A 144,179-nucleotide genomic window follows, 5' to 3' on the forward strand; every position below is an offset into this window, starting at 1 on the left:
CCGACTGACCCAGGGCTAATCCTTAGCATGAGACCTCTCATGTTTTTAGAAGGCGTAATGTTCTGTCAGTCTTTCCCCCACTTAACTGGCAAGAATAAGAAATGGAACAACTGTGCTTTCCACAAATAAAACTTGTGTCAAGGCGACTCCTTACTGACCGTCAACCGATAAAAATTCTCACATGAGCTTACAGTAAACAGCATCAACATTTGTGTTTCTCTTTTGCACTTCCGTTATAAATAGTTTACTTAAATTTGGCTTATTACTTACTATTCACATTTTTGTAATTTTTTTTATTTTCATGCCACTGATCGTATTTTAGCTGTATGGGTGTCATACTGTTGTGACGTTGAGCAGGGGGTTGTAGAAGGCTTTGGCAGTTTCTGGACTCACTCTTGTACCGTGGACAAGCATCTCTTGAACCGTGGTGAAGTCATCCAGCATCATTTTGCGCCCGCTCTTTTTCCTCAGCATCTTGCGCTGGCTCAGTTCCACAATGTTGGGTTCCTTTTTGCCCTCATCTTCCATCTGTTCCTGCAGGCATTCCATGCGGGACTGCTCCATGTATTCCCGGCGGAGTCGCTGGTCCCTCGCCCTCTCCAGGTGCCGCTTCCGATCCTCCTTGCTCCAGTATCTGCCCAGCTTCATCTCACTCATTGCCTCATCGTCCGTTGTCAGCCCGCCCCGCTCCTCCTGGATCTTGTTGGCCCGGTCCTTCAGGATCTTCCCCCTGGTGTTCTTCTTGGTGATATAGCGGGTGCCATCGCTGCGGATCTTCACCTTCCACTCATTGTGGTTGATGATCTTGCTGGGCTGGCTGGGCCCTAAGGAGTTCTCCTCGTTCTGGTTGACCAGATGCAGGTAGCTGCGGTAGTGCTTGGCATGGCTGGGGATAGACATGATGGACTGGCAAGGCTGCAGCTTCTGGCTAGGGCCCAGAGACTCTAGACTCTTCTTGAGCTGACGGTTCTGCTGCTGGAGCTTCCAGTTCTGCCGGATGAGATGGGCCGCAGCCTCTTCTTGCTGCAAGACATACGGGTTGCGTTGCACGCACTGTTGAGCACGAAGGTGGGGATTGGTTGCGGGTCTTCGACGGTAGGGCTTTGGGGGATAGGGAGGAACATTGGCTTCACTGTCTTTCTCTGATGCTGTCTTGACTGGGCTTGATTTCTCTTTGCCTGATCCAGAGGAGCTGGAGCTCTTTGATCTGTCCCTTGAGCCAGATGAGGACTTGCTCCTGCTTGGACTCCCAGGGACAGTTCTAGGTGCTCGGTGCTGTCTTGTTGAGCCTGAAGAACTCGATGTCATGGTTTTGGTGTCTTTTTCACTGGGGCTCATCTGGTGGAGGCCATTGTCTGAGTTCCTTAAGCTATCAAGAACAAGCTCTGTGGGTCTGTGAGTTGGGCTGCCAACCTGGCCATTCTCCACAATCATCTCCAGTTTCCTGGACTCTAGCTCAAATCCTTGATCCTGGGGTTCTTCTGGACTACCCTGAGGCCTCCCGTTGGGTACCAGACTCTTTTGTCCATTCTGCTGGGCCACCCAGACGTTACTCTTGGTGCCATCCCTGTGTTTTGTCGCCTCGTCCTGGTCGCTGGCCCCGGATCGATTTCGGCTGGTGCGGCTGAGCGAGTCCCCACTCAGGCTGGTAGTCTCCATGGAGTCAGACCCCAGCCTCATGACCTTTGACTCCTTCCCCCTCATGCTTTCATCCGTGTCGCTCCTCATGTGCTTGTCGCACTTGCTCTCCAGTGCCGCCTGGAATTTCATACAGTCCTCCAGCGAGATCTCGTGGGCGGGGAAGTCCGCCTCCGTTACTCCATTGGAGATGAAGCTGTCGTTGCTGTATCTCAGATCCCTGCTGCCCAGTCTGGCCTGCTGGGGGACGTACTTCTGGTGCGTGCTGCTACAGTCGTTCTCCTGTCCGGAGCTTTCGTCATTGCGCACGCTCTCGTCCGTAGCTCGGCCAACCCCACTGTCCTTCTCGTGATGAAGGGAGGTCGTCTCTGTGGTGCCTGTTGTGTCTGTCTTGCTATCGTCATCAAGTTGTCTGCTGTCCTGCAGGGACAAAAAATAACAGGCATAGTAAATATTAAATCAGAATCACATAGTCTCAGGATTCCAAACCAAACGATAAAACAATACTAATAGAATAAATTGGTCAGCAGCCCGACTGTCCCTTGTTAAGATTTCATCATGCCACAAAATGCTGACTGCAGTGTTTGAAGAAACAGACAATATCAGTGGCTGTTGATTGTGCAAGCACTTATATCAAGATACATGTACCTTTGAACCTGAATTGTAACAGAAGAGATTTTTATTCCATACTACTAAGTAAAGTAAAGTTATCTGGAGCTAGTGTGGCCTATCAGGCCTGCGTTTATCTCCAGTTTCAGTAGCATGAAGCTACTGAGAATATTTCCATTCCTCCTGGAAGGGATGCTAGTCCATCACAGGTTTCTCCCCAGCTAATGCCAATTACACTCCTGGGTGGAGAGAGGCAAGTGGGGGTGAAATGGCTTGACCAAGGACACAACATGCGACCAGCAGCTGGATTCGAACCCCTGATCCTCTGATCATCGGTCATGAACCCTAACCACTAGGCCAAGCTCCCCAAAAATCCATACTAGGCAGAGACAATATGAATAATGGGAAATCACTTTGATGCAGCAACTCCAGAAAAGCTCCCTCTCGTGAACATGAAAAGTTCTCATTCTTTGAATTTGTTCTCATTATAGTTTGATTAAAGAATAAATTCATTCCAGGTTTGCATGTTCTGGATTTAAAAAGGTCCTTGGGAACTTATGTCAAAGACGCACACATGAAAATTCCAATACAAGACCAAGCAATTACTACTTTGGTGTTTGTTACCAGGTCGTTCACACCTGGCCCCCAATGAACCGGTTCCCATATCCTGAAGTTTGCACAAACTTCCAATGAATCTTTTTTCTTCTCCGCCAACAATGGTCCCCACTCCAATCCCGTGTTGACTCAGGCTCAAAAACATGGCTATCAATTCCCAATTGCTGGCCAAACAGAACGCTTCATGGTTGCCACGCACATTTCTGTCGGTGTTTTCTCTAGTTGGCCGCTGTGTGTTGCGGCACCCTTTGGTGAGGGATCTGGATTGTGTGTGTGTGTGTTTGACGGCGCACGCGGTACAAGTGATCAGTTTGTTTTGCCAGGGAATAGAGACCCAAAGTCTGCCACGCACGTCGAAACACTATATTTGGATTACGGTGACAAATCAATATTTACACCCCCAAAAAGGAACAAATCCCATTATGAAGACATTGGACGGGCTATGAAACCTTTCTCCAATATTACACTCTCAGTGAAAATCTGTCTATGAAATATCAAAGATTTGATTTCTTCATGCAATCAACTTGAATTTAATTTCAATTTTATATCTTACTTTGTGTTGTTTAGAGCAAACTGAAGATTGTATATATATTCATGAAAAGAAAAATCGAAAATAACAATTTTCTTTCCCTTCGTTGAAACATTTTTATGATTTTAAAATTTTCTTTGGAAATTAATTTGGTGTTGGAATGCCACCTTTTGGGGGGAGGGGGGTGGGAGAAGATTTGAATTAGGATGTATACAGCAAACAGCAATGACGCATCTTGTGGAGGTATGCTTTCAGCCCGTTTGATTTATCATCAGGCAAATGTCTACACTACGGGAACCGGCTACTACAGTGGGCACCGGCGGGGGAGAGAGTGAATTAAACGCTCCGAGTAAAATGGCCATCTCTGAAGGATGGGCCAAGTAACAAGCCATGACAGAGAACGGTCTTCATTTCATGGAGCAAGAGGCTTCTTGATTGACCAACCAATTCATCCTAATTGGCTCCAGTATGAAGGGGAAGATGTTGTGGGCAAGGGGGGGGGGGGTACTTGGAAGCGATTCCTGTATAGCTGATTCAGATATATGCAGGTCAACTTGTTCATTTGTTCAACTGCCTGGTAAACATCATCCATTCTTTTTCCAAGTGTAAAAATGCAAACACTGGCCAGGCCCCTGGCCAGGCCAGAAAAGAACAACACTGGAGTGTAAATTAAACAGGCACGCTTAGCGGAAATCCATCCGTCTTCTACTCATTACAAAAGTAACCACAGATGAACGGACGGAGCCGGCGCTCCTCGTCATCAGACCGATGCATTACACGGCTACTTCCGTTCTGACTGATCAGCTGAGGCCACTGTGACTCAGACTGTCTCTGAAGCACTCCAGAACCTGAGGGTTTCTGACCCGATCCCGGTGAGTCCTGAAGATGGGGTGGCTGACCAGTGTTCTATAACCGATCTTGGATCACTATTAACCATCTCTTCTCATCCTCACAACTTTTTATGCAGCCAGCACGCTGGTGAAAGATTAACCCAAAAGCGTTGTTCCCTGAGAGCTAACTTCTAGAGTAAATCTTGGCATGTTGTTTTTTTGTCTTGAGCGCTTCAGATGTTGTTTCAAGCCTGAGGATTTTTCAAGGGCTGATGTACCGACAACATTTTTGTTGGTACATGTAGTTCCCTCAATCCTGTGAGCGGATGAGATCAAAAGACCTAGCCAGAGACCTGGGTATTCATTCCCTCCAACAGCCCATACCTGCAGATGATGTGTTTATGCCTGGTTGTCAAACTTTTCATTTGGCAATTTCTCTCTTGTTTAAGTGTGCACTGTTAGGGTCCTACTAACTGACAACAGGTGCTGCTTAAGATGTTGTTTCTTTTCAAGGAAATTGAAGTCATGCCCTTCTTCTAATTCCAACATAATCAAGTATTGCAGACTTTTACTCTTTTAACCTTTTTAAGCACAGGTTTCCTCAGTCTTAACAACTACTTAAGGCCTGGCAGTGGAGTATCGAGAGGGGCACACCCTTTTTTGTAAGAAACCGAAAGCATCAGTACCTCACAGCTCCAAGTAGTTATACCCTCCCCAGTTTTATATTATTTTTAGGAATGGGGCAACTTTTTCAGGAAATTTACCCGTTTGTCCCCCCCCCCCCCCCTTCCAAAAATCTGGATACTCTACTGCGGCCTAGTTTTCGCTGGTGCAGCCTTCAACTTTCAAAACACAATCCGTTACTATCCAGCTAGCAACAAACTGTTCCCCAATCATTCAAATTCGTCAGTCGCGAAGACAGCTTCACATCACTGAATGAATCTCCCTTCATGTGCTGCATTGACATGGATTTCTTTCTTTTTAATGCCTTCATGTGTCATCGCCTGGACTCAATAGTCTTTACAGGGTCTGATGAGGGCAGTGAGGCGCGTTGCTCCAGAAGTAGGAGATGAGAGAAAGCGATAAAAATGGATGCAGATGTAAATGAAAGTAGGCCTAAATGGGCTATCAAGGTCATGGCAAAAGGGCTGTCAGCTCTGTCAAAGCAATAAGATAGGCCAAGAAAAACAGAAAAGACTGACGTGTTGTACACTTCATTATCTCCTTTTTATTGCCTGCATTTTTGGTGACAAGACGTCTAAAAATGGTAGTTCTGTTTTTGTTCCTGTCAATCATTTCTTGCTGGCTTTTATTTGTACTGCAGTCACAACAACTGCTATTATTTAATCAGTACAGGTCTATGTAGAGAACATGCACATGGAAAATAAACTGCTTGAGTTTGGAAAAAACAAAACAAAAACCAATAAAAATGTTTAAACAAAAGAGAATATAACAAGAAAAACAGGTTATAATTACAATTGGTTTTTGCTGACAGCACGGCTAATAGAATGAACTTTTGAGCAGTATTAGTTCAATTACGTTTTGTGGGATCAATCAGATCCAAGGCATAATGTCACTCTGTCTGGGTTTTAATGGATGATAGTCATCTGTCATTAAGCTGTGCAAATGAAAGGCGGATCAGTAAGATATGGGAATGAGTGACTTAATCCGACAGGGCTACTAATGCGCTGGCGGACAGCCTAACCAGCTCAAAGGCAAACCGGCACTTTTTTTTTATCCCTTCGTTATCTACATACTCTCCGTATCGCCCTACGACATCGGCGCTTCAAACATCGAGATGGGTTTCTCCGTCTTGTACACATGTACGGGTTTCCATGGCGATGGGATGATTATATCAATGAGGAAGCATTAACAGAAAGGAACAGATGGTTCTAATGGGCATTTTAGAGGGAAACAGTCTAAATATAGAGGAAAGAACAATTGGGTGAATACAATTGCCAGCAAATGAGTAAATGAGTCACGGCACTCAGCATCATTATACGACCAGACAACAATATATGGACTGCCACAGTTGATATCCGTTGGTATCAATTACTACATTGGAAAGCAATTTTGCCCGGTACACAGTTGAATCCCACATGGTTGTAATTTTTTCCACATCAATGATTTTTCTGTTTCTTTTTAGTATTGCCATAAATTATGCTAAGGCCAGTACGACGGTACCTGAAGGTGTATTCTGTTATCAATTTTGGATAAAAAATAGTACCCTTTCTGTCGAGTGATTTTGACACGGAGCTGTTGCTCCTTGAGTGTAGCAGGGTGCGAGAAGGTTGCATGAATCAACAATGCAATTTGCGAATAGCGTTTGGAATTTCAGCCAGCATTTTCTAAGGCAATCCGCCTGTTAATTACTCCCCCTGGGTGCAAGAACTTGAGATTATTGCTCGGCCAACTCGATGGCGTAGCGCCGGAGAAGATTTCCCAAATGTCACATCCAAATCTCTACAATTCTCTTTCTTTTTCTCCGTGAAGTTTTTTGGCGGGGTATAATTGGAGTTCTCCGGTTTCAAGCCTCATCTCAGCTGTATTACATCCCAGCTTTTTCCCGTTTTTTTTTCCCTTCCGTTTTTTAACACCCGATGCATTTTTCCCTGAGCGGTATCCACCGCAGAACCTTGTCTATCTGTAGTCCCTAGCTACGAAGATTGTTACCCACCGACACAGGAGCGCAGCAACGCATAGCCTCCTGACGAGCGCAGAGTTAAAAAAAGAAGTAAGAAACCGGAGCCGCATTTATTTAAACCCATCTGTGAGGAAACCTGCTGATTGCCACGACGATATAAAAAAGCCCCGGGCAGGAACGGCGACAAATAAAGCCGCGCACCCTGCTTTCAGTACTTGGTATGATATTCTGAGTTGAACGCAGCAAGAGAAAGAACGAGCCACAAGTAGGGAGGTAGGGAGAAAAAAAACCGATTGTGCCTTACGAAAGGTTGTTATAATTACAAGATTTCCAGTGCAGTTCTCGGTTACTTGTAGACGAGATGCAACCCTAGATTGCATTTTCATTGGGTAATTGGCCGCCTGCAGATTTTCTCTGGATTTTGTTTCCGAGACTGTTCATCCATCACAGGATATGGTTCAATTTTTTTTGGTGATTTTTTTGTCCAGCCAACATTTGGAGATTTCAACTAGATTGAAAACACTTGTGTCTTTTTAAGTATTTATTAATAGAGTTTCAGGTGTGGATAACTTTTCGCTATAAAAAATTTCAGGCCAAATATCTGCAAATTTAAATGGGAATTAGTCATGTATCACTGTGCATGGACACAAATGTGAACAATACATGCTAAAGATAGCAATACAAATCCTTTCAGTGTCATGAAATGACTTAATTAAACCCCTCAATCGGCCCAAAACATCTCCCCAAAACTTGTCTTCACCCTCTATTCCAAAACACCTTCGCAACAAAAAATACATGTCAAAGATGGAATTTGGGTGTTTATACTTACATGCTCTGCGAGTAAGCACGATGTGAACTGCATGGCTTCTTGGTGTGTTTGCTCGAGCATGTCCAGTTGTATGTCCTCCAGTAAGGCATTGTGTTCGTCAAAGAGACATTCATCATACTGTGGGCAGAGATTTGAAAAGAGTGCAGAAATACGTTGAATAACGTTCTGTATCACAGGACAAATTTAAAAATCAAAAATTTGTCGAGAAAACAAAAAACAGAACAAACAAATCCCTGCAAGAGATTTTTAAAATAACATTATGCAAATTCCTATCAGCGCGCATACATTCAGAATGTTTCGTTCTCTCTCCCAAAAGTTTCTTGTCAAATGAATCACCAGTCACACAAAATATATATGAATTCCTGACTCAGAAAAGCCCAGAGACAAATCACCCCCGTCCAATAAATCAAGAATAATTATGATGGAACTGCTGCTGACTCGGACAGATTTTCCTTCACATGAGGGTCTTTAAAGGTACACTCCAGCAAGACTGATCAATTATTACAACAGCTTCAAAATTGGCGTTGCAAGTAAATAGTGCATTTATGCACCAAATAGTCACGTTTCGCCCAAGGTACTTCGAGCCGACACGGAATTTAGTCAGGCAACAGAGGTTTTACGTGTAGTTGCATGTAAACACATGGAAATGGTTGGTCCATGTGTGATCACCACACCCTTTGATAGGCTTTCAGAGCTACTTTAAGACGGGTCCCCCCCCCCCCCCATCCTCAGGTGCAAAAGTTCCCAGGCCAACATGCCCCAGTACTTGTCTAGCACCTGCCTGCACAGCGTGAGTAATCACATGTAGGAGGTGATTGATGTGCCATTTCAGACAGCTAGATGCCCTGATGATTGCAACTGGATTCTAGATGACAGTGAGCAAGAATAATTTCTCTGAAAGGGCTTGGTGGTAGATAGAACTGCAACATGTTCTTTGGGATATATTCAAAAATAAAATGAAAGGAGAGGGATGAGGACACTAGGGCAAAGCAGAGGCATCCAGGTTTGGATCAAGAGACTTTTTTTACCAACAAGAGGATCGAGCATTTCGAAGACATTCGCTATGAGTTTCCTTCTTTATTTTGCAGCCGTAGATCTGCCGGTAGCGCTGCAAAGAGATCCTTAACCCTCCTGCTATTTGAGCATATACCGGCTATACTTGTAACAAAGGCTATAGTAACCAACAGTCAGATCATATCTCATGCAAGCACTGTGTCTAGTCAAACTGGGTCAACAGACAAAGCAGGCAAGTTGTGGTCACAGCTGTTTTATCACTCACCGGAGTCAAAGCATAGCTGTATCAAGTTACTTAAGCAGTCCAAGGCAGTCAATCCTGCTTTATGTAGGCTGGGAATTCTTAACTGTTGAGAACAGTCACTTGTTTGATTCTGACTGCAAGGACAACTTGGCACGGAATGTATGTTTGCATACGTGGGTTAAAATGACATGGTGCAAATTTAATAGGCAAAGCATTCGCACCAAGAAAAAGAGAGCTGTAAGGGTCTTTCACTCTATCCAAACCCGTGTAGAAGCCATATCTTGCCAGTGTGAAAGGGGTTCCTGAAATCTCCATGTTGGACCTGGGTCCAAGTCCAACAGGGAGATTTGGGATAGTGTAAAAAGGCTCTTAAGTGTTTCAGGCTGGTGCTACATGCATTTACTGTTGGCAACTCATCACTCCCATTACTCTTTCGCCCCCAGCCACTAGCTGCTTGGCAAAGGGAGCCGATAATTGTCACACTTTGGCCAAATGACCCAGTGGGGGTCAAATGTCACCAGGTCGGGTCAGAGACCGTACCCAATTTAATGACTAGGGGGGTTTTCAAACTCCGCTTGATGACAGACACTGACTGCAGTTGTTTGGGATTTGATTTTCTCCCGGGTGCAAAAGAAAACCTGCCTGCTTTTAAAACAGGTTTTTACAAACTGGGTTTACAGAAAAAGAAGAATGGAGAAGAAAAATGGAGCAAGACATAGTTACTTTTGACATATTTTGGCAGACAGAAATGATTGGGCAATAATATGAAATAGAGCTAAATTTGTTCTATTCATGGAGTTTCACTGAAGTTTGTTCTTCTCATTTCCATCCCAGACCAGACAAGTTTTGACGTTAACAAATCAGAAAGCAAATGCAAAATCTTTTTCTATCGAGACTACAATCAGTATCCTGTAATTGGATCTTCCATTGAGCATCTGCACGATCCCTCTATGCAGCAGGACTTGTTTGAGGTTAAAGATCACCCTCCATCTTCTTGTAGACGCGACCAGCAAACTGAAGGAGCGAAAACATATCAGTTGCACCGACTTCCGTCAAAAACATCTCCAGCGTACTAAAAATACCAGTGCCGGCTTTTTCACTCCAACAACTCGATCAGATGAGCTATACAAATCCCTTGGCATTAAAAACAGTGACAGGGAATACGCACTTAAAAAAAAAAAAAAAAAAAAGGAAGAAAGAAAGGTGACGTTTTGATTGTCCGACAGCTATCGCACTTTGTGGAACTCAAGATAGCGCGGTATCACAATATCATCTTTTTTCTATGAAAGCAATCTATAACTTGGCACCGGCAGTCCTGGACAGCTCAATAGAACGGCTATTGTGAACGTAATGCGAGAAGATCTGTCGTCCATCTTCAATACTTATAACAGGATGTGTTTATTTTATTTGATTTAAATTTTTTTTTTTAATATTAAAAGGGACGCTTTGAGTGAGCTTGTCATATCAGTTTTCTCGACGGCTACCAGTTTCCAGGGCCGTCAGGAGAGCAAATCTGATTAGCCGATCGTTGACACTGTTTGGCTAGCCAAGTTCAATGACATCTTGTCTACGACTCTCTACGTCTCTCTCCTTCCGTTCTTTCTTTTATCTCAGAAATTGTTTACTCTGACCATAATCACCGCATGTTCAAATTTTATGATTTCCTCCAAACAGACCAAGTAATATCCACTTACATTGCGCAGTGTGCTCCCCCCCAAAATGATTGGATTGTTGACATTAGGAAAGTGTTTCCTGATTGGTGTAAATTAGAATTTATTGGCCGGGATTAATGATCATGTTTTCTCCGGAGAATACACTCAATTTGTGAGCAAGGGGCCAGTGAACCAATAATTCCTCCATCATGCCGTAAAATATCCACGCTGACAACGTGGTAGTCAGCTAGGGCTATGCATTACAAGTACTTACGGGTGTTTACATAGTAAAACATGCACACTTTTGTTTACCTGATCTGAAATGAAAGGAAATCATTTGTAAACAAGAAAATCTGACAAGTGAATTTGAAAGAAGGGGCTTTAGAAGATTAAAGCAAGCTTGCCATTTGGATTGGGAAAGCCAAGGAAGGGAAATGACAGAGTGAAAGTAATAAAACATTTATGACAGGAAGTACTCATACATGTACCTTTGTTGCGACTGGGTTACAGAAGGTTTAAGGTGGATTCAAAGTGGGTACAAGATAGTTTCCAATAAGCTTACAGGTGGGATACAACTGGGTGACAGTAGGTTCAAGGTGGGTTCAAATTGGGTACAAGATAGATGCCAATAAGCTCTTCAAGTGGAATATGGCTAGGCTAAAAGCAGGCTAGGACTGAACTGACGGGCAGTAGAGGCGAGGTAAACACACAACAGGGATAGAACAAAAAGTCGTGTATTCAGACTATCTCGTTGTTAAGTAATAAACTTTTTTTGAAAGCTGTCATTAAGATTCACCAAACAAAAACGAAGACACTGAACACACAATCATCACTGGCCAAAAAAAATCACCATCGTGACTCTGTAACTAACTTTTCAGCATCATGCTACAACTTTTTTTTTATATCTTAGCTCCTCTCCATGAAACACAAGACAGAATCCCTCACCGCATCCGATGGATAAAAGATGCGGTGGTTTAGTCAGGATTGAGCCGCGCAGTGAGTCATCGTATTATGTGACTCAAGGACTCCAGGTTTCAGAACATTATTAGCAATTTGAAGTTTCCGGTTCCGCAGACGAGCTGATGATGGCCTCATCGTGCAATTTCTATCCAATTAATTAAGCCAGCGGCTGGGCTCCAATGAGAGGCAGGTTCCCTATATCAGTGCCCTATATTTTCCACACAGGTGAAGTACTGATGAGGGACGAAAACATTAAGCACACTTTTTAGCTGAAACCTCCTCTGGATCAAACTAATGTGTTGGTGTATTTTGCTTTTTCACAGCAGGTGGTTTTTCAAAGTACTGTGTGTTTTTTGGGTGTTTTTTTTTAGAACAACTCATCCATGTTGCCAACATCCATACTTGTGCCCTTTATACTTTTCCTAAAATGATTTGAATTATGAGTGTATCTCAATGAGCAAAGAACACAAAATATCAGCAACTTCATTTTCAATGCTAATAAATCCCATCAATTTTGTGTGCCTTCATGGCCTTGTACTTTATTTTTTTTCCCCCGATTTCTGCTGATTCAACATACACAGTAGATAAATCTCCCTTTTACCACATTATGATCTTCAATGGATGAAGCTTTCAGATACATTCGCATCTCAAACACGAGGCAACAACTGCAGAAGCAGACAGCAGGAAGGATATTATAAAATGCCTCGACTGTCCAGAACATTTAACCAAAAAAAAAAAAGGAAGAAAAAAAGAAAGAGATAGAGGTATTCCTGAGCGGCCTCGGAAACCATCCACGTAGAAACTGATGTGCATCCTTGATCAAAGCTTTGCACAGGAGATGTCGGCTTAGCTCAGAAAATAAACCGATATCTGACATCATATCATAATTTAGATGCCGATGCCTGTGTGGCGCTGCATGCGTATGGCCGCAGGGATTCGGTAAGCTTAGGTCAACGGCGGCATGTGCCGCACATCAAACGGATCCCTAATGAAGATTTATCAAAGGGAAGGAGAGAAATTATTGGCGAGACACAGGCAAGGCAAAAAAAAAAATTCTCCTGAAACGGTGGATTAATGTAACAAATACTGCATGGGAATGCCGACTATGGGAGAGATAAAAAAAAGAGGCTTTTTGCACCGCACAACAAATCAGATATTTCCCCTGTGTAGTTTTTCAGATGATTTTGTCGGCAGAAGGGAAAGAGCTCTTTTTAATTAAGTTTAACTTGTCCGTGCTTGTCCAAGTGCCGACTATGAAGGGAAAAAAACAACAATAATACAGAGCCGACCTGAGATAGTGCTGTGTTGTGAGATTGAGAGCCACAGAAATTGAATTGCTTTTTGCCCTTATTTTACAATTCACTGTTCACCATCACACTCAGAACACAGTTACGTCTAGAGGCAAATCACAACAACATGAAAATAAAAAAAACAGGACAGAAAATGTCTTGATAACTGTCTCTTGCATTTCCCGTACGCACACCCGGTTCATTCATTTTACCTCTTAAGGTTTTTATTTTTTTATTTTTAAAAAGGCGCACATCAAATGCATGAAAAGAACGGCTTTCCAGATGATTACATCTCAGCCCGCTGGAGTATAGTCGGCAACATCCGGGGAAGATTTGTTTAAGCTCCAAGACGGGAGAAGAACGCGCGCTCGGGCAAGGCCAACTTTTTTTTCTTTGATGCAAACAACTTGGGATGGCGCTAATGGAGTGGCAAGGGAGCACTGCGGTGAGAGAGCAAGAGAGAGCGAGGCATAGCCCGGCAACTAGTTGACAGCGCTAAATGCCGTCCTTCCCTCGCCATCTTTTACACTTGCCTGATCTTCAACAGAAATCAGAGGAGACTTGAGTGAGCAGTTACTTACGATGCTGCTTTCAGATATTAAATGCAAGTTTCCTTATCTCGACTACATCATTTCATGAAAATATGAAAAAAAAATGTATACATTAATAATATCTGGAGGAAGGTTGCAGATAGTCCAATATGTATTGAACTACATGTACTAAGCAGAAAAATGGGAAAATATCAAAATCAGCATGAATTTATGATGGTTGTTTCTTCCCCCACCAAATAATTAACGAAAGCCAGAACCTGATTTTTTTCTTTAAAATCCACATAAGCTTTAACATTAGCTCCAACATGAGTTTAGTTTATATGGATTTTTTTTTCCGAGTTTAAAGGCAGTAATGGTACAGAATATGTTGTGAGATATTTCTACCCCTGACATACTGGGTGGACATTTTGAACACAAACAAGCAGTTTCATAGTGATAAATAAGTTTTCAAAAGGTCTACGGACAGAGTTTAATACCTATTGATGCCAGAAGCCCAAATTTATATGATTGTGTACATTTTGAGTAGAAACAGCTAGAATGTTCACACTACAAGTGTTTCAATATGACACTTGAATGGTACATGTACATGTACACTGGAAACTGAGTTCACCAAAGTACACCAAAGTAAAATCTCCTTAATTTCTGCCCCCCCCCCCCCCCCCTCCAAAAAATCCTACCAATGCTCATCAATATTCATTTGCTTCAAAGTCCTGGTTAGTCATTAATGACAAAAATATGTTGTTTGAAGACCAGCCTCTGCTCGATCACCATTTAAAGAAAAACCAACAATTTTGATTCCGTGCGAAGTGAGACACTCACTGGAACACAGACATATGAACATTTAACATATTTATCATACAATGTTTTTAAACTATTGAACTCAGCCATTCCAATCTCCGGCCTGCGCTTGGCAATTGCCAGACCAATGGGTCAACCGCAAGAATGCGACTGGGCAGTAAATCTCTCATTGGAATATCCATCTGAAAAAAAAATCCTAACTGGCAAAATTTCACCTCTCAGTTTAACATCCAAGGAATGAGCGTTTCTGTTATACATCTATTAATTTATCCCCAGCGTATTCAAATCCTGTACAACCTGAGACCACATGTCCCTAGACACCAGTATTCTCAGGCTTATATCCTACTCCCAATGCGGGTCTCATCTCCACAATCTTCAAGGCTCGAGTGCAACATCTTCTTCTGTTTAGCCTTGCAACATCTCAGAACTGATGACTATCTTAAGACCGGAATGGAAGTACAAACTCTGACAAGACGAAAACCGTAGGGGGGAAAAACCTGAAGCCGCCCAGTTATCCTATCAGCATTTGCTTGAGTGAATCCAATCACCAATTCAAAAAGCATCTCTTTGGAGAACAAAACAAAGTGCATGTGTTGTCGCGGGGAACATTTCTGAATTAAAGATGAAAGCCATCCCCTGGGGAACATGTAAGAACAAAGGCTTCATTTCAAGTGAAGCAAAAGACAACAAACCCTTACAATCAACCACAGTCAATGATCAAAATAAAAAATCAAATGCCCATCACCGGAGCATTTTCCGGACGTCACAATCACCAAGTCTCAGTGTACCGGGTATGACCTTTTCTTATTTATAGCTTCTTTTTTTTCTCTCCTTTAACCAACAGTCCTCCGACGATTCCTTGCTGCTCACTAGTCGAAGCAAGCTTCATTGAACTCAACCCTTTGATGTCGCCGACAAAAGCATTCCGCGGAAGAGCGATTGATTGCCGACCAAACGAGGCACTTGCTTCGTCGGGGATGCGTTCCGACCGTGCAAAAGGAAATCATCTCTGAATCTCATCCCCCGAATAAAAAAAAAAAACCCAGACCATGTATCAAAGTATCATCTATCGATCACTTACCCCGCTTTCCATGCATTGCTCTTGAGCTTTGTATCCTCCACATGGCATGTATCTTTCTTTTTTTCCTTTTTTATTAATGAAAAGCAACGGGTTGCTTTTACTTCGAGCTGAATCTAGCTCTCAATATTGAACACAAGGAGGGGCATGCCCGCTGAAGGCATACTCCGTATAATAAAGCCACGGCCCCAGATTGCAATCTCTTGAATTTCGGACTTGTTTGCAGTGAGCTGTGAAAGCGTTGACCGCTTTTTAATACTTGGTCTTCTCTGATTCCAACTGGCTTGAGTGATGACGCATATGCATATTTCAAAGTTTCTCCGGCTCACTATGCTGACATGAAAACGCCAACTTTGAGTAGACACAAGTTTGCATACTTATTGCTTTATTTCACTTATTCAAACACGCACAATTTGATCCACCATAGGTTTACTTGGAAAAAAAAAAAAAAATGTCTTAGTTTCTTTTGTTTTCTTTTTTTTTCCCAATTTTTTTTAACCGTAACTGCCTTAATCCTACACAATACTCCAATTGGCCTCATGGAAGAATAGCATATAGCCTCAATCCTGCAAATTCCTTCATTATTTCTTGAATATGGCCCGTGGAGGGGTGACCACTGACTCAGCCTGCCTGAATCCTGCAAAATCCTGCAGCAGTGACTGTCAATATGTTGAGGCTTGGCCAGTGACATCCTGGAGCAGTAAGGAGGATTTCAAGCATATTCCAGGCCTACATTTATGCATGGCTCAGCAAAAACAACACAAGGTCCGGCCCAAGACCTTGACAAAATGCATCCTACGAAATCAGTAACACACTTTTGCCATGTAACCTCAATCCTCCAAATTCCTTCACTTTGGCAAAGAGGATTTTGAAAGTTTCAGGGCGTTTAGGGTTAAAGGTGCTCACAAGGTACACAAGCAATATAGAATTAAGACAAGCACACAAAATCACAGGTGCCAACTGTGTGCATTACGTAATGTACCCATGTCATTGGACAAACCTAGGACCAATTTCATGGCTGTGCTAAGCAGCTATTTGGGCAAAGTGAGCATCTGTGTAAAAATACACGGGGATCGTAAACTGTGAGCAATATCATGATGGAAATGTTCCTACATATGTGATATAACAAAAGAAAAACCCATGCGTGTATGACCTTAAGTACATCGACACAGTGAAAAAAGTGCTTAACCCTAACTCCCTTAGACCTTTTTCATAGGATGCAACCTCAATCCTGCAAAATCCTCCAACTGCCACCATGTAAAAATTGCATGCAGCCTCAATCCTCCAAAATCATCTGTTAGTTCTTGAAATGTGGTCCTTGGAGGGGTGACCACTGCCTCAATCCTGCAAAATCCTCCAGCAATCACTGTCAATATGTTGAGGCAGAGCCAGTGACATCTTTAAGCAGTGCGGAAGATTTCAAGTATAATTTGGCCTAATTTTATGCATGGCTGAGCATAAACAACACAAGGTCCGGCCTAAGACCTTGACACAGAGCATTCTCCAAAACCAGCACATATTTGCCATATAGCCTCAATCCTGCCAAATCCTCCATTTTGCAAAGAGGATTTTGAAGGATTTGGGATGGTTAGGGTTAAGGTAAGTACCATTCTCTGCTTCAGTCAGCAAAACTCTTCTGCTTAGCAGAAGCAGGAATTTTGCCACAGGATCCTGAGGTATCTTACCTGTAGTTGGGATCTGCACACTAGTAATGAGGTAGTATCTGACTGCTGGGTAAACAGCGACAGGGCGTGGTCATTGCTGTGGACATCTTCACCGTTTATCTGTGCCGGGAAAAAGATCAGATCAAAGCAATGTAGAAAGAAGGGTTTCACAATGACAGATATCTTTACATAGTGCTGTTGGTTTATGGGGAATAAAGCCGCCTTTCCACAACTGCGTGTTTCGTCCGATTTTTGTCTGCTTCATGGTTTGGACTATAGTTTACTTGTGAGCCTAAATATGCAACGGATACAAACTGTACCAAAAACGTGCAAGTGGAAAGGCAGCTTAACTTCAACACTTACAATAAAGAAGAGTATGTACATGTATTACTGTATAAAAACTGTAGATTGTCACCTTAAGTCCTACCTACCTACATTGTACATGTACATGTATGATAGCCAGTGAATCCTACATCCATACATATAAAGGTGTCCTTGTTATGGCTTTGTTAGGACCTAAAAACGTTGAGGAGACAGTTGAAGTCGCAACAACTCAGTCTAAATTTTCCACTGAACGATGGGAAACCTTCCCCGTAACTCAGTTCCTGCCAGGGCAAAAATCTGTACAACTGTGCAGAAACCCACAGCATCTTCACGCGGGAGGAATAATTAGCAGTGGCTAAATGCAGGCAAGGAGCTGATGTTCGTATTCTTGAGGGTGACTGATCCAGAAATCAGACTTTATTCCTGGTCATGCTTCAAGCACTTAATCTTTATGACAAATGACTCCGGGAAAAGGAAACGGTGAGTTGGCCCAACGACGAGCAACTTTTGACAGAACTTTTTTTCTGACGAGTTTCTGAACCAACCGAATAATATTATAACACGGCACGATTCTTTACTCTCCCGAGCTTCCTGATGAGACCAGACTAACATCCTAGGAAGGATTGATTAATGAGACCAAGACACAATAGGCTCCTGGACTTTGATAAAGTGCACCAGACAAAAAGTATTCTTGAGAAACACAAAACCCTCCAAAGTCCCGAGATGAAACGGTATTAATCTCCGATGCTGGGGTCTCATCGCAAATGAACCTTAGTGTTCGTGTCTGGAGTGTCCTAATGTAGGTCTCAAGTACAATAAATGCTCCCCATATTGCATTTATCTCGGGGATCGGTTGGTGTTTTTTTGTGTTGTTTTTTTTTCTGCGGATGTTTGTCCAAGGAGAAAAAAAGGCGCGCTGAACTTTGGAATGTCTCCACTTCTTAGTCTTTGCCACTAATTTGTGGACTTAGGGAATTATTCCGTCATTGATTCGGCCAACAATCCATTAAAGCGAGGAAATTACTTGAGTCAGTATTTACTCAAGAGTCATCCATTTAAAGATGTTTGATTGCGAAGACTGTAATGGAGCTTGCGTCGGGGGAAGCGGACTTATTACTTAGCGACATGTGATCATGTTTGTCCCCAATTAATGCCGGGGATTTGTTAGAGCAGCATGCTTTTGACGGCACGATTTCCAAAGCTTTATACGTACATTTTGTTGTACATTCGCGGCGGTAATTCTCGACACAAATCAAATTATTGACATCGTTGCTAACAAAGAGGAGGTTGATGAGCAAATATGGTTAGCAGAATCAGAGACCAATACTAGGAAAACATCTGTCAACATGATGACCATACTGTAGTTTGTCCAAGACTAGATTCGGATATGCCCCTAATGCAGTGGTCCCTGACAAGCGTGGTAAAGCCGCCATGGCAGTAGAGGTCAACAAAGTGAATCAAATCCAATCTTAGGAACTTTGGCAGTGCTAGCCAGGAAATTCTTAGCATACTTAACGCACAGCCTGCATAAGGTATGCTCGGAGAATGATCAAGCCCATAGAATCACCCAGCAACCATAAATAGAAAACAATACTGAGGTGGTCCATGTTCTAACTACATGTAGAATTATGTCTGTGGACAAACACATGGCTGTTTTGGCATGTTGTTATCGTATTTTTATGTCATGTTATAGACTAATAGCACATAAATGTGCAGTAGAAAGTTGCAGACCGATCAAGGCCAAAAGTTCCACGGATTTAGGCCTTTCAAAAGTGCACGTTTAATGTGACGTCACATTAAAGGTGGTGATGTCATCATGACATCACTTCAATTTTCATCTATAACACATCCCAGTCTAGGTACATTTGTACATACCAACTTTCAACCCAATCGGACCTGTAGTTCTGTGTATATATATAGATATATTATAGGCCTTCATAATATGCACTTTTAATATGACATCATATATCATGTGATGACGTCATCATGACATCATTTCAATTTTCAACTTTAACACATCCTGATGAAGGTACATACATGTACCAACTTTCAACCGAATGGGACATGTAGTTTATATGACGTCATAATGTTATGTGATGTCATTATCATGACGTCACGTCAATTTTCACCCATAACACATCCAGGTCTAGGTACATGTACATACCAAGTTTCAACCCAATCAGACCTGTAGTTCTGTGGATATACGCCTTCAAAATATGCACATTTGATATGACGCCATATGTTATGTGATGACGTCGTCATGACGCCACCTCAATTTTCATCTGTAACACATCCCGGTCTAGGTACAAATGTACATACCAACTTTCAATCCAATCAGGCTAGGCCATTATCCACATCCAGGCCCATAGCCGGTTTTAAACATATTTTCCAAGCACATATTCATGGCTTCTTACTGTGGCTGCTGTAATAATCGGTATATTGTACATACCTGAAGTATTTGATCCCCTTCTCTAATTCTTCCATCTTCGCCTGCTATGCTGTTAGGGTCAACCTGCAGTCAACATTAGGGGGAGAAAAAAAGGACCATTTGTCAATCAGCAAAACTACAAGAGAAAACAAACCGATTGAAGGCTTACGCACAGCAAACAACCACTGAGGTACATGAAGTAAACCGGTGGTGAAAGCAGTATACTGCTGCCGCGAGTGTGGCTGTGAATATAATGGAGTCCCCTAACGAGGTGCACTTCGTCTCCCCCGACTTTCCTCATGCAATGTTGCCAAACCTCCTTGTTGATTAACTTTAAATTCATTTTAGTTAAATACTGGTTCTTTAACCATAACTGTTTAACCTTTGTGAACCATTTAAGTGTCATATGAAATTTAGTCTGAAATTAAAAAACGGTGGCGTCCAGAATTTGGACGCAAAGTTGGCAGAGTGTTCTCTAACATGGCGCACTTAACGAATCTCGGAAAATCCCATGTTAACATTTAAACATTTTTTTAAAGTTGACAAATTCTGTTAAACCGTTATTATCTCCACTTACAAACCTAACTAGAAGTTTGTCAGAAAATCAGTTTCTTATTTATGGGCGCATTTTAAAAAGATTCAATGTGCACTTCAAAATACAAGCGGAAAATCATGCCAAAATAAATTTCTGTCAACTTTGTAACGGGTAGGTAAACTCAAGATTTATGAACGGGAATGTTTAGATGAAATTTCATTTACTGTGAAATTTGAGATAAAACTTTCGCTCTAGGAAGGCACTAGAGGCAAAAAATCAAAGTGTGCCACGTAAGGGGCCGCACCACATTAGGGGCATCAACATTACAACACACATTCCTGTGTGCGGGTAGTCCAGAGATGCATGTGGGCAAAATTCCAACCATGGAACCTCAGCGCAAATGCCTACAACTACATTTACAATTAAACGTCGGCAAATTTTCTGTGGTTATTTACATACAAATATGCCAGCAGAAATGATTAAGTGTTATTAATGGCTTCACTGTCAAGAAGTTATTCATAAGATGGAATTTTTATTCATAAGATGGAAAACTTAATTGCTGTACCCGCTGCTGCATGTACATCAGATTCAGACCAGCCAACCGATCCCGCAAGCTCGGTGGTCGAGTGGTAAGACGTCTACACTAGAAAGCTGGAGGTCGTAGGTATTTTTCAGTATACAGTGTTTACACATCGGTGAAGGGCAAAACCTAATATTGATGATCATGAAGTTGTTAAACAAAGAAAGATTTTGGAATTTTACTCTTCCTGTTTAAATCGGACACTGATGATATCAGAGGCTTTAGATTTTGCTGTGATCCCTGACAGGCATTGAAAGAAGACAAATGTTTTCCCGATGACATTTTGGCAGGAAATTTAGGGACCATGGATCAACTCAGAGCTCACCGTGCACAGAAAAGTGCAAACAAACTTCCTGTTTTTGTTTTCCTGTCCCGTCTTTTTGAGTTGTTGTTAAGAATGATAAAGCAGGAGAAAGGCAGGCTCTCAAGAAACAAGAGGCAGGGAGCTCAGGGGGGGGGGGGGAAATGGCACGAGGTGAGCCCTGTAGAAATCCCACGTAGACTTCACATTAATCACACTGATTAAGGCAATCATTAACAACATGCAGTCTAAAGCCGAAGTCTGTAAATCTATGTGGTCACAGGCTGACATACAGTAAAGTTCAATGAATTCATGTTTGTCAGGAACTTCGCACGAGAAATGTCAACGGAGGACATTTGTTTCCATTACCAGATGCGCAACTTGGCAGTTGCGAAAAAAAGAAGAAGAAATGCCAAGCTGCATCCAACTTTCTTATTTTGTTTCTCCAATTTTAAAGGTAATGTACATGTACAACAAGTCAAAAAACGTTGAAATCAGGTGAAATTGCCTTCTGTATGGCAATACCTCTCAGCACCATGCACTATCTGTAGTACAAACTAGATTTAAAAGATTTTTTTATATCATCCCGCCATAAAAAAACTTCTGCTTCATAATCTGATAGGTTACATTTTTTCCCATAAAAACATGCACAGTTTTATGGTTTTATCTTTATGAAAATGAACACATACAAAACAGCAACACTGAGGTTGCTCTAATCGTGCTCTTCAACATATTCCATCTTCTTTTTCTCCAAACAAATTGATCAATTTGTATGTTTTATTTTGGGGGGGGGGGGCGGATGGTTTCAACCATCTGAAAATATAATTTTATTGTGGGTTTATTTTTGTACCGTGACACAAACATTACGGGTCGCATATAATTCAAACTTTGTAAAGTTATTATTCCATAACAATCATGGGCAGATTGTTTTGTTTCATGTTTTCATTCAAAAGTGATTAATTTTTTTGTGCAAAGAAAGAGCGATTTAAACAACAAAATAGATTTTGCAGGATGAAACTCGAAAAATAGCACGGGGGAGCAAATTGAACGCATCATTTTCACTGTATCCATCAGATGTTTTCTTCCTTCAAAATTACCTGCAGAAGACAACCACCACTTCAAATTTCCCTATGGTGCTACACTCCATTAGCACCTGTCAGTATAGAAGCACTGCATAAACCATCCGGGACCGACTTGCCCCTCCTTCCTTAAGAATATCCAGCATTGGCAAATTGAAATTCTGGATGATTTATGGCGTCCAGGACTGTTACACGGATCATTAACTGTTGGCTGTCACCGTTGCAGTGAGGTGTCAATGTGTTGCTGCCAGACTACACTGTCTGTCCTCAAGATCCTGTGTTGATCCTGTTTAACCCAGTCAAAACCCTTGTGTAAAGGGATCCTAGGATGAGACATGCAACTATTTTCGGTGCAAAAACATTCCTTGGGTATTTCAGACCTGTTGTTTATTTTTGTATCAACTATCTTCAGGTTTTGTTTTAGAGACTGGTGCATGTGTATGAGTGTTCTTATTGATGTGCATGTGACATAAGCACCGTTGATATCAGAATTGTCAATAATCAAGACATCAGAAATCCAATATCGAGAATATTTGATATGGCCTATCGATTATCCCATGTAAAAGTTAAAGACCATAAAGATGACTCTTTAATAACAAAAAAATTAAAAAAATCTTGGCACAATTTTCCATGGCTTTCTCTGGAGCATATTGCTCACATTTTGTAAAACAAATCTCAGCACTGAGAGTTTGTCCAGTTGTACATTGGGGGAAACAGCGAATTTCAGCGAGCGCAGAGCACAAAGCGACGCCGTTTGGCATTTTGTAATGTATTTATTTTGAGTCACGAGCACAAGTTGCTGCATTCTATTTCAATATACGGCAAACGATAAACACAAAGTAAAAGCACAAACGGGAGATTTATTTTGACGACAATCTGATGCATTTTTGATATTTTTGATAAATTCAATATGACTCCTTAATATCAAAAATGTCTATATTTCGATATGATTAAAAAAATTGCTATCCGCGATATCGATATCAAAATAATATTAAATAATGGAGTAGTATCCATAATATCAACTGTGCTGAATCTGATGACGCTGAAACAAAATCCTATCTAACTGCAATTGCTGCTCATTTTACTTAACTATTCATCTCAAAGAAATACCAATAATTTTTTTTTATTGCACTTCAGGTCAAAAATAAAGAAACACAAATAAAGTAGTACACATAATGGTAAAGAACCAAGTGCATCAATTTGATTTAAAAATTATGAGTGAATACTGGTACTGAAGTAGAAATAACTCATTAAGTTGTTAGCATGATTAATTTCCTTTTGATATAATTATAGTCTCGCTATATTATTATTAATTTTTTTATTATCTTCGCGAGCCAAGTTTTCGACACCTCCAAGATTTATTTTGAAGCCGAGGACAAAATTAGACTTGATTTCATAGCAGTGTAAAGAGAAACATGGTCAGCATCTGCCCTTCATCCGTTATTTTAAATAGTTAATTGAAGTCTAGGAGCCAAGCAGGTGTTGCTTAAACTGTGGATAACCTGATGACTTGATCACCTGTAACCACTAGCTAGCAATGTGCATTACCTCATCCTAAACTGCCTCTCTAGCTCTCTCTCTCTGCCCTACAGGTAACTGACGCTGGCTGCGCTAGCCCCGCTGTCGCTACACAGCCCTCGGTCTAATTTGATTCCTTCTCTGTCCCCGGCCAGTAGCCTTCCAGCGTTGTATCAGTCCCTATCCAAAAATTGTAATTGCACTCCCCGTTGTCTGTTGATAAAACAGCCTCGGGATTCACAATTTCATCTTCCTGATATTTTTTCCAAGTCAGCCTACAAAAAAAACTGTTCATTCTCACTTTTTCCCCCTTACTATAAGAGATTGGTTTCGCTGGAAATTTGGTGCGTGTTTTTATTTTTATTTTTTTTCATTTCCTGCGCGTTGGTTACTGCTGACCAACTCCGACCCCAATAGACTGTATACCCTGAATGCGTCGCAAACAGCCCCCCAGGGCTCGGTAGTCAGTCCACTAGAATGAATTTTTCTTGGATCAACTCCCTTCCTCCCAGTCCCAGTCTCTCCCTCATGGATCTGGACCCCTCTCTCTGCGACCGCGGAAGCACACCGATTAAAAACTAATAACATTTGGAGAGATCTGAGCAGGAATTGTGGATAAATTGGAATTGGTCGGTGGAGCTCCCCGCAGGTTTTTTTTTCTTTCTTTCTTTCTTTTTCCCCTCGGGAGGCGTGTGCAACTTGTGCCAACTGGGTAATTTGCAGGATGTTTTGATTTGACCAGTGTTTTTCCTAGCACGCACTTGAGTAACAGATTTACAGCAAATGCCGGAGCACCTTTGAGTTGCATGCGCGACTCAATATTAAAATACTGGGTTTTTTTTAAAGTTATATCAAACAACATACAGATGTGGCAAACAAAGTGCAATATTCTGGGTGATGAAACCCATGTTAATCTTTACAAGCACACAAACAAACAAAAACCTATTATTATTAAAACCAGGGAAAATAAATTAAACGTCACTAAATTAAAGGTGAGTCACAGGTCTTAAATACATAAGACACAGGGGAATTTAAGTCAAACTAACTAATTTTTTCCTCTGACGAAGAACTTCTTAATTTCGCAAAGTTCGCAACGTCAGGCCATATTAAATTTTTAGATTTGTATATTTCAGGTCAATCCAGTCAGAAAACAGTATGCACCAGTCCTATTTATTTTCATAAAACAAATAATAGTTATAAGGTTCCTGACGGGAAATATGGTGCTTGTGTTCTTTGGCAAGACACTTTACTACAATTTACTCTCTCCATCCTGGAGAATACATGTAAATGGTACTTCTGAAGGTAGAGACCAGAATGCACTGATCTCGAGCTGCTGCAAAAAGTAGTCCCATTGCCTGATGAACAGGGGTAATATTTGTGAAACACTTTGAGACCTTCGGTATAAAGTGTTATATACATGTAAGCACCACATTATTAATAGTAGTACTTTCAATAACAACATAGTCAAGCCCAATCTGGTAGACATTTTGAATTCCAATGAAGATCCAAGAGGCATGCCCTTTACCGACAGAAAACACGTTCAAGAGCTCCTGTGTGAGCTTCCAGCTCGTTTTGAATACTTTGCAAGAAACCTTTTCTGCAAAGCCCACACGCAGGATTACAGAAAATTCGGTCGAAAAAGTCACTCCTTAAATCGTCCCCATCAGCCTGCCACCTGACACTTCTTCACAGGTTCTGAAGAAAACATACTCGTCTGAAAATCTGAGGTCTTTTACTCTCTCTCTGTTGTGTGTGCTCTCTCCAGGATGAAAAGGACACGGGCTGCCTGCAGCGTCTCTGGCAGCAACCCGTCTGATTTATCTAATTACGCATTTCGCAACCCAATTTCAAACACTGGTTCTATCCCCTGCGCTCTACGTGCACAGTGCGCCAGCCTTGTTTCATTTCTGTTTCCAGGGCTCCCAAGGCTGTGATTTCATTACGTAGACTTGCCGTTCCTTTTCTCTTCTTTTCTTTTTTTCACCATCTCTGTCTTTGAGGCATGCAAAGCTGACCTCAGTAAAGTAAAAGAAAGAATGTACAAAAAAAAAACCACGATGCATTTCTCCCGGCTTGGAGATTTCTACTTAGATTTCAAGCTCTCGAGAATCCATTTATGATCAGATATTGACTACCAGACCTCCCTGCAATGTGACAGCAGGGAGATGTGCACTTGCGATATGTTGTGGCTAAAAGCTGCCGATGAAAGCATCCTGACGCGGATATGTTGAAGGTAATCTACAACATTTGCAAACATCCAAAACACAAAACTTCCAACTTATTATGAAATACCTTACTGCTAAAGTGAATAATACTCTCAAGCATCCTGTGAAGTCATGGTATCTGGTGTGCTGTAATTTTCGGGAAAAGTGGAAATTTTGTATCAATTTCCAACGATAGTCGGCCGACCATCGTTTGAAAAAAAACCTGACTTGTAATCGGTTACACATCCGTGGATGGGTACAAGCCAGCAAAATTTAGAAGAAAAGTTACATTTCTGTATCAATTCCCAACAATGGTTGGGGGGGGGGGGGAAGAGATACGGCAGCATTTTCTAAAACTTCTGAAATTTGAATGCTTTTCAGCATATAATCAAGCAAAAGTACAACGTGCATAAAAAAATACAGTGGAGGATGCGAAAAGTCCTTTTCCCCCTTAAAGCCCAAGAATCACTGACCATGATCTTGGTTTCACGCTAGTATTGCTCACAGATCCATTCAACTCCCTGTCCACACACACCCCTTGCAGAATACAAGTTCTCAAGAGCATTTCTGCTCTCCCAGTTTTCTACCGACTCTCAAAAGATGTCAAGATTGACAAGAGACAGTTTTGCGCTGAAGTACTCCGGCACGGATTCGAACCCCGACTCACTCCAAACAGACCATGTCGCCACTAGAAACACACCAGTCTGGAGTGCGAACCACTTGAGCCTGGCGCCACGACCGGTGATTGAACCCCTGACAATCAATCACGGGGTTCTGCATGTGTGATCACCCAAGAGTTGAATCAACTCGACCACGTCCAATGTGGCAACCAGGGCCAGTACGGACGTGGAAATGGTAGCATCCCTGCGTCCAAACACCGAGTTACAGATCAGTTCTCTTCCTCGTCATCAGAGAGTAATGCTTCAGAACTCCAAGCCCAAGGCATGCATGTACAGTTGAGCACACAGTGATGCATCACACTACTACTACTACTACCACAAAGTCAATGAATTACAGACTCCAACGAAACTGGCCAATTCCTTTTAACGGCCCGTTCGTCAGCCAAACCATCAATCTTTACTCAGGTGCAAAACTTCAGACCTTTTGTTTTTAACGAAAGCTCGCACGTGTGCAGAGGCTGCATGCAAAAATTGTCTTCATTGAGTGTCAGTTCATTGAACTCACACAGATCAAAACACAGTTTTCAATGCACCTCATAAACATGTGCTTCAATATCTGGAAATGATTCCTGCGAGTATAGTGTAATTCGTTGAATAAAATTACAAGCCATTTTGAGGTGGTGCCACATCCGCGTGCATTTCGCACGCGCTCTTACATCTTGTAAAAACGAGGAGCGCCCATTTTGGTTAGCCTATTGGTCGAAGGAGACCGAAGTGCGTGCATGTTACCTGGGCACGACTCCCACGGGCCCGGTGCCACCTCAGAAAATGGCTGTCGCCGAATCAGTTTATACCAGACTATTTTTTTTCAATGTTGCTCGTAAAAATTCGATTTCTTAAAACTAAAATGATCAATCCCTTCCACCCTGACACTGATTTTTTCCTACAAATCTTTTTAAAGTAAAGAGCTTTGATCTTAGTTAACAGCGCTACATACCGTATCTTCCAAATTTTCAACTATCTGACTTCAGATACAGACTGGACAAGGCCAGCTGCAAAACATCTGTGAGACCCCAGTGACTCTGGATGCCAAAACTATGAAGTCAGGTTCAAAACGCTCAACAGCAGAATGGATTCAACTTGACAACAGAAACTAGACCAAGGATCTCCAATCTGATAATGCCATCTACCACTTCCGAGAGTCCGAGAGTACTTGTGACAGGATTCCATTATCCAGCAGCCCTGGGCACAAGCAAACATGTTTTAGATGAAGTCTTTCTAGCTCCCAAAAGCATTCTCTCCAGCATAAATGAAATTTGCGGAGGACAATGAGACCCTGTAGTTGCTAACATCGGGGTCAGAGGGCACGTACTCCCCTGTGCCCCGTTGTAACTTTCAAATCCTCCCTGATGAGACATTTCCACCATTAATAGCAGCCCCCATGACATCACTGAATGCTCCCCCAGTGAGAGAGAAGTTTATGGGTATGTTCTCACAACATCTCTGTGGTCTGGGTTTCTTAGCCAGTGGGTTTCTTTCCATTTCTGTCTTCAATACTTACTCTATCTCCAGCCAATACATTTTCAAAGTGTTTTCTCTGGTTCTTATACAGTTGCTTATACTTTACATTCTTATTGACCCAATTTTTTAGCATCTGTGTTTCATTGTTAAGCATTTATGCTTATTCACTGATGTATCCATAATACCATGGAGTGCTCAGGCGGTTTTGGGCACAACAGGGAGTAATAGGCAGGGCGGTTTGGGGCAGTACAGTGATTAAGTGGTTAATACATGGACTCCTCACTCTAATAAAAACTACGGAAAGAATATTGCATCCTGATGCCACTTTTTTTATCATTTAGCTTGAACTTCCACTTGCACTTAAAATTTTGCACTGCTTCATCTTAGATTATCTTCCAGAACATGAGACGTCCAATCTGGACATACATGTGCATTTTGTATTTCCTCAAAAACAAGTTTAATTATTCTGGAATTGACGATGGCTTACAGTAAGTATTTAATGTATTCAATGCTGATCTGTTAAGACCCTAGCAAAATGAAGACTTCCATTATGCAAATAATATCAAAACATGTTTTCTGTAGTTCAATTAAAAGCTGCATTAAGGTATCAAAGTAGGCAGAAATTCCCCCTCCCTCTAAAAAAATTTTTTTAACAACCAAAACATCTCCCACACAAAACATAAATTTGCAAATCAACAAGGGCATTTGTTTTCGATGAGAGGGATATTGTTTACGCTTCATCTGCCTTGAAGATGGCTTGATTCAAGACCTCCTGCCATTCCAGAAAAGAAAACCCTGACCGCAACCTCTTTGGTCCCTCAAAATAGCCCAAGATGGACAATACATGCACATCTGATGGCATTGTGATCCACAGAAGGCCAACAGTCTTAATTATAAGCCAAGCAACTAAACCTGGACATTTTTTTACCGAGGCTCCTGCTGGTAAAAAAAATCCATACCTAATCAGTTGTTTTTTTTGCCGGGATGACCGGTTGTCTTCCTTCCAAATTTTGTCTGAATTGACTAGAAAGGTTGCAATTAAAGTTGCATCACATGTGAGACGTTGGTTACTTCAATTTCAGAGAATACGAACAAACACCAGTTGGGTTTTCTTTTCCTTATCCTTTTTTTTTTTCAATTTACAGCAAAGGTGTGAAAAAGATAATGCCTCAACAAGCAGAAAACATAGAAAGTGAATATTAATTTCGCATCCAGGGTAAATTACACCGTCACAAATAAAGAGACCGAGGCTGGAGAAAAGCAATCAAACTTCAAAGTGAGTAGCTTTACAACTACGTGTGTCGAATTCTCAGTTACATGTACACGGGAGGTACTGTATATTTTAAATATCATCATGTACAGTCACACTGTTAAGAGATGGCAAATGTGGCCACACCCAACAAAATGTAATCAGATGTCGTCAGAGTTACATGTACTTTTGAGTAAGTGCTCAACCAGCACAAATGCAAACCAACAAGAACAATCACCATTTTCATCCAGAGAATATCTGAATATATCTAAAGGTATCAAATTTTAATAGTGATATTGAAATGAAGAACAGAATATGCTGTTTCTACTGCATAATGAGATAACTATTACATGTAGGCGTGAAATATCTTTTCAACTCATTTTGTAGGATTAAGACTAGTTGGGCTCTGTCTTATAACTAAAATTTCCCAAAAGTGGAACAGTCAGCAGGCTGTCCCCTTTAAAGTAATCAGTGAGATCATCAGTGGTCAGGATAAAGGGTGGCCGCACTGGCCACAGCAGATAGGCCAGATTGAATTAACTGCAGGTGGCCGGGGTTTGTTGCCCTGGCCCTCCCTATTAAATGAATATCCAGGAAACTATCAAGGTTTGTGGTTGAATTGTGATCTGGAATGAATACTACCGAATGCAAACCTCAATAGCTATTTCAATATTGGAACTAAGAAGAAAAGAGTTTTGATAATACTAATCTTGGTCCCTGATGGTGAGGATGTCCTTTTTCAAGAAATGGGCAAGTCTAAGAATTCTCGCACACTACATGTATATGTCCCATATAACAAAAGTATAACCCTCTAACTTCTAAGATATTTATTAATTTCAGTGTTTTTCATTCTACTGCTGGGCATCTGAAAGGAGAATACCCACACAAATTTTTAGGTTATTAGTCTTTGCTATGATTAGGTAATTACAGAAAATATGGCGCTACGTATGGGACAAAAAGGGGACCTCTTCTTGGACTTTCCCAAATTATCACATTCTACTTTCCCAATTGAGAACAATTACTTAGTCCAACATTAAACATACATGTATCAGGTGCAAGTTACTTTTCTAATGCGTTTAAATTCCCAAGGTAAATAACCCCTCCTCCACATTTCGCATATTTCAGTCAGGGGTAACAAGCTTGCAAGTAAATCCCTTCAACAACTTCACTTGAAAACATCCATTTGGAGACATTCATACCCGAGAAACCTAGAAACGATCATGTTCCCTATAAACCAAAAACAGAAGAAAAAAACACTTCCACTTCCAATGTTCAAATTCGGTGGACGACGTCGCTGGCAATAACGGCCAAAACGTCACTACCTGTGCTAAAGTGCCGGTCCGTAAAACACAGGCAATTTCCCATTTGGAGCGGGGAGTCCAATCTTCGTGTTTCCAATCTATCCATCGACAGTGGGAGGAAAAGTAAAGCTTGGCTTTTTATTAAATGTGGATTACTTTGGTAACTAGATCGCTAGACCCAGTTTTTTACCCCCCCCCCCCCCTTTTCCTATCCAACTCTGAAATTGACGTCGGGCAATCAAGCCAACTAGGAAGGATGATTCAACCCTGGTCTACTGGAATCATGAAACTCTGGCGATCAGAAGACAATGCAGTCAAAATCCCCCTACAGCCAGGTACTGAGCCCTGACAGCTTTCATCTGTAATCAGTAACGGATGAAGAGGGTTACCGATTGGCCTGGATACCGACTAAACTTGCCAGCTCTTCTGGCCAGCTCACGGCACAGGTAGATTTCTGGATGGCTGGATGAAAACAAATCTTCCCTTTAAAAGAAATTACGGGGTATGCGCCGATGGTTTCATCTTTGTGATCTCTTTGTGATGGAGTAGGTCACGCGGGATTCAGAAGCGGTATAGAGAAACCTTCCAATATCTACACTGATGGACTTGTTTTTGACAGAGATCTGTTCCACTGAGATCCCCAAAGATCAAACAAATGTCCTTTACAAGAGCAATACGACAACTAAACTGTATAGATGTATCACATGCTCATGTACATGAACATCGAATACAAATGTACAGTACAATTACATGTACATGTACATCTAATACAAATTTACCTGTGTGTTACTGCATCTCCAACAAATGCCGAAAATCTAATTACGGAAACAGTCACAAGGAATCTTGGGCCTTAACTGCTGGAAGCGAATATTAAGCAGCATTCACATTGTATGAACACAGCTTTATTGGATGTACGTGAATGTAAGTGGAGAACATGATGAAGCCACTCACGTGTTTCCATGGCAACCAGCATTGTGCAAGTAGTCTGCGCACTGCAGGCTGCTGTGTAATATGAGACACAGTAGCAAAACCATGTGATTTAAATACTCAGCATCGCTGCTCCAGTGTTAAGACACAATGTTTAATGGTAGCCCCCACCCCTGCAAAACTGTCAGACTTCACAGTGTGATACAAATTTGAGTGTCAGACTACCACTCCCCCAGGAAAAAGATCAGCAGCTTAAGGCCTTTTCACACTAGAAAAATCTTGAGGTTGATGCAGGGTTGACGTAGGGTTGAAAATATGCCGCGTTTCACACTTGAACGTGTTTAACCCTGCGTCAACCCCGAGATTGATTTCGCCCCGGGATGAACTCAAACCTGCTCCAGACTGGGGTTGAGATTTGCAACCCGGGTTGAAACTGTCACCACTGGTTAAAATAGTAGTAACCGAGCGAAATAAGTGTGAAAACAAGTGTGAAACGATGCCAGGTTGAACGTGGGGTTGAAAAATCAAAAACTCAACCCGGGGCGGCTCTGGGTTAATTTGCCCAGGGTCGAGTTCAACCCGGGTTGAGTGGCTCTAGTGTGAAAAGGCCTTTTACTGAAACAAGTGTCTGTTATTCTGGAACATTTGCTAACATTTTTTAGAGGCATACCATGGATGCAAACTAACACAATTTCAAAAACATGTAAGCACATAATCACTTTGATAACACCCCCCCCCCCCCCAAAAAAAATCCAGTTGCAGAACTGAAATATGAAGTGATTTAAAACTACCTTTGGTTTGGTTTATTTTCATTCCTTTCCTTGTCAAATACATTTTGCGTAGCATCATTTTTTGCAAATTACCCTGAACAAAATTTTACAGAACATTTAAACAGTCAAGAAATCTAGGGCCTGGTGTCATGTTTTCCTTGAAATGTAACTACATGTACCACTTCGGAGATGATAACAAAACAAAAAAAGTGAATGGGAGTTAATCAATTTCTGCGAAAAATTTTGTAGATCTATGGAGATACAGGTTCACAACACATGGATCAATCAGAGAATATCTGTTCTTAAATTGTTCTTTCTCTCAAAACATATCTCCTTTTGTACTATCAGTCAGTACAATGTACATTGTATATGAACACCTCAAGTGCATCTGGAGAAAACGTTGATTCTGGATATAAGAAAAGTGGTCTAAAATCCTACCTCACTAATGAAGATCCCTGTGTCTTCCTCTGTTCCATAACACAGCGTCAGACCGAGTTTGGCACCGCCAGTATCCCTCCTTAGCGTCACATCCTGGGGGGGGGGGACAATCAAACATCAGGAAAATATTTGCAATTTTCATGCTAACTTCAGAATTCTTTTATCCATGTGCAGTTGTGTTTCAGTATATCTTGAATTACTGAAAAGTGTGTTGAAATTCCACTGCAAACTGCTTACTGACTGGATCGACTTGAAACATTATACAAAGTGAAAGATCCTGCCAGAATCGAAACGTCAGGCCCCTAATTTCATCCTAATTTTCATTTCAGCTCACCAAGTGAAACAGGAAAAGTGGATTTTGGAATCCAGTAAATTGAGTTTAAAAAAAGTCTGCATCTCAATATGAAGCTTACATGTTTAAAATGGAAAGAAAAATGCGTTATTCATTCAAATGTGATATCAATGATACGTTGTGAAAACTTATAGATTATTTAAAAAATTGTTAGACAGCAGCATCATTTCTAAATATTGGCCACAACTTGGGCAGTTAGTGCAGCTTGTGTGTTCCCAATGACATGACCTGACCCGACCAGTCATAAAATGTCAGGCATGTGAACATTCATGTTTGACCCATGATCATCCTAATATTGACATTAGGAATACATTTTTCAAACATGAAAAATCCTAGAAAGCCTCAAGTGTTTAGAAAATCTTCACAAACGTGAAAGAAACCAAGACCTTGAATTATGACAAACGAAAAAAGTTAACCCATTCTCTGAAAATAATCCAGCATGGGTTTATATTCTCCAGCCCTATCTATCTATGCACATGTGCTTAGCGAAATCAATAAAATATCTGGTGCTATTCAAGGAGGCTGAGGCAAGAGTCCCGCTAATTGACATTGGTTGGGTCTCTGTTTAATTGACCACTCGCATTCCATTGAACTCCTCCATTGATCGGGCCCATTGTGGCATCCGCCAACGTCCAATAATGGCCAGCCACACAACAGACGCATTAGGAACCACCATTTTTTTCTCTCTCTCTTTCTCTCGGAGCGTGATTTGCTGATGTACATGTACGACCGCGGCTCCGCAAAGACATAACGTCCGCCGATTCCTGCACCGTGTTTGGTTTTCTTAACGGAAGATTCCTTTCTTGTCTTCCATTATTGCATTAAGGCACGCATTCAGTCGGAGTTCTAATGCAATTTCGTCGCCGTCTCCATTCTTCTGCGATGTGTACTTTGGGTAGTTGCCGTGGCGATTCCCACCGCAACGACATTCTCAAAAGCAACTACACGCTTGATTTTTTTGGTAGAAAGACTCTCTTTTGTGATTTTTTTTTTAACTGCAGTGCTGGCCAAATTAACATCCCAACAAACAAGAAGAAAAGAAAATTTCCTTCAATTGATGAAATCTGGCAAGACAAGATTCAAGAATCCTCAGACTTCTCCATCTGACAGCAACTAACGCTGGCAGGTCCCAAACCAAAGAATTTACGACTTCAGCCCCCCTGAGTGATCTCTCATCCAGCAAACCAAAAAGAGAATCCACAGGGACAGGCCATAAACCAGGCATCGCCATTTTAACAAATTACCTGTGATATTTCTGCTTTTAAGAAGTCAGGTCTCAGCAGTATCACATTGCCTGTTAGAGAAGGACCACCAATCCAAAAGGCCAATTTAGCTCAATTTTCTAGCAGACAGCTCTAGCAACTTTCCCTAGTGAAGTATCCCCATCTTTCTTTCATAATTTGCTGCTATCTCTGTTTTCTAAGGGGGGGAGGTTGTTTTCCGGAGCAATAATCAGGCATGCAACTGGGAATTTAGGAGAGAAAAAACGAGGAAATTCCAAAGCATGCACACAAGATTTTGTACAGTATTTTTCAATTTGTAATGGTACTCATGAGAAGTGAAAAACGAGGAAATCAGCGGATCCGGGGAAAAGTTGCATGCCTGAGTAATGAATCAAATTGCAATACTTTCAATTTATTTTTTAAGGGACATGTCATATTAAATCATCTACAATGCTGCTGTAAACAACTTCTCATCCAAACAAGAGCAAGATTGGCTGGGAAATTGAGGTGACGGGAAAGCTAATAAGAAAGAAACAAGATTCACCAGTAAATGGGAAAAAATGAAGTCTTTTCAACACGAGAGTGCGTGCGTGTAACTCGATAAAGACAAGGACTGAGGCAACTTGCCAGAATATTGTTCGTTTTTGCATCTAACAATTACAATGTCTTGAAATTATGAAAATGACATTTCCCATTAGAGTTGGGGTCGTTGCGTTGTTTTAATAGTCATCAATTGTGCATTAAATCCAGGCTGAAGTATGTAGAATTAGAAACAATTTGGGTACGGGAGGCATATGGAGCTCCAGAAAAATATATAGATATCCCTCAAATGACGTAACTACCAACATATTGTCACATGTGTCGGCATTTTGGGAGTCATGTTGGGTTTTCATGACGCGCATCGGCTGTGACGAGCATCGGCTATTGCAAAGAAATTGAGAGCAACACCCGCGCGTGTTTAGAGCTTTTTGTACTCTGCACGCACATGTACCTGATGGCATTGAATACGCAGTTTGCAATTTTCTTTTGAAGATGGCTGTCTAGGAGTCTATATCACCATTTTGCATTTATTTTGTTTGAGGGGGACACACTATTTGCAATGTGCATCTCATACAAAATGTTGACGTATGCAGCTTGGGCAAAAGTTGCATATTATATCACAATTTAACATTTGTTTGTTATTGAAACATTATCTTCAACGTGCATCTCGTATCAAAATGTTGAGATGTCGATATGTGGGTCTGGCGAAATCACCACACAAAAAATGATGATGCAATCAGCAAAAATTTTTCCGAGCAGCATTCGATTCCATAGGCGCATCGTCTGTAATTTCCCTAATGCTGGAGATGTATCCACGCTAATTTCAGAAATGCAAGATGCAAAACCTGCGCCCTCCTAACCTCGTATTCCAGTTCATATGCTTTGTCCATCCCGTCCTCGTCTATGATGGGAATGTCCACATTGTCCATGGCATCCAAGTCATTCATCAGGTCGTCATCGATGACAGTCATCTGCTCCTGGGGTGAAATCTCACACAGCCTGCAGGAAGAGAACGGGGGGAGCAGGGAAAAGAATGCGATCAGTACCTGAAAAAAGCAGGCGGAAAGCTGCAAAACCCATTTAGCTAATACACATTGCCCAACTGATGGGATTCTTATGCCAAAAGCTAGTTCACTGCATTTTCATCTTCCTTCTGACTTCCTCTTAACAGAAACAGGCATTGGAATGTGTCAATCAGTCACTGGAGGAAAGAAATAAAATGCCTCATTTCTCACCGTGAGACAGTGGAGACAGTTGCTTTGAGCTGCCCACTCTGATGCTGTGAGAAGTTTAGAGCCAGCAATAAAATGTTAATGACGAAACAGAATGCATCTTCTTTTTTTAAACTGAAACTTGGCACAATGACCTAATAACCTCTTCAAAGGTCCCAAATCCTCTCATTAACAAAAGGGCACAGTTCAACCTTACATTTATACATTTATGTTTAACAGGCCCGATGTACTCTTTGACATCATTCTGTGCATTTGTAAGCACAGAAAGTTTGTGCTATTAAAAAGCAAAAAATCTTTTATTACTGTTTGAACATATGGTAGCACAGCAACATTCTTCGCAACCTGTAAAAAAACCCTTTCAGTGACCACAGAATTTTCTAGTACTAAGCCAGTTCGGCGTTTCAACTGCGCATGGCGCACAATGATATGGGTCACTCGGCATAATTTGCCTGCCATTTTTAAAATATTTTGGTCCGACTTTCCTTGGAATCGTGCGACAACTCTAAAAACTCAGTCAAGAGTAGAATAGCAATTCTTTTACTTCAAACACACATCTGTGAGTGTCTTGTATCAACCTTGATAAGTTGTGCAATGACAGGCTCCATAACAATCACAAATTGCTGGTTAAATAGGTCATTTTCAGTTGCTATGCCACAACTTACGCCACCTAAAATGATTGTGTAAGTTATGCCATAATTTGTTGTGCAAGTCGTGGACTTACACACTATGAAACTTTCGTGAAATTGTCATTTCATAAAAAGGTTGCGCAGCATGAAATGTTGCGCAAGTTTTTGCTATTTAAATCAAATATCTTCTTTGCTCTGTGAAATTTCTGTGCCAAGCAGTTCCATGAAATTCTCTGCAAGATCTTACCCGTCCATGACCAGGTCTCCATTCTTGGAGTCCAGCGGGCTGGGGCACCGCTGCAGCACCTTCCACAGCAGATCCTCGCTCTGCAGCTCCGTCTGCGTGCCCACGTTGCACAGCGCCGCGCCTTCCTTGTCGCCCGGTGCTTTGCTGCGCGGTGCCCGGCGCAGGACTTGAACGATGATGGGCTCCGTGGCGTTCTTGAAGGCCTCCACGGCTTCTTCGTGGGTGGCCTTGGAAAGGTCCACGCCGTTTACCTGAAAAGACAGCAGAGAAATTCACAATAGGTCAGCCATATTGTTGACACAATTTTAAAAAGTCTGAAACTTTGAAAGTTGCTGACAGAGTAATTAACCTGCTTGATACGGTTCAAGTCTAAAACATGCATGTCTTTCTGTGGACTTTATTTGTTTGTTTAACAAGACAAATGAACCAATAAGTGTCTTAGAAAATACAGGTATGCAGCACTGCTCTTCATCTCGAAAAATGAATGTTACTGATGCTGGATGGTCCTGGAACTGCAGGCAAGGTGCAGGGTAATTGCAGCTTTCTCTCCATCAGAACCAACTTCAGACAACCCAAAGCAGCCGTCAATTTATCAATTTTTTATTTTAATTCTGTTCACAACTGAGACCTCATGTGCACACAGAGCGCACATTTTATCCCCATAAATCAGAAAATTTAAAGGGGAAATATAAAAACACCACAAATAAACAAAATAAGTAAAACAAATTCTACTTCGCACTTAAAACGGCACATCACTAGGGTCCTCTGATCACATTTCAACCATCGCAAAATATTCAGCCGAATATGCAAATTTCAAAATAATGGAGGCATCTTCACTTCCAAGGCTGTCAGCGGCAATTTCCATCAAATTTCCTTTTCTACTCCAGCAGTTGAACTACCAATAAACCCAAAAGGCCACGGACTCCTACGCCAGCACAAACACGCATTTTCACATCCTGGCAACAGGCCGAGAGTCCCCAGTTGAAAGCTGATTTTTAACAGGCAATTTTTCCCACTCCCTAAAACTCCTGGCAACCGGGAGGACTCTCAGCACTGACAGAGTCCTGAGGTATGTGTTAATGGGGGCAAGTGGAAGGTCATAGGAAACAAGTGCAGACACTTGTGGAGACAAACCAACTGTCATCGCCATTTGTATACAATTTCTTTTTCAGAGTGATGAATGGCACGTAAAGGCTTAGGTGAGACTTCTAATAGAGGGCTATGGGAATACATCAAATATTTGAATATTCGATCAGCAATCAAATTATCCGAATGGCATTTTTTTTCGATTCAAATATTCAAAAAATTTGGGCTGTTTTAAGGATATTTGTATGAAAAACGTCCACAGTTTTATTTTGATGGTTTAAGTTACATGGTTTTATTGTATGTCAAATGCCACACTTTTTTTAAAACTTGAAAGTCATTTTCGTGCGTGATTTGCGAGTTTCCTCGAGGAATATTACCTCATTTTTTTGGTTTAGAACTCTGTCAAATATCAGCCACTCTGCTACCTGTTCTTCACAATATTTTGATACGCTCTTTAGACAAGCTCAGGCACATGCAGATCCCGATAAGCAGCCAGTTTGGGATGGCGCATGTTTTAATAACTTGACCGGTGCATTTTGAAATTGAATATTTGAATATACAATTAAGTCCAAGTTGGTATAATGGAATACCGAATGATCAAACAAATTTCCAGCCCCACACTGGATGCCATCTTGTTCCATGTACTCGCTGGTAAACGTACATGAAGATACAAACAATGACTAGTCTGTGTGAAACTAGTGTCCTTCATATGCTTTTCGTTAAACACCCCCCTCTATGTTTATGCATGGAGTCCATTGGCAGAGAAATGAAAAAATGCTTGAAGAGCTCATTTTCACAGTATATACTCCTCTGACTATGCACTTCCTAAATATTTCTTTTTATTCCTAAGGAGACTGACAGCCATATAAGTTTACAAGATATTAATTTCCACCTTGGTCCACATTAACAACGAGGTTATTAGACATGACGTGGAAAACACATCCATGTGTGGCTAGGTATCGGTTGATTTTATGGCGCCGCTCTAATTCAGTTAACATATCAAAATATTTGAGTGAAATTTCTTCCACTTTAATTGTGGCGAGAACAGTAAAGGATAATTTTAAAAAGTCCAGTCCGACTCTACCTTGATTTAAGATCAATTAAGAGTGTGTAACGTCCATGAAACTGACTTTGAGATTGCTGTTTTGGGGTAAAAATAAATCCTTATTTCACTGACCCACTTGGATCTGAAGTTCAACCTTGCCCAGGAGTGATGCAGCAAAAGACAATTGTATCTCCCCTTTCCAATTGAATAAGCAATTTCAAACAATGTCCTGCAACAGCATGTTAAGCGGGCGTCTGGCAACAACTATTCACACATTGAAACAGTTTTTTTGAGAAAGCGTGATTTTGTCTCACTCCTCAGGGCTTGGCCATTTTTCCTCCCTCGAGGGTCATATAAATATCATCACGAGCAATTTGGGTCAGTGGACGTATTAAGCTTCCTTTGGTGTACTGTGTGCGGGAACACACACACCTTGCCTTGGCTTTAAGCTGGCCGGCACCTCAATGTCCCAACGTCATTCCCAGAGAATGGAAATATTGTTGGTGGGGATAAGCAGGGGATTTTTCGGCGGGGGCCTTTATACTGGGATTTGCGTCGTCAAAAGCTCCTTGGAGCTATTTGTCTACAATGGATCAACCTTCAAAGGCGGCCAAATCTCTCCCTCTCTCTCCGAAATTTCTGCCCGTGTGTTTGATCAGACACTGTGCGCCTGGGGAATATTTGATGGGTGATAAAAATTAATAGCTGGTGGAGTTTTGCAGGTTGCAACAGTTGTGAATTAAAATGCATCCAATGTATAAGAATTTCTTGTAAAAAAAAATGCCACAAGTTCAACTTCAAGGGAAAGAATCATATTTAGGATAAAGCCAAACGTTTCAGATGGAATGAATTTGACCGGCGATAAATATTAATAGCTGTGGAAATCTGCAGGTTGCAACACTTGTGTATGAATGCATCCTGACCAATGTATATAAATATCCTCCCAAAACTGCCACAAATCAAAATGAAATGAATATTCTTTACGGACAAAAAAAAAATAATAAAATGGAGAAGGAATGAAATTTGATGGTCGGCAAAAATTAAAAGCTGTAGAAATTCACAGGTTGGAAAAGTTGCGGGTAATGCATACCGACCAATTACTAATTAGGTACATGGAAATCATCCAAAATTGCCACAAAGAGAAACAAATCATTTTACGGATATGTAACAAACATTTTGAAAAGAAAAAATAAATGTTCCTTTTCACTTCAGCACTGTAAATTTATAATTTAGATACAAAATAGATTCTGATTTTGGGATGTCCTTTTCAAAATTTATGTTTTCATTCATACACCAAAGCAAGAGTTCCAGCATTATTAAAACAGCAACAGCAAAAACAGCAGTAGTATCATCATTTTCAGCATAAGCAGCCAGCATCCCCAAACACGTTTGACCAAGTTGTAACTCAATGCATACCCTCTCTGACCTCAACTCTTAAAAGGCACCACTTGACTCTCTTATGAATAAAAACCTCACACCGTCTCTGATAAATAATCTTTTTTTTTTTTTAATTTCATTGAACCCTTATTTTTACTTCTTCTTTTGTATTTCTGCGGCTCCAACACAGAGTGCACTGGTCGGGAAGTTATTACCATTTCATACAGGAAAATCTGGCTATTGATTGACTGCCCTGGGGGTTGTAATATGAACCGAGAGAAAAAAAAGATGCCTGCTCCATTCAGTGAGTTAGGTTTCTACACAGTACACGTGCATCTCCACATATACTGGTACATGTAGATGTACTGTCTCTAGCTTAGTGCGTACATGTAGTGTGTTGATGCGATTTTCTCTCAACATAAGAAAAATAAACGCAAGGACAGTAATTTTTCAATATAAGGTACATGTAAGGAATAACTGTGCCAGATACATGTACTACATCTGTATCTCTTTTTAAAATTAATTGAAACCTTATTTTACTATTTCTTTTTTTTATGGTTATTTTTATATTTCAATTATGTTGAACGGTTGACAGTTAAGAGGATTTTGACAAAAAGCAGCTCTTTTCCTTTGATAATGAGAGTTACACATGGTCAAGTAATTCACAAGATGGAATTTGCGTCGGGCCGACGGTCGGGGTGATGTAAACTCAATATTGGGTTTGTAAAACCCAATAGGCCTACTGAATGCTCAATAAGTTAAATGATTGAAATCCAGGCCAAAGGTGATGTTTCTTACTGAGCATGCAGCGGACTTTGATGGCTGCGATGATCGACAAGATACTCTCCACGGCACACCTTTAATAAAGCAGGCGGCCTACTGACTGATTGCATTCTGCAATCTAAACGAACTGTTTTGATTGTTTTGGGCCATCTGTGGCAACGCATATCAATTGCCCATTCCTCGCAATTTCGCCGAGCAAATATAATAAGCATTACTGAGATGTGCGCTTCTGCCCTCCCCCCCCCCCCCCCCTCCCCAACCCCTCGTCTTGAAGATGAGGAAGCGAAGCAGCCAGCGTACATCACGATTGGCAAATTAACAGTGTAATCGTTCGGGCTACAATTTACGACACGCACGCCGTTTCGAGCCAGCGCCAGCCTGGCATCTATGACCATCAATAGTTCTTTTACAAGCGATGATGCATCAACAGCATACAAGAATGGATGGTGTCGGTCCGGTGTAATAATAACGATAATATACCACGGGCCCTGATGCATGTGATGAGAAGCAAACCATCCGGTCTGCCCTTCAGTAGTCCGAGATGGCGCTGTGTTTACTGCCGGCAAAGAGAGACAGACGCTCCTCGATTGGTTGTCAAAGCGTGGACTGGACATATACGAGTGCATCTATTGACTGGGCGATATTGTCAAATATGGCCTGATTACTAGGGCCACTCTACCAGCCATCAACCTGTCTTTGACAGTAACACATCACTTGACAGAAGGCATGGCAGATACTCAACTCCATCCAACCAGAAAGTCAGTGGCAAAGGTTTGGGTTTTAGGTGGGAATTACGCCCAAAACCCCCAAAAAATTCACCTTGTGCTTCAGTCTCATAAAAACCACAGCCAAAATCTTCTACATTCGGTGCAAAGTTGTCCTTTTAGTCAAAATCAATCAAATGACTGTTTTCATCAGTTAAGAGCTCCCAGCCTACATGAAACAGGATTGACTGGCTGCGACTGTTCATGTAACTTGATACAGCTATGCTGTGCTTGTAGGTGATTGATAAGCCAGCTGTGCATACCACTTGCCTGTTTTTGTCTGTTGACTGAATTTGAGTAAAGTCATAGTGCTTGCTGGAAATATGATCTGACTGTTGGTGACTAGCCTGTGTCAAAGGCATGGCAGGGGAAGAGGATTGATTTTTGGACTGTCTGTGACTGTTCAGATAGCAGGACGGTTAAGTACTGTATATAAGCAAATGAGGTACATGTATACAGTACGTGTATACAATAATTTCACTACAGCAATTAAAAATGGTTAACCCTTCCCTGTACTGCCCCAAAATGCCCTGTCTGTTACTCCTCATACCGCCCCAAACTGGCCAACACTCTATGGTTTGATGAATTTAAGTACATGTAAGTACATTTTATACTACAATGTAAAATACACATGTTAATGGATTTATAATGCTTGCAAAGATCAAGGGCAACAATTTCATGGCACATCAGACATGTATACACAGTGTTTGTCTTTGCGATGTTGAACAAACCCCTACAAATTTTGCCATGGATTTATGACTAACGATTTATGATCTCCAATTTTCCATGAACAAATAAATAGATGTTTGTGTAGTAATGATGAATTTTCTCTCATTTTAAGAGAAAACATGTTCATGTATACATACGTGTTAGTCAAAAGTTAGAAATCATGACTCACAATTCTAGTTGATTATTGTACAAAAAGTAAACGTCATGTTATATCTACTTTGTCTTTTTAAATTTCACATAAATCTGAGCACGCCGAGTGTATACATCCGCGTGACATCGTGTGAGATCATGTCTTCATTGCAATCCATCCAATTTCACAAAGTTTTCCCGCAGGGCAAAAGACTAATTAATTTTTGGGCCATTTATAAACTGGGTAATTCATTGTCAATACAGCTCAATACATCTGTCTGGGTAGTGAATGCAGACGCTTCAATCATGCATATCCGTCATCAACAGACGGTTGTTTTGGTTAATTCTATTAAAATTGAAAAAAAAATTGCAGTCAGGTCACATGCAGCTATTAAAGCGAGTAACGGATCGATTTAAAAGGTAAATACACTTTGTATGGAAGAGAGCAAGTACATGTATATGTAATTTGCACAGTAAAGTAAACATCTGTTCTGTAGTTGTTGGGACCACAAACCTATTAATGAGCAATACCTTATTGTGAAGACCAAAGATGCTGTGGAGACAGTAAAAGTTCCAAATTGGTCCTAATAATTCCTTAACAATAAAGAACTACCCCACAATGCAGCCACTGCTAATGCAAACTGTATGTCTCAATTTAGTATCCCTCCTACTAATAGAACAGTCAGTCAAAAATTCCATCCACTTCCCCTGCCATGCCTTTTACAAAGGCTAGTCACCAACAGCCAGATCATATTTTAAGCAAGCACTCCGACTAGTCAAATTCAGTCAACAGACAAAAGCAGGCAACTGGTAGTCACAGCTGGCTTATCAATCACCTGCAGTCAAAGCATAGCTATGTCAAGTTACATAAACAGTCACAGCCAGTCAATCATGCTTTATGTAGGCTGGAAGCTCTTAACTGTGGGAAAACAGTCACTGAAAGGACAACTTGGCACAGAATGTACGTTTCCACAGAAGGATAAAACATTCCGATTTTAAGCCGAAATGCCGAATGTTCCCCCATAAGTCTTCTAAATCTGTAACCATGTGTATTCTTACTAAATCTGTAACCATGTGTATTCTTACTCAACGTACTAGTGACAAAAGGCAACAGTTTGAATAAGTGTCCATAAACCTGTCACATAAAAACCTGATTGTAAAGTGGCTGGCAATTTTCCAGTCAATGCCAATTGTTCAGAGACCATTTGAAATGTGTGGTTAGACGCAGAAAAGTACAACTGAATACGAAACTCAACCTCAAATTACCTGGCCCATTAACACATTCCAGAAATTTATGATATAATTCCGTCACCTTTATTCCCCACAGTTCAACCATTTTTGCGGCCCCAGGCCATCTCAAATTGTTCCTGACATCTTCAATACACTGGCATTTTTTCAAGTATGATTCACACAGGCTCCAAGTTGTGTACCTTACGAAAAAAAACCTTCTCTTTTGTTCAAAGCATTTCGGCCGCCCGACAAAGGACTCCCGAAAAGTAACGTTAAACAACAACAGCGGCCCTTTGTGCCTTTTTTTGTTGTCGGTTGGTCCTGAACAAACTCTCCTGAAAAAGCCATCCGACAAAAAGCAAAGAAAACACATGTTGATTTTCTTGCAGTGCGGCAGCGTTTTTTCCAGAAGCGCCTCTTTGATCTCTCCCCGCTCCATCTTTGTCACAAGGTAAAATCAACGTCAACAAGGGCTTTTCTTCTCTTGGTGCTTGGTCTGCTGGAAATCCAAACACTCCTTACATTGACCTTGCGCTAGCGCTAAAAGGTGTCAGTCTGTTTGACATAGTAATCCACCGGAACATGTGGTCAGAGAATGGGTTATGGAACCACAACAAGAACTCCGGTACATAGGGGGCAGAACATAATGTACATTAAAGAAAAGCGTGTGGTTTCTGTCAATCTTGGATGGGGTTTTGTAGTGATTAAGACATGAGGAATGAAACCTTGTATATACAAAGTTTTGCTAACTTTGAAGATGTTTTCTTTTAAAGGCAAAGGATATTTTTTTTATAAATTGGAAAACTGATCAGCAAAAAAATTAACTTTACTGCTGTGCAACTTGTGAGTGTGTTTTTCATTTAAATTCACATGCTACAAATGTAACTTTTTCTAACTTTGAAAACTTTTTTTTTAATGAAAGGATGTTTTGCATAAAGGGCAAGAAATTATTAACCCCAAAAAACTTCACCTTAGGAGGACTTGTGGCTGTGATATTCATTTGAATTCACATGCTAAAGCCATTCAAGCATTTCGCGGAACCCTTTGGGTCTCATTAAGCCCTTCAATGAAGAGTTATTATTTACATCGTCATGTACAGGTTGTTCTCTATTAAGAAATTGTGGGCAACTGGACTTGTGTCAAATGGGTTGGACAATCCTTGTGATTTTCACTTCATTCACATGTGCGACATTCCCTAGGTACGGCTGTCCGGACAATAAACCAATCCTGATTGATACTCCCGGTAGGCAATCTCAGTCCATGTTCAAATTATTTGACTACATGCATGGCTTACAAATACACATTAGCCTATGAAAGTGGAAGAAGCCACTTCCTAAAAGACGTGTGTTATTTCCAGTCCTAGCCAAGCAATTTAGACGAGGCAACTGTCTTGTTGGACATCAATAAAGTCAGGCATGCAACTGGGAATTTTGAGGGAAAAAACAAGGAAACGCCAAACTACACAGGACTTTGTACAGTGTTTTTCAATTTGTAATGGCATTCATGAGAAGGAAAATAAACGAGGAAATCAGTGGATCCGAGGAAAATTGTATGCCTGTGAAGTACAGAAGTAGAACTGTCTTATGACCTAGTTCCCAGATGTGAATTGTGAGAGAGTCGTTTCATCTCTGTTCAAGCGAACCAGTGTAACTGCTCTGGACACTTGTTACTTCAAAACAGATAGTTAGAAGGCATAAAATGAAACAAAGAAGGGGCTGGAGGGGGGCATGGGTTGAGATCTCATGACTCAAGCAGGCACTGAGGCATGAATGACTCATGGACAAATGGCAACCTGGGCTAAGTACCTCTAGATTGATGATAGCCAAGATGATAATGAAACAGATGCTAATAGTGCTAATGAAAAGCCACTATATATATATCCATATCAATGACCAATACTCCGTGCTAAAAGTACAACCCCCATCATCATTCTTGTTCAACAATATAACCATTAGCCCAAATTAAATGATGCTGGCAGATTGTGTGGCTTTTGTTACTAACTGATGGTGTGTGACTCTGGCCGGGCGCAACAGATGACCAGGATAAGTTAGTCATCAGTCCTATTTCCAGAAAAACAAAAGGCCCTACAGGCAAACGACTAGGATCATATAGCAAGGCATATACCCGGGAGACTGCTCAGTGATAATGATGAATAACAGCATTTTATACTGGCGCTGATGCAATTCACTTTGGTTGAACCCTTTTTCATTGTGTATACTTTATTATTAGGTGTCCATCAATATCTGTTGATAATTCTCAGATTGTTGGGGGGTCCTTTAGGGAAGGGGGGGGTTATGAATCACCAAAATGGCTCCCTTCCATGCCACTGATGGATACACAGGCTCGCCTCCTGAAGGTTATTGAAATATCAATTTTCAAAATTTCAAACTATTGATGAAGAGACTTTGAAAACCCTGACCACACTGGAACTGCAACACAGAAAGTGAGAGAGCTACATCATTGTAATGACAGAAATTCAGAATAGCTGGCGAAAAAAAACCCCTCCAAGTTCAACTCCAAAGACTGGCAAGCAGGTACAAGGCCAGAACATCACGTCACACTGAGAGCCCACTGATGGCCCCTGACAACTTGATCCACCCCAATAAACCCCTCAAGCTCCCTGTGCCTAATGTGTTAATCACAGCGGTCTTTTTTATCAGACCCTGGCCAGACTCAATCTATCATCATCATCACCCTGGTGCGTCCTTTGTCAAAGCCATTCTGGCAACCTCCACATCACTTCCTCCCCCAGACTATCACCTTGGATGGACCTCATGCAGGGAGGCACAATGCGGCTATCACAGGTCGGGCAACCCTGATGATCCACAGATCCTTTTACTTAATCAATTTGGAGGAAGCCTTTTTAACGAATTCCATGAACTCTTATCGAAAGGTCAAGTAAACTCTCTGAGCACTGTCGTTTTTTTGAGAGCAATAAGAACTACCTGGCATTGTTTTATGGCCATTTTGTATATCACCACCAATTATACAACCTCCTGTCTGACATGTTATCACCCTTTTCCTAAAACTTAGATCAGGATTCTGAAAGTGCCTATAAAAATGAGCTGCCCAATCATTGGTGTATTATGGATAGAACAGAATTAGTTCAGATTTGGTGTGTGGGTAATGTACACTTATAGTTTTTTGTAAGGTATGAAAGGTAAAAGCAATCCCCATCCAGTCAAACTCCAACACCAGGGTTTGTTGGAATCTGTTGGAGTCACTGGTAAACTGATTATGCTTTACATGGGTACTACCATAATCAGAGTCCAAAAATTGGTGTGTTGAGTTAACCATTATGGTGTTGGAATTGGCAGGAGTGAGGAAGGTTCCTAGTAAATCACTCTAGCCTGTCTATATACAGTAGGGGGTTAAAGTTACACTTTTTTTTATTATTATTATTAATAATTTCTGGTTATGAAACCAAGGATTCCTCAAAACTGCCCTAGGCACTGTAGCTCGCAAGCCTGAAGAAACCGGTGGAGAGAAGACAATGAGAAGAAATAACAGTTTTAAAGGTAGGAGGAAAATCATGCAGGCAGGGACTGAAAACCCAAGTCACAGCGGTGGAAGGCAAGGAAAATACCGCTACGCCAACCTGACTCCCCATGCTAACCAACTACATACATGTACGTAGCAACATGTATACCTCAAATATTGACGAACTGTTCAAATCAAGTTGAAAGAAATAAAAGCATGCAATAACATCCACTCAATGTTCCAATCCTTTTTAACAGTCCTAACAGTTATCCTAGAAACCATATCGGTAATTTGGAGAGCCAGTATCACATTAATTAACAATCCATGTCAGTAAACAGGTCTGGCGAGAAGCGATATTGTTAGGATTAACAGCCCTGTTTGTCCAGGTAACACCACTAATTAATATTCGTGTGGTATTGTTTGTGTGAGGTAAATGCGTACCACCCCCGGTAATAATTTGAATTGACTTAACACTCGTTGCATGTAATATCTCATAGGATGTGAATATCGGATCTGTTTGTCCTCCTTTGGTGTCTTAAAAGCTGTTTTAATTAAATATAAAACAAGTGGGTGTACGTGCCCGTGTGTACCACTCTGGCAAAACTGTAATGGCAATGGCTGAATATTGACAACGTTGCTGACAGATCAAGAACACTTTTACTTGAAAGAGGAGTAAAATGCACGGGCGTCGATGTCAAGATCCGAATCAAATCTCATGTGTTGAAGGTGAAATTTCTCACAGATTTATTAAAGAAACAGAAATCAAAATCTGTGCGGGCTTTCTATGCTTGCAGAGATTTGACGGCCGAACAGCTTACGGAACATCCAATATGTATGAGACCTTACACACCGCTTAAGTCCTCACGGTGACAGAGACTGCGCCGTAAAGTGTTGGGTTGCACTTAGCAGGTCAGCCCGCACGCTCAAAATTACAAATTTCACCTGATTCTGCAAACGGATTTTTGGGGGAGAGAAAAAAAGAAGAAAAAAAAAGAGGAGGAGTGAGTATTAGCGAGTCAGACAGGCTGGCGCCAAGACAGGAAGACAGGTGAATACATGCATGTCTCTGCAAACCGCAGCTCTACTTGCGGGGAGAGTTGGCGCGAGGTGCCGATCCTAATGGGCAGCTGTGTTGTGGTCATTTGAATGGCTTTTAGTCTCGGCTCCAACGGCTTGTGTTTCAGTGGGTCAATGAGGGCTCTTAACGTATTATTATATAGTTCTTTGTTCTTCTTCTTCTTGTGGAAACGGAGTCGTTTCCTCGGAGAGGGGATGGGCTCTCCCACGTTATCTGTAGACTGAAATGTGCTTAATGTATTTGGACTGGTTGGGTTCGGGGCTGAAATGCGTGGCTTGTGTTTGGTCAGCCTGAAGAAATAACTCCACGTGCTCTTTGAAGTCTGGTAGTCCTGTCAACAGCCCGTTCCACATATTCACTTTTCAATTCGAACAGTATCTCGGCAGTAAACTCCAATTTCATCTCACCTGGTGAAAATCATAATACCTGGGCTATTTCATAATTCACTTCTTCCTTCTTTTTTTTTTGGTACCGTGATCTTTTTGATACGTCGCAATCAAAAACTTGAGATCGGAGTGGCTCGAAGATCCATTTCTGAAGCTGGATCTGTGGTAAGGTTGCATCGTGACGACAGAAGCACGACCGCACCATTTACTGAGGTAATCATTATTGACTTAGCAGAGGACCCCACTGCCCCAGTTCTTTTCATTCTGTCTTCTTTTCTCTTTCTTCTTCTTTTCTTTCGACTGAGCGTGATCACCACTCCACTGAGTGACATGCTCAGAGTAATTTCTGTCCAGATGCATCTTCAGCGGTGAGTGGGGGGAGAATTCTTCTTGATTGTGATTAAGCACGCCGGGGCCGAGGCGCGGTCGGATGCGGCAGTTCGGTTCCCCGGCAGAGAGGGAATGCACCAGGGAGGGTTCGTTCTTCAAGAGTCGAGGGTGCAATTATTGAAATCAAAAGCCGCTGATCGGGGTCAGATGTGGATAATCTAGGGCACTGGTATCAGAGGACATCGAGATACTGTTTGAACAATGTACACGTGCTCTACCAGAACAACCTGCAAATTATGACATGGGTGAGATTGAGGGGGGAGGGAATGAAAAAATCCACAAAATAATCTGCAAAGAGTTTGACAGGCGCTGAGGGCCACAGAGTAACGTACATTGTAGGGTCTATTGTACATATATGTTTGAATTGACTGAAGGATACCCTACCTTTGCTTTTGTTCTTTATACACTTTCATAGGTAAAACATCTTACTGTAAAACCTCAGGAATCTAGATTTCAAACAGGATTTTTGAAATATCCTGATAATCTGTCACGGGGCACTTGCGTTGTACAATAGCCTGCACAATGCTTTCACCATTATAGGGGGCCTCATGCATGGTGATTGTGCGCTCAGAATGGTGTATGACTATACTGTGCTGTACATTTATTGTATGTGAGATGCTAAGTAAGTTTTATGAAACTGGTATTAGGTTTACTGTTAAAGGATGACACAGGCTGGAGAAAGACATTTTCTGGCAACCCTAATATTTGACGGTGAGTACACATGTATGTGTAATACCACCACTTTGTTTCCCCACGGTCAGGCAGTTTATGCCTGACGTACAATGAAGGGATGGACGAAATGAAGAAAGTTCTAGCCAGGATGATGACGGACGACTGCTGGGACATGGAGGAACAGATGTCTTCAGCAGCAAGAAGTTCAACTCACACAGAGTTACGGAATAGATGGGGCTAGCTCCATGGTTTCCCCTTGCTTTGTTGAAATTATGAGTCAGCCAATAGCCATCAATAAATTAAAGAGTCAGGAAGCCTGCCAACTTCCCATCTTCTCAATATAGCATTTAACAGCCTCCAGCCAGCCCTAAATCACCATTCAAATGTCCTTTATAAATCAGGGTATCACATCATTAAAGTACTTTCTCCAATTTCCTGGCCATTTGAAGTATGGGGCCGTGGACACGTCTTGTCCATCCGGGCAACAGGTGGTTTTGTCCAATAAAAAAGGACACCCATGGAAATGGGGAGAAAAAAAGGTTTGATGTCTAGTATGAATGTTGTAGAACACATATTGAGAGCCACTACCAATTTCTTGTACACATGCTTTTGCATGTCCAACTTTTCCTGGACACACACTTGCCAAATTAATCCTTTCACCCCAGGGGTAAATTAATACATTAAGGCACCTTCACATTAGGCCCAAGCACCCTGATATCACTTTAGCAAGTCAATCCAAAATATCCATGGCCATTTTATGGCTCCAATGAAAAAAAAATTACTTAGAAATGTTTGTTTGGCAAAATGTGTATTTTTATCTAGTTTCCGGTGTGCCAAGATATAATTCATCTTTCTTCTTCATTGAATCTAACGCTGCTACAACTGTCACAAACAACTCTGTGACAAATGAAAGTACTTCAGCCTGAACCAAGTTTTATGGCAACAAAGTATCAAAACAATCAGCAAAAGTACAGCTGATCCTCCATTGGAACTCATGCATGGCGTGTTGTTACAGAGAGTACTATAATTAACACAGAAGCCCTGAAAGTGCAACTTGTGGCAGCTTTTGAGTCTGAACATGAATGGGGGGAACCGGCTCTTTTGTGCACCCACTGAAAGCGTCAATAGCGCGGCGCTGGTTTTACAAGCCAAGTTGATATTCTTAATAACCTCGGGCAAGGCCACAACTGGAAAATAGGGATCAAAATAACAGATTCCGTGACAATATTTGGCGTGGGTTTTGATCAGAACCTACGGCAGGGAATGGTAAAAGTGTTACATCCAATGTCAGACTTTCCGCCTCAACTACGCAATCCGATACTTTTCATGTAAACAGTAAAATTAAAAATCTACTTTCACCATTCCTGTAATTTTTTTCTTCTATTTTTTTTCCTCTTTTCTTTTTTTCCCTAGCCAGTTTGGCTATCTGACCCAATACCAGTTTCTCTGGAGGCTTGCTCTCAATCAGTCCAGACACTGATACAGGTTTTTTTTCCCCCATAACAATCAGGGGCCAAACTGATGAAAAGGACAGTAATGACTGGCGACAGGCTAAGTGAAAAAGCCAAAAAGAAATATTTTCCCACCGGGCATGGGTTCCACGCATGACGCCTAGGGGCAGAGGGGGAAGGGAGGGGGGTCTTTGCTCTTGTATCTCCGAGGCTCAGACCAGAGGAGGGCGAAGGATGGAAATGGACTTGGGATACGCTGACCTGTCAGCTTCAAAGGGGATAAGTGTTGACATTTTTTTTTAGATGTTGAGCTGGTACTGAATTGGGCATCATATCAAGGTAAAAATGGATAGCCAGGGCTTGAAAATTAATACTAATTTTATTCACCCTCTAGGCGTGGATACCGAAGAAGTGGTATGGCTCTTTTTTTCTTTTTTTTTTAGACTCACGACTGTACTTCAATGCAATGTACATGGTCGTACAGAACAGAGGACATACTGCATCTTATTTTATAATGATTCTTCTGAGATGTTGTTTTATGAAGAGAGTTATCAATAATTAGCATTCAAATCATATTTTGACAATTTGGAAGCAAAGTAATTATAATACGCACAGTTTTAACATGGTTAAAATCCAACACATCAATGCTTGAGTTCTCAATTTTTAACCTTTTAATAGTTCCCCCCCCCAAGTGGTCTGCCCTTTGGTCAAGAATAAATCTTAGTGTATATTCATCCAAAAAATAGGCATTCACCAATGTGATGCTTGTAATATGAATAAAACCATTGTAATGATGTACGAACAATTCATTTGTTATACAGTGATCAACTGTAGCACGTACCTCCTCGCAACATCTTCAGTACCACAACTCCTTACTTTACAGATTAATTAATTAACAGGTGATGCAGTCACAGAGCTTCAAGACGCTCATGGTGCATGACAAGTATTAAACAACACCTGAATTAATCCCCGTCGTCTAATTGGTGGGTTGTTGATCACGTGTCATTGAATTGTATGTCCCAATGCACGGCACGGCCGCACAACAAAAACAGAAGTTCCATTCCACGGTATATGAAACTTCCATTGCACGGTCACACTATCGGTGGCCCTGACCAATCAGACAACGAGGATTTACTCTGGCGTTGTTTAAAACAAATAATGAATGTTTCACATTTGTGCAATGGGAAGAATAATTTCACTCGGTGACATTGAGAGTTCCATTTCGCTCGGCTTCACCTTGTGGAAAGTTTCATTCCAATCATTCTGTCACGTCATGAAATTATTCTTACCATTACACTCATGAACATTCATTATTTGTATACTACCAACGACAAAATTAAACACAATACTTGAAGCGAAAAAAAAAAAAAAAAAGATTAAAAAGGAACAGATGTCCTCCGATTGAGAAAACTGCAAAATACCAACAACATAACAAGCCTTCCAAAGTTATAGACCAACCCACCAGTTATTTGTTCAATTCATTGAGAGCCCAGTAGGTCACCAAATTAAACCAGCAGGCTGTTCCATCACCATATGGGCTCGACCAAATCTATCAAATCTACGGCCCCAGCTTCCATCCCCTTGGCCCTCATAATGAAATCTTCATTGATGTCCAAACACAAAAAAACACCTGATTGCAACAGTTACAATTTTCGTACAATTTGCACAGCCCCTGTGGTGTTCCGGGATTGAGAAATGTTTCAGCTTTGCAATAAAGGCAGTCTTTTTTGTGTGTTACCCCTGACGGCTAGGTATAAGGGGAACGTTGTTACTACCTATCCCTCAAATTTTATAAGCACCTTGGAATTTCAATGGGCCACCTTGGGGCAGTTTAACAGGTTGCCTTGAGAAGCAACAGGGGTGCTTGTACTTCCCTGCACTCTTGCCAAAAGGATCCAAGCCCTGCACCACCAACCACAGAAAATGTGTCCATTCCGCAAAGGATTCCAGGACTGTTCCCACTTTTTTTCAAAGTGTCCACAAAATGAATTTTCCTCAGGAACACATTTGGTGCAACTTTGTACTCCTCCTAAATGTATGAAAACTATTTTGACATCCCTTTTTGGTTAATTTTATTCAAAAGTGCACTTCTTTAAAGATTTCACACTGTCCATGCTTTTCCAGACAACTGAGGGCACTGTCGCTGTGATGTCATTTCAGGAAGACACTGTTCAGTTGATGGGTTTTTTGTTCAAATGTGAACCCAAAAATCTGCCCATTGAAAACATTTGTGAGAAAAGTTTGCTCATTGGCTTACTGCCATGTACTGACACAACAACCAATCACCAAAGAAAAGAACATTTACAACAGCAACATATTCAAATTTCTGGTGACTTTTTGTGCTGAAATTGCTGTAACATAGAGGCTTCTGCCTGAAATGCCATCACACTTTTCCTCATGAATATGGAAATTCACAATAGCATAAAAACCAAAAAGGCACCAAAATACCCTTAAAAATGGCAAAACGAAAATTGAAAATAAGGTTCTATGGTACACAAAGGGGCATTTTCAAGGACGGCATTACAAAAAATTACATTGCATGGGCCCTTTAAGTAGTCCCCCGCTCAAACAGGTCAATGTTAAACCATTGCAGACAACATTACAAATGACAAACATTACCCCCCCCCCCCCCCCCCCGGTCAGAGAGTTCAATGTGCTGAAAAGAGTCATTAAATGAGAAGGGTCCACTAATGTTACACGTCAGTGGAATTAATCTAGATGAAACATGGATTTGGACGTGGCACTGATGCAGTCAATGTAGGCACACTTAATATGTACTTAAGTTCCCCCGGTTGGCGGGTTAACATTTTCCACAAACATTTGCAAATTACAAGGGCCGATTTCAAGAGTCAAGCTTCATGTACACAAATGCAGATTCATGTCAAAGCTAGTCGATCACTGACTCTTTGAGTGCTAACTATTTTTTTTAATACTTATTTCCATATCGTGGGGGAAGATGATGAAATTAAAAGTAGGATTGATGTCATTCTAAAAAGCCTGGTAGACACCCTCAAAAATGAGAACTGTTTTCACCTACAAATACATATTTCTTGTCCACAACTAAATTGCAACTCACCCCTGCTCAGCCATTCCATACATTAACTTTCATCTTTTATTCAACATAATAGTCTTTTATTCCCCTTATACAACCGGTCCGTAACAAGCGAGGCCGCTATCAACAACATGAATCAAATCCAGTCTTCGCAATATTGGCAGCGCTACCCAGGAGCTTCTGAGCACTCCTCAGGCATGCTGAATTCAAGCTGATGCAGGTGACGTGCGTGAGTTACATGTACACATATTGTATGCTCGGAAATCCCGGGTAGCGCCGCCAATATTGCCAAGACTGGTTTTGATGCATCTTCCACGGCAGTGGAAACTTCACAGCATTGGTCACTCCTGCAAAATAGTCAAATAGACTACATTCGACACTGAACATCAGCGTGCAATATATCAGTAAACCTGAGATGAAAAACACACCATTTATGGGACAAGACGGGAATGTTTTGTTAGCTCTTAAAGCAACTTTGAAATCTATGGACAGCTCCTTTTCTGAAATATGCTGCATAAGCTGATGTAAGATTATTTCAACATGTATGCCCCTAACCTTGTAATCCGATTGGACATTGCATGTTTTCCGTCGCCTCAACTGTCTCTTGATACACTTCACATCAAAGCGGACAGGCGCTAATGTGATATGGACAGACTAATATTAAATCTAAGTCGGCCTTGAATAAGAACATATGCACGGCTTGATGAAATGTCAAATATTGCAAATGTTAGATCAATGTATTATCATTGAACACTGTGCAGTTTATTGAGTTTCCTCCTGTTTCCTATTTGCTTCAACACGCAACCAAAATCTCACTTAATCTAATTTGGCAACTTCTTGCCTCCTCTCCCCCCCCCCCCCCCCCCAAAGAAAAGCTCAATATCTTGCTCTCCCTGCATTTCAAGGCTGCAAGGTGGTTTTACCATAGAGCAAGGTTTTACAATTCATGCAGTTGTCAAAGTTGACTCCTGATAGATACAAGTTCCACTTTTCCTGATGGTGTTTCTTGGCCTATCACCCTATTGTCAATAAACTGGTGAAACGGTCAAGGAGAAAGTTAAGCCCTACACCACTCCCTTATTAAGCCAAATTTAGAGTGTGAAACTCATTGAATCGAAAAGATTTGAGTTTTCTTGGAGTTTCGGCTAAAGAGATTCCTTTTTTAAGTATTTCTAAATTTCGAGTGACTTTCACTCCATTTTCATCAATCCCTATTTTCACTCTCTAATCTTTCACTCTTCTTAGAGAATACTACTCAGGACAGTTGCTAAGATGGGAAGCAATTTCCCCCTCGGTAAAAACCACAAGCACAAAATTATATGTACTGGTGTTTTCTTGTGGCGTCCCCTGTAACCCCCCCCCCCCCAAAAAAAAATCCAAATGCCAGAGCTGGCAATGAGGCTTGTAGTTGTACGACTAAACTTGCCAAATATGTAAGTTGTGAATAACTCTCGATATTGAAACTGACAGGGGTGACTGAACAATGAATTGTTTTTCATTCCGAGTTGATCCAGTATAGAGCCAACTGTTAATACTGTTGAATTGTTGTGGCTTACACACATTTCTTTTGTTAATTATCCCAATTACAATGCCCTAGCAATATTGGATTGTGTGCTCCACGAATCCATGTTTTGGTCCGCGATTGATTAAGCCCAAGTCAATCACTGTCAGGCCACCGCACAGTTCAATTAACAATCGCCAGCGTTTAGCCCTGACCTTTCCAAACCCGCAGTAGCCAGAGAATCAAGTCTGACACTGGGTTGTTTAAAAATGGTTCTTGTTGAGGGTTGCCGAGTAAACCATGAATTCATAGAAGCCCAGCTGGGTCAAATGGTTTTCAGACTTGGCTCGGTTGAGTTTTTCAATTCAGAGGCATGGGTAATTAGCTAGCATTATGCGTTAAATGCCACTTGTCCTAAAGATTAGCCAAATCTAAAGTATGGGTTTTCAGAAAATAAACAGTTGCACATTTCATTGTCAGTGCATGGTCTTTTGGGGGGGGGGCCTATAGGGAATAAGCAATGAGCAGAAACCACCTGTGAATTATATCATGACTATCGTTGTCTACAGTTAATTGTCTTGTTCACATTTTTCTATACTTTTATGTCCAACTTTTTTCACACACAGACACCCAACTCTTAATTTTGCAGTATGCTTGTTCATTCCCTGCGAAAGGTGGTGTCGTGTGATCACAAATAGGAACTTTGTCAAAAAGTGTCGCATGATCTGACCACGGAGAAAGAACTTGTACAGAGTATTATTACTGTTATTTTTTTTTTTTTAAATCTACAGATAAGCTCAGCCAAGAAAGGCTATTTTTTTGTCATTGAACCTTCAAATAGGAAAGTTTATGAATGAGTTGTGACTTTTGAATGGGATGTTCCACTGATGCCCTTTTGATGACTTTGACACTGCTGTGTTTCCTTTCTATCATGGCTTCCATGGCTGTGTTTTCACTATAAATAAACCAACACACAGACATTTGTGTATCTAGAGCAACCGAAGAAAACTTCCAAACAAAAGAGTCTCTTCACGGCTTGTATGTTTTTTATGTCAATGAAAAATTAATTACTGGTTTTTACTTCCTAAAGGGCAATTCTAATTGAAAATAAATAGCCGGTGCACATCATTTCAAAACCAACCAGCAGTGGCACACAAGCGGGATACCAGCACGATGGTTTCTTTGACATGCCCACATCTGATTCACACTTGCTCGACAAGCCTTGTGTAAACATCCCTTTTCAATGCGGGCCCATTGTAGTATGCTATTTGCAGATAATTTTCCTCGGATCCATTGCGGGTATGGCCAGAGATCAATGCAACTATTTCCTCCCAGATAATTAGAAGGTCGTTAACATCGGTGCGCACACATGCTTTGGCACGTCAGTGCTGTTATCAGCCAATCAGGCTGCCAGAATGCATACATACTTTCATTGCAGTATCGATTGTCCTCTGGTGGGGGGGGGGGGTGGATAAAGATGATAGTCTTCACGAAATGCTGCTCATTAGTCAAACTCTGCATGTTCACAGCAGAGTTTTTCTGTACAATCTCTGCTGTTATAATGACATGATAAGGGACGTGCACACTTTCCAAATCTATGTGCTGAACCCATCAGAATCCCCTTTCACACTATTAAACAAGAATCTAACAGTAACACAGCTTCTGCAAAGGTCCGGCACTCTACACAGGTACAATTCAACCCTGGTAAGGACCTGGGGCCAATTTCATAGAGCTGCTTAAGCACAAAATTTGCTTAAGCACAAAAAAGTCTTGCTTGATAAAATCAGGTTACCGGCCCTAACTCCATGCGATTGCTATGCTAAGTAAACAACAGCTAAATACCAGTCACTAACAATGTACATCACTTGGAGTTTTGGACGGTAACAATTTTACTAAGCAATGTTTTTTCGTGCTTAAGCAAATGTTGTGCTTAAGCAGCTCAATGAAATTGGGCCTTCAGAGGCTCTAGCTGGGCCGAAATTCAGAAATTTACAGCTGACCCAGGAACATGGGCATTGTGCGCCTTAAGTGCCTACCCATTCGATGGGGCCTGGTTTTGCATACAGTGGACCCGTTTTGATTTTCAAAACTGTAGGGGGAGGATCATGTGAAAAGGCCTACAGGGCAAAACATCCAAGATGATGTGCTACACCATAGTGACCTGAGCGCAAATCTCGCAAAGGTCATCACGGTGGTTTCTGATATCGCATAGTTTTTTTTATCTCTGTAAGTTCCTGTGCCATTGTACCTCCTACTTCTTAAGTTCAAAATGTCATCATTGTGTTCCATTCACTGGACTCAGTCTTCCGCACCAAAGGGGTGACAAATTTGATTGTGCCCTGTACAATAAAAGCACAGGGGAGGAATAAAGGGCAATTACACGCCTCGATAAACACAACGGTAGAATTGACGCTAGCATGTGTCAAAGAAATGAAAACGATTTCAACCGAACTATTGCTAGTTTCATAAAAAAGTAAAGTGATTGTGTTAACACAATAAGAGGCCCAAATCAGAACTTCCGTCTAATGACTTTGCAATGTAATTTGTAAAAAAAAATATTACACTGTGGTAAACTTCTTGTTTCGATTATTCACGTACATGCAATCTATTATGTTAAACACAGCATTTTCTAGAAACATCTGTCGAAGGTACATGTATAGCAATTTCAACTGAAATTTCAAGGAAATTATTGGCTCTGATTGTTCTGTTATCAATGAGTTTCCAGTTTCTCCAGTGCGGGAGATTGCGGTTCCCCCGACACATTCCTGCCATTGGGGGTTATCTGTGCAGCTGTTTGTTTCGATGCTTAATTAGAAATTTCAGTCTCGGCAATTTCTGCGCAAAGGTCCCAGGTCCTGATAAAGAAACATTCCAAAAGAGTGAGGGATGCGAATAGATGATGCCGTCGTCGACAGAAAAGCCCTTATTTGGTAAACAATATCACTCTTTTTGGAGGTTTGAATGTAGCTGAATCACGTCACCATAAAAGTGTTGTTAACTTGTCTGCGAAGTCAAAACAATTTGCTAAGTCGCTATCATTATATCAAAAGAGAAAGTTCTCCACTGCATAAAAGTCCAAAATAAGAGCATGAAATGAATTCCAAATGAACTGGTTTATGGCATCAATGACAAAATAAGCACGATGTTTGATCACAATATTTCAGTCATCAGTAACAACAATCCAAGGAATAAATTTAAGCCGTCAGAAAAAAATGGTCAGTTACGATTGTTACAAAAATGAACGCATCCTTCCACAAAGCCTTTAGGGTGTGGCCCAATACTGTCTATGCATGTAATGAGTCCTGAGGTATTATTGCCGCGTCTAAAGCAAAGGTGATTTTTTTTTTCAAGGCAGGGGTAAAAAATGAGACAATTCCTCCTACTCGGTGGAGAATATGAGTAGACATGGCCTTCATGATGGCTTGAATTCGCAGGTGTGATATCCGCAGTTGATGCCTTCACTCGGGCGTGAAGCCACAGCAACACTTTATGGCTAAAAAATTGCCAATTTTAGTTGTCTGATGAAGGCACAGTGTGGACCTAATGAAGCGGTAAGAGGAACCTACCCGGTACGTGTTGCGGAAGGGCTTTTGATATATGAAGCTCAATCATAGAGGTAGACACTGACACAAAATATGATTCATACAGAATTTTCAGTCACAGTCAAATGCCGTTTTTGTCAAAATGCTGTTTTATCAGACATGTCTTGTATAAAATATTTTTTTGCGGACACAGAATTATCAGAAAAGCTCACAGTGTGAAAGAACCTGCAAGTATAATTTCAAAAACCAAGCCTTCCATATTCAAGTCTCTTAGGGGAAACATTATACCGTTGCGCATCTTTTATATTTGCTTTAATGCAGCCTCAACATTGTACATGTACAGAATGAAGGTTTTCTCCACTAGTCCATATCTATTGCATTTTTACGATCATTTAAATGAGATTTGAGAAATAGGGACATTTACATTTTCATAAATATTGCACCCTGCTTTACATGCATTTCAATTCCATGCAGCTGTGTGCAAAGCTGCTTGGAATAATCTGCATTAAAAAACAGGGCCCAATTTCATGGTTCCGCTTATCTTTAGCAAAAAAATCCTGCTTACTACAGCAGAAAATTCTGTGTTTTTGGTCAGCATCTAATGTATTTCCCAGGTTAGAAAGGAATTTTGGACTATGCGCATGCATACATCCCGTAACTACGGATTCTGTGCTTACAGGGTCAGCACAGAATTGTTCTGCTAGCGCAGCACAGAAATTGTCATGAAATTGGGCCCAGATCTGCAAGCATTTAGTAGCAAACAGGTCTGCATTTTTCAGTAGCAATCTAAGTCTTTCAACATGACAATTTTAAGGCTATCAACATGCCTACATGCATGTGGAAGCCATGCATTAACTAAACCACTCATAATACTACACATGTTATGGTGCATGATTCAAGTAAAATGCAAATGCACGCATGATTTACTGCATAGGAATGTGTAGCAAAACATTTGGAACTGCATACATCAAGCCATGTTGTTGATGTTTGCATGTTCAGTGCAATTTGGAACATATCCTTTTGGTTAGTGAAACTACATTAAGAGTATATTTCCCAAGCAACTCTGCAATACATTTATTACAATTAAAAAAACTTGGCCACGATTTAACAAGCAGGAGTGACAATTAATGCTTTGCATTTACTGCAGGGTCAAAGCAGTAGTAAAAAAAGACACTTCTTGTCTAAATACGCATTAACTGGAAATAGGGTTGTAAACTGGCGAGGCAACCTTGGGGAAGTGCACCGCACACATGAGCAGCAACAGGGCTAATTTTTATGTACTTTTTATTAATCAGTCCGGCAGTGACCCTAATCCTTGACATCATGTTGTGAGATCCAGACTGAATTACCCTGGGGGCACAGAGGGGGTGGGGCTAACTCGTATTCCCCAGGGAGGGGGTGGTGCTATTTCATATAAAGTAAAATCCCTCACAAAAGAATGGAAGCAAACAGAACCAAAACATGGAGGTGATAACAGAAGAACAAAAATTATGAAAAATTTTGTTTGTCCTAGAATTAAAAGAAAATTAAATATTTGCTATGTTTAGCTTTCCATTGTTGCTCTAGACAATGATGATTGTGAAAAGGTTCGATAAACAAAATATTTCATCATAACTGTAAAGAAATGACAACTTCTTTATAAAACAAAAGTGAAATTTCAGTGTATCATTTCCAACTGAAATGCCTTCCTATCCCCCGCCAAAAAAAAAAAATTGCAAAGAATGAAATAAAAACTAGTACAACAGTTAGGTCAGAATTAAACAAGCACTGATATTTGGAATACTGACATGAAGAAAATAAAGCAATACTGCTATTTACTGCAAACAGAATTTCCAGTGACAGCTACTACACATTTCTATTTCAATTTATACCCACTATAGATCATACACTTCTTCATCACACACAAATGCGCACACTTGACAATTACCAAGCACTTAGAGTAAGACAGGTATGGTAGGAGAAAACAAAAATCTGCAGTGAAAGCTACTTGAAAGATCTGATTAAAAGCCTTGATACCTACATTGAGTATGATGAAATCCATGGCCGCAAACGAACCATAGGACAGATCCCCCGGCACAGGATCCAACTGCAGATCGTCGTCTTCACTCATCGGTATGTTACTTGCTGTCGCCATGTAGGCCCTATGTGATTCGCTTTTATTTTTTACTCCAATCCGACACTTCGACTGAGCATTCTCCAAGAAAACTCAATTATGCCGCATCCAAATTTACGCCGTTCAACGAAAATTGTTTAGTCTGATCCCGGTGCTGAGCTGTACAGGTTGACTGGTGCAATACTCCAACGCTTGACAAGTGACGAGGACTGCTTGAGAGGACACTGTTACTCCACATCCACCTTAGCAACTGGTCCAGCTGGCATACAATCAAAGTCAACACCAAGTCCTGAGCAGCGTTCTCTAACAGTACCGCCGTCGATGACTTCACACATTCAAGTTAAGTCCCTGCCAGATTGTGTGGGAGAGGCTCTACTCACACCGCGATGTTTGGCACAATTGCCTGTCCAGTAGCCACTCAATGGCACACAGTGCTATTCCCGCTCAGATCAGAGATGATGTGTGAATGAAGAGTGCGCAATTGGCTGATATTTAAGGGGGGGGGTGCTAACACTGACCATAGAAAAATGGCCAATTTAAAGTCCCAAAGTCATTTTAAAAACAAAATTGGACAAATTGTAAAATGTTGGGGGATTAAATGTACAAGTCGAATGTGATGCAGCTTTCATTTTTTGAAGTCCAATCAAACTCTGGAATTTCAAATGGCCCTGGAGCGATGAAAAATCGGGACACCAAGCCAGAACGTCTGAAATTACAAGTTCACGTCTCACTTTTCCCTCAGCTAAATGCCAACCACCTGAACAACTTGTTATGCATTCTACCGTCCACGTGCCTGACTTATTTACCATTGACTCAACTCACAACCTGATATCTGAAGGTATCTATATGGCTGCGGTATACGGAGACCAAAGTCACTTTTTACCCATTGCCCACTGCACAAATCTTGGTTGTGCATGTGGGGAGTAGAGCAGGCAATACTTGCCAGCCAATGGCCAACACACATGCAAATGAGCTACTCAGCAAGTCAGTCACCACTGTCCAATCAGAGCGCAGGCTGGACCCTGGACTGTTCCATTCCAAAGTGAAGGTCATATATGATTAATCTGTCTGCGTTGTTGGCAGGGGGGAAGGAAACAGCCAGCTTTGTAAAGGGCTTGGCTGGGCCCATTCAATGTAACAAATTGGATTAATTGTTGACTGATGAAGTGCAAGAGCAGTGTGTATAAACAGATGGGGAAAAAAGGGGAAAATATAAAACACGATATGGACAGAATTGACACAGCATGGCAGAAGCAATGTTGTGTTATTATCACATGCATGAAATCTGTTTAACCAAGTGGGCATCATTATCTCTCGGTTTTTCAAGGAAAAGTCAACAAGCCAAGAATGATTGGTAATTAGAGGGAATCTTCCCTTCTCTATATCACAGAGCAAAGCTTGCACAGCAGGGATTAACTCTAATACCAATGATACTGTACTTGCATCAATATCATTAGCGAAGTCGGAGACTATTTTTAACAATCTGTATTTGAACTAAGGAACCTGAAATAGATGCACACATCTGGCATATCACGACCGAACTGAAATTTTTTTTTTTTTTTCTATCAATGTTCAATTTTCATTTTTTTTTTCTTTCAACATTTTGAAACAATTATCAGTGTCACTATATTCAAGAATTCAAATCAACCTTATCAGTTGCATTCTTTGTCCATTAAAGGTAACATATATACAACATTTGATTTTGCTGTGATTTTCAGAAATGGATGGATTTGGGGGTCAGTATTTTTTAAACAAATATTGTTACACTGACCTGTTTAAAGTTTTGTGTTCATGCCCGAAAAACCAAGAAAAAAAATGCTGTTCTTGTAGACCCTACTTCAGAAAAAACGGAGCATTTTATACACAGTATTTGAAGAAATAAAAGCCAGGTTTTTTTCCAATGATGGTCAGCCGACAATCGTTGGAAATTGATACAAAATGTTTCATTTTTCTTGAAAATGACAGTGCCATGATTTCACAGGATGCTTGAGACTACTTGTATTATTCTTACAGTCAAGTAAGGTATTTCATGATAATTTGGTATTTTTGCTCTTTTGTTGCTTGCAAGTGTCGTATATTACCTTTAAATCATACCAAAAAAATTGTTGAGTCATCTGCATCCCTTCTCTAGCTTAACGGACCCCGCCCTCCAGCAAAGCAAACTTTAAAATAACACCTGCAGTTGAACAAGCTTCCTGCTCGTCGCTGGGAATTCATCTGTACTCCCTCATTGCCCAGAGATACTTCCTGACAGCCACCCAGGGATGCAACCAACACACACAGTCACAAGGAAAATCTAAAAACTCCAAGCCTGACCAAGCTGTTAAAAAACTAAAACTATAAAGCCACACTGCCACGAGGGGGAATGCACCGACCCAGAAAAAACATCCAGGCCAGATTTCGTCTTCCCTTTCTCTTTTTCCTGTCAAAGGCTTCTGGGCTGGAGTTTCCGCAAGGGAAAAGTGTCTAGGAGTTTGCATCGCAGATCCAGTCTTATGCATTAGTTATACATTTATCGCCGCTCTGTCACCCCTATGTGTAAAGTAGTAGTGTCGTGTAAACACGTTCATATGAACACATGCCCAGGTCTCGTTAAGTTATCTCTCTAATTTTTTTTCACAAATTTTGTTTGGCAAGACTGGCTAAAGTACAGATGTACCCTTCTTGGTGGTTCTACACTATCTCACTCTTTATCTTTTTTTTTCTCTGTAAGTGCAGTTACTGGTAGTGGAATGTTTGCGCACGACAAATATAATATCTTGCATGAAGATTTATCGAGTGCCGCTACCATCTTGATAAGTGTGCAGTGCAGAAACTGAAGAAGCGCTGGCATGTTGACTGTGTATCGGAGTTCAGGCAATGACCGGAATATCTGGGACTTATTTGTAGTGGCTCGGCCACCGGGGTGGGTATGGTCTCTCTAAGACAAAAAAAAAAATCTATAAAATAACCACACTTGTACATGCACATGCACATCCGAGCTATATAATCATGTACAACTCCATATACATTGGTGTACATGTATGTAAATGTTATGGCTGGACACTTGCAGCAGTGCAAGCATTCAACATTTCAAATCATGATTTCGATCCCTAGATATCCTGAAATGACATAATTTGCAAATATTTAATTTCCAAGAAATGCTCTGAACTTTTCTAATTACAGAAACTGTAAATCATAATGTATTCATCGACATGTGTGATGGGATCAAGCTAAATGAGTCGTTTGTCTGGAATTTTCATTTGGAGATTCAGGCCAAATTAGGGCCACTTCATCACATCACTACATGTACATCACATCTCTTGGTGTTCCGACTTCCATAATTTTTAAACTACACATGGTACCAGCATGCAGTTTTCACAGCAGTAATGCTGAGATTGTGCTCTTTTCAAATCTGTAAAAAAAAAAAAAATTACCAGGGTTGACAAACCACTAATTTAGCTTGATCGCATCACATTTGTTTTTAAGAGAAAAAGCTGCTTGGGAACAGATGAAGGGCTGCATTAAATTTTAATTCCATTCACTTCTGGTTCTCGAAACATGCTTTGCATTAATGAAAACCGAACTGCACATTTTGGCATTGCAAACCATCAACAAAATAAAACTCATGTGACAAATGGTGATACACATATGCAAACACCCATGGTTAACATGAACAGCAAAATTCCTGATATCAAGAAAAATCCCAAATGGACAAAAAAAGCGTACAATGTATATCTGCATGCAAGAGGTGAAAGTCAGTAACGCTCCCAAATGAGCGGTTTTTGCCAAAATAATGAAAACATGCATTTTGTCTTCTGCATTCCCACAAATTCATTTTGAGAATTCATACCCAACATTTTAATTCATTAACAAAACAGAGGGGGAAAAAGGAGAAAAGAAGGCAGTCATGCATATATTGTGCGGCCTCAAGCTTTTGAAGAAACCACTGAACAACCTCCATTCGTGACAGACAGAGTCCTCAGGTCAAGCAGGCGAGGGGCTTTCATTCGCTCTAATTTCTGGCCAGTTGCCATGCCAACCGCAGCACCGATGAATCCAAGGCCAGGAGAAGAAGGGAAAAAAAGACAGCTTGAATGACGAGAGGAGAATTATTCTGAATGCCAAGGACGTCGTTATCTTCTAACGTCATGTGACGGGAGAGAAGAAGAAAAATAGGGAAACTAGAACAAGGAAAGACGCAGATATACGTGGAATTTGTTTACAATACTAGCTCACTTTTACTGAAGACAATGTCAGCAGTTTATAAAAAAAACACCAAAAAATTGATTGATTGTACAAACTGTGCATTACTTAGACATCAATTATCTATTAATTGCTTGTCTCCATTCTAGTCTCTGCCAAAAAATTGGAAAAGAGATTTCCATTATTGCATCACTGATTTAAGCATCTTTTTCCTCTTTGGTTAAGCGTGCTTTGGCTATGCTTACTGCTTTACGGTCTTTATGAAATAGATGGAGGCTCTGTTAGCACAAAATCAGCGTTAAGCAGCACTACGAAAATGGGCCCAGGTTTCATAAATAACAGGTTTCCGCAATACTCAAAGTATCCTATACAACACGAAATAACTACATACCCTGCATGTTAGTGTTAGACATGTTGCCTCTTACGCCAGGTGCATTTATTCATTCACTCTGAGCACAAGCTAACAGCAAGCTAAGAAATATCACCGCTGACACAACAACCCTCACAACATTTCCCACCCCCCCCCCCCAAAAAAAAGAAGACAAAAAGCCAAATTGGTTGTCATTTATCGAGTGACGGTGTCTTCAGCTCTGAATAATTAATCGTTCTTCTCCTTGCCCGGAGGAACCACTACCAGGATGGACCACTACGGACAGTGTTACACACCCGATGATAGATGCAGTCGCTCCACACAGGTAGAAACAGTTTAAAGATTCATGGGTCTCATCAGCTGGACTGACAGCCGAGAGTGTGGGGAGATGGGGGAAGAAGCGAGAGTAGGACAAGCAGAAGAAAGACAGGATAGAAATACACAGCTTCAGCAGCGACACAGTTTTGGTTTGTGAAGAGAATCAGTAAAAGCATATACCGGTAGGATCGTATACATTTGATGCATAGTAGCTTCCAATGATAAAACCACTCAAAAATCCACAGAAGAATGTTCAAAACCTAACCTGTTGAATTTTCACCCCAGTGGATGTTACACTTTTCGAGAAAACAGTGAAAAAGATTGCACAACCTTATGATCACAAAACAAGATTTTGTGGATATTATGCTTTCGAGAAAACAGTGAAAAAGCATCAACATCCTTTGGATATTGATACAAGATTTCGTCTTGACTGATCGTTGGAAATCATCTACATTTCTTGATTTCCTCCAAATGACAGCAAGTCAGACGGAATAATTTAACGGGATGTTTAGTACCAGTGCGATCTTTAAACCAAGTAAGATTTTTGATAGTAATTTGGAAGGTCGCTTTTGGGATAAATGCAAATGATCCTATATGCCTTTAAAGCGGTGTACCCACAATGGAAAAATATTTTAGGAATGCACATCACTACAAAACAGGCAAGCATGGAAGCTAACACTTTACCATATTTAGTTAGTCCGTGTTTTGCAATCAATTACATACCCGAGAACAAGTACAAGCCAGCTAGTCTGGTTCCCTGACCCCAAGTCTATAAATTGCTCTGTTTCATATTATTTGGGGTCAGGGAACCAGACAACAAGAACACGATTTGTTTTTCTTGGTTTTTCCAGCATCTACGAACACAAAACTTCAAACAAGTCAGTGTAACAATATTTGCTATAAAATGCTAACCCCCGCAATCCATCTATTTCTGAAAATGACAGCAAAAGCAAATGTTGTTTATTCCTTAAATTGCATAAGGAAGTTGCATGCATTCAACTTCAGAATATTTTGCAGTGTTTTGTTATGTCCAATTCCTTTTAGCTTCAGCTGTGCAAGAAGTATGAACTGGTCTTTAAGCTTGCCAAAATATATTGTTTTTGACATCTCACTTAAACACTTTTCCTTTTTGTTTTTAAATATAAAAGAAACCATCTGTAATGCCATCCAAACACCCTGAAGCATCTCCCAAGCAAAAGAAAACTAAAAGGGCCAACTCAAACAAATCATGTACACGTCAGCTTGAAACATGTGCACCTACATCACGCTTAACACAGCTACACTAGCCAAAGCAATCAGCCGATGACTGATTCTTTGTCAGGTTAAAAACAATATCATCACAGATTTTTATAAATTGCCGGATCCATTGCCCCTAAAAGTGCCAAGTGAAGTCAGGCGGGGATTTAATTTCTAGATACAATTTCCCATCAATCACGATGTAAATCAACACCGGTGGAGGCACCTGAGGGAAAAATCTGCCGTGGGTTCAGTGAACGAGGAATAACGGACGGGATGTTCTTCTGGGGGGGGGGGGGAGATGAACGAAATGGTTGACATGGTCATAAAAATGATGAATAAGCCAATAAACCAACAGCTGAAGCAAAAAATTGATGTCACCAAACTGTCTTCAGTTTTAAATTCAAATTGATTTCAATGATTTTGAGAAAACAGAAATTTCAAACCATTGCTAACACGTAAATCTGGTTGGGGGCGGCTGCAAATTTTCGGACAGTTTTTAAATTGGAGTACTGAATACAAAGCAGTATTTGGAATAGTGGTAAATGACTCAAAGAAAGTGTATTTTATTCAGAAAAATGGTTGATTGATGTCACTAAAGTATCTTCAATTTTTTTTTAAATGTGGTAAGATTTTTATTTAAAGAAAAAAAGACAATTAAAGCCATCGATCAATACAGTTGGGGTGCCTAATTTTTTTAGACGGTTTTAAAATAAAACACAGAAAACAGAACGACAATTGGAATGTGTGCCGAATGACTCAAAGAAAGCTAATTTCATTCAGATCTGGCGGTCGATTTCGGTCACAGAAGACGCCGGCTTTCCCGTTCTACCTGTGTAACCAAAAACACACATTGAATTCGGGGCCCATATTAGATTTACCTAGCGGTCGGGCTTCGTCAATCGGCCATAAGAAAGAGAGACATCAGCTCGGACAATATCTCCTGGCGAAATTGTTCCCCCGACAATGTCAACCATAGCTTCTTTTGACAGTGATCATGCTCGACAAATTTACTCAGGGCTTTTCATTACAAGGTGAATTTTCTGAATAGGGTGTAATGAAAGCCACAAAAATCTATCTCTCCCCCTGGAAGGGAAAGACGCGATGCCGTGACTTCCACAAAAAGGAGTCCAGTGTTTCAGAAGGGCGGCGATATTCTACAACCGCGACGACGGGATATTGCTCTTCAAGTTGGCAAATGCAGAATGATTTGTAACGCAAGCTAAATACTATTTGCTTTGGCCGACTCTGGTCCTGCACACTGGTGCAGGTACTTGCATGATTTGCTCTGTACTGGCTGGTTTTTTTGTGGTTTTATTTGGATGCTGGTCTATTTCTCTCCAGTTTACATTTTAATTTTTAGCTCTTTCGGTAAATCAGCAGAAAACAAGCTTTCTTGCACCAGTACACTTTGGCACTTTCGTAAATGTGATCGACTTCAGACTTGATACACACATAGACCACCACCACCACCAGCTAGTCCCTGAGGATTATCCTCAGCATGACATCATCAGGTGTCAAGTTATGTCACATTAAAGGTGCATATTTCAAAGCCTTAATTTCTGAAGTATTCAAGTGCAATACAAAACTTGTAGGTACATAGATAGGGACATGCTATAGATGAATGTAGTGGCATCATGATGACGTCATCACAAGTCATGTGACGTCACATTAAAGGTGCATATTTCAAATCTCTACATCTACATATGACTACATCATGTTCATGTGTCATATATACGTCATATATGTGTTGTCGATGAAATTGGAAGTGACAGCGTCATGTCGTCATCACATGTTACAGAGTCATTTCAAACAGCCAAAACAGCTGGTGTTTGTCCATAAACACATTTCTAGTATTTTTTTAATTTTTTTTTACAATTGCAGTTGAATTCCAGCATGGAAGGTGAGTCCCTTGCAAGACAGGTACATTTGTTCACAATCGAAGTAAAAAAACATTTTGACTGCGAAACCTTTCTCTGTTTTCAAAGGTGTCAAGAAAGTAGATGCCTCCTGTGGCATTTTGCAAAAATGTTTTCTTTTGCGTGAGTGAATTTTTTTTTGGGGGGGGGGTAAAAATGAAAATCTGTTTCCAAAGAGAGCTCACGTTTCAGCAAACACTGCTCTTTACCATGTACACTTTCTCAAACTTGCTTCAACAAACTAGAACTCCAACATTTCCAAACTCAGCTAACAAAATTTAATTTCTTTCCCGCAATGGGCAATTTCAATCAATGCCTCATCGACCACAAGCACATTCACTGATGGAACACATCTTCCCCCCCCCCCACTCATTCCAATGTTGACCATTGGAATGAATCATTGACCAATTGAATTCACGAGTTCAGAGAGACACCGAAATAAAAAAAAAGGCCCCGCTCCGAGTTTGCTCAGGAACATGAGACACAAGTTTGCTTAGGAATCTGACACCACACAAATGGCCCTGTCGGCCCTTTTCTTTTATAGGAACGCTTTAATGGCGGTCTATTTTTCTTTTCTCGGGCCGGGCCCTTTGTACCGCATGGTTGTTCCCACTGCTTTGAAGATCAGGCATGTGCCGTCAAGGGCTTACACACGTGCTGTATGCGTGGAAATACTTATTCCAGATCCACATCGGGTGGTTAACACCGGTCGGCCTTTTGACTAAACGGTCATGAAAGATGGAAAAGCCCACAAATCATTAACTGAAATTAAATTTAAAACTCAATAATATTCATGATATTGTTTCCTATACAAAATACTACTTACACACCAACGGTACATGTACACTGTACATGTGCTGGTATTTTAAAGGTGAAATCAAGAAGTTACTGGAAAACTTTCAAAATAATCACTCATCCTATTTTAAAGCTGAGAAGAACTTTAAGGTAATATACAACATTTACAAACATCGAAAACCAAAACTACCCAATTATCATAAAATACCTTACTTGGCTGTAAGTGAATAACACTCTCAAGCATCCTGTAAATTCATGGCAACTGGTGTGCTGTCATTCTTTTAAAAAAAAATGGAATTTTGTATCATTTTTCAATGATGGTCGGCCGATCCATTCTTGGTTCCAAATCCTGCCCCCAATTTACCAAATTAAGTTAGTCAACATTTTTGTTTGCAATTGGTTATACATCCGTTTTGTCTGATAGGGTCAGAGAACCAGACTACAAGAACAGCATTTCTTTCTTGATTTTTTCAGCACCTTTGAACACAAAACCTGAAACAGGCTAGTATAACAATAGTGGTTATAAAATACTAACCACAAGTACATCCATTTCTAAAAATTACATCAAAAGTAAATGTTGCATATTTCAATTAACATTCTAATTAGTCTCTTTCTCGCAACTCCAAAATTCAGATTACAAAGTTTGAAATAAAAATTATTCACATAAAGACTGATTCTGAGCAACTTTTTACAATTGTAAGTTTCCCGCCCTTTATTCTTATTCCGGGGAACTGGAAATAACTTTCACACTTTCAGCTGAATACTTTAATTGAAATATTCTGGAACAGACTCGGGCGCACATCGATTATTCCGACGAAGCTGAGACTTAAAATAAATAAAGCCGCAGTGAAATTCCAGACAACGCACAAGTATGCCCGGAGCTCAGTTGTTCACTGTTAAAGCCAAAAGCCTTCTTTCTTTTTTTTCTTCTGTAAAAATGTCAATAGCGTGCTGGATGGAAACTGTGCATGTACGAACATTCTACAGAAAAGGGGATGGCTACGAACGAGGGGGGAAAATGGAGAAGTAACAGAGGAGAGATGCGTGCCATCAGCGTTGGATGCAGCGGACTGGAATTCCAATATCGTTCGGCCCGGAGGGAGGAGAAGCCCACGAGCGGCTAAGCACTGCCCATTTAACTTCAATTACGAGGAAAAGTTCTCTTTTCATATTCATGAAGACAGAAAAACGTGCCTGGCAGAATCCGACCGTCTGAGCCAGTTGGTTACGATAAAAGCAGTCCGCCTGAGCGGACATGACAGCATGTTTCTGAATATTCTCTTTTACTTCCCTTAAAAAAAAAGGAAAAAAATTGAATCGTGTTCCTTTTTTTGTCGTGGCTAGGATATAACCAGGTTGTGAAAAGGGTCTGAGTGGTTGTTGAGGACAAATTGAGTAATTAATCAAAAGGCTTGGTCTCTTGCTTAGAATTTCAAAGAAAGGAGGAAATTGAGTAACTGAGCGAGGAAGTATTTTTTAAAAACAGGGTATTGGTACTTTGCCGAGCATATTTAATGTGCAACTGCACTTACATGTATCGAGGCTGAAAACAATCAAGTTTGTGTACTGTGCAATATTTTACATAAGTCACTCCATTACATGTACTTCAAAGTTGTAGGCATCAGAAAAGCTTTTGAGAAATATACCCTTTTGTAATGTCTCTCTGGATTATAAACAGCCATCCTATTAATTAAAAGATGTAATAAGAAAACAATAAGTATCATCATCTTCAGTTAATCAGCTTTTGCAAATTTGCATAGTACTCTACTATAATTATGTACGTATACACATATGTACATGTTCATGTATGTAAAAAGAAAAAAATAATATAAACTGTTAGTTACGAGTAAACAATACGCGAGTAAGAAAAACAAAGAACAATTTATAGTGATAACATGTACATGTGGTGAAAACATGGCAGATAATTGCGGCACAGTGTTTGATTTATCAAATAAATCCAGTCAGATCAGTGGACCCGACTTTCATTTCCTCCCTTATTAGGATCAGTGCAATCATATTTTACTTCCTGCGTGACAGGGCCAAAATTGCAAAAGTGGTAATAAATTTCCCAATTTCATGCACGAGCTTGGCAGGTCAAGTGAAACTAATGCCTTAATTAAGAGCTGTCTGTTTTTAGTTATTACTCTAACACTTAGAGTTTACACTTTGAGCAACAGATTCAATTACGATGTGCATGTATGATCATTTATTCACTAAATCTTCCACAGTTTAAAGGGAAAATACAACATTTGCAAACATCAAAAAATAAAACTACCAAATCATTTTGAAATACCTTGCTGGACTGTTAGTGAATGACAGTGTAAAGCATCCTGTAAAATCATGGCACCTGGTATACTGTCATTTTCAAGAAAAGTGGTATTTCAAATACTGGCCCCAGTTGACCATCGTACTTGTTTGCAATCGATTACACACCTATGAACGGGTACAAGCCAGCTAGACTGGTTCCCTGACCTTACAATTCCCCAATATATGTAAAATGCTCTGTTTCTTCTTAAATGGAGTCAGGGAACCAGACTACAGGAAAATGATTGTTTTTCTTGGTTTTTATAGCATTTTCGAACCCAAAACCTCAAAAAAGTCAGTGTAACTATATATGCTATATATTTCCAACCCCCCACTCCATCCATTTCTGAAAATTACAGCAAAAGCAAATGATGTATATGCCCTTTAAACATAGCTGCAACCAGGTCCCCCCTCCCCCATCAGCAAACACCATACATGTGTATATATGTATGTTTTAATGCAGTGTGCCTGCTAGTTAGTACTATATGGCCCCCCTTAATGTTCGGAGCTGGTGACGGGGTTGGCTGCAACTTGTGGACCTCATGGAAACTAGATGTTAATTGAAAACGGAAACTAGATGTTGATTGTTCAAAAGGAATATCTGTGATTTGTTAAACTTTTAAATAATAACTTACTGTACATGTAGCTTGGCTTCTAAAATCGAAAGCGGAATTTCTCCACCTTGAAGGGTAATTATTCCTGTAGACTACAAACAAGTCCATGATCAAATTTATTTATCGTTTTCATCCATCAATTCATCTACTTGTACTCAACATACATTTGTACACTGTGGCGCTATTGACAGCTACATGTATAGGTTTTCAATGGGGCCACAAATTCCTTGCCTGTTCCAGCATTTTTGGAAAAGGAAACCCCAAAGGCAAATTTGAATCTTTCAAAGGAATAAACTCAACAAACATTGTGGCTCTATTGGCAGCTACATGTTTACATGTACATGTACAAGTTTTTAATGGAGCCACACATTTTCCTTCACATATGCCTTACACATTCCAGTATTTTGTCAAAAAAACCCAAATGTGGATGCCACCTCCAAGGAACCTTTCAAAGGAATAACCTCAACACACACTGTGGCTCTATTGACAGCTATACAAGTTTCCAATAGAGCCACACATTTTCCTTGCCTATTCCAGAAGGTTTGTTAAGGAAGCCCCAAAGGCAGATGCCACTTTCAAAGGAATAAAATCAACAGTCACTGTGGCCCTACTGACAGTTACACAAATTTCCAATAGAGCCACAAATTTTTCTTCAAATTTTTCTGTTTCGGTCTTTTTCTACAGGAAACCCCAAAGGCTACATGCCACCTCAAAGGAATTTTCCAAAGGAATGAACTCAACTGAACATACCGGTACACTGTAGCTCTATGAAAATCTCAATGGAGCCATAAATTTTCCTTCACATATTCCTTGCCTATTCCATGTTTGTCAAGGAAATCCCATATATACAGATGCCATTCCCAAGGAATCTTTCAAAGGAATAAACTAAATGGTGGCTCTATTGGCAGCTGTTTACATGGAGCCACACGTTTTCCTTCAAATGTTCGTAGTCTGATCCATCATTTCTATCAAGGAAACCCCAAAGGCAGATGCCACCTCCAAGGAATCTTTCAAAGGAAAATAAACCATCCACACAAGGTCATGCACCTCACTTGAACAAAGCCCTCCGCCTGCAATTTCATTCCTTATCGCTTTCTTTTAATCTCCATCAAGATATTTTTGTCTTGATCTAAATTCCATAACCAAAGAAACACTGAGCAAAAATACAAATTAAAAAAACCTAAAATCCAAAATTACCACATTATACCTCTCATGGCATTTCTCGAGCAAAGCAAGACCGCCGCCAAATTATTTATCAGAAATTCCCCACTATTAGCATTTTATCATCCTGTCGGCATCAGTACCGCAAAGGACTGACCTACTAATTTAGAATCCATTTAGGCTCCCAGCCAGCAAGCTTTCATTTTTTTTCCCCTCTTTCGTCCTCTCTCCTTCGTCCTTGTTTTTTAATAAAGCTCTAGCTGCCGCATCAGCAGTGTCGGGTGAGGCAAAGCGAATATATATATCAGGGCAGCTAGGATGTGCCACAGTGAATAGTGCTGATGTGTAAATTGGTCTCGAAATTTGAACGAGAAGCGTTTATCGGTGAATCACGACGCTTATTATTGCTTAACAAGTTAATGCACTGGAATCTAATCGGAGATGGTGACAGAGTGGCACTGAGGTGAAAATTAAAGTTTTTAACTTTCCTATGTAAACATACACTCTGTGCAAAGTTGTCCTTTCAGTCAAAATCAATCAAGTGACTGTTTTCAACAGTCATTCAAGGGGTAATTTGAAAGATAAGAAAGCATTACAATGTTACAACACATCGAAAATATTGTAAAGTGATTATTATAAAATTGAAAATGTTGACCTCAACTTCCGTTCAATTCAATCACGCAGATAACGTGGGAGTCCCTGTTTGGTACCAAGACGTTCACAGAAAAAGTGAATGAGGACTGATGAGACTTACACGCTCTATAGGGGGTCATCTGAGAAATATCAACTAAAGTATGGAGAGCAACTCAAGACATGTACACTTGAAGATCTGAGGTTAGCATGCATCGTCCTTGGGCACGTTGTTGTAACTACCTTGAGTTTAAACTCAAAGGTAGTTAACTTTCTTGAGGTAAAGCTTTGTACACAGGTTTGAATCTCTCTCAAGAATAAAATCTGGGGTTGGGGCATGTTTTCAGTGCCTCACTTATTTAGTGACAAGCTGATTTACCCGATCATAGATCGGGTATATAGGGCGTAGTGTTGGGAATGAAAATGTGGGCAGTTAAATGTAAATGGGGGATCATTGAGGAGACATGCAGTTATAGAAAAGCAATTGTTGGTGTGATCTGAGGCAATTTCTGATATAGATATTTCCCCAAAGCACTTCGTCGAATATCAGCTACCGCAACATTTTACCAGTCACTTATTTGAGAACCCATTACTAGAGTGACCCAAATGAAAACAATTTGAGGGCTGACAGGGATTGTACGGTAGACTAAGCAAATTCCTGACCTACACAAGTACTTAAATTGCAAATAGGGGGATTTGCTGGAATAACGTACATTGATTTCTTTCACAACAAAATAATTATAATCTGGGTCAAAACGTGAAAGGCATTTCAATTATTATATCTCGGTTGACTCAATTTCTACACTCAAATAAAATAAAGGTATTTCAATGAAAAATAAGGCAAGCTTTTTACAATAGAATTTTTTTTGAACACATCTGAACAGTGAACAATTTATTTCTTACCTGTAATTGATGAAGCGAAGGTGTGAATTACACAGGAGAAGCAGACCATCATCAAAAGTTTCATGAAAGAAAACAAAAATAACAAATGAGACTCGATTAAGTTTGAATTTACACTGAAGATGAAAAGGCCTGTTAAGGCAAAAAGAAGAAGATGGAATCCTTTTAATTGTCATGAATGTTGAATGAAGTTCAAACCAGCACCGTCGCCAGCTCTGGGCATTTGGGGCGGGGGGGGGGGGGGGGGGGGGGGGGAGTGGGCACGTAGTACCAGCTAGGGGGGCACACCACAAGAAAAAAACGTGTTGTTGCTTGTGGTTTTTGCTGGGGGGGGGGGGGGGGGGCAATTGCTTGCAAGGGAGGGGGGGGGGGGGGGGGTGACGGGCCGACGGGCCTGGTTCAAAGTTAATCAACCTAATTACACACACGATGTGATCACTGCTTGTCAGTGAATGATGTCATACATTGTATCACTGATGCAATCTCATTCTCTAACACATTAGCAGACAACACACAAACATGTCTGCAGAAAATAGCAACAGTGACAGCTTTGCTACGACTGCACCTGGGTTCCTGTCAATCGCCTTTGTTTTTTTGAAATTCCGATTTGAGGTGTTAAACGATCCTCAGGTGTTAATCCTGCAAACGAAACAGCTTTCCCAATGATTCTTTGCACTGTAGTCATCTTTTAGGTGTGTGGTTTTGTTCAACGGGATGTATGAATAGAGCTCTTGTGCATGAATGAATTAACATAAAACAAAGCGTGCACCTCATACAATGACTGCTGAATGCAATCTATCCAACATGATTTTCTAAGATCACACTTGTGTATAGGAAAGCGAGATGTCGCGATAGGTTTGGCAATACACACACCTGCAATGTGTGCATAATTCAGAAGCAGACAGAATAAGAAACGTGTTTGCCACGTGGACAACTACAGCCGTTGCGGCTGCTTGAAGTGGCTCTACATGACAAGTGTTGACATCATCATGACGTCACTTCCAATTTCATCTATTTCATTCTTTCATCACACAGTCCCTGTTTAGGTACATACAAAGTGACAACCAAATCGGACCTATAGTTTTATAGGCCTTGAAAAAATACCCCTTTAATTTGACGTCACATGACATGTGGTGACATCATCATGACGTCCCTTCAATTTTCATCTATAACGCATCCCGGTCTATGTACCTACCAAGTTACAACCAAATTGGACATACATTTCTTTAGATAAAGACATTTGAAAATGAACATTTGGTGTGACGTCACATGTGATGTAGTCATCTTGACGTCACTTTAATTTTAACCTATAGCACGTCCCTGTCTATGTACATACAAAGTTTCAACCCAATCGGACTTGTAGTTCTGTAGTAATAGGGATTCAAACATGAAAATCTTTGCGTTGTATGCATCATGAAACACATCCAGTTGACTAAATACATCTGCCACTAAATGCATTTGCCCCCTCCTGGACATTTGTGAAATTCTCTTCCTTTCTTTCTTTGGTGGAAGGGGCAGATGTAAATCCAAGAAGATCATACACAACCAGAAAATACACAGGTTTCTTCAAAGATAAAGTTTTCATTACATGTACATCTCCATTATCTCTACTCTTAATTCACTTTTTCCAACCACCCCCCCCCCCCAAAAACCTAACTAATACATAGTGAATGGGTTTTTTCATGAAATCCATGCCAGCTTCTGTGCTGTATAGACATTGGTCCCCAAACCACTAATTACATGTGCTATCCAACTCTTTCCCCAGTTTCATGTGGTAATGCAAAGGTACATGTATGTTTCATAATAGAATGGAGCATACATGTAGATCATTTGTATCCATTATTTTTAAATTGGTTCCTTGCATGAAAGAATTGAAAAACATGTTTGCAATGAACCATGCCGCTTCCCAGAAACTCAAGTTGCCATGCAGAATTATTTGTCTGACATACAGGTCATACATGTACATCAGAGTATGAAGATGATCTAGGATCATGTTAGGATCACACACACACACGCATGCTTTGATCCACTCAATTCAGACTTAGCCAACAAATCCTTTTAAGCATAAACCTCCACTGCCTGACCTCATCATGAAACAGTAGCAGGGAAACTCTAATCTGCCATGAAACAGTAGTCGGGATGCCAGTCTTCATCAAACAGAAATTATGCACTGAGCACACCAGCTGGCATTGCGCCCTTCCGAACTCTTCTCCCCCCCCCCCCCCCCCCCCTCTCTCCCAACCTTCCAAATGCCCAAAGAAATGCTAAGATGTTTACCAAACACACAATTTCCCTTCAAGACATCAATACATCCGGTCCCCCCAGTAGTACTGTTTGGCGAGGAGCAGACCCTTTCTTGGCAGAATCTTATTATGACGCGAGCAAGTCTCGGGGAAGGGCAGGTGGTCGGTAAATCGATGGATTTGAGGAGTCATTCCGGAGAGACGGAACAGGACAGGTGAAGGGATGTAAGGGATGGCTTAGGCTTCTAGAGGAGCAGCATTCCAATGATGATATTACTCCTGCAATCTTAACCAATCTCGCTTGGCATTCTATACACGTCTATATCTCCCTTCTTTCCAAGTGGCAAATACTTTCATCCCATTCTTCAATGAATCATATGGCCCTTAGCTAGAATCAACCCAGTATTTTTCGTGGGACATGATGCATGTTTTTTGGTTTTCAGTGAGTCAAATGTACTTGTTGGAACTTTCTCGAAAGCCAAGTTGTTCAAGATGCAGCTGAGAAATTGCAATGCCAACCTCCTCCGGAAGTGCTACAAAAAGCAAAATATGCTCATACAAAAAAAAAATGCAATGCTCAAAGCAACTTCAGATTATAAAAGAGCTTGACGAGCCACTGATTCTAAATTTAAGTGAAGCAGATGAATATATTCATTGGACAAAATAGTTGGATTGGGCTGCATAATGTGCATTTATTTAATAAGTGTTAACCCTAGCCCACCTCAATCCTCAAAAATCCTCTTGGCGGATTTGGAGGGTATTGGAGGATTGAGGATGAATGGTGTTGAAGCACATGAGGATTTTGGAGGATTGAGGATGAATGGTGTTGTAAGCACATGAGGATTTTGAAGGATTGAGGATGAATGGTGTTGAAGCACATGAGGATTTTGGAGGATTGAGGATGAATGGTCTTGAAGCACATGAGGATTTTGGAAAATTGAGGATGAATGGTGTTAGAAGAGGAGGAGGTTTTTGACAGGCAGGACTGTCTGACGATTTTGAAGGATTGAGGTGCTGGGTATCCTTCATTTGAACAAAAATGCAAAATTTTGAAGATTTTAGAAGATTGAAAATTGTTCCTAGCAAAAAGGGCCTAGGGGTTAGGGTTAAGCACTTATTTCAACACAAAGTTGAGAGACTCTTCGTCCCAAATGTAACAGTTTGAAGAAAAGCATTTCCTTTCAATCCACTTAAACACACAAAAAAAATCCTCTGATCAGCAATAAAAATATTTTTTTAAAACTTGAAAAGGGTTGAATGTACTGGCACCGTGCAGAGTGCATAGATCTCCCAGTGCAATCTTGTTTTTAATTCCTTGAATCTTTTCTTCTCTACTGACACACAATCTGGGCGAGCGGAGACATTCGGCGGGTACTAATCTAATTGAGGTCGTTCTCACTGAACAAATGTTGGCCAAATGGGAGGAAAATTAGGACAGTTTGTCCATGGCTCTGTTTTCTTCCGAGAGACCGATGGCAACATTTGATACAGGTTGGACGTGAGTCAGAGGCCGGCAAAGAAGTGTACAAATAATAGGCCCTATACCATATTATTTATTTTTTTATCACAAAACAACCCGTGGGATGATTTTTGAGACTCAGCTTCGGCCCAGACTTCCATTTTTATTCATCGCCACCAGTCCCACACAGATTCCAAAATAGATAATAAAAATAATTGCTATGAAAACATTCCAGACTTTCTGATTTTAATCTAGTAACAATGAATGCACAAATGGTTTACTCATGACCATCCAAGCGATACAAAACCATTGCCCTGTGGCTCAGCCTTAACACATAAGGTTCTAAATATGTACCATAGCAGTACCAGTGCTCCACCCCACAATGTTTGATACTCGATATAAAAAGGGGCATGCGATGAATTTTTCTTACGAACACATTTTGTGCAATTTTCTGCTCCTCTTAAATGTATGAAAACTTTTTGACATCCCTTTTTGGTTAATTTTTTTTATTGAAAAGTGCACCTCTTTAACCCCTAAAAGGACCGGGTGGGGGGGGGGGGGAGAATCCGCTCCCCCTCCACTTTTTCCGCGATAGCCTTGAATTTTTTTCTTCGCGACCCAAGCTGTTATGACTTTTTAGCCTTGAGCCTTGCATATCTTTTTATATTAAAAACATAAAAAATCGGAAACTGAACTTTCCCATACGTCATGTACACAGAGCAGAATTACCATTCGTACATATGAATAATTAATTAGCAAGAATTCCAAAACCCTTTGACCTATAGTCACGAAAATTTCTTGGGTATGTTCATGATGAGTTGTTCTATGCATGTACGGAGTTTCAAAATTGTTCGTCACTAGATGGCATAAAAACAAAGAATAATAATGGCAAACGAAAATTGAAAATAAGGTTAAATGCCACAAAGGTGTATTTTCAAGGATTGCATTAAAGAATTATATTGCATGGCCCTTTAAAAAGAATTGAGCTATTCAATGTCAAAGTATTCAAATCTAATGGTGCATATAATGCTTAAATTAGTTACAATACAACTCTAATAGAAACCTCTGTATACTCACTCCAGGTCTTACGATGCAAAACAGTAAAAGGCAAAACCCTGACAGGGTCTAACTGTCAGCAGTTAACCATTGAAGGACAAAAGCACCAGCTTAATTAGGGATTAGCCAAATGTGGGTTCCCAAACCAGATCAATAGACAGCTAGCTATATCTGTCCTGCTAATCCTATTACCGGATTAGTCTGGGGGAGAGCCTCCACAAATCACTGTGGTCTGGGTATTTCAATACCTGAAGAAAAAAATACGAACAATTACCGGTATGTAATGTCAGCACATGTATGTTTTGCCTACCCAAAAAACAATTTCAGATAACAACGTGTGCAACAACATCATATTTTTCATATATTTTTAAAGCATCAATAGATTTGTACAAATGATTCACGAACGTTGAACGCTGTCATTCATGTACATTTACTTCATCATTACCCCCCCCCCCCCCCCCCCACCCCACCAATTGATTTTTGGAGGCCAGGTGTCCACACACAAAAAAAACCTGTCAACAATACATTTCTGATTTTTTAGCTGAAGAACCCCCCCCCCCCCCCCCCCCGCGAAAATTCCTGGATCCGCCCCTGACTATACATGTACATCTACATGTATGTTCTTAATTCTGTGAAGTGTTTTTACCCCTTTTCTTGTACGTGGTTTGGCTTTTGTAAGTAAGTCCTCAAGTTTTATATAAACCAGTTTTAAACCAACTGGTTCTTTTCAGAACCACACAACTCACTCAGAGATATTATTCATATGGTGTTACCGCAAACCTCCCATTCATTCCTCAAGATTTAGTTAAAATTTTATTCCTGCTATTTAAACATATACTTTCCCAATGTGTATGACAAACAAGTAGGCCTATATGACAATCTCAAATTCAGGCAATATTTTACATTATGGGCTTGTTTTTTCTGACTTGTATACAACAGTGCTGTAGTCCAGTCTATGACAAGTCCTTTTACAAGTCCAGACACAAGTCCAGTCACAAGTCCTTTCATAAGTCCAGTCACAAGTAACGCGATGAACAATGACAAAGGAATGCTTTTGTAACAATTCATTTGAATAGCTAGTGACTTGACTCCAGACTGAAGGACTTGTGATGGACTTGTGAAGGACTTGCAGGGACTTGTGGTGACTTGTGATGGACTTGACTTGACACTTCTAGATATGAATGTGAAAATCAACATCTCCATAAAATCCAGACATAGTGAGTGCAAATGCATACATGTTTCAATCACGTCTTTTTCGATTGAGCGACCTTCGTGTCACATCACGTCTTTCTATCTTTATGAGCAATCTCTCATTCAAAACACATAAAAATGCAATCTTTATCACTCCGTGTCCTTGTCCCGATAAATCCGCATCAATGCCAATGCTGCACGCACATCATCCACATCCACTGACATGACAATTTTGTTCACGTCAGTGTCTATCCAGGGCATTTTTTAACATCAAACACTCCGTTAAAAATAACCAAATATGCAACCAGAACAAGATTTTGGCAGTGAATTGCACAGATTTTGCATAGGATTTTTCCCAAATATTTTTTTTTTCATATTCTTCTCGGACTTGGGATATTTTGTCTTCAGCTACAGTTACATTACTATAACACAGCAATGTCCGCACTTGTGACAGTTTGTACAGATCTTGCTTAGGATTATTCCCAAACATTGTTTATGTCTCACATTCATATCGGACCTGGGATATGTTGTCTGAAGTTGCAGTTACATGCTATAACACAGCAACATCTCCACTTGTGACAGTATACTCGTTAAGAAGTCTCCGACTTCATTTCAAATGAGATTTGAAAAAAAATTCATAACTATTTAACCAGTTGGGAAAATGAAGGAAGCGTGCATATATGCAGTACTAACCCTAACCACTCCACCCTTCAAAATCCAACTGCATGTTTTGTCAGAATCTGTTGGAGTGAGTACTGCACTTGTAAACTGATTATGCTTCACATGGGGTCAGGCATACCACCATAGTCCAACAGTTTGGCTGTAGAGCTGATTACCATATGGTGTTGGATTTTGCAAGAGTGAGGTAGGTTCCATGTAAATCACTCAAGGGGGTTACGGTTAAGCAAGAAAGCCTCCAAAGAAAATCCCTGTATTAAGACATCACATAAAGAAGACTGAAACAGTTCAGACAACGGAATGAGAAAAAAAAAATAAAAGGAAAAGTACTTGTCAGCCTAATTCTCTTGAAACTGACTCTCAACTAATCAGCCTGCACATCATTTTCAATGCTTCAGGTGTATCGCGCTCATCCTAATGATCGTCACGTTCCTAGCATGTCAACTTCTCACAGAAACCACTCTCCTTGGGGCAAATTCAGTGAATGAATCAAAAAAGATGTTAACCGAACGCGTACGGATACATCCATGTCTTCGGGTTATGATGGAAATAAAATGGAAGATGAGTAATTCTTATTTAGGATGTTTTACAACCGATTTTTGGAGGGAAAAATGGTTGGTTCTAGGTTAAAGCCACATACAGTTTTAAAGGTTTAGTCTACACAGAGAAAGACTTTCTCTTTCCCTATCATTCACAGGAATGTAACCGTGAATCCTTAAATGTACATGCATTTCTCCATTTTGTTTTGTCCTGTTCAGTACCGGTAATTGCTTTCCAGGTGTATATTCTTGTACGCAGTTTTGCAAATATAAGAGTTGTAATAAAGTCATCACAAATCACCAGAAGTCACAAGTCAATCACTCAGTTTCAAGTCACGTGACAGGTTATTCAAATGAACTGTGACAAGGGGCCTGTTTGACTTGTTTCCACGCAGATCCGGATTGCGATCAGTGATCCAACGTGTCGATAGCTGCTCCGGATCACATTTTAACGGATCCTGCTTGCGAGGTGGGTTCGCAAGATCAAAGATGGCGATGTGCGCGACAGACGGAGACAAAAAGTGAGGGTTTTCCCCGCAGATTAAGTATCAAATGAGCTTTTGCAACAAAATTTCTTTGAACTTCTTTGAGACTGAATTTTTCGTGATTAAAAATAGGACGATTGATTTACTTTTTCTGGAAAGCATAAAATAGCCCTTCTGCCTACAAAAGCTGAAGCAGACGACATTCGTAATGTGTGTTCATGTGTATTAGGATTTGACGCGCAAGAGTCCGTTTGTTTTTGCACGGCGTTGGATCACATGATCTCGATCACGATCTGGAATGAAACAAACAGGCCCATAACCTACTTCCTGTCACTTCTCATTCCCTGTTTCTTACAAACAACTTCACTTCATATTTGACTTATGCTTGACTCGTTAATATTTCTATTTATAAATGCATAGAAAGATATACATGTAGTTCTCTGTGCTCCCTTCTGTTCAGACATCCAGAAGAAGTCACTATAACATCAAATGCCCTAAAACTTAACCTTTTGCCACGTAGACCGCTTCAGATACCGCCATCTTTTAGTGGTCACATGGTTATCTTGGGGGGGGGGGGAGATATTCATTCAAAATAGGTTCCTTCATGCTCAGGATACAATGGCAAGATAAGATGCATTTTCAATGAGATTACCGCATGACCACTAAGATGGCAGGACCTGTGTAATAGTCCATCAGAGTCCATGAACATGCACACCCCTACACGCACATGCTGTGGTTCTTGGAAGGTGTCTGACACACAATACACGCTTCGGCGCAACAAACAAGGTAAAACGGATCACAATTAGCAGTTCGTGGGTCCGTTGCCCTCTCACAAAAAACCCAAATCAGATCAATAACATTGTCAGACAGCCTTGGAGGGCTTAGGCCGATTCTGACAGGCATAATAACCTCTAAATCCCTTGTTTTCTTGTGCAAACCCTCTCCCCATACAGGTCCAAAATTGTTCATTTCATGCCCCCGCTTTGGGCTTTGGGTCATATTTATTCTGGTGGGTCCTGCCACTAAGGAAAACATTCTGGATAGCCCCAAATGGAGGAAAACCTGGGCAGCCCGAGCCCGTGGATTAACGAACAAATGATTCTCAAATAGTCACCACCGACGCAATGGCGGCAGCTACGAAACACACCGGATATGGGTCTTAAATTTGACCATGACAGGCAAAAAAAGATGTCATGACGTCAAATGAATGGAGAAATGTGTATAATGAGAGTTCAGGTAAGCCAAGGTCGAATATTAAAATTTCGGGTAAGCATGACTTATGAATATTTGAAATTCATGAATTCTTTATGTCCATGACCATGAATTAGGAGGACTTAATATAACAGTTGAAACACTGACATCACTCAAACAATACAAGCAACTTGTGATCAGCGCATGTACAGCATAAATGTGAGGCGTTCTGGCAAAAATGAGATGGAACTCGGCACAGGACGAAGTGGAGAAAAATGAAAAAAAAAAAAAAATGTGTGATTTTTTTTTTTTCAAATTTATTGATACTTGTTATCTTCCATGTCTGCTACACATATTAATGAAGAAATAATATTAAAATTGTTGAATATTAAGTGTTTTAATGGAAACAGGCTTTTTCTCAGTGTTTTACTTTTATGACAGGTTGATAAATAAACTTTAAGCAACCATAACTGGTTAACAGAAGATCCAACTGAAATGCAACATACATTTATTGTACTGAGAATTTATTCTCTTTCCTCATATCCACTAACCCTCATTTTTTAATAACTCTGCCCAGTTCTGACTCATGTTGCCAGAACGCCTCACAAATATACATGAAAACTGGTGTTCACACTGCTCTTTTTATCTGTCTCAAAGTCAAAGCATGTCCCAATAAAGTGTGCAAGTGAAGAAGGGTTTATCCTTCATCTCATGTAAAATGGAACATATGATTCAGTGCTTCCAAAAGGAGGATTTTCAACCCACAACCTGTTGCTTAATCTAAGTACAAGCTTAACTACTGAACTCCTGGGATTAGCTGCCTGAGTCATATCTGATCAGGAGGTACTGCTTAGGACTTCATGAATGAAAAGTAGATGGCGCAGTTGGTGACCACTTTCAGAAGACCCAGAGAAGAGACGCACCGAGTGGGCATACTGGTTTGCGTGCAAATGGTACGGAGTACGCATGTGTGGTCTAGCTGTAGAGCACAGGCCTCATGATCGTGGGATTGTGGGTTCGAGCCGTGCCGTGGCCGTGCATGTTGTGCCCTTGAGTAAGGCCCTTTACCTCAATTACTCCTCTCAACCCAGGTGTTAAATGGGTATACCAACATTATTCAGTGCTGGGAAGGTACTAGACTCGCTGTGGAGGAGGTGTGGGCGATCCCCCCACAGCAGCATTTCATGGACTCGAGTCTGGCCCAATCGCATCGAAAGAGAGATGGGCACTCCGTTCCTGTGAACATAAGTTCGTCCACTTTACCTTTACCCCCAATTCTATTTTTTTTTTTGCATGTGCACAACTTGCTGCATCTTGCTGCATATGGTGCAGAGTACATATACACCTGACTTATTTTATTTTGAATGAGCACAAACCCATTATATCTTCACTTGAGCATCAGTCACCATAGATCTTTATCATGCTGCCACCATTTCAGTCATGTTCCCTGTATCCATAACAGTACTGAATGATAATGTTTTTTGTGCAAAAAGGAACCAGCCTATTTTTCCTTCCAGCCTCGCTTTGGTTGATTTGAATGGGAAAAATCACTATGGCCCCAACATGATAATGGTCTATTGGCACTTGGCAGTGCGTTGGAATGTCCCTCTCTGCAGTGGGCTGCTAACTGTTGAGGGGGTACTTGTACACAAAGTCCATAAGCCTATCAGTAACAATTGAAGGTTTGTAACACACTTGCATCCTCCTCCTCATCAGAGACTATCAAAGGCTGGTGTGACAAGATGTATCAACCCCCCCCCCCCCCCCCACCACCACCACCACCAGCCTCGCCCCACCCACAATGCCATTAATTGATTGCAACCTTTTTCTTCCTACAACTAAATGGCACATTGTCCTAAAAGAGTACTCTGTACCTAATGAAGCCCACTGGTCATCCTGATCGTACAAGGCTTGGCACAGTTGTCCTGGACTAACACAGGAAAACCACCCATGGCTTTTTGTCCCAATGAACCCCATGGTGATTTTCCTTCGTTTTTGTGTGTGCACAGTTCCGACAAATGAAGTCATTGTGACACTGTGTCAGTGTAAACTGACTTCATCCCAGTTTCTTTTATTTTTTTGTTCAAGGTGATCAATTAAAGATATACTGCCCTGCTATTCAACAAATGCAATATGTTTTTTCCTAACATGTTCTCAGCTTGTATGCATATTTTGGCAAAAAAAATCTACTTTTCCTTCTCTGGCTATCTACAATACAACCCTCTGAAAAAAGGCCTTTTTAGGTCTGGTTGCTTTTTGAGCCTATTTCTGGGATGCAAATTTTGGCAGGTAATTACATGTACATATGTATTCCATAAACTAAACATGGGTCACATTTTCCGATGATGTCTCATTTATAATTTTTACCATTAGAAAACTCAAACAAAAAATGAAAAGCGCACAAAACGTGTTAGGGGTAAAACTTAAACGTTGCACAGACAGTATTTCAACCGGAAAATGTTTTTTGAAACCAATTTACTCATCCAGAATGGTCAGACAACCTTGGTGTGACATGCAACAGGGCCAATAGCCAGCTAGGGTCATCCCTTGCAAGGGTGAATCACCCCTTGAGTCAATACTTGAACTATAGTTACTCAGGACACCTCATCAAAAAACAGCCACTTGTACCTGAACATGCAGACGTACAGAGCAATAAAGACTTTATGGGTGTTTTCGTGTAATGCTTTGACCTGTGCTGGATTGGGTCATGGTTGTGAATCACCTAATAAATAGTAATAAAAAATATGTCAAACACATGAAAAACAAAGTTTGCTGTGCTGTACTGTTATTCACAGCCTTCGACTAATTTAACACTTTGCATCATTCGACAGGCCTCCGGATTTTCCTTTTTGACTTGAATAATAAATGCTATTCAAAATTCCAATCAAATTTTAACTTTCTAATTAAACTTTCCAATTAATCTTGTAATTTCCAATTGAAATAAATGTAAGTTTCCTTTAAAACTGAATTTGAATTTTTTAATTACAACTGATGTGAATATCTTTCGAATCCAATGTGTTTGTTTTTGGATGGAAAAAATTACTACAGAAATTGGGGGGGGGGGGGGGGGCAAATATAGAAATAATATGCTTTTCTTTTTCTTACTGTTAAACAAGGTGATATTTTTCCTGAACAAATATTATGGTTGTCATAAATGTGTCAGCAATGACGACCCTTATGAAGAACCATCAGTACTTAATTTAGAGTTGTTCATATTTCCTTTGGATGAAATACTGTCATTGCCAATACCAGCAAAAATATTGAGCGGTTTAGTTTTTAGAATACAATTGAATTGGCTTGGATTTAACGACCTGAAAACCAAACATGTACTTTTGAGTAAAGGTTAGCGAATGATGATGTACATGCACTTCAAATCAAAGTTGAAAGTGAAAAGTTCAGTACCCTGAACTTGTGTGGTTTTTTTTTTATCTGAAGTGATTAGGAAGTGTGTCCAAAACAATATCTTGACATGAATTTTCACAGCTTCAAAGTTATGAAATATTAAGAAATGAGTGGAAACTCTATGGGGCAGCTTTTTATGAACACAAGAGCACGGTTGACTAGCGAATGCAGTTACAATCAGAGAGCATGAAAGAAATTGGGGAAAATTTCAGTTAAATTCTTTAGCTAATTGTGTCACACACAAATTGAAGGCTTAATTTATCTATGTCGGTTTTGAATAATCGGTTTGCAAAATTCAAACTGGATAATGAATTTAAACCAAATTTGTAAACATCCCGATATTGATCCCACCACTAGTGACTACTTTTGAGAACATTTCTGATTCTTCAGTTGCTCCCACTGATGACAAACTTGGTCCATTAAAAAAAAAACCCACCTGTGTTTAAGCGAGGACACAGTAAAAAAAAGGTCTTCAGTTACTTATTAGACTGCCACTGGGAAAGCCGTGAAACTATCACAAGAGGCTGGTGAGGCGACACACAGACTACACAGGCAGAAAGACAAGTGTGCTCAGCAGGGACACGCTACTCTTACGTATCTCTCTTGATCATTGATCCAATTTCAAAGCCCACGTCCACAAGCTGAAGACACAATGTCAGAAGCACATCCCATCAGGTCCAGACTGAAACTTACAAGGAAGAGTAAAAACCCTCTCCACCTGAAGATCCTATTTTGTGCTGAGATACACAGCACTTTCAACACAGTTGCGTTATAGATGGGGCGAGCGGTAGTTCACCCGACTTTAACGAGCAAAACGTACCCGTCAACAATAATTACAATGTCGCATGCAATCTGAATCAAATATGCCTGTTCTTATTTTACGCTTTAGGAAAGCACATCCCTTTACCTTCAAAAATTGTCATTTCTATTTAAAGTCCAATTCAATTTTATAAATCCTTGTCTTCTCTCCAAATCATGTGGAACAAACGTTTCTGAAACGTAACCTTTTAAGTGTTTTTCAGCACCCCCCCCCTCCCAAAAAAATACCTGTACACAAGGGACACCGTGGCGACACGATGTCTGGTCAGGCAGATGAAAAGAATAACCGCGTTGTCCCGTCGCCTCCTTGCGTCTTTCTCCCCCGATCTCTTTTTAATGCATTTTTTGTATCCTAACCATGGTAACGCTTCTGAATCAAATCCCCGCAGGCATTCAAGGTGGGTCTCCGATGGGAGAACGGGATCCTGCCGATACTGCCTGGATCAGATGAAGGAGCCCGTCGGTACAGGCCTTGGAATACGAATTGCCTAATGTCTGTACTTGCTGGGGTATTTTGTCCCCGTCGAAGAAGATATTTCTTTTGATAAGAGGGAAGAAAGATCAAAGCGGGAGGAAGACGGAATTTGAGATAAGGACGTCCGTGAGGGCTGAGGAGCTTTTAAGAGGTTTTACTTCGTTTTTCCGACGCACAACATGTTTACGCGTAAAGGTTTCCTTCTTTTCAAAGTCTTTCAGGAAGTCTTTCCTGGCTTGTCAACCCTCTCTTTTTTATGAAGGACATCTCTTGCAAAACAGAAAGCAACAAAAAACATCTACCGGTAGCTACATTCAAACATTGAACAACCACCTTTTTCTGCATATATGGTGCGTACATGTACACATGGTGGATGATTGCAACATTATTAGTATGGCCAATGGTGGAAGTTTGCGTCAGGGACATGTGAGTTTTAATGCTGCATGGTTTTGTCTTTCCAAAAATGGTTTTGTCTTTCCAAAATTTTGTAACCACTGTGTGCCCATTCCCATCCAAGAGTTTGTAAGGTAATTTTTAGAAAAACAATTCCAAGCTTACTCATGTGCCTGTGGGAGAGGAGCTTATTATTTTATTAAACTAATACCTTCAGGAAAATCTAATATTCTGTACTACAAGTTAACAAGGGTGTTTGCACTGTTACGGACTTTCATGTATGGCCATTGTTTTCCACTGACTATTGATAAAACTGAATTTATAGTATCAAAAAGAACGAAACTTTTGTCAAAGATAATGGTTACTGGAAGTGTGAGATAAAAAAAAAACAACTGGTGGTCATCAGAGTTCCAAATTATGAAAAACCAGACTCTTAGATCAAATGCATATGGGTAATTCCACAAAGTTGGGTACAGAATGTGTGACATGAGGGTGAGTTTTTCAAAATAATGTGAAGAGCACTAAAATAACTTTTTTAGGTGCTGACATATATGTAGTGTCTAAAATAATAAACCATTTTGAGACATCTTGTCAAACGTTTTATTTTTAACAGTGTTGTTTATTAACAGATGCAAAGCAAGTTTCACATGTAACATGGACACCAAACATGAGGAATCACCTTTCCCATTGTTATTTTATAGAATTGATATGCTCCAAGTATAGAATGTATTTAAAAGGGCTTGATAAGTACATTAATTAAATTCATACATTTTTTGGCTAATCGTTATGAGATTATTGAAATCAGCTGTTGTTCACTCACATGAAATGGGCAAATTATATAAATTTGGCCCTTCATACATATTTTTTCTTGTATTGTCTGTTCCAAAAATGTTTGTCTACACCAAACGTGTAAAACACAAGGAAGCAAACCCACACGTTCAACTTATTTTGCCATGTTACCATTTCTTTTACACAAGACAGTATCCATGCAAAATAATTTTGTGGTTTCACATGTAACAATGACACCAAAATATTGGTGTCCTGTTACACGTGAAACTGATATATGGATTATAAGGTAATAAGCTTTAAACTTGATAAAAAATGAGTAAAACTTCATTTATATTAGTTAAAAATGAACAAATTTGAAACATCAGCTGAAGATGTGAGTGTGTTTAGCTTTGAGACTCCCATATTGGACAGGGTTGGGTTTCACATGCAACATGGATGCCAAATTATTGAACGTTCTGATTACATCTCAAGATGTGATGCCTAAACCATTTTGCCGTCCCCATCCTTCCCGTATCCCGTCCCTACCCTCCCCTACCCCACCCCACCCTCCCCCACTCCATTCCCACCCTTCTAGTACCCATAACATATTGGACAGGGTTGGGTTTCACATGTAACATGGATGCCAAATTATCGAAAGTTCCGATTACATCTCAAGATGTGATGCCTAAACTATTTTGCGGTCCCCATCCTTCCCGTATCCCGTCCCTACCCTCCTCTACCCCACCCCACCCTCCCCCACTCCATTCCCATCCTTCCAGTACCCATTACATAACAGTGTTGTAGTCGAGTCCATCACAAGTCCCTGCAAGTCCATCATAAGTTCATCACAAACAATTCAGTCTTAATCAGGTAATAAACTTTAAACTTGATAAAAAAGTGAGTAAAACTTCATTTACCGGTATATTAATTAAAAATGAACAAATTTGAAACATCCGCTAAAGATGTGAGAGAGTTTAGCTTCGAGACTCCCATTATTGGACAGGGTTGGGTTTCACATGTAACATGGATGCCAAATTATCGAACGTTCTGATTACATCTCAAGATGTGATGCCTAAACCATTTTGCCGTCCCCATCCTTCCCGTATCCCGTCCCTACCCTCCCCTACCCCCCCCCCCCCCCCCCCACTCTACCCTCCCCTTCCCCACTCCATTCCCACCCTCTAGTACCCATTACATAACAGTGTTGTTGGATGCATTGTTCCTTGGATTAACCATTCCCAAATGGATGAATTTACTGAACATGCTGAAGCCTAAATCAATGCAAATTATGAATTTATTTCTTAGGGGAAGATTTTTTTTTAGTTTTGTACTATTCATTCTTATGTGTTTTGTTTCTTTTGTTTGAAAAAAATGTTGAAATATCTTAATTCAAACCAGAAAATCACATGATGCTCCACCCCCATTATGAGAATGGAATGGTCTGGCGGTATCCTGGCCTGTGACCAATCAATGTTGACACTTCCCCTCTTATTTTAGACTAACTTCAGTAAAAATCACCAACTTTCGAACCCCCTTCAAACAGATAAATGAAAAGGACCCCATTTTTAATAGATCAGACGTTGACCATCCAACGCAGGCAAAAGCACAGGCCAAAACACAAAATCGTACCACACCGTCGCATGGAAACCACGTCGTGATATTTCCATTACGATGTGCAATTTCAGTTAGGGTTTCGGGACACATATTTAGCGTCATTTGTGAAAGCTTAGCCTCTTCTAGTCCGAGTAACTTGGACCCAACTTATCGCCTTTTTTAACATTTTGGACATGGTCTGGCGATAGTGGGGTCCAAGCTAATACCGCGACCTGGACAACATCATCCTGTCACTGTCCCAAACCAACATTTTCCAACAAAAAACATCAGATTTCACCTTCAAAACGGCCTCCAAATTACTAGATATGCCACCTGAAGTACAAGTAGACATCGATGATTAAGATGGTTGTACTTAAGTTTACTTACGATCCGGAAGAAAAGTGAAATTTTCCGTTCATTTCGGAGAGCTCCCCTCGCGATCTTGAACACGTTAAATTTCCGATCATGTTTAATGTTTGAACGACGCGATTTCTTCTACATGCCCAGTGTACATTCAATGGTCCCCGTATCCCGTGTGCGATTCCGTTACCGAGCGCGCGCGATGCACGATTATGATAATGAGTCACGTTTGTAAACACATACATGTGCATTTTGAACTGTAAAAGGGAATCGGGAACCAGCTTGAACTGGTACCCGCCATAAAAGCTGCGCTAGTTCCCGACTCCCTATTATCGTTTGAAATGCACATGTGTTTACAAACGTGATCCAGTCTATCATTATCATAATCGATGCATCGCGCGCGCTCGGTAACGGAATCGCACTCGGGATACGGGGACCATCGAATGCACGCTGGGCATGTAGAAGAAATCGCGTCGTTCAAACATTAAACACGATCGGAAATTTAACGTGTTCAAGATCGCGAGGGGAGCTCTCCGAAATGAACGGAAAATTTCACTTTTCTTCCGGATCGTAAGTAAACTTAAGTACAACCATCTTAATCATCGATGTCTACTTGTACTTCAGGTGGCATATCTAGTAATTTGGAGGCCGTTTGACCGTGCATGAACATGTTTTATGCCAAATCACGGAAATGGAATATCACGTCGTCACGCGGTTACCATTTTGTTTCGTATCCATTCCGTAGCTGAAGTGCAGGTTTTAGCGTGTCAACTATACTGCAACAATTGTTTGAGATGTTATTCATGTTTCAGCATACACAGGGAGTAGTTCTTCGGGATTACCAGGCACCGTGTTGATAAATCTGTAATCTAACCCTTGTTTGTCCTCCCCGAATGTGGTATACCTCGTAACTGACATCACACCGTAAAAAAATGACACCAAAACTATTGGCACCCACGATGGAAAAGTTGCCGAAAGCACGCGGGTTTCTTCTTGCAACAAAGCAAGGGTTGCATCCGGGTACTTTGATCGCAAGACGTTCATCCAGAAAATCTATAGAGGGCGCACGCGCGATCGCATTTAATTATCACGTCGTCACGTTTTTTAGTGGATGCGAAGTCAACTACCAGTGAGTAACCACGGTTGTTTTTAAAAATCGTGTAGTTTTTTTCATGATTTCTGGTTGGATACGAATGGAATGCTACTGTTTCTCGTGGAAATCGTTATTTGGGTCTTCTAAATGACTCTGACATTTTACAATATGTCGGTAAATTTCGGTTTCACCTCGCAACATTGCTGACACGAAATGTTACGATGGGCGCTGAGACTTCCGTGATCGATACTTCAGAAATGCAAGACGCATGGAATAAATAACAATCAGGGAATCGTAAACGGTCTATTGGTTCAACTTTATTTGCAAAACATTATTTAAAATATACTCTTGGGAACACAGAATCGTACATTGAAGACCGAGTATGTTTCATGTCACAAAATATTCTTAAAATAAACATGGATACCATGATATTTTGGTGACGTAGTTTGGGTTTCGACCAATTGGAGGTCCCCAAAAAAAATTTTTTCTTGTTCGCCCATTCATCCTCAATAAATCGGGATCGATAAAAAATGTGATTAATTTGTCAAAAAAAAAAATAACAGCACTTTGTTTTCACTGGACCACTGTCACTGATGCATTGATTGTGTACCCAACTTCATGGAATGACCCATATGTGTATGATTGTATACATACATTTGATCATGTATCTGATTGTCAACACTGATACTGAAATTTGTATCCTTGTGGAGACGTTTCTTTGTTCTCGCGTAGTAAAGTTTTCGAGTTTGAAAGTGTAGTTTCAAAATGCTCTTATTTTAACCCGAATTAATTTCCTTTGCTGAAATTCGGACTTAATATCCCTTTTCTAAAACTCTTCCATTTGCGATGGATCAACATACCTTGGAAATTCGTAGTTTTTAAGTAAAATCCATATATCTATTTCGTGAAAACCTTGTGGAGACGTATTCATCTATTATATAGAAATTGCCCTGTTAGTCAGGTTGCATACGGTTGGAATCGTGACCGACTGGTCCAAAGCACTAAACTTGGCAGATAGATTCTTATGGCCCCAGAGAAGATATTTAGAAGGGGTGACACCTGAAATTCGTTTGGGAAGGGTGCCTAATTTGCATAAAGCGTTAATCCCTGCCGTGTAATATATTTATTCCCATATTTGGTTAGATGTTAATTTTTTTATTTTTTGAAAAGTATATTTTGGGGATTTTACTTACATATCCTTACTTAAATAACATTTTCTAAAGCATATCAGAGACTTGAAGATTTTGAGGACATAATAAAGATCCAAAATGGCTGCCATTATACCCTAAAGTTGCGCGCATTTCCTTTTCTCTCTTATATCACCAAGTAGTCTTGCCAAACCTCAGTATTGATGAGCTTCAAATTCACAAAGATACTTACTGGCACAGTTACCCCAACAAAAATAAATGGGAAATCATGTGAAAATTATATCATCTTGATATTTAGCCCACAAAAGCAAAGAGAGGGGAAATGAGGTGTCCGTAAATAGGGCTAAACATTAGGCGAAGCCTGCCTAACGTGAGGGACTTGATCAAGTTCCCCGTTTTTGTTTTCTGGGCTAAATATCACAATTGTATCATTGTTAACATGAAGTTTTAATCGAGTTACTGTGCCAGTAAGCAACTTGGTGAATTTGAAGCTCATCAATACTAAGGTTTGGTAAGACAACTTGATGATATCTGGAGACAAGATAAATGCGCGCAACTTTATGGTATAATAGTAGCCATTTTGGATCGTTACTTTGTCCTCATAATTATTCAGTCAGTCTTAAATGCTTTAGAAAATGTTAGTGAAGTAAGGATGTGTAAGTGGAATCACCCCAAAAAAAAATTCAAAAAAAAATATATATATATATACTCAAATATGGGAGTAAATATATTACACGGAAGGGATTAATGATTTATGCAAATTAGGCACCCTTCCCAAAAGAATTTTAGGTGTCACCCCTTCTAAATATCTTCTCCAAGGCTATAACAATATATCTGCCAAGTTTGGTGCTTTGGACCAGTCGGTCACGATCTTGTCGAAAATTGGGCCTAAGCCACCTGACTATGTGGAGACGTATACAATCTTTTGTTCCCTATTGTGTGCATGTCTCCAGAGGGCACAGTGTATCAGATCATGTATTTACATGTATTTATACATGATTGTCAACATCAGATCATGTGTACATGTATGTATACATGATTGTCAACATCGACTTTGAAGTTCCAGTCAGTATTCATACATTTACTACAGTAACCTGTTTACAGGATCTCATATCAAAATTTGGCTTTTAAAATTTGTGACATTGTGCCAAGTCATATTTTCTATCACCTCTAAAAGAACAGATATTTTACAACTGTTGTATGTATTTGTTGTGTATGCCCCAGTCAATCAGTCATATTGAATTTCTTTTCAAAACCTGGCTTTCCACACAGATGGGTTCACGAATGAACTCCATGAACCACACAAGTTTTTTTTTTTTAAATAATCTTTCCTCTTTCTCAAACTGCCATTTTCAGAGTTGAGATGCATGCAGTGCATGTACCTGGCCACCGTCTCGTGGGACCTATGCCCATCTCCACAAAATACTCTACACAGCTTAAGTGAATAAAAAAAAATGTCTTGAGCATTCCGGCAGCATGCATGGATGGACGGGCAACCAGGCCCTGGAGGAGAAGCCATCTTCAGAAGTTATCCCTGCGTCTCGTGCCGGAGAGCGTGAGCGTCGGTGACTCAAAAGGGATGGACGCTCAAGAGGGTCAGTCCTATTTCTGGTCAGTTTGCTCATCCTTGTAAATATTCAACACACACCAGGAATGAATCAACAACATGGCATGAATGCCCAATACACAGGAAATACATTGCACTCAACCCTGGTGAACATCACTTGAAATCTCAAATAATATTTAACTCAACAATCTTAAATTGTATGTTATTCATCATAGGCTTTTGAGAACCCACATTGAGACTTAGCTCTCAGAGTACAGAATTAATTGCATTAATTTGACAGAATTTAATACATGTGAAGCATTCCGGCAAAATGAGACAGAACTGGGCAGAGGTCGAAATGAGGGTTGGCGGGTATTGGGACAGAGAAAATAATTCTCCTTATACGATACTGTTTGTTGCACTTCAATCGGACATTCCGTTGACAAGTTATGGCTGTTTATGGTTCGCATTTATTGACATGTCAATGAAGTAGAACACTGAGAAAAAGGCCTTTAAACAACTTTCGAGTTTTACCTTCGTGACAATGAAAGATGCAAATTGTCTTTCCTTAGAAGCACTCTTATTCCACAATTAACATATTTTCCTTCAAAACATTTGTAGTAGACACATCAAAGATTACAAATATCTATAAATCTGAAAATTGAAAAGGAAAAAAACACTTGTTTTTGCATTTTTTTTCCAATACAACACATGCCCAGTTCCATTTTGCCAGAATCCCTCACAAATGTGCTATGATGTTTGAGGTAAAAAAGTCAGCTTATGGGCAATTCCACTGTTACTCACGTTACATTTTTTATGTACTTTTGAGTTTCCTTCTGCTGTAATAACCTTACCGAAAAGGTTTAATAACTGTTATCCCCATGGTAGATAGAGTACACCTAGACCTACCTAAGCACCAAAGATGACATCCAGAAAATGTGTTATGTATGATAAACAAGACACACAAAATCAGTTACTCACGTTACGAAAATGTAACGTGAGTAACCATGGAATTGCCCTAATCCTATTTAGCGAGTGTCATTTTAAGCACAAATATTGGCACAATGTATGCAAAGAGTTAAAAAAAGAAAGAAAAAGGGAAATGTACTATGGGTGTGTTTGCTATCAAGAGGAGTCTTTAAATGAACTTTAATTCATCCAATATTAAGAAAATGCTAGAACTGCAGAATCTAATTATCATACATGTATTTATAGTAATTAAAATAACTGGAAACATTTATCTACTTTCCACGCATCAAACCCATACATACAAAACGAATAAAACTCCAGGCATGTAACATTTGATAATTGTTGAGTCACACCCGTTTGTTATACCACACCTCGACCGGCAATCAATGCACAGTTAATTTGACTCAAATTACCACATTTTGCCGCGAAATCCACATAAATCTCACATACAAATTGGGTATTATTACAAACCCTGCGCACGACCTGAGTCATCGGATCTGAGTTTTTAGCCACAGTCCCCAAGATGTTTCCCCAAACCTTCAACTAAAGGTGGAATCAGCAGCCCACGGGGGGAGAGACAAGAGATAGTTCCAAACTCGCAGGCGAGGCCGGCTAAAAACTCTAGGGGTTCCAACTCAAAAGACACCTGATGTTCAGCCAGCCGTGCGGCTCTTTAAAACGAGCTAAACCAGAACAAGGAACACGCGCCCATCCATGTTTAATTGCGACACATGTCGGAAACACGTCTGGGATCCGCATTTGGCATGCCCTACCGGCTAAAAAAAGAAGAGAGACGCGCTGAGAAAAGATGCATTAAATAGTGTACGTGTGGCGAGTTCCCAAGAATTGTCAGGGGACAGTCAAACAGTGGATCGCTCTCTACGAGGTGAGAAAATTACAGGGCATGTAACATGTTTTATGTATGCGCTTCCTCGCCGGGGAGAGTTTAGGCTTCTGATATTTGTTACAATAACAGTCAGTCACAAACCTTTTTTGACCCATTTGACCGGTATTTTTAAATTCCTGATTCACTCTTTAATTTCCGATTCAAATTCTCAAACCTTTTGTCCTCAAGTTCCACCATTGAAGGGAATAGATGCAAACTGCACCAGACCATGTCAACAATTGACTGATTGATTATTTAAGGCACCTTGCTTTTACGATGGAAGGGAAATTTTGTTTCCAAGAATAATATTTTCTGTCTTTCAGCACTTAATCTTGTCACTGCTACGAACATTTTCGCATAAAACTGTGGCTACCCAAGTATGAAACAATAGCAAAATCCGTAAGGGAAAAAACACCAACAAATTAAACTTTTTTGGTAGGTTAAGAGATATCCATGTACTTTTTAACACTTTTTTGAACTTTTTTTTTTTTATAATGTATAGTGAAGTATAGCTTTTCAACCATAGGTGGTGAAAAAATCTTCAAAACAATCGCAAGAATAGTGCTATTATGCTTATTTGAATACAAGTCACCAACATCACTGTTGTCCACGTGTAAGTCTGGTGTAGTGTTTTTTGTCTTCAAATCAAGCTCCGGAGCTCAGTCAAGCGGATGGCATAAACAGGTTCGGCACAAGAAATTTTTTAAACTACCATATATCAGAGACTCAATATGCCTTTGCAATCATTTTTTCGTCACTTATGTGTAAAGATCAATTTTTTAATACCATTATATTGAATTTTTGAAATATGCTCAACAAGTAGGTGAAAATTGCTGTCAAAAGTGGGTTTCCTTCTTTCTGCACCACCCTGTACAGAGGCAATCCGATGCGCACATGTGGCAATAGATCCCTGTGACAGTAGATATCAGCATGTGATATAAATATCCGCGTATACCTGATGTTGTTTTTACTCCGGTGAAGAAACAGACATCAGAGAGGGCTATCATGAGTACGACAAGCAGCGAAGAAAACAAGTGAGTCAGAAAGAGATGGCTTGAGTACACAATGACACTGTTTTCTTAACAAAAAAAAAGCAAGAACAGAACAAGAAAATAATTTACATCGCTGCCGTGCGCATTGTTTTCTCTGCTGAGGGAAAACAACTTGAGACTGTATACATAAATGGTGAATTGGACGAGGGATTCCGCGCCGCCGTCTCCGTATCTACAAGTCAATGCTGTACCCCGTTGGGTTTGCTTGACCTACTCAGTTGGAAAAGCTATGAATTTCAAATTCCTGTCTGCCGACCTACCTATAGTTGACATTCATTAATTGTGTATCAGCTTATCGGAGGAGTTTTGTTGACTTGCGGTCGCAGGCGTTTTATACTTGGTGACGTTTCTTTTGGGATGGATTATACGCCGCTCCGGTAAACAATTCCACTGTGAATTCGTCGGAACTTGTTACCGTAGCATGAGCGGGGTTTGTCAGAGCTAGTTACTTGTATTCAAATGCTTTTTCCGTCCAGATGCACGGGAAGGGCAGTATTGAATCACCGATGTGAATAATGGAAAAAGGGGGGGAAAGTGCACACACATTTCATTGCTTACATGGAAGAGACAAACATCCAAAGTACTACGTAGGAACAAATGCACCAAATGCAACCTTCTGCAGGGGTGGATCTAGCTTTCAGGAAATTGGGGGGGGGGATGTGATATAAACGGCAGGCATGCAACTGGGAATTTAGAAAAAACGAGGAAACTCCAAACCACACAAGACTTTGTACACACGTTTTTCAATTTGGAAAAGTTGCATGCCAGCAACGGGGATTGAGTGAAGGCATGCCGAAGGTACGCCCTGCTAGGAGGTCAAAGGGCATACCCTCCAGAAATTGTGAAATTGACGATGATTTCTCCTTCATTCTAAGACAATTCAAGAATAAATTTAGGAACTTTGGCATTCCATATGTGGCCCCATTTTACTTGTTTCATAACATTAGTCATCGGCAGAAAAGGAGGGATAGCTATCTGCTACTGTTCTTACAAAATGCTATTTGTTTTTAACACAAATTAGCAATCTAGAAATGGGAAACAACTAGCAATCTACAAATCCCATCACCCTCCCCCCCCCCCTTCCCCTGGACAAATTATAATATACAGTACAAGCGTTCTGAATGAAGAACATCATTGCTACAATCCAATTCCTACCAGAAGAACACACAACCTAGCCTGGAATGTACTTTAGAATGAACGTTGCTCAGTTCCAGTGAGTGATTTTGCCAACGCGCCACAAAGCGTCGTCTCATGAATGAACCATACGGCAAACCCGAAGCGTCTCGACTGACTGCCCAGGAAAAGCTGAAGTTTATTAGTGCAACGCAGCATCGTTCATTGTTCCCGTTGATTCAGCATAATTTTATGTATGCATCTGGACAAAAAAAGACAATGGCTCGGTAGAACGAGCACAGGTGCAGAATATGCCGATGTAAAAAAAAAAAAAAAAACAAGAAAGAAAAAACACATGTTGCTCCCATTTGAAATTAATTTTGCTATGGGTGTTATTTTTTTCTCATTCATTTATATGCGAGGGGATTTTCAGCATTTCATATTTTTGAATGCTGCAGCTGCTCTCCTGCTAAATGCAGCTCATCTTTAATCCTGCACGGGAGACATTTCCCATCACACCTGATCATCACAGATTTAAAGCTACAGTCCATCATTTGCAGCTATCCAAAAAGTAACTGACGAAATTACTGTTGAAAACATAATTGGTTTAAAGATAGTAATGGAACTAAACCACCTGTGAAATTATTACTTCTGGCAAGCTGTCATTTTGAAGAAAATGATGGAAGAAGGCCATTCACAATGATGCGTCTAAAACGCTTTCTTGGAAATTTCCGTTAGTAGTTCGTTTTTCTAATTCAGCGAAGCCCACGCAAGCATTGACACGATGCGCACAAGGGGGTGGTTGCTATAATTCGCCGGTTAAGTGTGTGACATCGCGTAGCTGCAAATCGGCTGAATGAGAACGTGTCCCCGACGCTGAATTCGGGCCCAATTCAAAACATGACTCGGCGAGTTTTTTCATCAGGTTAGTTGTGAAGCTGCACCCTTCTTTAGTTTTTTAGCACTTTGTTGCTTCAAACAAAAAAATGCACAAATGACAAATGATGTACTCTACCTTTAAATTAATAATTGGATGGATGAAGGCACAACAGGAGAAATTGCTAATGTGCCTCATGGGTTTAATTAAAGTGTTCCAAATGCTGAGCAGGTCTTAAAAGGTGTATGCAGGTAATTCTCATTAGACTTTCTGTTCTGAAGGTCGAACTGCCAAGCGATGTCTAAATTTAATGGATGTTCATGGATGACGGCGCCAATAGGCCTTTTCACACTATTGTCTCGCCTTCCCGTGTTGAAATCAACACCGGTCTACCATAAGCAGAGGCTGGTCCCATTGAACATAGGTAGGCAAGACGTATACCGTTCACACATACAAGGAAAGTACACAGGTCAACTGTAGATTTCTGGATTTTCTACCTGGGAAGAGCCTCTCAACCCTGGTCCTGACCTGTGTCACAGGTTTGTGATAGTGTCAAAGACCCTAATGTTGCAGTAATGTTTGAAAAGGAACTCTCTCTGTGAAAATTCACTCCATTCGAGTGAAGATTCGCTCCCACAGTCGGAAACTAGGGACTAGACGTTTAAGAGTAAAATTCCTTCAATTGTAAAGATCCAGTTTTCAGTCGAGCTTCGACTGAAGTGGTTCTTTTTTCAGACTACTAATTAGTCTAAAATGAGAGTGATTTTCACTCTAAATCATCTAGCCCCTAATTTCACTATTTGGGATTCAGAGAGAAGAGTTAATCATGACGCCTATAATTTGCCACACCCCATCGGGGATCTTACTTGAATTCCATAAAATATCATGCCCTACAGGCTGTACAGAGAAGCTGATAAAAAGATAAGTTTAGCAATAACCTTCAATATGAAAAAATATGTCCTTGCTTTGGGGTGCCAGCTAGAATCTCCTGCAACATATGTGTTAACTCTTCCCATCATGTACATGTATGTACACAACATATACTTGTAGTCTGACCTACCTCTTAAACAAAATTGTGCAACTATGCAGGCACACAACTTGGAAGTAACAAAAACAAGAGGAAACTCCAATCTTTACACAACTTTGTATAGTGTTTTCAATTTTTAATGGCACGAGTGTGAAGTGACAAATGAGGAAATCAGCTGATCCGAGGAAAACTTGCATACGTGTACAGTACCTGATTACTAGAAACCCAAAATATTTTGAAAAAAGACAAGTGTGGACAAAGCTCTTAAATTTTCCCAACTAAAGGCAACAATTTCTCCTCAATAGCCGATTGTTTGTCTAGCCAAATGACCGGTGCATACGTGGCGGCACTTGGGCAAAAGAAATAAAAAGCACTCCAACCCCCCAAAAAGTAACCGCGACAACTGTCCGACCGACAATAGGAATCCAGCGCAATTGTCCGCCACCGTGTCTGCGTGTATTTGCATACAAGCAGTCAAGTTGTCGCTAGGTTGGAGTATTTTAATGTTTGTAGGTCCTCTCCGGTCTCTGTTGTAAAAAAAAATGGTTTATTTTTCTGTCGTTGAGGTTACAATGGGGGCAAGCACATGTACTCAACTAATTGAGGGTAAGTATAGGATTAAGGTTGACAAGTTGGTGTTTGGGAAGTCAAGGACGTGTCAGATCAGACCTGGAGCAGTGGGTGTACTGTAGTAGACACCAGAGCAATGCAAGCCGCGTGTACATACTCTTCACCTCTCTAAGTAATCTCCATGCACTTTCCGCTATGCATCAGCCGAAGAAATTTAATTGATTTCAAGTCTCATATTGTTCTCTCTTTAATACGTCAACTTCATTGTAGCAAGTGTGGTTCCATGTGATCCATTTACCATTCTACGATAACATCTTGTAACCAATTAGATTTTTTTTTCCTTCTTTTCTTGAACTGGTTTTACCGACCAGTGAGTGGTGCCGTCCGACTTTAGAAGCAACTGGCGCTGATTACCGCTTTAGGGGCAATCCCACAAAGCCCCTCCCAACCCCTTCCAGCCTTTGCTCGCCCTGCCGTCGCACTGTCACGCCAGATACCCACCCCCGATCACTCATCAAGACAAATGGACTCCAGATAATTATCGCCAAGTCTGACTACAAAATAAGAAAGAAATGACTGGGCTAGACAAGAATGACCTACATGTCCAGCTACAAAAAAGGAGGTCACAATATACGACCATGTTTAAGAACACCTCGTACCTGATATTGAAAGAACCCTTCACAATGAGTTGCCGCGCATGCCCCGGAGGGATGCCTTCAGAGAAGGTGGTACCACTGTTATCCATGTATGCCCACATGCGCAAGACTTGGCAGGCAATTACCCTACTGGCGCCACGGCTTAAGACAGGTAGAAAATTGCCACATCAGGCTGGAAGGTGAAACTTTAATATCCAGTCAGAAATTGACTGGGGAAAAGAGGAGGATAAGAAGCACTTGGTCAAGTTTCAGAGAATGTAGTTGGATACTTCCAAGAGGAAAACCGATACGTGGTATCAGGTAAAAGTGGCTCAGAGCAAAAAAGCACATCTTCTAAAACTGATGAATCTTGTACATATTTTTTATGTCTTTCTTGCTTCTCTATTTTCCCAACGGGAGGTTTTACAGATGTCAAAGCAGCTTTGAATTTGGCTTTAACGTCAGATAAACAATGCTCATCCCAAAATACCTGAAACTTTTTTTGAGAGGCTCTATCCTCCATGGATAGTCTACATGGATAAAAATAAAAAAGATAACACAGAAAGTAAAATGCAACGAGATCGTCACATCATGAACATGATGAACCGTTTCCACATTAGAAAAAATTGCGCATGATTGGTTTTCCTTGAAATCAGTTGAGTTTGTTTTTGACATGTCTTTATTTGAAAACAAATCATTTCAAAACCCTTTTGAAAATCAATCCAATTCTTACCAGGGATAAAATTAGATTCCAAGCTTTGATATGAAAATAATGGTGGTACATGTATGTGTTTCCGCGGCGACGCTACAGCCTTGCAAAAAAGTGTTGCGGGTACTTTGGGACACGCTGTAATATCACCTTCAAACGAAACTTGCCAATATTGAACAACTAACAGCAGTTATTTCAACAGCACGTCTCCTCGCACTACATGTACATTCAACTTTCACAAAACCAAGAGATATGACTTGGGGGACAAATATATGGATATTTTGGAATGCCACAGGGGTCAGAAGGGTGACATGAAAGGACTACTGGAAGTAACCGTCTCAACACAAATCACATAATGGAATGGAAATTGTCACAGTCACCATCAATCAGGCTGGCACCTAGACTCCCTGATGTTATCTCACTTAGAGAATGACAAGCCATACCACAGTGACCTGACTCGTGCACATGTATAATCTTAACAGAAAAGTGATTTTCCTTTGTTCGCAAAGTATGCAAGGAATGAGATCAAAATCTTGATGCATCGTTGGTAAATTGAATAAAGGCACGATGAATATGGTTATTCTGGCTGGCATGTACCAGTACATCAATTTATAACGATAGATTGAAAAACAAACTGTAGTGTGATTATATAGGAATATCAGAGTTTTGCGTCCAGAAAATGGATTGGGCCTCTGCATTCAGGGACTTGTTTTCTAAAGGTTTGCATTATGATGGATTGCCCCGTCCTACATTAACCAAAGAATTACGGAAATGCCCTAGGATACATTCCCAAATCTTTTATCTTTTTGCCGAATGCTGAATAATTTATTTACATATAGTCTGCTGTAAGTACAATAATCTCCAGCAGAAAACTGTAAAAAAACCACCTGAAAATTGGGTCCCTTGCATTTTGGAAATACCAGGACCCAAGATGTGGCCATGACCTTACCAGTACCTTTGACATTTGAACTTCCTGTGATTGTTCTCATACAGGTATAAGACATTGTGTATAATTTTAATGTTCGTTATAACTGACCTTTTCCCATTCAAATCAACGTAACCAAAGCGAGGCTGGAAGAAAAAATAGTCTGGTTCCTTTTGCACAAAAACATTATCATTCAGTACAGTTATTGGATACAGGGAACATGACTGAAATGGTGGCACGATAAAGGTCTACAGAGGGCGCTGCAAACAGTGGACAGGTAATACTATTTGTGAGTCACGTGAGATTACAATGGCTGGAACACAGACTGAAGGTTTCTTTTCTGCCCTCGGGCGAATTCTGACTTCCTTGAAGAATTAGTGAATCACATTAGAAAATGAAGACAACCGTCACCGATGCTGATGCCATGTTCTGCGGTTGCTATGCTAACCATTGCCACGGCAACTGGTTATCATTGCCGCGACGAGGAGGCAAGAGTGGAGGGAGATCTCAATGATCAATTACATGTACAAACCTCCGTGCCAGGGCTAGCCAGGTTTTTTTTTCGCCAATTCCAACCACGTTGGGCTAAGTGCACTATGCGAGGCAACGCGACATCCCATGAATGCAAAATGAATGTAGGCCTGAGAGCATACAAACGGTGCACACAAAAACACCATGTTTTCAATGCTGCGCAATGGAGTTGATAAGGATCTACACTCCATTCTATCCCCATAAATGTTATTGATTACATACATGCTGTTTATGCATCACTTCAAAAAATATCAAGTTATTCTTATAGAAACATGCTTAACCTAATAACCATGCTTAACCTAATAACCAACTGACGTCAAAGACAAAACAAACTGCAGAACACTAATTCAAGGAATCTGTAGTCATTTAACAAACACATCTGCTATACCCTGTTGAGCATTGATGAGATTGTCAATTGGAAAAAAAAGTCTGAAAATTGACGAAATGTCTGAAAAAGGCGTTTTTTTAATACTAATAATGTCTTTCTCTCAGATTAAAACAGTCTGATTTCAGACAAAAATCTGAAAATTCTCATGCCTGTTTTGTGTCCATTCTGTCCCGGTCATGAAATTTTGATTAGAAGTAAATCTGATGATTTCTTATGATGTTTCATGTTGAATTTTGCCACAACTGAATAAAGTACACATGCGTTACATGTCACAGTTGGTGACCAGTTAAGGAGCAAGTGAAAGGATGCCCAAATACACATGTAGTAAAAACTGAGCACGGCCCCACTCTCACTTCGTCTTAAGAAAAGGTGAACACTCCCAAAGCGATATCCATACCGACACGCACGAGGCAAGACAAACAGCCCCTATTGCTGCAAGTCCATTACTTGCTTGCACAGACCGCCGCCTACATCAATAAGGGAAAGGGTGCCTTAAAGTTGGGATGCGGTCAGGGAAAAGTAGTACGATGCAAGTGTGAGATTCTGTATTCTCGGCGGAATCAATTGGCCACACATGGACTTATTACACTGTAGGCAATGTTGTGATGTGCGTACAAGCATTACATTCACTGTGTGGACTTCCGAACTAAAGATGTCCACATAAACTAGGTAGCAGCAATGTTGTGTGGACTTGCCCACGTCCACACAGTGTTTCCCCCTCTCTGGAAAACAGGTTTAGAGGCATTTTGGGGTTAGGTTTATTTGTGGCAAAATGAAGAGAAACACTAAAGGGGATCACAGAAAAAAAATTGGGTTGAAAGATTTTCACAGTGAGAATAAAATGAGTTTTGAATGAGGGAACCAGACAAGCTGCCCTGCACCCATTCACAAAATGTGGACTAACTAAATTTGGTAAATTTTGGACAGTATTTGAAGAAAAAAAAACAGTTTTTTTCCCAACGATGGTAAGCTGACCACCATCGGAAATTGATACAAAAATTCCACCTTTTTTTTTTAATGACAGCTCACCAGGGGTCATGCTTTCACAGTATGCTTGAGACTATTATTCTCTTACAGTCAAGTAAGTTATTTCACAATAATTTGGTAGGTTTTCTTAATGTTTGCAAATGTTGTATAATATCTTTAAGAAAGCAAAGTCTTATGGAAGTGGTTTTTACTTTCTATCTTTACTCCTAATTTTGATTCACAATGCTCAAATTTCATAAATTGTGAAGGTGTACATGTATGGCACTTGCTACATACACGTATGAATACAAACAAAAATATGCAAGACTGCAGTATGCAAAATTCTGCTGTCTGTTCACACAAAAATAAAAATGGTCATCTTGTGACATTTCGTAAGGGGAAATTCCATCAATTATGCACACATTTTTAGGTGAAAGCACTCTACATTGGCTGCCTCAATACAGCACAATCCGGTGACGCATTCATGAAAAGATCATGTGGTCAGGAATCCCTTCCAACGCCCAACACATCCACACAAAGACCGATAATCTCTTATTAAATTGATGACAGCTTAGGTAATGCAGGAGACAGCTTCCAAGGCCAAATCCAAGAGAAAATGGAAACAAAAAAAGTCAAGGCCACAGCCAAAGGATGAGTAATGTTTCTTGGTTTTTTTTTTAAACATCGGATCTACTAAATTAAAATGCACGCCACTGGATCATATGCAACTCCAAGCCCATTACCACAGAGCTGAGCTAGCAAGCCCACTTAGACCCAGCGTCCACGCTTCACCCAACAAATTGAGGTTGAGGAATCGATCCTTTTTTTTTTCTTCAAAAAAGGCTGACGGTCATCGCTGGAAATGGAGCTATCGTTGATTTGATTGCTCACTGGTCCCTAAATGTGCACCATGGGATATCAAGAGCACACCGGTGATCACCTCATTTACGAGAAATTTTTTACTTAAGGCTGTAGGTTCATACTCGGCACCAAAGCGAATGCGACTTTGTGACTTCACAGTCAAGTTTTGGCACTGCGAGTTCACACTAGCTGAACACAAATCCAATCGGGCAAATTTTGTAGCGACTGTTTCATGACGTCAAATTCACTTCGCATTCACGAGTATGTTCTGGACTTTAACCCTCCTATGCAAACATACATTCTATGCCAAGTAGTCCTTTCAGTCAAAATCAGACAAGTGACTGTTTTCAACAGTTAAGAATTCACATAAAGCAGGATTGACTGGCCGTGACTGCCCATGTATTTTGATACAGCTATGCTTTGACTGTGGGTAACTGATGAGCCAGCTGTGCCCACAACTTGCCTGCTTTGTCTGTTCATGGTCTGTTGACTGAGTTTGACTAGTCACAGTGCTTGCTTGACTTATGATCCGACTGCTTTTGACTAGCCTGTGTTAAAAGTATAGCAGGGGAAGTGGATGGAAATTCTGATTGTCTGTAACTGCTTAAATATCAGAAGGGTTATTTCATGGGATATACTGTAATTAGAATGTACAGTAGAAAACCTACTGTGGTTTCATTACTATTATGGTATCCATGGTAATGGATACACAAAACATATTGCTAGAAAGTACCACCTATTGATCAGTGTACTCATGGGCTTTTACTGAGAAACTAATCTAAAACTAAGGATAGATATGCCAAAATACACAAAACACTGGCCATTCACAATGAAGCCATGCATGAAATGTGCACAAAAGAATATTTATATCCTATGTGCACAATATTCTCAAGCAATATAAACATTAACTAAAGTCTAAAATTCTCTAGAAATATATGAATATATGACAGACTTTTTATTTAAGGTCTATTTTGTTTAATTTATTTGGGCAGTAAGCACAATACATGCATTTCTCCAGTAGCTATCCCCGTGTGTTCATTTTAATATTTCGCTTGAATGATAATTGGCAATTAAAAAAGTACAAAATTGTGCTGGTACTTGAACTCAGTTCCTAGCAGTCTGCCAGGCCGAAGTTAATGGCTAGCAGTAAAGTACAATGGATGTAGCTTTGTTCTTTTAACAGGCACTGCACAGAAATGAGCAGCAATACATAAAATGAGTCACTTCAGCTCAGTTGTGCATAGAAACTAAAATTGAGCATATGAGGTTTAAAGGTAATATACAACATTTGCTTTTGCTGAAATTTTCAGAAATATTAGCTGGATTGGGTGGGGGGGGGGGTAGTATTTTATGGCAAATATTGTAACACCGACCTGTTTAAAGTTTGGTGTATTCATAGATGCTGGAAAAACCAATCTCCATAAAGGAGTTGTTTACGTTACTCACGAGCTGGACACTCCGTTATACATAAAGGGGTGTTTTGACAGTTTCGTATAAAACGCGAAGTAAAATTGTTGAACAAAATCATTGGAAATTTGATATTTTTGACATGTTTTGACTTTTGGACCGAAAACTTGTGATTTTTTTTTTTACCAAAAAGCCTGCAGCTCGGATAATTATCAGCATTCCAGACTCCAACCATTCTTGTATGTAGTGTGTAACACCTCCCATGCACCCATTTATTCCCTTATTTAAAATCGACCATTTTCTACCATTTTTTTAAATTTCTTTTTAAGATATTCTTTGCATGACTATAGTACATACAAATGGGCCACAATTTAATTACATTTTCTCTGGTGCAGTGAATGTACTGGTAGTTATTTTTGCTCCAAGATATTACCTTGAACTCCTTTTGTTCAAGTGCATTTTCTTTTTTAGTCATAGAGGAGCTACATAGTTCACAACAATTCGGAAGAAGATTCACGCTGAAAAATTCAAAGCAAACAACTCATCTTAGAAATCGCTCGTTGTAAGCTTCCTCAGCACTCTACCTTTTGAAGAGCTAATTTTGGATGTATTTTCAGTGATGTCAGAAGGGATGACTGAAAATACCACAATGGTGCCTGCTAAAAAAAATCAATTACGCACGGCATGCTGAAGAAAACAGCCAATCTTCGTGTTTTCCGTTTTCACGGCAAGAAAAAATAATTTGATTATTTCTTTGAAAGAAAAACAACAGGCTTTGAATATGAACTGAACGTGCGTGTGACTTCCTATGGTGCATGCAGTAGAACAGTTTATGCAATAAAGTGATGTTTCGAAGATGTTCGTTTCAAATGATAGGCTGTACCCTTAGGTTATTTTTTTTTTCCCTGTAAATTAATAAATTTCAATTACTTTGGAATACTGCAACAACATTACTCATCTTCATGAAGTGTTTCTTTAATGTAGATGAAAAATATAAAGGTTCCAGTAATTTCCTAGACTCATCAGTAACTTTTTTTCTTGAAATTTTGCTAATCATTTTCTATAAAAATAAAAATTATATTTATTTAGATTTGCATGCATTTATTGATCAAAATAGCTTTCTTTAGAAAATGGACATGATGTAGGATTTCCGAATAAATATTTGACAAATGCTAGTTTGGTTTCAACCAAAGTGAGCCTCTCTTTTGACACGGTGCTTTGGCAATTTTGGACCTTTGTATCTATATATATAAGAGAGAGTTTAACTCGGCCTCCGAGACGATGTTTGCTCATGAAAGGATCCGAGACCGCGGGCTCCCGCGGCGCCAAAATCGCTCCACGTCCGTGGAAAAATACGGAGGGTGTCTTCCGCCGGGTCGGACACTTCGGGTCGTCCTGATTTTCCCGTACGGACCGGCGATCCTTTTCGTCTATTTTTCGTGACAGCATTTTGCACAGGAATTTTCCGTCGTGTGCGCTTTCACGTTGACTGCCTGGCCGCCCCCTGTGCTTGCTTTTCTGCATGTCTAGACTGTGCGAGGTCAGCGAGGTCAACGTAGGGGTTTCGTTTACGTGTTCTACTCAGCCGTACTGCCAAAGCGTTCACCAAATTGTGATATGGGGTGACCTTGGTGAAATATTTTTTCTCCATGGTGCGTGGCCACCGAGTGCCCCTATTCTTTCATATGCTTCGCTTGCCGCCCCTGCGCCGAGTGCAACGAATACTCAGAAGGACTACACATTAAGTATGCCTTGCGCGGTCTGACCAATCGAAAGTCTACACTGCGTAGCATATCCGGGCTATGCAAAACTGTCGATGGCAACGCGTACTGCAGCCTGCTCCACACCCTGGAAACGAGGTTGGGTCTACGGTGCTCGCTATTTGCATGATTTGAAGCACAAGCATGTGAGTGACGTGTATAGTGCTCTGTTGCTTCCATCGTGTGTTAATACAGCTCCATGCTTCCACCAAGGCTGAGCGTTGTGAGTTCGCTGCCCGCCACAGTGTTGCGTTATAATTTCGGGGGCCTGTCTGGGATCAACGAAGGATCGATGCATTGCTTCAAACATCGCGATCTGAAACGCAGTCACACAAAAAATCAACGAAAATGTGTCCGATCCGGCGGAAGACACCCTCTACATTTTTCCACGGACGTGCAGCGATTTTGGCGTCGCGAAAGACCGCGGTCTCAGATCGTTTCAGGAGCAAACATTTCTCGGAGGCCGAGTAAAATTTGCTCTTATATAGATGGTTGACCCAAGTTGAATAACAGTTGACTCGACAAGTTCCTCGCAGACAGTCTCGCAAATTGTAAGACGTTCAAGTTTACGTTTGTTGAAGAGTCCAATATACTGAAACTTAATTATGACCTTCTTAATCAGCCTTCGCCTGTGTACTACGGCAAGCCTTTCAAGTACGTTTTCTCACAAATGCCACTGCCTCACAAAATGCCAATTTAACAGACCAAAGGGAACATTTACAGACTGTTGCCATGGTACATAATTATCATGGGCGTCAATCGGTGGGGGACGGGGAACCCCTCCACCCCCCCCCCCCCCATTTTAAAGCGGTGGAGACTTTTTTGGTCCCCCCCCCCCACTTTTCTTCCCCGAATAAAAATTGTAGCTACTACATGTATAATGATTCCATTACTCAGAATAGCTGATTCAATGACACCAAACTCGAAAATGATGTTTAAAAGATGATCTTCCTTTTCCAAATGCGACTGCCTCACAAAAAGCCAATTTAACAGACCAACGGCAACATTTACAGACAGTTGCCATGGTACATAATTATCATGTGCGTAAATCGACGGGGGACAGGGGAACCCCCCCCCCCCCCACACACACACACACACCCACATTTTGAGGGGGGACATTGTTTGGTCTCCCCCCCCCCCACACTTTTTCTTCCCCGAATAAAAATATTGTAGCCTACAATAATGATTCTATTGCTCAGAATACATGTAGCTGATTCAATTACCAGTCAAAACTCAAAACTTTCACAGATGATCTTTTGCTCAAATTGGTTTTAGTGATCAGAAATTGCCTCAGATCACACCACAGAAATTGATATTCTTTAACTGCATGTCTCACCAACTATATCCCCCATTTACATTTAACTCCCCACATTTTCATCCCCAACACTACGCCCTACCCGATCTATGATCGGGTAAACCAGCTTGTATTATTATAAGTCAAGATTTTCAAGTCATTACAAACTCCTATTTATTATAAATTTACAATGAAGTTCCATATTGCAAAGTGAAAGGCCTATAGGATCGTGTGCACTTATCCCGAAATTAACCTACCGGTATCAAATTATTTTCAAAAAGCTTGCTTGGATTAAAGATCGTACTGGTACTAAACTCCCATGAAATTTTTCCTTCTGGCTTGCTGTCATTTTGAAGAAGCCGAGATATGTGGGTGATTTCCAACAATCAGTCTGTTGACTTTTTTTTTGGAAAAAAACCAAGTGCTGAAACTTCAACAGGTTAGGTTTAGAACATTCTTCTTTGGATTTTGAATGGTGTAATTACTGGAAAACAAACGTAATGATCCTTTATGCCTTCAACTGTGCATTCTTCTTCAGGCGGTGAAATTGTGTGGTATACAAATATTGCCTGCTTAGAGTGGCGTAGTAAACCCATCCTCCTGAAGTGTTCAGTTCCCCAAGGCCTATCAAGAAACAGAATCTATGGGAGAGGTGTTATCAAAACAAAAACTATGGGATACAATATATGTACATAGGTCCCTGATCCTCAGGAATTCAATAGTTCCCTCCCTGATTGGTGTATGGAGGAGCAAGAATCTGTGGTTAACCATGGTAAACCAACCCATGCTACTACACCCCTCTCACCAAGGTGAAAATGGTTGGGTTTGGCCTGAATTAGTTAATTGGATAACAGGTGCTGAACCTTATGAGTTGAGGCCTAAGGTAAAGAAAATTCTCGGATACACCTCAATTCTCCACACCCACCAAAATATTAAAAGGGTATACCATATATGTACATGTGCATGAATGTGGTGCCATATACAAAAGGTCGCAATAAAGGTTGCTCTATGCATTCTCTTCAACAAATTTATTTTTTCCACTAATTTTTTTTCTTCTCCTAGTCAATTTCTATTTGTATGTTTTATTTCAACAGAATAAAGTAATACTCTCTTATGGACGTATTCAACCCTCTGAAAATCTGCTTTATGTTCAGTTGCTTTTCCGACCATAACAAACAAGAAATACGCGTAAATTATTTTCAGGCTGCACACAAATATTTTGAAGCATGCAAAGTAATTTATTCAATGACTAAAAGTGGCGAATTTATCACTCAATGTCTCATTTAAGAGTGAGTAACCTTTGTATCGCAAGAAAAACACTAATTCAAAACCAAATTTATCTTCTGGGGTTGAATTTTAACAAAATAGCTTTGGGATCGAGAGCAACTTTAAAGAGTGATATCCACCGGGCCATTCAGTATGAACACCAAAATCATGCTTCACTTGAAAATTGAGTTTGCTGATATTAAACAGTTAAACTGACACAAAGAGAAGATTATATGCTGACCTTGTACTGTCATTTAATTACACAGTGTACAAAGGAAGTGAGTATGATGACAAGTGGGTGCGACAACAAGGTGAACAAACAGACCGGTATCCCTGCATGCTATTGGGAACCGGCTGATTCAATTATAGTTGTGATGCGCTGACTGACATCGAAATCATTTGTTCTTGAGGACCCAAGCATGATTATTCAAACACAAAATAACCTTGCAACGAGAGAAACAGATTGGAAAATCTACATTGACTATGTATACATATTGACAAGTTTCTGAGCAGAAAAAAAACTGTTCTGCCGCAAGTAACAGGCAATGCATCGTCACATGAATGACCATCATGCAAGAACTCCTACTTATGCAAATTGTTATTTGCCTAGCTGGACATATTTCTCAAGTATCATAGTTGAAAGTTTCTCCGCATGTTAAGGTTGCCACCTGCTCCTACAGGCACTGGGTTAATCAGGTTTTCTCAACTTGAACCGAGACTAGGATCTTAGAGACTAGAGTTGGAATCTTAGCAAGGTAACATGAATTAACTTTGCCATCAGAAACAGACAGTGTCCCTTTCCCGTAACTCAACTTCTTGCCAGAGACAGTCAAAGATTCCTAGACAGAGTGAGGTTCAGGTGCAGTGGTCCTTGCCCCACCTTCCACCTTTATGGCCCGGGTTCGATTCCTGCCCTGGTCCACATGTGGATTGGCTTTTCAGTCCCTTAACCTGATTCCCTGAATAATTCTGCTGATTATTCTGGGTTTTTCCTCGCACCGCTCAACCTGAAATTACTTCATTGGGGAGTCTCCTCAGCATAGCAGTACTTTCCTCGCCTTCCACCACTGTGACCCGGGTTCGATTCCCGCCTAGGCCATCATGTGGATTGGCTTTTCAGTCCCTGCCTGATTCCCTCGGTTTTCCCCCTCAGCATATTCTTCTGGGGGTCCCCCCCAACTCTAAAACTGTAATTTCTTCACATTGTTTTCTCTTTACTGGGCCCCATGGGAGACCACTGGATTCCACTAAATGGGCTACCCAGTTAAAATAAGAATTCAATAATAAATTGTCTTCTCTCTACAGGTTTCTTCCACGCTTGCAAGCTACACATCACATTGCCTGGGGCACTTTTGAGGAATCCTTGGTTTCATTACTATAAATAAATTCATAATAAATAAAAAATAACAATATTACATTAAATGTGTAATTCAGCAAAGTGTTGAGAAGTCAAATTACATAGTGGGAACCAACTTGGCCACAATCTGAAGCTACTTCTCTCTCTCTCTCTCCCTGTTTTGCCCGTAGGCGATAACTTCTCAGCCAAAGCCCCCTTTTCAAATAAGATGATGTTCACATGGGGCTTCAAACACTCTTCACCACCTGTCTCCCCGGACATCTTATTGGTACAGATATCAAGCCCAACCCGAGCATCATGGCGTCATCGGATCTCCGCCACGAACACTCCTCTCTCTCTACTTCTCCTCCTGTCGATTTGCACCCACAATGCCCCGGGCCACGTTGACACAGCCGACGACAAACCTTATTGGATTGTTTCCCATCCCAATTAAAACGCAACTCCGACGCGCAGGTGAAAACACCCGCGTGCAGTGGAATTACAGTTTTTCGCTGTATACCCGCGTCACTTACTGGGCCTCCTTCAGACCACAACATGTGCGCCGGTGGGAAATACAGTAACTTATTTTGCCCCATCTGGCTGGACACTCTGACGGCAAAATCTCATTTCAGCAAGTGTGGTGCACTTCTCTCGTACAAGGTGGGATAACATTACTTTCAGAGTAGAAGTCTCTCGTCCAATTTGTTGAAGTGTTCGTGGGCCTCTTCAAACCATAGAATGTGTGCCATTGGGATTCAAAGTAACTCATTCTCCCCCCCCCCCCCCCCCATTCCGGTCCTTCCTTGGGCAAAATTTCATTTCAATGAGTTTCATGTACAGGGGAATAACGTTAATGTTTGCATGAGTAGAGTCCCGAACGTCCACTTCTAAAATACCAATCTCAAATCTAGTTGACATTTCAGCTACCACAGTTCATGGGAGCTTTGCCTTAGAAGCAAAAAACAGTAGAGCGTCTATCATCTGACACTCACAAGCACGCCGATTCATAACATTAACAGATCAATCCCGGCACGATGTCAATTCTATCACGGAGGCCCTCTTCAATGGTGACAGCATTGTGCTAGCTATTGTTCAGATAATCCGCCACGGGGCAGTTGCTTTTATGCAACAGCATGCAGAAGAGTTCTCCATTGAAGGGGGCCTCGTGGGTGACCAGTGATCATGTGCCCGGATCGGAGTTACAGTGCACGACAGACACTGCAAAAGACTATGACCAATTTTCAGATTCACTGGATAACACTCTCCGCAGATGCGGGTTTTGCAAACTCCCTCCATCTTGGAAGACTGCTAACTGGTTGCATGAGCAGGATACCAGTGGTCCATTCCCAAACTGTGTTTACACTGAGGAGTCCTCTAGAGAGATTCCAATGAAGTCCTTGAACCCACCACAGCCTCTGGGCGACAAGATGTAGGGGCAAAGATAGGGCATTTTCTGGAAAGTTGGAACTGAGAAATGAGGCATAACAGTCCCCTGGTCTGACAACAAGGCATCGCAAGATGATCCCAGGGTTGCAGACCCAGTATACTGTACATATAGGCCCAAAACACATCATGCTTTGTATACTATCATTTTTTTTCTCTAAGCAGAGGGTTTTGTGGCCCCTGCACTGAGGGTTGGTAGAAATGAAGGGTTCCAGCGCCGGGCGGTCTTTGAAGTGTATTTTGGTGAAAGTTGGGATGAAATTGCACACAGAAGTCACTCTATTTTGCAGTGGACTGGAGTGGGGGATCATTTTCCAAAATGTTGAGTGGATTCAGGGCTGCTTTTTAGGAGGGATAATCTTTAGATGATGACCCATAAGCATCAGTAAACATCCAAAAACCTGGTTAACACCCCTTTATTTTCCAATAGATTCATTTTTTTTTAAATCGCGATGGGATTCAGGGCTGCTTTTAATAGAGGTGATCATTATCGGCGGCAGGGAAAATCATTTTAAAAGTCTTCAGTTAAGCTCCAAAAACATAAAAAAGAAGTGAAAGGGGGTGCAAGCTTTATTTTGATGTTCATGTATGTCTTGATTGCCTGTGAGAGTTCCCGGGTATCACCCCCCCCCCCCCCCCCCTCCCACCCCCCTCCAACAATTCCCAGGTTTTTTGTAAGTGGAGGCATTTATCATTGGTGCCTATGGGAATATTAGGGGATGACCCTAACAGCTGGGGAACCAGGGAAGACTGGTGCTCTGGGCCGGCTACTTCAATGGCACATGACTTATGGCAGGAGGTGGGGAGATGGGACAGGGACACTAATCATCTCAGCCTCCCAGATTTTTGTTTAAGTAGTTGATTTGTAGACCTACCAAAACTACAAAGACACTGACCTCTTTTGGGGGGTGATAATCCATCTGTTTTCACGGCCAGTACACCAGCCAGCCACTGGCACTGACAATGAAAAGTTGTCCTAATTTCTGGTTCATACTTCTCCAGATGTTATTTTTATCATAAGAACTTTGTAAAAGTGTGCATGAACGTTTGACCCCCTCCTTTCTTTTTGGGGGAGAGGGTATGTTTTTTGTTTTGTTAAGTTTGCTTCCAACTATTAAAGTGGGCATGAAAAAGAGAGAAATTTTTAAAAGTCTGGAGATAAATGTTTAGAACATAAATGTTTTTCTGCAAATGGAAGATACTTATCAGACAAATGTATCACAATATGTACATTTTGTTATGCAAATACACATAATTATTCACAAAACTTTGCATGAACAATGGAAAAGTTGATACATTATGTACCTGTACAATATACAGAAGAGCTAGGGTGATTTTGCCCCACCATACATGTAGATTCAAGTACCCTCAGTCCCCCCCCCCCCAAAAAAAATGAACGAATGGAAAAGGGAAATTGCCACAAATAAACAAGAAAGTCCATGACCACACTGTTTTGAAGCCCCCACCCCCCCCCCTTAGAAGGCTAGTACTCCTCCTTGTTCCCCCTAAACAAAAATTCAGTCTCGTCCACAGCAGCTGCGCATCTGCCACCATGAAGATGGGAATGGCAAAATACATCCAATTGCAGCACACAAACCACAAGAGGGCTCCCTTCACTTTTTCTGGCAGTCTACCTGTACAATATCCATTCTGTAGTTACTGAAGTGAACAGAAATGCCACATTTTTTTCTTAAAGCATATTCATTCTGCTCCTGTCCAACCCCTGATAGGGAACCCAGCTTTTTACCACCCCTTAACACTTGTATTACATTTTATACAATGCCTGAATAAATCCCTGTCATCTGATTGGTCGGTCATTGATCACGTGCCATTGAATTATTGGTCCCAACAGAAGGCGCGGCCGCACAGCAAAAATAGAAGTTTCATTCTACAGTAAATGGAACTTCTATTGCACAGTCACACTTTTACCGGCTCTGGCCAATCAGATGACGAGGATTTATTCAGGTGTTGTATAAAACAATGAATGTTTTCACATTCGTGCAATGGAAAGAATAATTTTGGTGACAGATGGACTGTTCCATTCCGCTCAGTGGAACAGCTGTCACCTCATGAAATTATTCTTACCATTGCACTCACAAACATTCACCATGTGTATCATATTACATTGTATCTTCTCCTGATGATTTCATAAAAACTTGGAGTGCTGGGGCGGTTTGAGACGGTATAAGGAGTAACAAGCAGGGCGCTTCGGAGCAGTACAGGGACTAATGGGATAACATGGCAACTTTCCAACTGCTATTGCTCAACCATAGTTCAACACATGCGACATATTATACAAATATTGAATGCTTCGAGTGGTGTAGTACAACTAGACTCCCGGGAGGCTAGTTTTACTTCACCACAAGATAAAGCAGTCAATATTTGTTTTATAACACTTCACCCACATATTCTGCTTGGTTTTAATATTTTAAATTATTTAAATCTGACCACAATTAAAATAAAATTCAATTTCAATACAAAATTGGTGGGAAATGTATTTCTCTCTTCCAAACCACCCCTTCACGAAATGTTTGAACCCAACTCTGTGCTGCACTCTCTTGGGAACAATACGCGCTACGCGCAATGCTCAATGTGCACACCAGCATGCATTTGCAGACAAATACCGCGCCATGGTATAGTACTTTGGTTGCTAATGGTATAGTACTTTGGTTGCTACGGGTATAGTACTTTTGGCCGTGCACTGAAAAAAATAGCCAAAAAAGAAGGTACAATGTGACTCGCTCTCGGTCGGCCAATCAAGACACAGAATCTGTGGGTGAGGTGTTATAAATAATAATATGATGATGATGAACGAAGGACTAAAAGAAAAAGGGGGGAAGGGGCTAAAAACCAAGAAAATGTTCCACGTCCCATGTATATGCACTGATACAGTCCTTGATAATGTCCTGAGGGTGTACAGTATGTCAGTCATAATCCCCGGGTTCCTAATATTTTCTGACAGGGCAGTTAGAGCTAACGAGCCTCCACTCTAGGAACAGGTGGTAAGCTTTTCCTGAGATTGTGGGCAGTGGGAGCTTACGCTTATTTCTTTTAGTGTGATTAAATTCACGTTGGCAGTATATCAATAACGTGCCTAACTCATCCAGAAAACGTACCCTCTGCTCAGACAGGGACACTTGATAGACTTCAGAAAGTAAGATACTTCGCTCCTGATGGTTTTGAAAAATTGAAATGCAACGAGTTCACTTTGATGCTTTCTGCTGTGTTCTTCACTTTAACCATTTTACATTGTAAATGTTACTGATATTTACTGCTCCATCTTGACTTTTTGAAATCTGTAATTACCCCTCTGAAGTTGATCAGAATGACAACAAGAGTTTTATACTTTTCTTCCTAATCCAAGCTCCAGTCAAATGTGGAGCCTTTTCTGCATTTTTGATTACAAAATGACTACTTTTCCGGTTGATTTGATCCCCCCCCCCCAAAAAAAAAACCTTTAAAAATACAAACCTGGGCCAACTTCATAGTGCTGCTGAGCATGTTTTATTTGCTAACACTCTAGAGCCTCCGTCTACATTGTATTTCATGGAGACCGTACGCAGTAAGGCACATTTATCTCAGGGTAAAAAGTTGCATATTAAGTTGTGATGTAACAATAGTATTCTCCATGCATGCGCAATTATCAGCACATCCAGACCATGAAATAGTGCTTACAATTATTAGCACAATATTCTTCTATAGATGTACATGTGGTAAGCACAAACTTTCTGCTTACTGTTAAGCAGCGCTATGCAAATAGCCCAGGATACACTTGCATTAACAGACTGGACCTGAGCACTGAGGTCAATGACCTTACATCCCATACATACAGCGCAAACAACACTGACAACCCCACACCATGCCAGGCAACTAATAGCCTTATTAGCCCCATCAATGCACTCTTGTATTTGCATTGCTCAGGCCAAAAAAACAGCGTAATCCAGACATGATTAAATTTATTGCATTGTTAGCACACTTCAAAGGTGTCCGCTAAATTCCTGTTTATGAAGCTGTCCTCAGTTTGACCACAAAGGGGAAAAAACACCCTGAGATGAATTTATCGTGAATTTGACATGTTTTGAGATAAAACAAAAATCACCTTGAAAAAGTTGGCAACAAAGGAAACAAAAGCATGTCACAACTGTGTTACTTTTTTAATTTTTCACTTGTCCGGTTACAAACGATACATAAGTTCAATTTGTAATCCTTCCTAGTACGATGTATCTTAATTTGAGGACAATAAGACCCAATAGGGTTTTTAAAAAAATTCCAGAATTACAACATTCTGGAGACTGGCAAATTATACAGCCACCTCACAATCATGTATGTAAATGAATCACAGACAGACAATGAAGGCGCACACGCTGCCATCGAGATTATCTGCCAGAATCCCTAACATGAGCACTGACCAAGAGTAGACTGGAGAGTCACGCACGCAGTTCCTGATCCATTATAAAACATAAGAATATGTGGGTGACAGTCACAGTGCACTCATTTGCCAGTGTCTGATGTTATTCTCAAACTGGAACGCCTGGCATATCATCGTCGTCTGTGATTGCCACCAAAGGTTAAGAAGCTACTCTGCTGCCCTCTATGTTTCCTTGCAGAACACTGACGCTACTACAGCAGTCACCACACAACTCAAATCACGTCAATGTATTCAACAAAGCCATCACTATAACTGCTTTCACTAATCCAAATTCGCCAATCCTGATATGCATACGTACTGTACATGTACATGTCATCTTTGTTTTCAACAAGGCTGTAATTTTTGCTTGGAATGCAAAATTATTCTTCTTGCTCTCAATTCAAGAAAAAAAATTCTGAGGTACCGGTACATGTACATACACTATGTAAAATCCCATTTCTCCCGACATTTCCACAAAGTATTTAGTGTGCATAGTCATCACAATAGCTTTCTACGCTAAACCTATAGTTATTCCCCACTACATGTACAAGAACATCAACAAACTCTTGAGCATCATCGGGCCATCCTTCTTCAACAAATGCTCCCCGTTTCCTCGACCGAGAGTCCCCGCACCAAGAAACGCGATCTCCAGGTGTTTGCTCAACATTAGGAAGGGAACCCTTTTGTCCTCGGACAATGACACATCTTCAAGTGTATCTGGGGGGCTCGTGTTACGCCACTTGTACGTCTTGGCAGTGCGGAGTGATTACGCTTAATTGCATAGCGGACACGCTCCGTGACAGGGGACGGCAATGCGGAGTGTGTACATTGCATCGCAGTGAATGACCCATTATGCATAATTTGACCACAGCTTAATGACGGGTACAATGGCACTTCAGAAAACGCTTTCGCGACTCAAATTTAAATGCCACCTCATTTTATGAATAAAGAGTTAATTGCAAAAAATAATATATACCCTGGTACATGACTTCTTTGTTGAAACATCAGAACGTTTGCTAATGCTTAGTTGATTCTTTTTCACCAGCACTTATGGGAAAGTAAGGGGCCTTTTTCAATGTTGTGTTATTGTCTAGTCTCGTTTTGATTACAAGGCCCTTGGATAGTCTCGTAAACCGGCTGTACATCGTGAAATGTAAATCTGTATATCTGAAAATGTAACTAAAACAGAAAAACTGTGAAAAAGTGAATGAACTGTGACTAAACAATACATTATGTACCAGTACAGGCATGCAACTGGGAATTTTGAGGGAAAAAAACGAGGAACTCCAAACCACGCAAGACTTTGTACAGTATTTTTCAATTTGTAATGGCATTCATGAGAAGTAAAAAGCAAGGTAATCAGTGGATCCGAGGAAAAGTTGCATGCCTGTTTGTATAAAGCTTGTCATAAGAGGGCGCCATATAACATATACAGCCTATGATTATCAAGGTGAAAACTGGTCATAGACAACATGGCTGATCATCCTTTAACAAGGTTGGTCCTCATTCACAAAGAATAGGATGTCAAAACAAAATTAAAAAACAACATATCCAATTGGCCGTCATAACACAGAAACAACATATCCAATTGGCCATCATACCACAGACAGTGTGTTGGTGTTTTTGAAATACTCAGTGCACAGATCAAATTTAACTTTGACTTTATACTCCGCAATTTTCATTACTGTTAGAAAATACTTTCCTTTTACCATAGAGCTTTTTCTGGAGAAAACAGGCAATGTCATTTCCACTGCCCTAGGGAAAGGCAAACAACAGGAAAACAAAATGCGGTGATGGGGCGCTGTTTGGACGACCCTGACCGGACCCCAAATCAACAAACAGAAGGTCCAAAACTGAACCTTTTTTTTGGTCAGTCCCTGGGTTTAATTTTGTCCCTGCCCTATCACAATAGCCAGTCTGGACTAGTGTCTGGACCTGAGTTTTGAGATGAAAGCAGGCCCTCCTTAGTTCATACCACAAAACAAGAAAAAAACCTGGAGTTATTGTCCCAACAACACAGGGTAAAGTCACCACAGCAAAACCACATAACCAATTTAGTGTGGTCAATTTGCTTCTTTCAAGCCTAACTCATCAATGAGAATGCAAAACAATCATTCCCAATCTGAATACAAAATAGGTCTGGGTCTGAATCAATCAAAATTAAAATCACCTATATATTTCAGGTCAATCCAGTCAGTGGGCAGTTTGTAGCAGTTTAATTCATTTCAAAATTCAAATCACTTATTAAAACGAAAATGTTTTGTAGGCACTGCTCTTATTTCAGTTTTCTTTATACTGTTATTTCAAAAGAATCATTTCCAATAATTATACAAACTTAGGTCTGGGTTGAATCAATCAAATATAAAATTCACTACAATAAAAATATGTCTGTGTATGTATGCAACATTTGCTATCTTTTTCAGAATTGTATTTTTAATATCCTGTCTTGGATGCTGTAATTTCATTCATCTAGAACATAGGAACAGTTGGGTCAGGTAAAATCCTTTGAAGTCAAATGCAAAACTTGAATTATTGAATCCGAGACCTAAAGGTCCCTTCCCACTGTCCCAAATCTCTGTCTTGGAACCCCAACGTGGAGATTTCAGGGAACGGAGTGAGAGAAGCTCGGTTTGCACAAAACCAGTATTAAACGATGCGGGGTAGAACGCGGGGTTGAAAAATAAAAAACTCATCCCGGGCCGGCACTGGTTTCACCCAGGGTTGAGTTCACCCAGGGTTGAGTTCAACCTGGGTTGAGAGGCTCTAGTGTGAAAAGGCCTTTAGCGATAGCTCCAATCCATAGAGAATGCACTGCTACTGCCCGCCTTGGTCTGTGGTAAAAACCGATTAAAGTGTGAATGGTATGCCTTGCCTACACTGGGACCCAATTTCGGTTTCACTTAATGGTGGACAGACAAGACCACAGTGTGAAAAGACCTTTGCACTTCACAAAACTGCCAGCCTGTAATGTCAGTGACCGCTCCCAAAGTCTCTGACTCTTTAACTGTACCTCTTTCTCTTCACCGAAACAAGGGCCCAAGTGTAATCCTATCTCTAAAACCCAAGGCAGGATACATCTGGTCCTGAACTTCAGGGTCTCCATAAAGCATATTGAAACAATCGTAAGCTGTCCGAGTGCACAATCCTCTATGGCACACTTGACATTTTTGGTTCTGAACCCCCTTCACCCTGAGAGAATCCACCGTATCTCCAGGTGATGCTACTTTAAGGATCTTTATGGAAACCGCATGTTTATTTGTTCTAGAGTTCAATGTCTTAAGTCCTATGCCCGCTGGTGCTTTTAACAAACCTTTTTATTTCTGCGTTTGGTTGTTTTGTTTTCTCTTCATGTAGTTTGGTATGAATGCCACCCAGGGCACCAGCTGGAGAAAAGTGCACGCAGTGTATTGCATGCGCAACAACAAAAATGGTGATGAAGTTTTGAGATGAATACTACTATTTGTTGCTGATAATTTCAAGATTAGCATTTATAACCAATTCCGAAATGAAAGAAAAGGGTGCCACATTATTTGGACTGTGGGACATTTCAATTGTGTAAATGGTCTGTGGACCTACTGATCACAGTATACAGTTTACATGTACATGATCTTCAAGGCAATTGCACACCTCCGGTTAAACCCCCATATGGAGTATTTTAAATAGGAGGAAGACCATCCAACATCCAAGATCCAAAATCCAAGATCCATACATCCAGTGGTTCTTTGAAATTCGAAAGAAACTTACCTGAGGAGTGATGTCAGAGTTGTTGAGGAGGAGACACAAAGTTTGTGCATGAAAAGAAAACAAAATAGAGATAAAATCATTAGCACATGCTCCCTAATTTCAGTGGTTGTGACATATACTCAGGAAAAGGTAAGGGTTTGTGGGAGATTTAGAAAGTGACTGAGGACCAGAGGGGAATGGCGAATACTGGTTTCAGATGTCCAAGAAAAGGTTGGTTGGAAACTTGGAATTCCATATTTTTCGTAACAGATGTTTGGAGGGTCAAAAAAACAAATCTGGGCCCAATATCATGTCTCTGTTAACCAGTTCACGTCCGATGACGTACATACATGCAAAGGTTTTGCGGTGTTATGAACAGATGATGGATAAACACGCAACGAGCGAGGCCAGAAATATCTGTCTGCGACCCGCTCGCAGTGAGCGAGGCCGGAAATATCAGCGTGTAAGTACTACCCGCAGATGACGGCCTAAACCCGTCTGGCATCGAGGTTTGTGAAAAACAATCCCGCACCTGGGTCTGGTCAACTGTTAACAAAAAATCCCGATAATGTTAGCAGAAACTTCTGTTCTTATGGTTAGCATATTACACCGGTTAGCAAAGAATTTTGGCTTCTGCGCATGCATGCAACTCGTAACTAAGGATTCTGTGCTTGCAGGGTTAACACCAAATTTTTTGCTAGCACTGCTACAGTACTCCATTGGTACCAAATGGTGATCGTAAGCAGGAATTATGTGGTTAGAAGAGCCATGAAACTGGGCCCTGTTCTTATGCATTTTACACTCAACACTGAGGCTGGGGGAACCAAACTTTAAAAAAAAAATGGAATCGCTTTGATTTGAAAAAAAAATACACAGGTGGAAGTGGGTTTTACCCCCTTTAAAACAGGTGGTACCTGTCTATCCTAGGGCAACGCACAGTGGGCAATTATTACCTTGTTGAAATGCACATTAGGATTGTCCCCTTAATGGGTGCACTGTTGGGGGTTGTTGTTTAGTCTGGGTGTGTTGGGGTAATGGTCGCCAAATATTGGTGGTCAGGCCACATTAAATATTGTTGGAAGATTACAACACCCCAATTTATCATATAACAGACTCTAATTGGGCCCCACAAGAGCACAAAGGGGACAAAATTGGTCACTGGAAGCACTGTTATAAGGACATGGACCCACCAGTACGATTGCTCAAATGATATAAGTAAGATTTGAAACTTTGCATGGCAGTAGCCTAGTGACAGTGTGCAATAACACCCATGTGCAGAATCTCTTTGAAAGAAGATGCAGAGATGCCAAATTTACAGACTACAAAATAGTAATGATTCTTCCATCAGCAAAAGAGTAATGCTAATGTAAATACATAGGACAACAGTCAAGTTTAAGAGTAACCACAGTACTTTTCAGAGTAACCACAATGTTGGCGTATAGGACAGCTGGAATTTTCAAGAGTAGTAACATGCCTCAAAATCTTAATAATTACTCCAAAAGAGTAATGGTTGGCATCTCTGGAAGATGTGTGGTTTTGAAAAGGAGATCGGCTCCTGAGGACGATCAGAGCATACTGATCGGAGCGTCAAGTTTCGATATCTCAACCAACCGGTTCTTTTTAGAATCACACATCATCTCTCAAAACTTATTCTGCACATGTTGTTACTGCAAATTCTCTGAGTCCCAGTCCCACTAGTTTCATGATAAAGGGAAAAAGTGGGAGAAAAACTAAGTCGGGCTGTGCTTGGATAAAGTGTCATATTTTGCCGCTGTCAACCCAAATCAAGCCAGCTCAAAGCTGCCTTGGTATAAAATGGCATTTAAAAATGTCAATTAATTAACGTGGTAGTAATTTGAATGCAATTCAATACACAACAAACAATTAACAAGCACACCCATATATGTTTCGTAGTTGTGGGGACATACATGTACACTCGTCTCTTCAAGGTATTTATGGGGGACCAAAAACACTGTGGGGACAGCAGAAAGTCCCCCTAACTTGGTCCTAACTTGCTTAACAAAAAAAACTTCAGCGCATGAATTTTGCGTGGGCCCAGGCTTATACATGCAAGGAGGCCAGAGCTTATCGTGCACTCGCACTTGTTATCCCATTACTTCTAACCCGACTGGTGATTTGACTTGTGATTGACTCAACTTCAATTCTTCGATAACCCAATGAAATGATGGAACTGCAGCACACCACAATCAGCAGTCGTAATCAAAACAAATTGACCTAATCCCCTTTCCCAAAAATATCAAAACAATACATGTATTGAACACAAACAAGAGCCCTTTATCAACTTCCAAATATTGAACGCAGGAAGCCCTTGAGAAATGCAAAACATCTCAGTCAGCCAATGATTCCTCATCAGATTTGGACTTCCAAATGGTTGATTTTTTATTTTCGTCACAACAAGCATATCTAACAATGCCACTGTGTGGCCATTGCGCCCTGCCATTGTGCCTCAAATTCCTCTGTCTATTCATTCTCCTTGTCGGCCCCTTTTATCAACTAACGTCCCTCCTTCCAGGACTGTTGCAGGCAACTCGAAAAGGCAGGACGCCTTAGAAGTTATCCCTCCAAAATGGACTCATTATCTTAAGGCATTCTCTGTCAGGACACTGGAAATCCATTGTTCCTGTACTACATGGCTACTTAACAGTACAAATTGATCAACTGAGTGACTCAAAGCAGTAAACACCATTTGGAAAACAACAAAGGCCATTCAGCTTAAGTGTTGCTGTAAGAAGTAAACACAGACACTAAGTGTAAAGGATAAAGTGAGACTTGTTAAGAAAGGAATACACCTACATCTGCTTTACTCATAATCAGTCCAAGATATTTTTAGGGGAGGTGGCTTAATTGTGAGCCACTGTACGTCTTGGCTTAGAAAAGCTATAAATAAAGTGCAAACTATTGAGAGTTGTCCTTCTTTTATGAGAGTCTTATTAATATCATCTGGTAATTGATGTCCTATGTTTTTGAGGTCAGTCACAAAGACCAATTGCATTGCAGCCATGTTTGAGGTGTGTGCTTTTGTTCAACAGGGATATATGCATGAGTGGACCTCTTGTGCATTCATTGTTAATGAATTATTATAAGAAAACGCACCTCAAAGATGGCTGCCAAATGCAATCAAACTATATGGTTAAATACTGAAGAATCTAATAAGGATGAAAAAATCTAATTAAATTGTTTTTATTTAACAATTGTATTACTTTTTCCTTAGAACGCCAATCCCCCTATCCCCCCCCCAAAAAAAATTAGAGGAACAGATTGGATAGGGGGAAATGTATCTGTCAGGTTACATATTCTCTGTGATACAATTGTAAATCATCGGAATTAGTCATCCTGGCTGATATTGAAGGAATTCCCCATGTCAACCTTAGGCTAGTCTCAACCACAAAATGTGGCAACATTTGGTAAGATTTGTAGGGTAACAATTTACTGCTGTCTGCAATATGTGTACAGTGTAAGCATGGTGAACCTGCAGGTTTTTATATGCGACATTCAATTTAGACAAAGGTGAAAAGGCTGTGTTGATGTCTGCGGTAAGCAATGTGGTTAAATTACCACTTCCCCTATACATATACACAGCATGTACCGGTACGCTGATGGCGGAAGAGAACAATGAACAGCAATCCTGATTTCTGAAGGATGTCATTTCAATATTAAGACATACACTAATGCTTGAGCAGCCAATCTCCAAATTCAACCAATACAACACAATTAGATTAAAACTCTCCTATGCAAACATTTACATTCTGTGCCAAATTGTCTTTTCAGTAAAAATCAATCAAGTGACTGTTTTCAACACTTAAATAGCTCCCAGCCTACATAAAGCAGGATTGACTGGCTGTGACTGTTTATGTAACTTGATACAGCTATGCTTTGCCTGTAGGTGATTGATAAGCCAGCTGTGCCTATACTGCTTGCCTGCTTTTGTCTGTTGACTGAGTTTGACTAGTCACAAACTTGATTGAATATGATCCGACTGTTGGTGACTAGCCTGTGTAAAAGGAGAAGAGGATTGATTGTTTGACTGCCTGTGGCTGTTCAGACGGCAGGAGCACTAAGACTGCGAAGTTGGACTTACGTTGGACATTTTATGTTCAATGGTGGAGGGTACATCAACTCCTTTATAATATTAAAAATTTGCTGCCAACTTTTGAATAGAAATGAATTCTACCAATGGTGTAATATAGGCGTTACCTAATGCACTTGGCTTTCTTGTCAGATGGTGGTTTTTTTTGGAAATTACTGCCAATGACATATTCTGTTCCAAACACCACTGGGGTATTATTATTATTATTATTAATAAAATGGAATATTAATATTTTAAAACACAAACGACTTTTCAAGCAGTCCCCTCAATTGTCACTTTGTCATAAATTCTCTTTCTGTCAACTGCACTTCCAAATAAGCACCCTGCTCTTGTAAAAGCCCAAAAATAATTTTCAAGAGATTTTATGCATTTTTTTTTCTCCTTCCTTTTGAATGATGGACATCAAGTGTTTGGCTGAAGACTGGACTACTTATCTGAAGCCCAGAGGACCCATCCAGACCACTGTTAATGGATGTTGCATGTCAGACACTGAAGTAGTTCCGTCATTAAAAAAATTCTCCCAGTGGACTTGCAACAGCTGAACTGGCTGATGTGAAAAGTTCAATGAACAGTTCACGGGCAAGTAGGCTACAAGGTCTAGAATATCATAGGAGAGATGATATGGTATGGCAATCTGGAGCAACGGAGATGATGCATCTCCTAATACATTTTGCTTCAAGGAATGGAGTCAATTGAACAATCAAGAAAGATTACAATGTACAGCATTCTAGTAAATTGCTTTATTTGTATAAGCATAGATGTCAGAACATTTTGTATGATTGTTAATACATTAAGGCAATCTGAACTGATCTCACTTCAAAGCAGACCCACAAGCTTCACCCAATTACATGTACATGTAAACCAATTGCGTAGCCAAGGGAGGGGGGCACGTGCACCAGCCCCCCCCCCCCCCCTTCCAACAAATTCCCAGTGCTCCTAGATGCCCCCTCCAAATAAAGTAATTACATCAGAAGAGGAATGAAGATGACTTGTTGTTAGGTTGATGCTAATTCCCTTCACCCGTGTTCCCTCCCCGACCAAATTTCCAGTGCCCCAACCAAGGGGTCCCCCCCTAAAAGTTTGCCCCTCGCCCAAGAAGTGTCTTTTTAAAGTAATTTAAGCAGAAGAGGAATGTAGACGACTATTTTGTTTTAGCCTAGGTCAATGCTAATTCCCTTCACCCTACAGATTTATGAAATACGAATAAAGAGAAAAGAAAATGAGAGCAAAGCAGTAAAAGAGCGCCACCTAGCGTCAAACGAGATCCAGTTCCCCCTCTTGGTGCTCTCCCATAAAAGGCTGGTGCCCCCCCCTTCCACTTTGAAAAAAAACCTGGCTTAATGACAGGAACATGTGTTTCGCCCATCCTACTACATGTACTTGTTCATCTGTGCCTTGGGGTGGTCATACTACTTATGTTAAGGGCATTTACACTGAACATTTATCAAATGATGAATAATGAATAAATGTATACATTGTAAATTATGTACCTGCAGATTTATACAACATGCATTTATGTGTTATCTGTGACAGTAAGCCAATGTTCCAGTCCATGCACCACTTCAATCCAGATACATTAACAGCACTGAGTAAAAACTGTAGCAAGATGAAGCCCTGGCCAGCATTTAAAAAGCGTTGGAACACATCAGGCATGACACTCTTACAAATACAAGTTAAGTGTTGCATGTATCCTCTGACAACAAATTACACCACGATAATCATGTTAAAGGGAGGGGGGCAGCACCACCAACAAAAACTAACAACTCAAAATATTTGTGCTGCATTTCATGATAGCCATAATCAAAATTGCACATAGTTTTGTCATGTACACAAAATTGCAAAAAAAAATAACAAACTGTTTATCAATCAGCAGACCCAAACACCAATGCATCCATGGCACATATATTTCTAGAAGCTGGTAGATTTACGATCAGTCCCGGAAATAGAACAAAATACTCAGGATTCTTCCTGCTGATGATGACAAGTCGGAGTTCCTGTGGTTTGTCTGAATTCCTGTTTACCCCCAAGACGAGTTCTGGCTTGTGTCAACTGCAGGAGGAGCAGAAATATCCCACAAACATTTTCCTTCTGAAAGACACACATTGAACTTCTGTAGGGGCATCTACACAGACCATGTTGTAGTCATCCAAAATGGCTTCCAGACCAACTCAATATTCCCCAGTGGAAAACAGAGGTATTCATCTAAATTGTAGAATTTGGGATAGGTTAGACAAATATGCCAAATTTCACAATGAATTACTAGTGACTGGAAGCAGACGTACTCAGTTCTATAGTATTGCTAGGCCTTTTCGTCCAGTCTGCACCAAATCGAGACAAGGCGCAAGCTTGGAAAAGGCCCAGATCCAAAAAAGTTCTGTCCAGTTAATTCAGAAGGGATATTCACTGGAAGCTAAGAGAACATTTTTAAAACACGATATATCCATTTGAAAAAAAAGTGAAAACTTTGCACAGTTAATATGAAACTTTAAAGAATAAAACAAACTTCATTTTTAGCTTCATTGTATTCTTAAACTGTGTTTAACTTTATACATGTAACAGCCATCAAAACTGACTTTTGGCAGCCAGGAGACAGCTGGATTCTAAAAGGGGAACAAAATGGTGTATATCGCGTTTCGGAAATAAAGTCTTTTCATACATGTTTTCACAATGGCCCCAATTTAGTCCATTCATTGCTGTTACAGGGTAATCCTATACGATGGAACTGCCCGACTCACAAGGGACAGTAAGTCAGTGAGATACAAAGAGGACTATATGTTTGGCCCTCTTTAACACCATAAAAATTACACTTTCTAAGCCCTTTTGAAAGCTACATGGGGTACGTGTATCTTGCCGGCAAAAATCAAAATTGGACCCAATCTTGACTTTTTAGAGTGTAATGTACTTTCAACAGGTAAGCTTCGCCAGCTGTTTGGTAAAGTGCACTTCACACCTGAGAGTCATAAATAGATTGGGTCATTCCAAACCTTGTCTCAAACAAACACTCCAATATCATCCAATGTGTCAAACCCAACAAGTAACGACCTAATGTGTTTGCCGATGTCAGGCTATTGGCTGATACAGCTCCCTTTGAGGCCTGCCGAACCCAAAACACCACCTGAGCTAACGGAAAGGCGGTTGCGGCTGGGACACACACACAAACAACGCACAGCTCTCTCACAGACAAAAGCAAAATTGTCCTGACACTTTAGCCGGGTTATCAACACAAGTGGTGTCAACATCAAAAAAGGAGAGGGTGAGGCAATCAGCACTCATAAAGAAAAAGGAAGATTTGTCCGTTTTTGCCGCACAATGAGGGCTCTAAACAATGCGGCATTGAGGTCTCTTCAGTCGGTGTACAGTCACCGTTGTTTGGGCTGATGCGCGGACTTATTTGCAATAAGCAGATTACAGTAATGCGCCAGGATTCCAAAGAATGCGGCATATACACTGTACCAGCTTAAAGATCGATTCACTGGGTGATTCCTACAACAGTATTTGTACAGCTACTTTGTCTACATTGAGCAACTGTATAAACACCTAGGCATGCCATCAAGTAACTGCGTATATCCCCAATTCCTTTTCGGCATTGTTTGATGATAACTAGAGCCCCTTGTTGTGTGCCGGTATTCCTCCGGCCGGTAACCAATGGATATAGCATCAGGGGCCGGAGTGACTATTAGCAACTGCTTGTCTATGAGAAGCCCGGTAGTGGAAATGTCATTAGGGTCGGCTGTCCTCCCTGGCGGGCCCATCAACGCACAAGTGTAAATTACTTTTTCACTGAGGGTGACTGGTAGTTCATGCCTTGGGACCGGTTCCCGTATTACGGAACGAGCGTTGCATATGAGCGGTGCGCTGTCCGCGACAAGTGATGATTTCGCCATGTGGATATCACAAAGCTGGAATGAACAGAATACAACTGGCTCATCAAAGGGATGGTGCTGACAGTGCGATCCATGGATGGATCAAAAACGCATCATCGCTGGTCAACGCCAGTCAATGAATGATGATTAACACATGCATCATTCAAAGAAGTAAAAGGCCTTTTTAATGAAGAATTCCATTCAAAAATCATTGGAAAAAAGGCAAGGATTTTTTTTCAAGTGTTAAAAAAGAGTGAGAAATCTTGAAGGTTGTTTTTTACACATTGATCTCCATTTAATTTCTAAAAATCAATGCAAAATTAACATAAAATTGATCATCCAAAGAAAGTCTTTTCACATAGAAACCAACCCAAAACAATTCTAGAGAAAACATACTGGTTGATTTTCTTATATGTTCTAAAATTTATTTTGAATAATTTTTTTAATTAATTTGAAAATTTAGTTTGAATTGTATGTTTGTTCAAGTCTTTTAAAATAAATTGAACTTGCATCTCATGATCTGAATGATGAATAACAATACACAATATCATTGGAATTTGAATCAAGACATATTCCTCTCAATGGTTTCTAGACTTTAACACCACAGACAGTACTAAATATCCACAGCTGGATTTCTATTATATTGTAAAATCCCATCAGAAACTGCTGTTGAAGGAGCCTACCCATCCATGTGACCCACTGACCTCTTAGAAACCTTCCAGCCATAAGACCAAGTCAGACGCAATGTGGAACCCCATAAAACACACACAAGTCCAACTAATAAAATATTACTCTGAAACATGGTACAGTAAATTCCAGTGACACTCACAATTGGCTCAAGGACCATTACTAGCGTGATGTTAATTTTGCAAGGGGTCATTAAAGTCTGGCCAACAATTCCAGGCATTACATTGCAGGCCCAGGATTGGGGGTCAAGTTGGAAGTAAAGTCCAAGGTTGGACATTAAAAGGAGGGTCATTAAGCCATTATTCTAAGAATGAATTCATAACCATGATTCCAACAATGCCTTTGTATCATCATTAACTGGCCACTGCTACTAAAATAACCTGGTAGACCTACTTCTTTCCCTCCATGTACAACGTGATCCAACTTGAAAAAAAAAGGTGTGTCAAAATAGGTTTGGTTTCTGCCAAACAACTAAAAGACAACAGCAAGCGAATGTAGTTCTTTTTCTTTCATTTGCTTCCTTTTTTCTTGAATTCTTTCCTTCTTTTCTGCTCTGTCATGCACACTTTCTCCATAAGTGGATCTCTAGGCATTTTTGTATGTTTTAGGGAAGACCTTTCGTTTTAATAAACACTAACTCATTCATTAAAGACCCTATTCCATGTTAATTGAAACCTTCAAATATTATCAAAGTTTGAAGTAAAATTAATCATAAGATACCATTGATTTAAATTCCAAAAAGCAACCTTTCGGGGCTACAGAGCCCATCCTCCAAGACTGCTCACAACCTAACTATTGTCCTTAAATACTGTAGTAACCCAAACCACCCTGAATCCTTCAAAATCGTCTTTGCCAAAGAGGAGGAATTTGGAGGATTGAGGTTACATGGCAAAAGTGCGTTACTGATTTTGTAGGATGCACTTTGTCAAGGTCTTGGGCCGGACCTTGTGTTGTTTTTGCTCAGCCATGCATAAATATAGGCCATGATTATGCTTGAAATCCTCTGTACTGCTCCAGGATGTCACTGGCCAAGCCTCAACATATTGACAGTCACTGCTGCAGGATTTTGCAGGATTCAGGCAGTGGTCACCCCTCCACGGACCATTTTTCAAGAAATAATGGAGGAATTTCCAGGATTGAGGCTATATGCTATGTTTTCATGAGGCCAATTGGAGGATTTAGCAGGATTGAGGTTACATCCTGTAAGGTAACCATTCTGGGGAAAAAAATACAAGGGCAATACTTTAACAGGTCAAACAACAACTCTAAAGGATTATTTTTGGAGGGGATCTGTAAAAAAAAACGAGGCAAAAGTTGTCATTAAAGATTTCCGTGACTGACCAACTAAACTACAGTAATGGGCCAAGCTGTTGCACTGGGCCCCCCAGCCATCAAGCAATTCCACAGGTTGGCACAAACCCAGCATGGTCAAAGCAATTGGACAAATTCAATTTGTGTGTTAAATCAACAAGTCAATCCACAAAAACAGCCTCCAAAGACTATTTTATTTCTTAACTGGCACTGGCTGTACCTCAACCTGACAAGTGGTTAACCTCAGTGCAAATTGGGTTCATGGGGGAAAAATTGAGCAAACCCCCCACGCAGAGGCAGGGCCAATGCTTCCACTAACACTATGGAGACTGCGGCCCATGGTGGGCTGGCTATGTCAAGTGCACTAAAGAAAGGTCGCTGGTCAATATGAGAGATGAACGTTGGTGGGCACGTAATGTAGCCTACAATATGTACAACTGTACATCTATTCCACCAGCAACTTGTTTATAATGTGCATGAACATGTACTTCACAGTCTTTTAATGTTGTGTACCTTAGGAAAGGGGAAAATCACCAAAAAACGGCACCAGAGACCTCATGCAGGGGAGGTCAAATTCAGGCATGCAACTGGAAATTTAGGAAAAACGAGGAAACTCCAAACCACACAAACTCTGTACAATGTTTTTCAATTTGTAATGGCATTCATGAGAAGTTATTTAAAAAAAAAAAGATCTTAAAAAAAGATGAAGAAATCAGTGGATCCAAGGAAAAGTTGCAGGCCTGTATATTAAGAAAGTTTAGGTCAATAGGTGGCAGCAGACAGTACACAGGCAACACACCTCATGGCTCAGCTTTGCCCAATTTTTAATATGTGAGTGTGCAGAAACGGACAAAATGCAGTGTCACATTTTTTATCACCTTTCAACTTTATACGTACATTACATTAACAAAATCAATTGTGAAAACATGGAATTTCAAAAACCAATATGCCAGTATTTACAGGCTGAAATTAGACACAAAACTGCTGACAAATATTACCAAGTTCAGTCATTTCCAATTTTGTTTATATAGCTGCCCCATCAACACAGAATGCACTTGAGTTATTTAACAAAACTTATTGGGAAAACGTTTAATGGTCTACAAATGTCCAATGTCCAACCATTATTTCATTCTCTGAGCATCATCATTGAAGTTTTGCCCCAAAAAGTGACCACTACCACCACTCACTGGATGGATAAAGGACTTTTGATCTTCGTTACTTTTGATCTGAGGTCTGTAAAGCTATCAGTGCCTGCAAATCACTGGAGGGTCTACGGCTTCTCCCATAATGCACTAAGATCACAAGGGAGTCGTCGCTGGTAATTTTGGGGCAGACATTCGGTCTGCACCATTCCATACCTCTGAATTGACCTCTAGTCAAATATATGATTGTTTAAACAAGAAAAGAAAAAGAAACATGTTTTTTTTTTTCTTTGAGGGAGCACTCCACACCAAAATCATCTTGAAAGTACAGCAGTGTTTGCAGAAATTCAAATAAGAGGCTTGTGATCAGTCAAAACTACATGTATATTTTGTTTAAATATTTCACTCTTTGTCACATAATGAACACTTGAGAAACTACTTAAATAAACAAATACGTATCAATAAAAAAAGAAAATGTCAAATATCATATTAACCCTAAACCCTCCTCAATCCTCCGAAATCCTCCTGGCGGTTTTGGAGGATTTTGGAGGATTGAGGCTGAATGGCAAAAAAGCGTCAGTTAATTTTGGAGGATGCATTGTCAAGTTCGTAGGCTGTACCCAGCATTGTTTATGTTCAGTCACGTATTCAATGTAATTGAGCCCTGCAATATGCTCGATATCATCCGCACTGCTTCTGATGTCATGCAAATTTTACATGGTGGCAATTGGAGGATTTTGCAGGATTGAGGATGGTTCCTAGCTAGCCAAAAGGGACATGGGGGTTAATTTGTATCAAACTTGACAGCAAATGCCTAATAACTACAGATGCACAGTCCTGATTTAAACAATACTTTACTGACAGAAATAAGAATCGACATTGCTTACAATCTAAACCCATAACAGCAACATATTACATTTTGTACAAGTATACAGGTCTGCACATGTCTTTAAAAGTTCAAGCCCGTCCCAAGACGAAGGATTTTTCAGCACTAAAGTCAATGAAAGCTCACTTATCAGTCCACCAATGAGAGATTTCCACTCTTTCACCTTCTCCTACCTGCAGGGCACTGGCTTGCTCCCCTCAGGTAGGCTCCGGGGACTGGCGGCAAGCTCAAGGTTGTCAACGACCCAGAACCCAATGGACAGAGTTGAGCCCCTTTGAGATTTCAAGACAATGCAATCATTTCCTGATGTTGGACCGGTGTACATGTACATTGTACATGTACACTGTGTAAGTAAAAATGTGCAAGTACACTGTACATGTACATGTAATTTACATACATGTGCATGTACATTGTACATGTCATACATGAACTGTATTTGGAGTTTACCAAGTTGTGATAAGGATGCATACACGTATGCACAAGGAAATGCAATAATCAAATTGGAAAAAAAGTGATCATTTGGGCAATGCAATGGGAACTTCCCATCCTCAAATTCCTGCAAATCTGCAAATCACAAAGTCAAGACGTCTTTTTTCTGTCACAAACCTGTCACATTGTATTTAGCAGTAACCGACACGGACAGTCGAAACCACGCCTAAATGGCTATGGACAGGTACCCCACCTCACGAAAATTCCTGCTCCGGGCTACAAAAGGGAAGGAGTTATGCCAGTTATGCGTAACATTACACATTGTTATGCCAGCAGTGGCCCTCCACTGCACTTGACCAGGGTTCAAACCAGTGGGTTTCTACACACACAATTCCTATGATACTCACTTGTTGCATCAACACACAATAGTGGTCCTACTGGTACCGGTACCAGAGATAACTTGAATGCTTTGTATGAGTGCAAGCATGGAAAAATGTAAGAGTACAGTTACCAGGAGTTGACTTTTCGAGTTTGGAGTTGACTTTTCGAGTTTCGATCGAGTCCACTTTTCAAGATTACGGATTCCCTTCAAGTTTATTTACAAGCACTCTATAGTCAATGATGGGTTTTAATCAGCATATTTTAATCCATACCCAAAACCATGTCTGCAACTTTGAACATCAATGTCTGTTTAAAGGGAATATACATCATTTGCTTTTGCTGTAATTTTCAGAAATGGATGGAATTGGGGGGTTGGAAATATATAGCAAATATAGTTACACTGACTTTTTTGAGGTTTTGGGTTCGAAAATGCTATAAAAACCAAGAAAAACAATCATTTTCCTGTAGTCTGGTTCCCTGACTCCATTTAAGAAGAAACAGAGCAGTTTACATATATTGGGGAATTGTAAGGTCAGGGAACCAGTCTAGCTGGCTTGTACCCGTTCATAGGTGTGTAATCGATTGCAAACAAGTGCGATGGTCAATTGGGGCCAGTATTTGAAAAAAAAAACAGTTTTTTCCAACGCTGATCGGCCGATCAGCGTTGGAAATTGATACAAATATACCACTTTTCTTGAAAATGACAGTATACCAGGTGCCATGATTTTACAGGATGCTTTACACTGTCATTCACTAACAGTCCAGCAAGGTATTTCAAAATGATTTGGTAGTTTTATTTTTGATGTTTGCAAATGTTGTATTTTCCCTTTAAGCACTTGATGTAAAGATCATGCATACCCATTAAAACTGGACAAATTGGACCTCATTAATTTTTATGATTTTATAAGTCTTGGTAATTTATCCCAAAAAAAGTCCAATGACTTTTATCTACAGAGGGCATTTGAGGGGGCTATTCTTTTCCGTAAATGCATGACTCATGTACATGTACATGTACATGTACATGCAGATATGGGGAAAAGAATGATGCATAAATGCCACCCCCCCCCCCCCCCCAACTTGGTATTTTTCAGTATAGGCCTAAATGTTCGTCCGTTTGTTTAACCAATGCACTTTTTCCTTATTTTTTACTTTGCTCCACATTTTTTTTTATTAATTTGTAATGTATGCTGGGCCCCAATGGATACCAATGTTTAGGCATACCCTGGTTAAAGAAATGTAACAAATAAACTTTCAACAATAACATAAATGTACTAGGACGAAAAAATCAGTACCCTTGTAGTAAGAACGCTTCCTTCAATATACCGTTCCTATAGCTTGATGTTCTAAAGGTGCAATGCAATATTCTTGATTGGTAATGAATGTTGCTGTAAGCACAGGTCCAAGCTTTCCAACCCCACCCCATTCCCCCCCCCCCCCCACATCCCCCCCCCCCCCTTGAATTCCTCCAGAGAACCCTGCCGGTTGCATGAGCAACTCCCTCACTAGATTCGGTTTCCATGCAGTATCCTCATTTCAAATTCTTAATGCAATATTTATCTAGACCCAAGGGCTCTTCAGGGCTATATTTAGGGTTCTTGGGGACAGAGGGAATACCAAGATTCAATTTTTCTCACGGCAAAACCTTTTACCGCCCTTTGGATGAACTGGGCCAGTGCGTGCTGTGCATATGTATTTTACAGGAACGCTTTCTTTACCTCATCTTGAAGTTGCTAAACTGTAGTCACATGAACATGTGTTTTTGTAGACTGCTTTAAAAAAAAAAACAGGATCTGAATTATAATATTTCACGCAAACTGGTGAAGCTGTGTGCTTTTATCATGGAAGAGCTCACAGAAATTGGACATTACATGCCAGATTTACATGTAAGATGTTTTGTAAAAAGATGTCAATTTGAAAACAAAAATACTTCAAAGGGAGGAACACGGACGTGAACGCTTTCAGATATATTTGCCTTAATAGCAGGCTTTTTAACTTAGAAAATCCCTCGCACAATTGATCAACTGACTTTTCTTCGAAAACTTAAAACATATCTCCCTTCAGCTTCACCAGTGGGGCACAAAAAATTGTGGGAAAGTGTTCTTCCTTCCTTTGTATTCATGGTTCAATTCTATGTGAGAAGCATCCTTTCTTTAAAGCCAGAGTCCATCATTTGCAACTATCCAAAAAGTAACTGGCATAATTCTTGTTGAAAAACAAACTTGGTTGAAAGATAATAAGGATTAAGGGAACTAAACTCCCTGTGAAATTATTCTTTCTGGAAAGCTGTCATTTTGAAGAAATCAACAAAAGAAAGCCTTTCCACCGGTGCTTCTTAAGACGCACCGTAGGAAATTTAAATTAGTAGTTCATTTTGTTTTGTGGCGAAGTGCGCGCAAGCATTGGCACGACGCACACGCGCGCACGGTTGCTATAATTCCTTGGATCAGTGCGCGACATCGCGTAGCTGCAATCGGCTCAGTGAGAACGTGTCTCGGACGCTGAATTCAGCCCCAATTCAAGACATGATTCAGCAGCTTTTGATTTGAAATCGAGATCCTAGAATGCTGTTTTTCTCGAAATATACAGCTGAAGCTGAGCTGAAACTTCATCAGGTTAGTTGTTCACGTATCCTTCATTAGATTTTGAGCACGTTTGTTGCTTCAAACGAACAAAATGTACAAATTTCAAATGATGGACTATACCTTTAAATGATGTTAACTTAAAGAAACATATGGGTGTTTCCTTGCGCAGTACACAGGAAATCCTACCGAGGAACATGACCAGAGGGTATTATTGGCAATCCAAGATGGTTATGTCACTGTTTGTACAGTTGTGATATGACAGCAGGTAGTGAGGTTTGTATGTAAACACCGGCCCATACCATGCTGCGTTTAAGGACATGTGGGGGTCTGGTTGGGAATTTAAAAAGGTTTTGGAAGGTTTAAAGGGATTGTTTGTGCCCCCAGGGTCCGTATAAAATGTTGGGGAGTGTATGCCTGACAAGGCATATCCCTGTGAGGATTTTGCTTGATTCAAATCAAAAATGTGCTCTTTCCTTTAAAAGCTTTAGTCACAGATGCAAACTGTTTTTCTTTTCCATTCCAGAAACGAAAACTTGGAAAACACTTCCTAATAAAAGGGCCCATGCAATGTAGTTTTGTTTTTAATGCAAATATCCTTGAAAATGTACCTTTGTGTTTCATTTAACCTTATTTTCAATTTTGTTTTGCCATTTTCAAGGGTATTTTGGTGTTTTTTGGTTGCTATGTCAATGCGAATGTTCATATTCATGAGTAAAAGTGTAATGTCATTTCAGGTAGAAACCTCTGTTTCAAGTTATTTCAGAACTAAAAGTTGCCAGAATTTGGGATTTCTTGCTGTGGTAAATTTTCTTTTCTGCGGTGATTCACTGTTGTGTCAGTATGGCAGTAAGCCAATGAGCAAACCTTTCTCACAGATGTTTTCAATGAGAAAATTTAGACGTTCACAATTTGAACAGAAAATCCCTAAACTGAACAGTTGTTTCTTCCTGAAAATGTTAACAGTAACAGCACCACCAGTGCTGTCCGGGAAAAGCGTGGATTTTGTTTTCAATGCTTAAAGAAGTGCACTTTTCAATAAAATAAACCAAAAAGAGATGTCAAACAATTAGACTTTATACATTTATGAGTTGAAAGTTGCACAAAATATGTTCGTAGAAAATATTCAGTTCATGGACTCTTTGAAGGACTTGGAATTGATTTCTCGTTATTTCTTTCCAACACAACTGAAAGCAATTAAGTACGAACTCTTTTTCACATGTGCAAATGCTTTGGGGTTTTACAGAAATGCACTTAAAACAAACAAATCTTTCCCACATTGGAGTCAGAGTCCATGCAGTACAAAAAAAAACAACAGTGCATGCACATCACACTAATCCATGTCAACAGATGTGGGGTAAAAAAGCCTCTCAACTAACGGAGAAATTACTCATGCACCGACACCCACAGGTGAGGCCCTAGCGTGCAAAATATCCCACAATGTTCACCAGGCAAACTCCGTGGACACGCCTGTCATGTTGCAAATGTAAATAAGCTGTGTTGCTGTATCCATCCACCTGGAAAATATCGGCCTTGATCTGAACAAAGGAAAGTGGCGTGCTCCTTCCAAGAGCTATTTTGGAAATTTTGGCCGTTCCTGTCTGACAGTGTCCCGGCACTCATACTCGTACTTCTCGCAAAAAAAAAATGCACACTCATATTTGCACTCGCAGCCATTGCAAAGTACTCATACTCGTATCGTATTCATACTTGCACTCATAACCATACTCATGGATTTTTTTTTTTTTTTTTACCCATACTCGTGCTCATGGAAGCATACTCAATCGCATCACTACAAGTGTTGGATGCTGTTGTTCAGTTGGAGGAAAACATGGGCGGAAGTATTTTCCAGCAGTTGCCCACCCCCATGGTCGGGCTGTTTATTGTTTGCCCTTACACTAACTTACATGGAAGTAATGTTTTAAAAAGGTAAACAGCTACATGTAGTGCCCTGGCCTTCAAGCAGAACAGTGGGCTGTTTACGGTTGCAGACCGGTAGGCCTGAAATTGCCTAGACTGGCCAAAACTCGATTGGCATGCCCCCAATTTTTTTGCTAGATCATGTTGCTGGCCATAAACTTTAAGGGGGGCAACGCCCCCCCCCCCCTCAAATTGAGGGGGGGGGGGGGGTGGAGGCGGGGCAGCCCCCCAACGGCAGACAGTGGCAGACCATGATCAGACTCACAGCACTACATATACAACTCTTCAAAGTAACTGCAAATGAACATTCTTTGGTAATGAGGTCTACTTTGATAAGTTCATGCATATAATTTATAAAGCTTTGCACATGTAGGAACCAGGTTCAATTTCAATATTCACAATGTCAATGTAAACCTTGAAAATTGTGCAATATTCAAATAGCAATCAGAGGGCTAAGATTCAAATGCCGATCGAAATTCGACGAGAAGGTTTTGGCCCAAATGTCCATCTTCAATACTTATTAAGAAAAAAACGGTGCTGATTTTGTCGACATCAGGACAGACGCACCTTATTTCAAGTACGTTTGTGACGCTGCTGTATTATCCTATTCTATTCAAACCATTCATTTCACGTAAAGCGGTCATAAGCCTATCGAAACTTCACTGTACCCCTAACACAAATGTTGCCCCACTTTTTTTGTCGGTTTCTCAGTATAATCTGGGTCACCAGTCCTGTAAGTCTCAATATGTGGGTTACTGGGTGCGCTATTTAAACCACCTTTGACCTAACTGTCATTGTGAGTTCCACTAACACCCTCAGTGTTGTCTCAAGCTTGTGTCTAAGTGAATCCAGTACTAATCTAAACAGGACCAGGTAGCAACAAACAAATTCAATCACCTTCGTGGAGGAGTGAAATGAAATTTATTTTAGTTGACTGATTGTCCGCTCCGTCAAGTGTCAAACGACGGGTTTATCACGTACGTGTTACTGAAGCGGTTACAGTTGAAAGAAACATGTGTACTATGGAAAAGTTACTGTTGACAGGAACACAGAGGGACCAAACGTGGCCTGTGTTCAGATTCTTTTTCCCCTTTTCTTGTCTGATACGATGATGTTTTTTTAAACCTCAGTTTAAAAAAAAATCTTGTTGAGATGTCAACTGTCCATCACTTTCTTGTGTTTTTTTTTCAGGGGAAAAAATGCCCCAAAAGATTCAGTAATTCTTTTGAAACATTAAGAGAAAAAAAGAAATTGGGTCAGCTTCTTAAAAGGTACGTGGGAACATTTGCTTTTTGTGTTGGTTTTGTTTTTTTTTTCTCTTAAACTTAACTGCTCAATATCTTAACCAGTTCGCGCCAGGATTATATCGATATTGACCGGACCGAGGCGCATGATTTTTTTTACCAACCTCGATGCCAGACCATCAGGTTCAGGCCGTCATCTACGAGTAGTACACAGATATTTCCGGCCTTGCTCGTTGCGAGCGGGAAGGAAGCGGATATTTCCGGCCTCGGTCGTTGCATGTTTTTCCGTCATCCGTTCCAAATACCACAAAACCTTTGCGTGTACACAGGTCATCCAACGCAAACTGGTTAAAGAAGGTGCATTAACAAATAACTTGTTGAAGTTTCAGCTCAGTTGATACTTTACATTTTGAGAAAATAGAGAAAGCGTGTGCACCATTATGGGGGCTCTCTTAACAGGATTCCATTGCTATAACGCAAGTCAGAAACTGTGCTAGTGTTCGGGGGGGGGGGGTGTAAAGATGGGAGTCAACAAGATATTCAACAGTACATTCTAATTTGATATTTAACTTTCATTATCATACCACAAGTATCATTATTTGCACTGTGCATGTATCACTAACATGTGCAATTTTATTTGTGCAATCTTTCGAATGTAATGTACAAGTTCCACGGTATGTTGTATATTTTCAGTGATGAGTCATGCAGTATGACAGCTCTTGCATTCACAGACCATTTTGATGCGGTTCAGGAGATGACTTTCTGATGGCCCCCGCAAGAGTACGCACGCCTGACGGACAGCTGACACAATATTGGATGCACATTCCGAGAGGGGCACCGGTTTA

The 144,179-nt window shown here is 40.5% G+C and overlaps 1 protein-coding gene across 1 annotated transcript; it reads right to left on the minus strand.

Annotated features, from left to right (window-relative positions):
• Positions 1-272: 272 nt before the first annotated feature.
• LOC119726491 (E3 ubiquitin-protein ligase PDZRN3-like) lies at positions 273-62,629 on the minus strand. The gene is made up of 8 exons (XM_038198203.1): positions 61,675-62,629; positions 36,960-37,210; positions 35,715-35,853; positions 32,740-32,832; positions 19,718-19,780; positions 16,966-17,064; positions 7,695-7,811; positions 273-2,058 (listed from the first exon to the last, which is right to left on the minus strand). The coding sequence occupies exons 1-8, from the start codon at positions 61,786-61,788 to the stop codon at positions 334-336; spliced, it is 2,601 nt and encodes an 866-aa protein (XP_038054131.1). The 5' UTR covers positions 61,789-62,629; the 3' UTR covers positions 273-333.
• Positions 62,630-144,179: the final 81,550 nt, after the last annotated feature.

Source organism: Patiria miniata, unplaced genomic scaffold (genome assembly GCF_015706575.1).
Source record: "Patiria miniata isolate m_02_andy unplaced genomic scaffold, ASM1570657v1 HiC_scaffold_2, whole genome shotgun sequence".
In the NCBI taxonomy this organism is placed as follows: domain Eukaryota; kingdom Metazoa; phylum Echinodermata; class Asteroidea; order Valvatida; family Asterinidae; genus Patiria; species Patiria miniata.

Bases quoted from the DNA above. Each gene is read 5' to 3' on its own strand.
- LOC119726491 (XM_038198203.1), bottom strand. From the start codon at position 61,788: ATGGCGACAGCAAGTAACATACCGATGAGTGAAGACGACGATCTGCAG. The intron at 37,211-61,674 runs GTAGGTATCAAG...CTGTCTTTTCAG, and splicing joins TGGATTTCATCATACTCAAT to GTAAACGGCGTGGACCTTTC. The intron at 2,059-7,694 runs GTAAGTATAAAC...TTGTCCCTGCAG, and splicing joins CGTGCTTACTCGCAGAGCAT to GACAGCAGACAACTTGATGA.